This window comes from Centruroides sculpturatus, unplaced genomic scaffold, assembly GCF_000671375.1.
Source record: "Centruroides sculpturatus isolate CEXI.00-Female unplaced genomic scaffold, Cexi_2.0 scaffold482, whole genome shotgun sequence".
Taxonomy (NCBI): Eukaryota; Metazoa; Arthropoda; class Arachnida; order Scorpiones; family Buthidae; genus Centruroides; species Centruroides sculpturatus.
In genome coordinates, this window is record NW_019384808.1 from 244,033 (window position 1) to 356,736 (window position 112,704).

Below are 112,704 nucleotides of genomic sequence, written 5' to 3' on the forward strand. Positions count from 1 at the left end.
GTAACAAACTATCTCTGTTGTTATAAAAATATATATATATATATATATATTATAACATTACAAATTTGTTAAAGAACAAAATATATTAACAGGCATAACATTAACGACAAATTTATTATAATATCTCTGTCGTTTTACACATAAAATTCAGTTTAAATTGTAATATGTATTGTTTGCAAAGTGAACTTATTAATAAATAGTTATCTTTAGTCTATAAAATATAAAAGAATGAATAAAATATTATTAAATATATTTACTTACGTTGAATATTGAATAATGAATTCACATAAATTTCTTCGACTTTCTATCTGTTCAGCTTAAAGAAGGTTAATAGTTATACATTATACACATTCAAAGATAAAATTTAATCAAAACTTCAAAGTTTAAAGTTTAATCACTTGTTTATGTTAGTGTAAATTGTTATCGTATTCGAAAATCGTAATATTAAATCTACATAATGTAAACTGAAAACTCCAGATTTCTACTTAATAGAAACGTTTGGAATCGATTCAAATAAGCCCTGTTTAACCACGTTTATGTTTGAAACAGTTAACTAAGATTAATGTTAATGTGAATATCGATATTAGTCCATGTGTTGAAACGGCTGTCTCAAGTTCAGCGCATAAAACTTTAGCGATATAAATTTTGACCAAGAATGCAAATCGAAACATTTTAGTAAATTTGTAATATGTCTGTCAATATATTTGCTATACGTTTTTACTTGCAGCGTGATGGATTAGGATAGATTTTGTTTGTCAAATGTTACGTTAATAGCAGAATAATAAAACACTAGACGCAGTCACTCGATGAATATTGAAACGCTACAGAAACAGGTCAGATGTGACATAATAAACTTCATTTCTGATAGAGACAGCTTCGTGTTGCTTTGTAGTAGTTGCATCTTTTAACAGAATCGAGTAATAGAACTTTTACCTCACACTAATGTTAGAAGAGGAAAGCAGACGAAACTATTAAACAAATAAATTAAAAAACTTTATATATTAAGCTCTTATTATTAGTTGTTCGAGAGTAGTCTATTATAACACGTATACAAGTAGACTATCTGATTGATCTCAGTTATTAGTTTGCATCTTTTCCGTTTTATAGGGTTTAAAAAGATTTTTTTTTTTTTTGAATGATTATTGTGGATTCTGTAAAATCCCAAATACAGGTGACGGTATAATAAGGGAAGGCTCCTGTATAGACTGTCTATGACAAGTTTGTGATGTTTGGTTTTATTTGGTATGGTGGAATATTGCAAAAAGTGCATTCCATGAGGACTTTTCTGGCTAACTGGTTCTATTACGGTATTAGACACACAAGAAAACCTGAAAACTGCACGTAGTTAGCTTGTTGTTTAAAAGAAAATTTGCGATGAAATACCAGTAAAATTAGAGTAATGATAACTTTATCAAAGGAATTACGAAGATTTTTTAAATACAGTACAAAGTATAAAAATGTTTTTTTCTAAAGCTTACAATAAAATGTAATATATAAACTTTCATCCATAATTTGAGAAACTCCACATATAACAAACAGTATGAGTTCAACACGACGGTATTTGCTGTCAAATATTACAAACATCCCTTATGTAAATCAATGTTTGTAATATTGATTTCTAAAGAAACTCTTTTCTTTCTTTTGGAAAAATGACGCTCGTGAGTGTCATATTTATCAGTTCTTTTCAATCCATTGTCCAGCCACAAAAACCAGTTACAAAGAATGCATATTATGATTCCAGTTACTCTTCATTTGTAGGTACGTACTTATTGTACTTGATTGCAGAAATGAATACGTAATATATTTTATCCTTATCATAATAAATACAAATCGAAGTATAGGACTTTTACGACTTGTAACCCGGAGATCTCTTCTGAAACTGACACTTTTAAAAACAATGTAGTGTGGTAGATTAGGCACAGCGGCGATTACTATAAACGGAACATTTTTATGCTAAACAGCAAAAGCTCTATCTTGAACTTTAACTGCTGACAGTAATTTTAAAAAGAAAAAGCAAATAAACGTGTGTTCGTCATAAAATAAAAGCGTCTAAGTAGAAAGTGGCTGCTACTAGTAGGAAAGATAAATTATCCATCTAAACAGTTACTATTTCCTTAATCTTTATGTACAGTATATCGAAACAAAATTAAGCCAACTGCGACAGGTATGTACTATGACTATAATGTCATTGTTTCCGATCGAATAGAAAGCACCTTGTGTGCCTCATGATGGCCTCTAACATGAATCAAACACAACTCACTTTATAAGGAAATAAGTAGTTAATTTTCTCAAAGCATGCATTTCTCGTCTTTATGTTTTATTAAAGTTGTTGATGGTATAGATATAAATTTTAGCTGTGAGGTAACAATTTCTTATGGTAGTGAAGTTAGTCATTGCCAGTGTTATACGTAGTTATTCTAGTACGTGAGGGCACGTTTCTTATCACTCACCGATTTTTATTTTGGGCTTGGCAAAAATCGTAATGGTTTTCAAAAAAAAAAAAAAAAACATTTGCGTGTGCATTGATGAATTCTGGCCATTTTATGCTATCTGAAGTAAGGTTAAATGAGATAATAGCATTTAAAATTTAGATTAATTAGTTTTATACTAGATTTAACGTTATCGTAATATTCGCTATATTTATCTACACGAAATGCTAACAGAAAGAATTTTTCAGAATATGATTTATAAGTAACTTCCCTATTTTCGATGCTTTATTGCTAATAATCGCCTCCATAACAGTAATATGATTAATAATTAATCAATTCTCATGTTACTGTTTAGCTAAACTGTCTTTATGTTTGGGCCGATTATTTAATTTCGCGTAATAATACTACTGATGACTGATCTATATCAGTAAGCATCAGATTTTTTAAACTAAGATTAACCAATTCATTAATCTTCTTCCTTAAATATTTTAAATTGAACGGGCTTATGTCCTTAATTATCGAATATTGTTGCATAAGAAAGAAAAACGGATTATCACTGAATTGTTAAATCGCAATAAATATTGATAATTATAACTGCTATATAGTTATATAATTTACATAAAACGATTATACCATAAATTAAAATTTGGCAATAGAACTCAATCTTAATTTACGGTCGTATTAAACGAAAAATTGTACACAATTTTCTCATTTTGTGGATAAACATGAGATTAAAATGTACATTTTAAAGTTGTGATAATTATCTGGATTTCAATTAAACAATACAACATGATATAGTCTAAATGTGTTTACTATCTAAATCACTGCAATGTGATAACGTAAAAGATTTGATATAATTTACATAAGAAATTGAACACAAGTATGAATTAACGACAATAACGAACACAATTCGATGAATAGACAAATGAAAACAATACTTTATTAACTTTTACAGTTATTTTATTACAAGAAAGGCATATACATTTTTATGTTTAAAATTTATATACATAATAATTTCTACATAATACCTATAGCAAATAAATAGTGACACTTTTTTTTTGCATATTCTAATCGTAGTCAACGAGTACATAAGTATATCGATACTGGATAAGTTATATATAATATGAGAACTCCATCAGTATATATATTTTTATTTTATTTCATTACAGAACAAACTGACATTGATAAGTGAATCATACATCAGTTTAGTTTATTTTATGCTTACGAATGAATTCATGAATTAGTTTAACAACTGTTATACAAGTCCATTGTTTTAGATTATTGACATTTGTTTACAGGAGTTATAGACAGACAAAAAAATAAGACACGGATTTCTAAATTGTAAAACTAAAAACGTCAAATATCCGTTCGAAAAATATTTTTATCGTGTGTTAATTCATCAAGTTCCCTCAAGTTTCAGACATTATTTCTTGGGTATAATACAATATAATTTTTGAAAACATGATACTTGTATTTACGTTGTTATCTTATCGATAGACAGGAAAAAATATGTTATAATTAATAAAAATTGTTTACTATAAATAAAACAATACGATACTAAATTGATCAGAGCTGAACCTTTGAAAAATATAAAGAGACAATTCAATAACTTATTATGAAAATGTAAAACCTTAATCTGAAAGTGAAGTAAGAGAAGATACTAATAAAAACAATAAAGTATGTTTTTCCTGGCTGTTAACATAGCGACAAAAATGGTAACAGATAAAATTTTGAATTCGCAAATTGGTCATTTTTCCGAATTCAGTAATACGAAACCGCAAAGAAAAAGTTGTATGGCTTTCGACTTATGTTTTGCATCATAATTTAAAAATACAACTGTTTTCAAACTTCGCAGGATAATTTCTATATATACGGTGTACGAGATATTAAAATTTATAGGATTTTAATAATATTAAGGGAAAACTTATCTATCATGTAGTGTGAAACATTGACTCGCATTTGGAATTTACAGATTTTTTTTTTAAGAACTTACCTTTAAAAACACATAAGTGGAAAACATACTCACCGATTCTGTATATCAAATTTAATGAAAAATACGTACTCAGGCAACTGTCAGTGTCTTAAAATATGACGTAAATCATCACACATGACATGGGATTACGATATATCCTTAAAACTAATATTCGAGTTTTTGATGTTTTTTTAATCGAAAATTAAATTAATCAGCATTATTTAATGAATGAATTATTCTTATGATTTAAACCTTCCATTTCAATTAGCGCATTTCCTGTGTATTCAATCTTACGTGTAGAACTTTTTAAACAAGAAGGGATAAAATCCAAAAGACTCAGTATTACTGGCAATATAACAAGACTATGAAACGAAGCGAATATAACCATTAATGTAACAATTTTAAAAATAGCAACGAACGATTCTGATGGACCAAATGATAACACTGAAACACTTAACATTGTTGATATACATGCTTGTGTTACTGGATATCCAGCAACGTATAAACAACTCTTGATTTTCTCGTTCGGTGTTTTATTTCCGCAATTGATAAATGCGTAAGCCATATGAACTGTGTAATCTACACAAAACCCCGTGCTCATCACTAATATCATTAATGCAGTAGTATTGACAGTTACGTTCCATAATGACATGTATCCAATCAAGCCAACCTGAATAGACACAATAGTGATTGCAACAGATGTAAGAAACATTACGTTTGGAGTAAATAACAGAAACACTAAAATTACTATCGCTGCAGCACATGAAATATGTTTTTATACAGTTTGAAAGAATATTAATATATAGTTCATAATAGATAAATTTGAAATTGTATGCCATAATTGGAAATTTGCTTTTATCGGCAATTTTTCTTACATTTTCAAAGAAAAACTTTTCGTCAATTCGAGATTCTCCATCGAAACTGGACACGATGAATCTGGATGCAATAATTTTATCACCTTTTTTCATTAAAGATAACGTCGTTTCTTAACCTGTTCGCTACTTTTGCTTTCAAGAAAACGTCTTTAAATGCACTCAGAAAGTCTTCAGAATCACTCAGATTGTAACCAGAAAGCGAAAACTTCGCAACTGGAGATTTAGTAAATGCTAGAAATTCTCTCAGCCAACTTTCTGTGGTCGACGAATCGGATATAAATGGAGCAGACTCGTAACTTTGCAGAAGATCTTCTATGTCATTTTGTACGGTGAGATTTGAGTAGTCTAATTTCTGGTTAATGACTATTTGCACTTGATGACTATAATTAGAAAAATACTTGTTTTCAAAGCTTAAATATTCAGTTGCGTAAGAAGAGTAAGGAAACAATTTACTTATGTCTTTTTTTTCTTGAATAAATGTCATACAGTAAATTGCACCAGTTAAATAAATTATGAACATTAAAAGAACAGTAATTTTACTAATTGATTTTTCGAGTATTTTACCTAAACTGTTACTTATAAATGCCATGAAATTATTTTCTTTTTTATTTTGTTTAGAATTTGTTTTTATCCTGTTTTCACCTTTTAGATGAATGCTGTTAATTGGCCAGCAAACGAAAGAATGCAGCTTATTCTTCTCTCTATATCCGTCGAGCGCCATTAGTCCTCCAAAAAAATAATAACTGAAAAATATAGTCAAATACGATTGATAGAGATGCATACGCACTGAATATATGAATCATTTTGTATGGTGTTACAAATCCCATGCAAAAGGCAAAAAAATTCGTCAGAGACGTTATGGTGATGGACACTGCAGCTTCGGCATAAGAGTCTTTCATTCTGTCGGGTACGGAAGCGTTAACGTCAGTTCTTCTCCACGCAGCTATCAATATAAATGCATCGTCTACACCAATACCTGAAATATTCATAAAAATGTAATTACATTTTCGAATTTTTCACACAAAACCTTTCCAATCTTTCTGTTTATTTATATTATTTTTATTCCGGTCCAGGAACCACAAAACAGCCGGCGACACTAAGAACAAATCTTCTAAAAATAAAAGACAAATACAGGCATACCTCGACTTACGTCGTTTCGAGTTACGTCGTTCCCGATTATACGTCGTTTGTCAAAAAAGTATATGGAAAAATAAAAATCAAGTTTAAGTCATTTTATTCGACTTTACGTCCGTCCGCCACAAATATTGAAGTCGTAATATCACTAGAAAAGCGTTTAAAGCACATAAAATCATATTAAAATATATACATTTACAAGTATTTACTTCATTTACAGTACAGTACATGCATTCGTAAATTTAGATTACTTTTTTCTGTACTCTATTAAAAACTAAAATTTATTTGTTTGTAAGCTTAAAATAGATTCTTATTAGCCATATATTATTAAAAATGCATTAATAAATAAAATACAGAACTGGGAATAGTAATTTATGGTTTTTTCTAGTGACAAGTAGATTCGGAGACAAGTAAATTCGACTTACCGTCGTTTTTCGACTTAAGTCGTTTTCCTGGAACCAATTACCGACGTAAGGCGAGGTATACCTGTACAATCAAAAAACCTCACACACAATTAAAAATGATCTCGAAATGTACACAAAAGTGCCATTTTTAATTGTATTTGAGGTTTTTTTGATTGCATTTNCGTCGTTTTTCGACTTAAGTCGTTTTCCTGGAACCAATTACCGACGTAAGGCGAGGTATACCTGTACAATCAAAAAACCTCACACACAATTAAAAATGATCTCGAAATGTACACAAAAGTGCCATTTTTAATTGTATTTGAGGTTTTTTTGATTGCATTTGTCTTTTACTTTTAGAAGATTTGTTCTTCGTGTCGCCGGCTGTTTTCTGGTTCCTAGACTGGAATGACAATAATATAAATAGACAGAAAGACTGAAACATAGTTTGTATAGTCATGTATTTCAATTCAGATAATTATTGTCTATTGAAAGAAGAGAGAAGTGATTGTTAATGACTGAGCACTTTAACTTGCTACTTTACTGCACATAAGTAATGTAATATCACGGAAAAATTTAATTGTGTGTTTTTTTTCGAAAGGTTTTGTCAATAAATTTTTAACAGTGTTACATTCTTCAATTAGAGCAGATATTTGTTGAAAATGTAGTTTTCAAATGAACTTTTTCAATAAAAATAAAATTAAGCTTCGTATAGAAATTAATCGTTTGTTCTTTTGTCGCAATTAGTATATAATACGAAAATGTACTATCATCAATTTAAACTTACTTTTTTTGTTACTTTCCTGGCTGTTTTTACAAAACATTTCTTTCTGGCTGTTGTAATATAATAGTAATCGTGTTACATTTGACTTTCCGTGTTTTTCTAATGGTGACTTTATTACCTGTAAACACAATACACAAGTCGACCCTTGTATAACACTGTTGATTATTCCGTTTTATATGAATTCCATGTTGTACGAGTCATTTGGATTTTACAAATACGTGAGCCGTTCATAGCCCGGCACACGTATTTGTAAAATCTAAGTGACTCGTACAACATGAAATTCATATAAAATGGAATAATCAACAGTGTTATAGGGGGTCGACTTGTAGATTTACAAAATTGATGTCAGGAATGTATATATGTGTGTCAGTGTGTATTTCGTTTAATTAATATTTCCGGGTGGGTTAGAGGTTGAGAAACGAAATTTGGTATGATAACTTGCATATAAGTGGCGTTGATGCTATTAAATTTTGTTGGTTAAAGTTTTAGGGGTGTCTTGTATGATATCTCGAAAGAGGTCGATCTTGATGAAAATTTCATTTATTATTACCATTCACAAATTTTTTTATAAAACTTACTTTCAATATTAAACTTTTTGTTATTTTATAATAATCAGTAATAACATCTCGTAACAGATGGCGCTACACACGATTTTATTTATTATGATTAATATGATAAATTTTTATGTTTTTAGATAAATATCATAATAGACATAAAGTTAAGCAACTCGTTAATCTTTTTAAAACTGTGTAAACATAAGACGGATTTTAATCAATAAGTATTGGTAGGTAAGCGATAAAAGGCTAAATAAGGAATTTAAATGAATATAGTATCTATGAATATATCAATTTATATTGAATATGAAATGGATTTAAGTTTAAATAAATGAGATATAAGCCTACGATTTCAAATTCTGTAATTTAAATCACAATTCTATGTTAGAGATAGCAAATAATTTAGAATTTTCCTATGGCAGTACTGTTTTAATTGACTTGGTAGCTTCACGAACATGTAACAAAAAGTACTTGGTATAAGTACTGCTATTTTGTTTGGAAGTATCACGTGGAAAGTTTAAAAACGAAAAAATTGTTTTCAGTTTTTTTCACGGATATCGACAAAAGTATGTGCGAAGAGTTCTGTGAGTCATTTCCTTTGGAAAATTATACACAATCGATCGAGGACATATAACACTTTCTTCACGACAGAATAAATAAGTCAAAACCTAGATCACCAAAGATACAAGAATAAAAATAACTTTTCTGACGAAAAATTTTGCAAGTAGTACCGATAATCCGGTAGATATAGCTTTACAATCAGCAAAAGAGACGAAGGGTTTGATGACAACGATAATTCATCTGTAATGGACTTGGGAAGTTTTCCCAATAAACATTTCTATACCAACATTTAACCGACTAGACAAATTTTTATTGTCGATGTCGTATTTTCATGTTATAATAAGTATACTTATATTTTACAAAGAGTAATAATCATGTATACACTTAGTTTGAAAAGTATACAGAAAACTATGCATACAACTTATTTCGATATATTTAAGTGTAAATCATAGTAAAAGGTTATTTCTTACGCATTTTCGAATGAAGCAAAAGTGCCTACCAGTGAACAAGTAAACAAAACTATCGAACATTACGTTGGTCGTGCATTTCTTCTAAATATACAATATAATACAATTAATACAATAATAAAATGTACAATAGAAATTACAGTTTTTTCTCGGTTCAATTAAATTTGATAAAAGACAGTTTCATTATAATGAAAATGCATTTTGTGCTTTTTAAAATATTATTTGATCGATAGCATTGGGGTAGCTGGGGGAGATTTCCAGAGGTGTTGGAAGTAAAAAATAAATATTTATAAAAATAAAATTGTTACCAGTTGACTAAATCTTATCTAACAGAAAGAAAATTACTGTAATTTATCACCTCCGGTTAAAAAATTTTCTACATTCTTCGGCTAAAATAATAATATAATAGTTTTCCGCCATTTTGTAAATATCCTCATGTATATTCTTATAAAGAAACAATCTCTTATTAAAATGTATCAAACATAATTTTCATTCAATTTTCAAACGTAAAAACTCATAGAAAATAAACATTTTTAAATATTAAAAATTATAACGAGCAATTATTTATTGTGACATCGTCACAGTGCCAAGCTGCAATTTTTAATCATATTTTAAAATCGTTTAATTGAAAACGTATGCTCTGCACGTCAAATTAGTTGGGTAGTGTTTTGTCCCTGTACTGTACAGGTACAGTACATCATACTTCTCCTATAACAATATAGTCGTATCGATCTTCTATTAAACAACTGCTTTCAGGGTACAAATCTGAAAGGAAATAACGTGATTTCCGGTTTTTATATAAGAAGTCAGTACAGTATAGTTAATCGGGATCTAATTTTCCTATTACTTTGATGAAACAACGCTCTTGTTTTCCGAATATAAAGTGAATTCAGATAATTAGTTGTTATAGATTCTAAATACTATACATCATATAATTAGTTCAAGCTGCTTTAAGTTAAACATGAAAAAATTCATCACGTTCCGGATGAAAAGCTGTCTGTTTCCTCATATTATTTTCTATTCACTGACGAACCCGACTGTTTGCAACAATGTTTCAAACGTTGTTGCAAACAGTGTTTGACTGTGTGAAAGTGAATGAAATGTGTGAAAGTACTAGTGAATGAAAGTGAAAAGTACTAGCGAAATATGCCAGTACTAACAGTAAAAATTAAACTCGTATTCATATTGATTATCACACTCTTTCATGACAAGACTTTACTTGAATCATCTCAAGTTATGATTTTTCCATGAACATTTTCTCACCACTGATAGAGGGAATATAGCTACAGATTACTGGTATTTCATCGCAAATTTTCTTTTAAACAACAAGCTAACTACTTGCAGTTTTCAGGTTTTCTTCGTAAGTCTAATATCGTATTACAACCAGTTAGCCATAAAAGTCTTCACGGGATGCACTTTTTACTAAATCGCTGTTGAATGAGGTTGCAGTATTCCACCATACTAAATCAAACCAAACACCACAAACTTGTCATAGACAGTCTATCCAGGAGCCTTCCCTTATTATACCGTCGCTTGTATTTGGGATTTTACACAATCTACAATGATCATTCAAAGAAAATATTTTTAAAGTATACAAAACGGAAAAGATGCAAACTAATAGTCCCTATCAGAAGTTAAGTTTATTATGTCACATCTGACCTCTTTATGTAGCGTCTCAATATTCATCGAGTGACTGCGTCTAGTGTTTTTCTTCCTGCTATAACGTAACATTCGACAAAAAAGTAAAAATGTATAGCAAATATATTGACAGACGTATTACAAATTTACTAAGAAGTTTTGATTTGCATTCTTGGTCATAATTGATATCGCTAAATGTTTATGCGCTGAACTTGAGACAGTCGTTTGAACACTGGGACTAATATCGATATTCACATTAACATTAATTTTAGTTAACTGTTTCAAACATGAACGTGGTTAAACAGGGCTTATTTGAATCGATTCGAACCGTTTCTATTAAGTAGACATCTGGAATTTTCAGTTTACATTATGTAGATTTAATATTACGATTTTCGAATAAAGATTTACGATTTACGATAAAAAGGATTGGCTTTTAAAAGTTTATACACAATCATAAACAAGAGATTAAACTTTAGACGTTAAACTTTGATTAAATCTTATCTTTGGATGTGTATAATGAATAACTATTAATTTTCTTTAAGCTGTACAGACAGAAAGTCGAAGAAATGTATGTAAATTTATTATTCAATATTCAACGTAAGTAAATATATTTAATAATATTTTATTTATTCTTTTATATTTTATAGACTAAAACTAACTTTTTATTAATAAGTTCACTTTGCAATCAATAGATATTACAATTTAAACTAAATTTTATGTGTAAAAATACAGATTTCTTATAATAAATCTGTCGTTAACATTATGCCTCGTAATATATTTTCTTGTTTAAGAAATTTGTAATGTTATATATATATATATAATAACGATGACTATCTACTTAAAGACACAAAATCGCATTAGATAAAATTAATAATAATAATAATAACACTAATTAATATTTAACAAAACGTTTACAAAGGCGTATTGAATAAATGCATTTTCAAATTAATAGCATTTTTATTACGACATATTAATATTATCTTTATCGAGCATCGACGTTCTATAACCCTTGTACTAAACTTTCGTTACGTCACTATTTATTTTATTCTATTATTTAATTTAAAAAAAAACAATTTCTTTTTATAGAAATCTATTTCTTGAAGTTTTTCACTTATCTTACGATTTTAGAATGAAAATGGAGCATAGAAATATAAGAAGGATTGTTTCTACAACATTATCTCGTATTGGATTTCATGTCGGTTGTTATCCTCAAATATATGTTGCAGTTTCTTTTATAACGTCACTCGTTTTAGCAACCGGACTGTTAAATATTCCGCTACAGAAGGATGTAGAATATCTTTACATTCCATCCAATGCAAAAAGCATGATCGACAGAGCTGCTATTGAATCGATTTTTCCAACCAACATGTCACAGTGCGATTATAGAAGAACAACAAGGTTTGAAGCATTCGCAACAACACTAGTTACGCCTGGAAACGGAACTTCTGTATTGGAGGAATCAATAATCGAAGATGTCATCAAACTTGACGAAATTATTCAAAATGTCACCATACTTTGGAATAACACATTCATACGTTACTCAGATTTGTGTTGTAAGATGGACGGGAATATTTGCCATAAAAATTTTGCTTTGACTTTGAAAGGAAAAACAAATGATATCAAGAAAGCAAAATACGACATCAAGTAAGTTCTTATTTATCTTATGGAATTTTGCTATTTTAAACGGTCTAAAATAAACATTGTAGTCGTTGTAAATTGGGTTGATAATTCACGGTGTGTCTCCCGTATACATACATTTTTTTGTAAAAATTTCCTAATGTTACAAGCATTTTAATGAAGTAATCTGCAGAAATATTTTAGTCAATGGTCAGTACATTTATTATTGCATTAATATCAATGTATAAATATTAGATTTGTAAGTATAGTTAAGTCACTATGTTTCAGACATAATATCTTCTTGATTATACTCGAATCTATTAGCATCGCGAAAATTTGAATTTTGATTTATGGGTGAAAATCCCATGTGGCAGGCTTTTGGACTGGCATGAATGCATGTTTCTTTGTTTTACCAGAGTCGATATAAGTATTGCTGCTTGCACTATGCTGTTGAGTGCAGTTGTTGTTTCAGGTAGCCGATAGCTGGTGTTACAGTTCCTCTACGGCGAAAAATTGGTTTATCTATTTAATTCCAGGAAGTTTTTCTGGTTCTTTTTACTTCTTTCTGTTGTTCTGTAAAAAGAATTATTTGTAATTATATTTTGAAAGTTTATTTTATGTGTAAAAAAGGAAAAAGTGTATTTGCATTATAAAAATAATTTGATAATTTTAAATTACAGATGAAGATGTGGATAAATCAAAAATAATTTTATTTTCAATTTGGTTTATCCAAATTTTAAATAAAGATCTGTTTAGAACTGTTATATTGCTAAATATTGTAAATGAAAGTTTTGTACATAATGTTATGGTAAAATAAGTACATAAATTTTCATTTTACTGTTATATTTTATTACATATCTATGGCAATATAATTAGAAAAACTATAGCTCATACTCTGATACATTTAAATAACCATAGAAAGTTAATCCAGAGAAAGTTAATAAATTATTTAAAAAATAGTTCAACACTACATAAAATGTGCTATACAATTTTACTTGATTCACAATAGTACATAGTATTTCAATTCAAATAGTTTCGTATTTTACAGTCTAATAACTTTAAAGTATAAAATCGTGAAAGTGACAGTTTCATAATAGTATCATTCCATTTATGAACTCCCAACAATGTGAAAGGAGCAACTTTTGCTGTTATTACTTGGCTAAATAATTTTAATTTTTCTCTTGTTAGTTTTATTTAATCGATATTCAATAACGATTTGGAATGGCTATTGTAAATGATATTTAGTGTTTTATGCCAAATCGTGAAAGGTCACTTTTTGTTCTCCTCAAGAAAACAAAAATATCATCAAGTCAATTAGGATAAATTATCATCTTCGTAAAAAATTCATAATGCATCGATTCCAAGTGAGCGTAATCTATTTTCATAAATAATTACAGATGGAAGACTTAAAGCAAAACGGAGGCAAAACAAATCATCTCTTGAGAATCAGTTAAAATTATAAAATGTTACAAGTATTGTTGGTTTTTTCATTTTTTACTTTAATTTAATCACTTACCGAAAATAAATCAAGCAATCACAATCTGTCATTTCATTTAAATTCATACTTAGTTTTGTCACAGGTATAGCTTTAATTATATGATATAATAAAATGGCTTCTTCATCAGTAGATTACTAATAAAATTTTAATTAAGCGCTTACTTTGCGAAAACTACAGAAAAAAAAGTAAACATAGAGTTTCTATGGTCACTTCACATCACTTTAAAAAATATTCAATAATTAAATAATTTCTGAATTAAAATCATTTATTTTTAACAATATTATTCATAAATGTTTAAGTCAGTGGCGTAGCGTAGTGGGAGCTGTAGGGGCGGCCCGCTCCGGGCGGCACTTTTTAGGGAACTGAAAAATTTCACAATAAATAATAATAATATCTTGAAAAATTTCAACCATTTTATCCCATATTTTCGTCGCACCTACGATTCGGACCGACTGAAATGAGCACGGAATAGTCCGGGAATTGACTCATCGTCCGAGTGAACTATTAATTTCACTCTGGGATGTCCGGGTGAACTATTAATTTCACTCTGGGATGTCCGGGTGAACTATTAATTTCACTCGGCCTGTCGAATTTTTGTTTTGTTTATTCAATGAGGCTATTTTAAACAGGTGGCTACTCTGGTACACTGGCAAGGAAATTTTCATTACTTGTTCTGTTACGAAACTGAATTTTGGTCTTTTAAATTGAGATACCTAAATAACAAGACGACGAAATTTTCTTCCGCCCCGGGCAGCTGATACCCACGCTACTCTGCTAGTTTAAGTAATCATTATTTTATTAATAAAACGCGTCATAACTTTAACCCCAATCGCATAAAAATGACATAAAAATGAAGAAGTTTAAGCCGATCTTCTACTCATCAAGCTGGACGTACCAAATGCCATTGTCAACCTTTCACACTGGCAAGATGGCGGCGCTCGACAACCGACGTTCACGTCTTCGCGATGAAACCGTCGGCCGTAACCTCTCTACTAACTGTTTTCCAACTGTCTAAGTGTTAATTTTTATCTTAGTGATAAAAATTAATTAACACGTAAGTATGGCACAGTGAGTAAAATAATTTAAATATTAGAATAACATGTATACTTATAACTTTAAATTATAATTTCATTCAATTCCTATGTTATTAAAATGTATTTGTATGTGTTTGTAATTAAAATTTTTAAAATATTTTTACAAACTTATTACAGATATCCAGTTGACATCTTCCAGGACACATTAATAATGTCTGCTGTTGAATTCGGAGGAGTGACTTTAAATGAGAAAAACATGATTCGAGATTCTAAGGCAATTAGATTGGTTTATGCATTGGACCGCACCACTAAAGAGAAGACGCAAATGGCACTGAAATGGGAACAGACGTGTTTAGATGCATTATCAAACATTAAATTAAACAATATTAAAATATCTAAAATGTTCAGTCATTCTGTTAATAATGAAATTAACCGGATTGGTGAAAGTGGATTGCCTCTTATTTTGATTATTGCTCCAATTATGCTGGTATTTTCAGCAGTTTCTTGCATGTCAACTGATTCACTCAGTAGCAAACCGTGGTTGGGTATTGCTGGATGCGTATCACCATCCTTAGCAACAGTTGCAGCATTTGGTCTACTGTGTTACTGTAGAATAGATTACACATCAACTAATGTATTAATCTTATTTCTGATTTCAGGTATGTGTTAATAAATTTCTATCTAAAAAATGAACATCAGATACTGAAAAATAATTATTTTTATATTGCAAAGTTTTTTCTTGATAATTTTACATATTGAAATAATCTTATTTAAATTATTTCTATTCAACGCTATCTAAAGAAATATTCAGCTGCCCAAAGAACAAAACCCTGTACTGTAAGGTCTCGTTTTATGCGGTGGATACGTTCTATAGAAAAGCGCATATAAAAAATTCGCATAAAAAAAGACATTACTTGCCGTGAAAAAGTAGGGATACGTTCCGTAATTTTCTAAAATCGCATAAAACCAAAACAACGAGTTAAAATTAACTTAAAACCGCATAAAAAGTTTGCAGAAATTAAAAGAAATAGGCTGCTTAATAAATTACTTCGAATGTCTGAAAGAAATTCATATAAAAGCTTAAAATAAACTTGTATTCAAACTTAATTCAGTTTATTTTATTGGAAAGTAATACAAGGGGAATCCCTGAATTGCAAAAGCTCACTCTAAAAACAAATCACTGACATCTGGATGTGAAGAGTTCCTCGCCCGAGTTAACTCGGGCAGGTTACATAGCGTTACATAAAACACAACCCTTAAGGCCATTTTTGAAATTTTTTTTGAATTTTTGGAATGTTTTTTAAGTCTCCAAATTTTAAAAAATATTTAAAAATATACGGCCAGCTAGTGTTCACCCTACTTTAAACCCTTGTCCTCCCGCGACGTCTATGAGAATGCCCCGGGAAATCCAACTCCAGCTGTGTTCAAGGTCATCTAGATGTGTAAACAATGACTCAGTTAAATTTCACAAAAGGGAAATTTCACAAAGGAAGTTAAACTTTGAAGCTTTTTCTTCATAATTAACGCATTTCGTTTGTTTTTTTTTCAGTTTTAAGTATTTTTTATGTTTAATTACATTTATATCAAAAATTGCTAGGAACTAAAGCGATTAAGGTAGATCTAGCTGTCTTTTACATCCATAAACGTTATATGTCAGTGGAAAAAATGGAGTGAGCTTTGAGCGTTCAACGATTTTTGGAGACTGTCTATACGCGGGTTTCCTAAACAAGCCTATATGTATGTTTGTCCAAGAAATTTTTGGATGAAATACANGGCAAGGAAATTTTCATTACTTGTTCTGTTACGAAACTGAATTTTGGTCTTTTAAATTGAGATACCTAAATAACAAGACGACGAAATTTTCTTCCGCCCCGGGCAGCTGATACCCACGCTACTCTGCTAGTTTAAGTAATCATTATTTTATTAATAAAACGCGTCATAACTTTAACCCCAATCGCATAAAAATGACATAAAAATGAAGAAGTTTAAGCCGATCTTCTACTCATCAAGCTGGACGTACCAAATGCCATTGTCAACCTTTCACACTGGCAAGATGGCGGCGCTCGACAACCGACGTTCACGTCTTCGCGATGAAACCGTCGGCCGTAACCTCTCTACTAACTGTTTTCCAACTGTCTAAGTGTTAATTTTTATCTTAGTGATAAAAATTAATTAACACGTAAGTATGGCACAGTGAGTAAAATAATTTAAATATTAGAATAACATGTATACTTATAACTTTAAATTATAATTTCATTCAATTCCTATGTTATTAAAATGTATTTGTATGTGTTTGTAATTAAAATTTTTAAAATATTTTTACAAACTTATTACAGATATCCAGTTGACATCTTCCAGGACACATTAATAATGTCTGCTGTTGAATTCGGAGGAGTGACTTTAAATGAGAAAAACATGATTCGAGATTCTAAGGCAATTAGATTGATTTATGCATTGGACCGCACCACAAAAGAGAAGACGCAAATGGCACTGAAATGGGAACAGACGTGTTTAGATGCATTATCAAACATTAATTTGAACAATATTAAAATATCTAAAATGTTCAGTCATTCTGTTAATAATGAAATTAACCGGATTGGTGAAAGTGGATTGCCTCTTATTTTGATTATTGCTCCAATTATGCTGGTATTTTCAGCAGTCTCTTGCTTGTCAAAGGATTCACTCAGTAGCAAACCGTGGTTGGGTATTGCCGGTTGCGTATCGCCATTCTTAGCAACTGTCGCAGCATTTGGTCTACTGTGTTACTGCAGAATAGATTACGCATCAATTAATGTAATAATCTTCTTTCTGATTTCAGGCATGTGTTAATGAAATTCGATATAAATAATGAATATCAGATATTTAAAAAAATTATTCTTATATTGCAAAGTTTTTTTCCTGATAACTTTACATATTGAGATGATCGTATTTAAATTATTTCTATTCAACGCTACCTATAGAAATATTCAGCTGCCAAAAGAACAAAACCCTGTGTTGTGTGATGTTTTCAACATGCCGTAAACAATACGGTAATACGTTAGTATCAAAAATTCTCACTATAACGTTTTCGAGCAGCAAACAATTTAAATTTCTGCGATACATTCACACAGTACAGAAATCGTAGCCATGCTGGAGCAATTGCTCATTTTAATGATCAAAACCTCAATGCGATAAATAGTGTATTTAACCTGTCACTGTACTGCTTTGTAATGATTCTCTTACACAGCCTGTTAATAACTTTGCAAGCTACCAAGTTTACAACATACTTTTAAAAAACACACTTCATCAGTGTCTCGGACACGAAGAAATAAGATGTATTCAGATTGATAGAACTTGGTCGTCAAGCGATTGAAAAAGTATAGTAATTAATTTCTTACCAGTGAATATTTGCTATCCAAATTCTTGTATATACCATCCGATATGCAGGTACAGTACTTGCATGCCATATCTTTAAAAGTAACGGGAAAATCATATTGTCACTTTATGCATTTCATGAAGTAAGAATATGGTCGGTCTTAGAGCTATACAGATGTAACAGATGTAAACATTTGAAATGTCTTAGTAGTAACAACGGTTAAAAGTACTCAATAAATGCACAAATTGGTTCTACCATTGGTAATAAGTAATGAGATCTGGAACTGTCTAGTTTTTATAACGTATACATTTGTTTTATAAAAATTATATTCACTGAATAAAAGCCAAAAATTGAGAAGGTGACTATAAATACATATGAATTCTTTGAAATATATTTAAGAAAGGTTAATCTGAAAGCCTAGGAATTTAGAAAAACGAGTAATGTAGCAAAATTATTTGCCAAATTATGTTGATACAAATATTTTAATTAAATTTAGACGTAAAAATAGATACTTGGCGATTAAAAACACTCAATAGACACTCAGGAATAGCTATTTACTTTTAGAAAATATGAATTCATAACGTATACTTAATTTTTGATTTTATTGAAGTCCGTTTGCCTCGAAAAAGTAACAAAGTCCATTCTAGTCATAGTTAATTAAGCTATTCGTTTGCGATCGGGTAATAAAATTAAAATAATTTTATAACGGAAAACTTCCTAAATACGCAATGTCTACTTTCATGCTCCATAATACGAACAAAGAAAAAAGTACCATCAATTTAAGTATGTTCTAATATGTATTCATTTATGAATACATTAACGTAAAAACATGACTCGGAATAACTTGGAAATAAACTATAACTTCTAGAGATTGATTTTACTATTTAAAAATAGCTTTAGCTCGTACTTCACTACATCAAAAATTGTCGATCACTTTTGAACGTAAGGAAATATCTTGAAACTACATTTATGTAGTTTCAAGATAGGTATATTTTCTATATGTAGGTATATTTTCTATATTTGTTAAACACTAAATGTTTGTAAAAAGATCACAGTCACAAAATTACAAATTTCTTATAAGCAAAAAACAATTGCATGCCATGTAACGCAAGTGTCATAATAAGTGAGTTGATATAAACGAGAGAACGAGTCAGAATCTGTAAATAGTACTCCAGGAGTCGCTACTCGCGGTGTGCAAATATGTCCGCTACACTGTAAAATAAGCATATTGTGTATTTCTACATTTTGATATTTGCTCCACACGTATAACTTGTTTCATGGTTTAATATTAAATGTACAGTTGCAATATGATCATTATTTTTATAAAACAGCTTCAAAAGAAGTGAGCGTTTCACCAAAATTATCACATAACAAATAAAAAGAATATTTTATAATTCTGTCAACTTATATTCTCTAAACATAGCTTCAACACATGTCCTTATGCGAAATAAACTTTTCTTTCTTCTTAATGCCAAAACTCAATTGTACTGTATACTACACTCAATTACACATGAAACATAGCTTTAACACGAATTATCACATAAATTAAACGTTTTTCTTTGTTTTCAGTATTAACACTTTTATGATGAAAACGTGCATTGCCATTATATTGCTTTGTCTGAAAGTTCATTTAACATCTAAAGATTTTTCGCTAAAACTTTAAATAGTGATAAATTTAGCGTTTGAAACATTTAAAATAAACTTTATGTATAAATTTTTACAATTCTAATTCGATAATTTTGTGAATATTTCAGGTATTGGTGTGGACGATGCATTTATATTGATAGCAGCGTGGAGAAGAACTGACGTTAACGCTTCTGTACATGACAGAATGAAAAACGCTTATGCCGAAGCTGCAGTGTCCATCACGATTACATCTCTGACAAATTTTCTTGCATTCTGCGTTGGATTTGTAACACCATACAAATGTATCCAAATAATGTGTACATATTCAGTTCTAGCAATAGTCTTTGACTATATTTATCAGTTATTGTTTTTCGGAGGACTCATGGCTCTCGATGGATATAGAGAGAAGAATAAGCTGCATTCCGTTTTTTGCTGGCCGATCAATTGCGTTCATCTAAAACTTGAAGACCGACTACAAGTGATATCAAAACAGAATAACAAAGAAAATGTTTTCATGGTATTCTTCAGTAATGTTTTAGGCGAAATTCTTGGAAAATCAATTAGCAAACTTATTGTGATCATCTTGTTTATAATTTATGTAGGTGTTGCAGTATACTGTATGAAATTCATTCGAGAAGGAGATGATTTTAGTAAACTCTATCCTTACTCTTCTTACGCAACTGAATATCTAAGCCTAGAATATAAATATTTTTTTAATTATAGTCATCAAGTGCAAATAGTCATTAACCAGACATTAGACTATTCCAATGTCACTGTTCAAGATGGCATAGAAGATCTCCTGCAAAGTTTCGAGTCTGCTTCATTTATATCGGATTCGTCGACCACAGAAAGTTGGCTGAGAGAATTTCTGGCATTTACTAAATCTCCAGTCGCGAAGTTTTCGCTTTCTGGTTACAATCTGAGTGATTCCGAAGACTTTTTGAATGCATTTCAAGATATTTTCTTAAAAGTTAAAGTGGCAAATAGGTTTATAAATGATGTTGTCTTTAACGAAGAAGGTGATAAAATTATTGCATCCAGATTTCTCGTTTCGAGTTTTGATGAGGAATCTCGAATTGATGAAAAGTTTTTCTTTGAAAATGTAAGAAAAATTGCCTCCAACAGCAAATTTGAAATTATTGCATACAATTTTAGATTTATCTATTATGAATTGTATATTAATATTCTTTCAAACTGTATAAAAGCTGTCTGTTCTGCGGCCGCGGTAGTAATTGTAGTGTTTCTTTTATTCACTACGAACGTATTGTTTCTTTTGTCTGTTGCCATCACTATTGCGTCTGTTCAGATTGGATTGATTGGATACATATCTTTATGGAACGCAACTGTGAATACTACTACTTTATTAACGTTAGTGATGAGTACGGGATTTTGTGTAGATTATACAGTTCATATGGCTTTCGCATTTGTCAGTTGCGGAAAGAAAACACCGAACGAGAAAATCAAGAATTGTTTATATGCTGCTGGGTATCCAGTAACACAAGCTTGTATATCTACTTTATTGAGTGTTTCAGTGTTATCATTTGGTCCATCAGAATCGTTCGTTGTAGTTTTTAAAATTATAACATTAATGGTTATATTCGCTTCGTTTCATAGTCTTGTTATACTGCCAGTAATACTCAGTCTTTTGGATCTTATCCCTTCTTGTTTAAAAAATTTTACACAAAAGAGTGAATACACAGGAAATTAGCTAACTGAAATTGAAGGTTCAAATCATATGAATAGAAATACTTCATTTATTAAATAACGGTGATTACTTAAATTTGTGTAATTAATAACTTGAAAAATTTCAATATTAAATTTAAAAGACATTTCATGTTTTGATTTATTATGTCTATTGCATTGTATTGGGGTTCGGGGACCGTGATAAAATTATATTATACAAGTATAAGGTAGGGTCCTGCCACGTGGTTTTTTTATCGTACACACCTCCGGGTTAGACTAATAAAAAAAAAAAGACATTTAACGCTGGATGGTAAGCGCCACTCTGAACTCCAGGAATGAGCCTCTCAGGAAGGTAAATCAAAGATAAGTACTGTACAAATAAAAAAGTAAGTTTATCATAGTTAAACGAAACCTTAAAAAATCTGTTTTAGGAAGTTAGCCTACTTCTATCTATAAATGGTTTGGGGTGTCCTAGCAGGAGGCGTGTCCGAATTGAGCGAAAAAACGTACCAAAGAAAGCGTTGTTTTTTCTTTTTTCTTCGCTGTCTCTCTCTGTTCTCTTCACTTTTTCGTGTTCTTTTTTCTTTACTCGGCCCTTCACTCTGTTTTTCACTAGATCCGCCATACAATCACTTTCCCTGTCTCTCTCTGGATTGCTCCGTCCTCTAAGTCCAAATCTCTGTCCGTTGCTAAATTGTTAATTGGTCGACTCCTATCCGGATAGTCAGTTCAGTTCGTCAGTCAGTCCGTCAGTTTTTCGATTTAGTCATTTCTTTGGTTTATTCATCGTTTTTGACCAATGATGCTTTTATTCCGAAAGGAGTTGAAGTAATCTGTAAAAAGCGTGATTAGTAATTTAGCAGTCCTCCCTCTCTCTTCTCAAAGANTAAAAATAATCCGCATAAAAAGAGACCTTACAGTATTGTGTGATGTTTTGAACATGCCGTAAACATTACGGTAAAACGTTAGTATCAAAAATTCTTACTATAACCATTTCGAGCAGCAAACAATTTAATTTTCGGCGATACATTTATACAGTACAGGGATCGTAGCCATACCGGAGCAATTGCTCATTTTAATGATCAAAACCTCAATGCGATAAATTGTGTATTTAACCCGTCACTGTACGGCTTTGCGATGATTCTCTTACACAGCCTGTTAATAACTTTGCAAGCTACCAAGTTTACAACATACTTTCGAAAAACACACTTCGTCAGTGTCTCGGCCACAGAAGAAATAAGATGTATTCAGATTGATAGAACTTGGTCGTCAAGCGATTGAAAAAGTATAGTAATTAATTTCTTACCAGTGAATATTTGCTATCCAAATTCTTGTATATACCATCCGATATGCAGGTACAGTACTTGCATGCCATATTATTAAAAGTAACGCGAAAATCATATTGTCACTTTATGCATTTCATGAAGTAAGAATATGGTCGGTCTCAGAGCTATACAGATGTAATAGATGTAAGTATTTGAAATGTCTTAGTAGTAACAACTGTTAAAAGTACTCAATAAATGTACAAATTGGTTCGCCATTTGTAATAAGTAATGAGATCTGGAACTGTCTAGTTTTTATAACTTATACATTTGTTTTATAAAAATTATATTCACTGAAGAAAAGCCAAAAATTGAGAAGGTGACTCTAAATACATATGAATTCTTTGAAATATATGTAAGAAAGGTTAATTTCAAAGCCTAGGAATTTAGAAAAACGAGTAACGTAGCAAAATCATTTGCCAAATTATGTTGATACAAATATTTTAATTAAATTTAGACGTAAAAATAGATACTTGGCGATTAAAAACACTCAATAGACACTCAGGAATAGCTATTTACTTTTAGAAAATATGAATTCATAACGTATACTTAATTTTTGATTTTATTGAAGTCCGTTTGCCTCGAAAAAGTAACAAAGTCCATTCTAGTCATAGTTAATTAAGCTATTCGTTTGCGATCGAGTAATAAAATGTAAATAATATTGTTACGATAAACTTGCCAAATATGCCACGTCTACTTTCATGCTCCATAATACTAACAAAGGAAAAAGGTGCAATCAATTTAAGTATAATTGAACAGTCGACCCCCTATAAGACGGGTTCCTATAGTTTGGATTCCTATATCACGGCGAAAAAATTGCGACGGTATTCGTGAAAACATGCTAAAAAATACTCCTAAAATTCGGTAAAACGTCATCGCAGACTCGTGTCGCGACAGGATTACACGAACTGTTGAGTTTAAACAAGCAGCGGAGTTCATAAAAACGGGAACGTATCTACCGTGTTATAGGGGGGTCGACTGTATATTCATTTGAGAATAGATTGACGTAAAAAGATTAATGGGAATAACATGAAAATAAACTATGACTCCTAGAGATTGATTTTACTACTTAAAAATCGCTATTATTCACTACATCCAAAATTGTCGATCACTTTTAAATGTAAAGAGTGTATAAGACAAAAGGCATACAATATCATGAAACTTCATAGATGTAGGTATAATCTCCATATTTGTTAAACATTAAATGTTTGTAAAAAGATCACAGTCACAAAATTACAAATTTCTTATAAGCAAAAGATAATTGCACGCAGTATAACGCAAGTGTCATATTAAGCGAGCTAATGTAGACGAGGGAACAAGTCAGAATTTGTAAATAGTACACCAGAAGTCGCAACTCGTGGTGTACAAATATGTCAGCTCTATTGTAAAATAAGCATATTGTGTATTTCTATATTTTGATATTTGCTTCACATGTGTAATTGGTTACATTGTTTAATATTAAATGTACAGTTGCAATATGATCATTATTTTTATGAAACAGCTACAAAAAATGAGAGTTTCATCAAGACTATTAGGCCTATATAACAAATAAAAAAAATATTCAACAATTTTGACAACTTTTATACTCTGAACTTAGCTTGAACACGTGCTTATGCAAAGTAAACTATTATTTTCTTCTTAATGCAAAAACTCAATTGTACTGTACATCACACTCAACTATACATGGAACATAGCTTTAACACGAATTATCACATAAATTAAACGTTTTTCTTTGTTTTCAGTATTAACACTTTTATGATGAAAACGTGCATTGCCATTATATTGCTTTGTCTGAAAGTTCATTTAACATCTAAAGATTTTTCGCTAAAACTTTAAATAGTGATAAATTTATCGTTTGAAACTTATAAAATAGACTTTATGTATAAATTTTTACAATTCTAATTCGATAATTTTGTGAATATTTCAGGTATTGGTGTGGACGATGCATTTATATTGATAGCAGCGTGGAGAAGAACTGACGTTAACGCTTCTGTACATGACAGAATGAAAAACGCTTATGCCGAAGCTGCAGTGTCCATCACGATTACATCTCTGACAAATTTTCTTGCATTCTGCGTTGGATTTGTAACACCATACAAATGTATTCATATATTCAGCGCGTACGCCGCTTTAGCAATAGTCTTTGACTATATTTATCAGTTATTGTTTTTCGGAGGACTCATGGCTCTCGATGGATACAGAGAGAAGAATAAGCTGCATTCCGCTTTTTGCTGGCCGATCAATCGCACTCATCTAAAACTTGAAAAACCGACTACAAGTGATATCAAAACAGAATAACAAAGAAAATGTTTTCATGGTATTCTTTAGTAATGTTTTAGGCGAAATGCTCGGAAAATCAATTAGCAAACTTATTGTAATCATCTTGTTTATAATTTATGTAAGCTGTTGCAGTATACTGTATGAAATTCATTCGAGAAGGAGATGATTTTAGTAAACTCTATCCTTACTCTTCTTACGCAACTGAATATCTAAACCTAGAATACAAATATTTTTTTAATTATAGTCATCAAGTGCAAATAGTCATTAACCAGACATTAGACTATTCCAATGTCACTGTTCAAGATGGCATAGAAGATCTCCTGCAAAGTTTCGAGTCTGCTTCATTTATATCGGATTCGTCGACCACAGAAAGTTGGCTGAGAGAATTTCTGGCATTTACTAAATCTCCAGTCGCGAAGTTTTCGCTTTCTGGTTACAATCTGAATGATTCCGAAGACTTTCTGAAGGCATTTAAAAATATTTTCTTAAAAGTTAAAATGGCAAATAGGTTTATAAATGATGTTGTCTTTAACGAAGAAGGTGATAAAATCATTGCATCCAGATATCTCGTTTCGAGTTATGACGAAAAAACTCGAATCGATGAAAAGTTTTTCTTTGAAAATGTAAGAAAAATTGCCTCCAACAGCAAATTTGAAATTATTGCATACAATTTTAGATTTATCTATTATGAATTGTATATTAATATTCTTTCAAACTGTATAAAAGCTGTCTGTTCTGCGGCCGCGGTAGTAATTGTAGTGTTTCTTTTATTTACTCCGAACGTATTGTTTCTTTTGTCTGTTGCCGTCACTATTGCTTCTATTCAGATTGGATTGATTGGATACATATCTTTATGGAACTCAACTGTGAATACTACCACTTTATTAACGTTAGTGATGAGTACGGGATTTTGTGTAGATTATACGGTTCATATGGCTTTCGCATTTGTCAGTTGCAGAAAGAAAACCCCGAACGAGAAAATCAAGAATTGTTTATATGCTGCTGGGTATCCAGTAACACAAGCTTGTTTATCTACTTTATTGAGTGTTTCAGTGTTATCATTTGGTCCATCAGAATCGTTCGTTGTAGTTTTTAAAATTATAACATTAATGGTTATATTCGCTTCGTTTCATAGTCTTGTTATATTGCCAGTAATACTGAGTGTTTTGGATCTTATCCCTTCTTGTTTAAAAAGTTCTACACAAAAAATTGAATACACAGAAAATGAACAAAATAAAATTGAAGGTTTGAATCCTAACAATATTGAATAATGCTGATTATTTACATCTATGTTAAAAAAATATGAAAAATGTCAATTTCTAGTTTTAAGAATATTTGATACTTCTGTATGTCGTATGTACTGAATTGCGTCAGATTGAAAGACACCAGAGTACTGTTATTTGAGTACATATTTTTCATTGAATGTGAACAGAATAAATCAGAATATCTTTCACTTACGTGTGTAAACAAAATTTATGTTAAATTTGCCGACATTTTTAATTTGTATGTTGTGCAGTTTTACGTTTACGTTATTCTTAGATATAATTTTAGTTTTTTAAATTTCCTTAAGGTTTTTTAAATATTTCGTTAACGAGTTACGAATAATTATAGTGCTAAATTACAATTTTGCTCTATAGGCTATATAAATTCAATGATATATAATTCATAACATTTATTTCAGTTGTTAAAACAGCTTTAAATTTATGTGAAAACAAACATATGGTTAAGTTCGAAACATTTTTATTTTCTATCTACATATTTTTTGAAACTAATTAGTGAAAAGTTCAGGCCGAGACAACTCATAAAATACTTGCCGTATATTTCGAATGTTGTGTTTGCTTCCCCATTTTATCGCATTTTTTATACTATTATTTACTTTGATCCAAAACCATTTTCTTTCTCGTCTTGACATTAAAAAGTTTCTAATATTTAAATGAAGGAAAATACAATCTGATAGTGATAAATTTGAAAAACAAATTGGGGAATTTATAAGGTTAACATTTTTGATAATAAGCAATGTTAAGATTAGAAAACAATTCAAAAAAATTGTTTTCTAAACTAAATTTGTATAATAGTTGTTAATCTAATTCATGAATACATTCGTAAGCGTAAAATAAACGAAACTGATGTATAATTGACTTATCAATGTCAGTTTGTTCTGCAATGAAATAAAATAAAAATATATATACTGATGGAGCTCTAATATTATGTATTACTTATCCGGTATCGATAGAGTTATGTACTCGTTGACTACGATTAGAATATGCAAAAAAATTACATCATGTATTACTACATATTTGCTATAGGTATTATATACAACTTATTATGTATATAAATTTTAAACATAAAGAAGTATATGTATTTCTTGTAATAAAAAGACAGTAAAAGTTGGTAATGCATCGTTTTCATTTGTATCTTAATCGAATTGTGATCGCTCTTGTTAATTTTTAATTATTTTTACATTTCTTCACGTTGACATCGCCGTGATTTAGAATATAAACACATATCATATTGTCTTGTTTCTTTGAAATCAAAATAACAATAACAACTTTAAAACGTACGTTTTAATTTTATGTTTGTCCGCAGAATGAAAAATTGTGTACAATCTTTCGTTAATATCTATCTGAGCTGTTTTTTTCATATCATTTTCTATTCACTGACAAAGCACACAATTTGCAGCAATGTTTATCCGATTCACAATAAAAGTTGAAAGTACTTCAGAAATGTACCTATAGTAACGGTCAACAAGGTTTTACCTGAATCTAATTATACTAAGACTTTTCCCGAAATTTTTGCTCGCCACCGATCGACAGAATAAAACTACTGATTACTGGTATTTCAGCGCGAATTTTCTCCTGAACAACAAGCTAACTACGTGCAGTTTTCAGGTTTTCTTCGTATTTCCAATACCTGAATACAACCAGATGAACATAAGTTTTCGTGGGATGCACTCTGTAGTAAATCGCTCTCGTATGAAGTTGGTTTTCCACCATAAAAACCCAAACCAAATTTCGTGAATTTGTCATAAGCAGTGTATCCAAGAGTCTTCATTCATTATTATGTCGCCTGTATTTCAACTTTGACAGAATTAGTTGAAGAAAACTTATTACAATTGATGCCAGATGTCACTGTTACATTGACATCCAGTAGTTTTCATTTTTGATTATACAAATTTAATTTTACGATTTTCGAATACGGTGAAAACGATTGGCTTTTAAAAATTTATACACCAACATAAACAACATATTAAACTTTAAACCTTTAAACTTTTGATTACATCTTATCTGAAGACGTGTATGACGTTTAACTTAAGACGTTCAGTGAACTGAACAGATTGAAAGTAGAACAAATTTATCTGAATTTATGGTTTAATATTAAAACGAAAAACGTAAGTAAATATATTTAATTCAATTTTATTTATTTTATTACATTTCATTAACTAAAATCAATTTTTTTATTGATGCTTACTTTGTTAACAACAGAAATTACAATTTGATTTGAATTTCATTTATATGTGTATTATGTATATATATACATGAAATAACGATAATTTAGTTAGTATCATCTTTTTTGAAATCATAAATCACAATAATGCACTAGAGAATAATGCAGTCTACATTTGGTTATCTGATTATTAATATTTAACAAAATCTTTAAAAAAAGCTTCTTAAATACACATATTTTCAAACTAATAACGTGTTTTAATACAATATATTTATATCGTCTTTATCAAGCATCAACGTTTAATAACCATTGTAAGTCGTTACGTCACTATTTATTTTATAGTATTATTAATTTCAGGAAAGAATTTTTTTTTTATATAGAGATCGATTTCATGAAAAATTTTTATTACTTATTTTACGATTTTAGAATGAAAGTGGAGCATAAAAATATAAGAAGGATTGTCTCTATAGCATTATCTCGAATTGGATATCATATAGGATACTATCCTCAAATATACGTTGCAGCTTTCTTTATAATGTCACTCGTTTTAGGAACCGGACTGTTAAATATTCCACTACAGAAGGATGTAGAATATCTTTATATTCCATCCAATGCAAGAAGCAGGATTGACAGAGCAGCTATTGAATCGATTTTTCCAGTTAACATGTCACAATGTGATTACAGAAGAATATCAAGATTAGATGCAGCCGCAGTAGTAATTGTTACTCCTAAAAACGGAACATCTGTATTGAAGGAATCAATAATTGAAGAAGTCATAAAACTAGACGAAATTATAAGAAACGTCACTATCATTTGGAATAACACATTCCTACGTTACTCGGATTTGTGTTGTAAGACGGAGAGAAATAAATGCCATGAAAATTTTGCTTTGACTCTGCAAGGAAAAACAAATAATATCAAGAAAGCCATACATAACATCAAGTAAGTTTTTATATTTCTTATGGAATTTTGCAATTTTAAACTGTCTAAAATGAACACTGTATTCGTTCTAAAATACTAATAGCCCGGGATACTCCCTAAAGGGCGTTCTAGGCATTTCGTAACAGATGACACATATACAAACAGTGGGATCAATGACTTGTATATAGAATGGTTGATGATAATCGGTTTGTTTCCTGTATAAATAATTTGCTTTGTAGAAATTTCTTAATATTGCGTTCACGTAATTCAAGTGACCTACAGCAATTTTTACGTAATGGTGAATACAGTTATTAATGCACTAACGTCAAAGTATATATATTAGATTTGTATCTATAGTTGAGTTACTACGTTTAAGACTTAATATCTTCTTCATTATACTCGTATTTATTAGCATAGCGAAAATTTGTATGTTGATTTCTGGCTGTAAATTTCGAGTGACAAACTATTGGCCAGGGATGAATTCATGTTCATGGTTTTACCTCTATCACTCGTGGGTTCATATATCGTGGAGTGTGGAAAACTATATTAGAAAAACAGTATTCCGTATTAAAAAATACAAAAATCGTATAATAAACGTTATTAATATTGAAGTAAATACATATACTGTATACATTTTTTTATTTAATTTATTATTAAGATATAATTTTCTAACCAACGTTAAATTTCATTATTAATGCAAAGTTTCTTTTCTCGCCTTTTGATTTCTGTCGTTAACACGTGGTCCTTCCTTCTTCACTTTCTCGAAACTTCTGTTGCAGTGTTGCCAGATCTTGAAGCTTCTGTTCTGTTGTTGCCAGATGTTTTTTTATTTTATAATCCACACTTTCACATTAATATATTCTTGTTATATTACATATCGTCTGTACTAGATATTCCATTTATGCCCTCAGCTAATATTTACTCTATTTATATAACAATAAATAACTTTTTTTTACATTCAACCCTACAGTAGAACAAACACATACAAAAACATGAGTGTTTTAGTGTAATGAGAGTAACTCTAAAAATCATTGCATCGATAACATTGCATGTCTTACTTGAATGACTTACGTCTTGATTATATTTATCAAAGAATAATTTTTACAGTCAATTAACTTCAATATTTTATGATTTTGAATATAAGACAAGAATTCTCGTATTCAAAACTGGGCATTCGATCCTTAATTAATATCGTACAGAACTATATGCAACTATGTACTAATATCTACGTATTACGGTAAGTCTTATCAGTAAGAAAATAATCTAAATATCAAAGAACATGTATATTTATAACTTTAAATTATATTTTCATTGAACATCAGAGTTATTATACATTTTTCATTTAATATTTTAAAAACAATTTTACAAATTTATTACAGATATCCGGGTGACATCTCCCAGAACACATTAATATTGTCTGCTTTTGAATTCGGAGGAGTAACTTTAAATGAGAAAAACATGATTCGAGATTCTTTTGCAATTAGATTTGTTTATGGATTGGACCATACCACGGAAGAGAAAAAACAAATGGCACTGAAATGGGAACAGATGTGCTTACAAACATTATCAGATACTCATTTGAACAATATTAAAATATCTAAAATGTTCAGTCATTCTGTTAATAATGAAATTAACCGGATTGGTGAAAGTGGATTGCCTCTTATTTTGATTATTGCTCCAATTATGCTGGTATTTTCAGCAGTCTCTTGCTTGTCAAAGGATTCACTCAGTAGCAAACCGTGGTTGGGTATTGCCGGTTGCGTATCGCCATTCTTAGCAACTGTCGCAGCATTTGGTCTACTGTGTTACTGCAGAATAGATTACGCATCAATTAATGTAATAATCTTCTTTCTGATTTCAGGCATGTGTTAATGAAATTCGATATAAATAATGAATATCAGATATTTAAAAAAATTATTCTTATATTGCAAAGTTTTTTTCCTGATAACTTTACATATTGAGATGATCGTATTTAAATTATTTCTATTCAACGCTACCTATAGAAATATTCAGCTGCCAAAAGAACAAAACCCTGTGTTGTGTGATGTTTTCAACATGCCGTAAACAATACGGTAATACGTTAGTATCAAAAATTCTCACTATAACGTTTTCGAGCAGCAAACAATTTAAATTTCTGCGATACATTCACACAGTACAGAAATCGTAGCCATGCTGGAGCAATTGCTCATTTTAATGATCAAAACCTCAATGCGATAAATAGTGTATTTAACCTGTCACTGTACTGCTTTGTAATGATTCTCTTACACAGCCTGTTAATAACTTTGCAAGCTACCAAGTTTACAACATACTTTTAAAAAACACACTTCATCAGTGTCTCGGACACGAAGAAATAAGATGTATTCAGATTGATAGAACTTGGTCGTCAAGCGATTGAAAAAGTATAGTAATTAATTTCTTACCAGTGAATATTTGCTATCCAAATTCTTGTATATACCATCCGATATGCAGGTACAGTACTTGCATGCCATATCTTTAAAAGTAACGGGAAAATCATATTGTCACTTTATGCATTTCATGAAGTAAGAATATGGTCGGTCTTAGAGCTATACAGATGTAACAGATGTAAACATTTGAAATGTCTTAGTAGTAACAACGGTTAAAAGTACTCAATAAATGCACAAATTGGTTCTACCATTGGTAATAAGTAATGAGATCTGGAACTGTCTAGTTTTTATAACGTATACATTTGTTTTATAAAAATTATATTCACTGAATAAAAGCCAAAAATTGAGAAGGTGACTATAAATACATATGAATTCTTTGAAATATATTTAAGAAAGGTTAATCTGAAAGCCTAGGAATTTAGAAAAACGAGTAACGTAGCAAAATTATTTGCCAAATTATGTTGATACAAATATTTTAATTAAATTTAGACGTAAAAATAGATACTTGGCGATTAAAAACACTCAATAGACACTCAGGAATAGCTATTTACTTTTAGAAAATATGAATTCATAACGTATACTTAATTTTTGATTTTATTGAAGTCCGTTTGCCTCGAAAAAGTAACAAAGTCCATTCTAGTCATAGTTAATTAAGCTATTCGTTTGCGATCGGGTAATAAAATTAAAATAATTTTATAACGGAAAACTTCCTAAATACGCAATGTCTACTTTCATGCTCCATAATACGAACAAAGAAAAAAGTACCATCAATTTAAGTATGTTCTAATATGTATTCATTTATGAATACATTAACGTAAAAACATGACTCGGAATAACTTGGAAATAAACTATAACTTCTAGAGATTGATTTTACTATTTAAAAATAGCTTTAGCTCGTACTTCACTACATCAAAAATTGTCGATCACTTTTGAACGTAAGGAAATATCTTGAAACTACATTTATGTAGTTTCAAGATAGGTATATTTTCTATATGTAGGTATATTTTCTATATTTGTTAAACACTAAATGTTTGTAAAAAGATCACAGTCACAAAATTACAAATTTCTTATAAGCAAAAAACAATTGCATGCCATGTAACGCAAGTGTCATAATAAGTGAGTTGATATAAACGAGAGAACGAGTCAGAATCTGTAAATAGTACTCCAGGAGTCGCTACTCGCGGTGTGCAAATATGTCCGCTACACTGTAAAATAAGCATATTGTGTATTTCTACATTTTGATATTTGCTCCACACGTGTAACTTGTTTCATGGTTTAATATTAAATGTACAGTTGCAATATGATCATTATTTTTATAAAACAGCTTCAAAAGAAGTGAGCGTTTCACCAAAATTATCACATAACAAATAAAAAGAATATTTTATAATTCTGTCAACTTATATTCTCTAAACATAGCTTCAACACATGTCCTTATGCGAAATAAACTTTTCTTTCTTCTTAATGCCAAAACTCAATTGTACTGTATACTACACTCAATTACACATGAAACATAGCTTTAACACGAATTATCACATAAATTAAACGTTTTTCTTTGTTTTCAGTATTAACACTTTTATGATGAAAACGTGCATTGCCATTATATTGCTTTGTCTGAAAGTTCATTTAACATCTAAAGATTTTTCGCTAAAACTTTAAATAGTGATAAATTTATCGTTTGAAACTTATAAAATAGACTTTATGTAAAAATATTTAGAATTTTAATTTAATAATTTTGTGAATATTTCAGGTATTGGTGTGGACGATGCATTTATATTGATAGCAGCGTGGAGAAGAACTGACGTTAACGCTTCTGTACCCGACAGAATGAAAGACGCTTATGCCGAAGCTGCAGTGTCTATCACGATTACCTCTCTGACCAACTTTCTTGCATTCTGCGTTGGATTTGTAACACCATACAAATGTATCCAAATAATGTGTACATATTCAGTTCTAGCAATAGTCTTTGACTATATTTATCAGTTATTGTTTTTCGGAGGACTAATGGCTCTCGATGGATACAGAGAGAAGAATAAGCTGCATTCCGCTTTTTGCTGGCCGATCAATCGCACTCATCTAAAACTTAAAAACCGACTACAAGTGATATCAAAACAGAATAACAAAGAAAATGTTTTCATGGTATTCTTCAGTAATGTTTTAGGCGAAATTCTTGGAAAATCAATTAGCAAACTTATTGTAATCATCTTGTTTATAATTTATGTAGCTGTTGCAGTATACTGTATGAAATTCATTCGAGAAGGAGATGATTTTAGTAAACTCTATCCTTACTCTTCTTACGCAACTGAATATCTAAGCCTAGAATATAAATATTTTTTTAATTATAGTCATCAAGTGCAAATAGTCATTAACCAGACATTAGACTATTCCAATGTCACTGTTCAAGATGGCATAGAAGATCTCCTGCAAAGTTTCGAGTCTGCTTCATTTATATCGGATTCGTCGACCACAGAAAGTTGGCTGAGAGAATTTCTGGCATTTACTAAATCTCCAGTCGCGAAGTTTTCGCTTTCTGGTTACAATCTGAATGATTCCGAAGACTTTTTGAATGCATTTCAAGATATTTTCTTAAAAGTTAAAGTGGCAAACAGGTTTAAAAATGATGTTGTCTTCAACGAAGAAGGTGATAAAATTACTGCATCCAGATTTCTCGTTTCAAGTTTGGATGAGGAATCTCGAATTGACGAAAAATATTTCTTTGAAAATGTAAGAAAAATTGCCTCCAACAGCAAATTTGAAATTATTGCATACAATTTTAGATTTATCTATTATGAATTGTATATTAATATTCTTTCAAACTGTATAAAAGCTGTCTGTTCTGCGGCCGCGGTAGTAATTGTAGTGTTTCTTTTATTCACTACGAACGTATTGTTTCTTTTGTCTGTTGCCATCACTATTGCGTCTGTTCAGATTGGATTGATTGGATACATATCTTTATGGAACGCAACTGTGAATACTACTACTTTATTAACGTTAGTGATGAGTACGGGATTTTGTGTAGATTATACAGTTCATATGGCTTTCGCATTTGTCAGTTGCGGAAAGAAAACACCGAACGAGAAAATCAAGAATTGTTTATATGCTGCTGGGTATCCAGTAACACAAGCTTGTATATCTACTTTATTGAGTGTTTCAGTGTTATCATTTGGTCCATCAGAATCGTTCGTTGTAGTTTTTAAAATTATAACATTAATGGTTATATTCGCTTCGTTTCATAGTCTTGTTATACTGCCAGTAATACTCAGTCTTTTGGATCTTATCCCTTCTTGTTTAAAAAATTTTACACAAAAGAGTGAATACACAGGAAATTAGCTAACTGAAATTGAAGGTTCAAATCATATGAATAGAAATACTTCATTTATTAAATAACGGTGATTACTTAAATTCGTGTAATTAATAACTTGAAAAATTTCAATATTAAATTTAAAAGACATTTCATGTTTTGATTTATTATGTCTATTGCATTGTATTGGGGTTCGGGGACCGTGATAAAATTATATTATACAAGTATAAGGTAGGGTCCTGCCACGTGGTTTTTTTATCGTACACACCTCCGGGTTAGACTAATAAAAAAAAGACATTTAACGCTGGATGGTAAGCGCCACTCTGAACTCCAGGAATGAGCCTCTCAGGAAGGTAAATCAAAGATAAGTACTGTACAAATAAAAAAGTAAGTTTATCATAGTTAAACGAAACCTTAAAAAATCTGTTTTAGGAAGTTAGCCTACTTCTATCTATAAATGGTTTGGGGTGTCCTAGCAGGAGGCGTGTCCGAATTGAGCGAAAAAACGTACCAAAGAAAGCGTTGTTTTTTCTTTTTTCTTCGCTGTCTCTCTCTGTTCTCTTCACTTTTTCGTGTTCTTTTTTCTTTACTCGGCCCTTCACTCTGTTTTTCACTAGATCCGCCATACAATCACTTTCCCTGTCTCTCTCTGGATTGCTCCGTCCTCTAAGTCCAAATCTCTGTCCGTTGCTAAATTGTTAATTGGTCGACTCCTATCCGGATAGTCAGTTCAGTTCGTCAGTCAGTCCGTCAGTTTTTCGATTTAGTCATTTCTTTGGTTTATTCATCGTTTTTGACCAATGATGCTTTTATTCCGAAAGGAGTTGAAGTAATCTGTAAAAAGCGTGATTAGTAATTTAGCAGTCCTCCCTCTCTCTTCTCAAAGAAGAATGATGCGCATCCATGTCATTGGTCATCAAACACCATCGAAAAAGGGATAAACGACGGTCATAACCTTCGTCTTTTCCTTCGCATGTTGTGAGATTTGTAACAATTAATGGATAATTCTTATGTTCCAATTTGTTTTTCCAAATTATTTTAAATCGATATTATTAAAAATGAGGAAAAAATTCATTAAATCAGAAAAATAGGCAAAATGCCTTTACAACGTTGGTAGATATACAAACAATCTCGGTGTAGCATTTATATACAACACCGCGATGTGGGTGCAATGGGCGTCCTCTCTTGTAGTTAATAATTGCTTTCTACACAACCAGACTTCAACTGAATAATGAGAATGTATTATCAACTAAAAGATTAAAATAAAGTGATTAAAATTATAGAGATAACGTAAATAACAATTTACGAATATATATGAATTTTTATATATACAATAACAGCAAAATTTGAGGAGAAAAATGGTGAGCCTCACAAGCTTACGTACAAATCCGCATTATTCTACACTCGTGTATGTGGCCAACAATATTGCATTCGATCTTAAGTTGTAACGTTGTTTCGCTGGAAACATATATTAATATTAGTAATGTTTAACTTATAGGAATAAATATAAGGATTCGTTTGGAACATTCAGCTCTTTTGAATAATTCGGCTGCAATTTGAAAAAAATTATAGATGTACAAATTCCCATTGTCGTCCGTCTGCCACTCTTTCCTTAATATCGAGAACGGAGTGAGATAGATGAAAGACGAGACCAGATGTGGAAATATTAGAGGAAGATTGCCCCGATCAACTGTACAGAAATTTGTGGTCGTCGAAACCAGAAATCGTGTTATTTTAATTCAAAAATTTTCCCTGAAAGGCCGGTATCTGCTAAATGAAACATAACTGTTTTATTTAGCAGATTAAATTCTCAATTCAATAGAATAGAACAATTCAATAAAATATATGTAATATTTAATTGTTTATCGTAAATCATACACGTGTTCTGTCTTACAAAACAACAATTTTATAGAAAATTAAATAGCATTTTAGTTTCAAATTGTGTAAATTGATTTTTCATGACAAGTAAAAAAAAAGTAATAGTATCATGTATTGAAGTTAGAAACATTTTTTGACATTTTTTCATATTACTATTGTATAGATTGAACTTAATGTATCATAATATTTATATACTAAATGTATTTTTATAAATTGGAACTATTTTAAAATAGGAAAGAACTAACACAACAATTAAGTGATAGGTCAAATTCATTGCGCCTTACAAGAGAATGTTTTATGGAAATCAATACTCTATTTAATTAAGTATTAGACAGGTAAACAGACCCGAGAAACATTCACGAACGAAAATCTATTATTAAAGAGGAAGTACCAGTGTTTAAGTATGTTATCCATACAACTATATGCAATCTTTTACTTTAATTAACGAAATCATTTTAATGTTTATAAAGCAATGAACTTATTTCCTACTTTTATTGTTCAAATAATTTTATTTAGTTTACTAATTAACCTGCCAATTATTTGCTGACAAACTGCATTTTACATTTTATATAACAGTATAACGAATCAACTGTATTCGAACAGTACAGTCGATCCCCCTATAAGATATAGATACGTTCCATTCTTTAGGAATCCGATTTCTTACGAATCCTTACAATCACAACCCGACACGTGTCAAGTTTACGGACTACGGCTGTTTGAAAGATTTTCTTCCATAAAATTAATCGATTCTAGAGTAATCCGACTCAACATTTCCAAAATACGTATATTTTTTTTGGGAATAATCCGTATAAACTACGCTATAAACAAAAAATTGTAGGATTACTTACCGAGTGTCACCATTCGACATCGCCATTGCTCAACATTGTTTTCGTCGCGGAACAGCTCAGCAAAGAGCGGCCGATTTCTAACAACTTATTTTTCTGTGAAAACTTCGTAGAACTTCGGAGACATCATTAATATAAATAATTTTAATCGCCGTTGAATAAGAAATGTTTCTTTCACAAGAAATGTATAAAATTACAGTACTGTATTAGACTTACGGTACCTAATTTACATACTGACAGACGATAGTTAGCGTAAAAATCTCCGTAGCGTGGCGCCACGCTAGACGGCGGAAATTATATATTTAATTATAACAAAGTTACAATAAGTTAATATATAATTATATATACAGTACCTAATTTATATATAATTAATATATAATTATATGTACAGTACCTAATTTATATATACTTTATATAATACTGTCCAGACGATAGAAATCTTTCCGTAGTTGGCGCTACGGACGGCGGGAAAGTAGTTCGGCTGCCCGATGACGTTTGAGGTAATTATAGGGGGTTTTTTACTGTTTTTTACGGATACCGGTCACAATTTCTTCGTAGTTTTATAGGAATCGTAATTATAGGGACCGTAATTATAGGCGATCGACTGTACAACGAATTTAATCTAATTTAACCAATAGGCTGTCTTAGATTTTAATATACGGTAACGTAGGCGATCAAATAAATGCTGTGTAGTTTAATGTTCTGACTACTAGAAAAGAAAGACGTAAGATGAAATACAATAGATTTTTCACGACTCATTTGCAAAACAGTAAATGTAAAACGAATTTTAAATTTCTATAGTTTTTACATTTACTACAAGATCATATCATCACTTATTTGCATAAAAAGTATACGATAGCATTTTCATTCTGACTTATTTCTAAAATTGAAAAAATACACCTTTTTATACAAGATGAATACATATAAAAAAGACATCGGCCGTACGCAAGGTGTTTAGCCTCCAGAAAAGAGAGTAAGGGAAATTGAAGGGTAAGAAGGAGGGAGAGGAAATAGATATTAGAGAAAGATAAAATTCTTATGAACGGCATACATATGTACTATTTTACAGATAGACAGACAGAGCGAAAAACAAACGAACACAACGACAAACTAGACGAGACAAACGGATCCACAGACAGAAACGAGCAAGACTCCAAAATTCTTATCTTTATTTATTTATATATTTATTTTTAAACGTTAACTTATTCACCAGCTAAACTAACCTACCATAACCTTGGACAAACCTAACCAGAGCATCAAATCTAACAAACCCTTATCCAGTTTTACCTAACCTATCATAACCTAACCGAAATCCAAGCTGAGTCCCTAATATAACCTACAACTAGGACTAAACGAATTTAGACTAGAAAAGAGAGCAGAAAATAAGAATTAAAATACAAAGATGACAGGCAGCTATATACCGACAGTTGAAACAAAGCAAGGCAATGCTAATTGCCATCCGTTTCCCGGAGTGAGTGCTTTGAAGAGTCCCACTAAGGGATATGAATGCCAGTAGATGATGGAACATTGTACGCGTGTGAATGAGTTGGTGCGGGTTGCAAGGCAAAGCAAGGCTCTCATTAAACTATTCCTAATGTGATTGTACTATTGCAGTAAAAAAATATGTGAAGCGGTGTTTGGTTTTCCTGAATAAAACAATCGTATTGTGGATTGTCCCCAAGGTTAAATCTATGCAAATATTGGTTAAAGTTGCCGTGTCCTGTAAGTAGCTGAGTGAGGATGTAACTAGAATAAAAATGGCGAAGAATCGCAGTAGTCTCAACACCTTGGGAATAAAAGTGTAGGTGAGCCTACCAGTAGTGTCATGGTCCCAGCTGTCTTGCCAGAGAATGAAGATTTGCTCTTTGACATGGTTGGTACGAGACAGGAATGTAACTGAAAGTACTAGTGACTGAAGACTTTGCAGCTTGTTCGGCAAGATGGTCAGCGGTCTCGTTGCCGAGAACCCGCGCATGACCCGGGATCCATTTGAAATCTATTCTAATGTTGTTTTCTAAGAGTCTGAGAATGTGGTGTATGAGATGTACGAGTTTTAAGCGGCTATCAAACTTCGCAATCCTGTGTAAAGCTACTCTATTGTCAGAATAAATGCGATAGTGTAAGTAGTGTCTGTTGACCTTCCTACGCCTAATGTGAATTAAGCTGATATAAATAGCTAAAGTTTCCGCCTGTGAACAGTGTTTACTTAGACGGAAGCAAGCGTTGTGATGCTCGCGGCCTAAGTCGGAGTAAACTACAAAAGTGGCACCCACATCCTCACCCATCTTGGAACCGTCGGTGTAAATCCTAAACATGGAATGATCATCTGGTTCTTCGAAGTAAACCTCAGGGGCAAGCTGATGGGAGGGGTGGTAATCATAAGTCGAAAGGGTAATTTTGTCGATGCTGAATTTTTCCATATTATCGATCAAGGTCAAACTGCGGAGAATCTTACCTACTCTAATCATTTTGTCAACAATTTGTAATCTCGCCATGATAAGGTGACGAGATTTTCCTGACAAATAATGCGTTTTATTTCTAAGTCGATACAAGATGAATACAGTATATTCTTTTCAACGTTTAATAAACGTTTTATAAAGTTATCAAAACTTTACAATCACAAACAAAATGTTGTCTCAATATGGACACGGTGTGACCGCTGTGCTTCATATAATTTTTATCTAATTACTTGCGTCAGAAAACCATTTGGAATTGATTTTGTTCAAAATTGTGAGTGCGTAGTAATACTGAGAAATCAACAAAACATCAACTACATAGATTATATGATATAGATTATATTACACCTGCCATATAGATTTTAGATTAGAACTTTATGAAAGTCTAGTAGATGTAAATCTGTGATGTTCAGTATTTTATTTAATTTTACTCTTATTTTACGGAAACATCATATGCCAAAGAGGATTTAACATAGGAGAAGAATGTGCGACGCATTCAGCTTTGCTATTATTTATTAGAAATTTATACATAGCGTTTCAACATTCAATACTAAAAAGAAACCAGGTTAAAATACATCTTATGAAAAGCACATACAAAGAAGAATCGAAATTGGCTAAGAAAGTTGAATTGCCTTTGTTATGGTTCTTTGTTTTCAGATTCTTTGTCGTTCTGATAATCTTAAATGTGTCTTCAATGGTGATAAGACAAGTATCATCATACAATGAGCATAAGACAAGTGATTTAGAAGCGTGGTACTGTACTATGTGTTTTTCTGTAATTATCATTTATTTTGTTGGGTGTATCTTTTCAATGCTTCTAATTTTCATTCTTGCTTGTTTTATCTTAGTCAAAAGACTGTCCAGTTTAATGAAGGAATTAAATCAAATGCGACCGGATTCTAAGTATTTGACAAAATAATTACAGGATTTTTGTAAAAATCGTACCGAAATATGGAAGTTTTGTGAAATGATAATTGAAAAATAGAAAGTTTTAATCGCTTTGATTTACACTGATTTTCTTTATGAAACTTTTTTTTTTGTTTCATGGCTATATTGTATGATATAGAATTAAGTATTCGAGTGTTTATTACGTTTGTTGCCGTACTTTCTCTTACTACATTTTAAATTCTTGGGCATTGTCATTCTTCACGTCTTCAGTACATAATTAGTTTACATTAATAATATATTCTAATCTTTTCTGTTTATAAAATTACTGTTTATAATGATTTTCAACAATATTTATTTCCTTAATAATAAATACTTGAATTCAGTTTTTATATTTATTATCAAAATTAACTTAGATAATATTTATTGTTAGGTTAGTGTAATTTTAATAACTTTAAGATAACAATTATAGAAAAATCAGTGTAGACAATATTTTATCAGAATATTGATGTAAATTTTATTTTCTAGCTGTATAACAACTTTATTTCCATTCAAAGATTTTTTCCTCCAAATCTTTCAGTTGAATTTAAATTCAAGGTACATACCGTGGTTATATATTTCAATTTTTAAAGTATTTTTACATTAATTGTATAGAATAAATTATAAATTTAATGAAACTTATTGTATTTATTATGCTTACTAAATATTATTCTATTTATAATTTCATGCTAAATATTTTTTAGTTGTTATGTTTCATGAAGAGATTCAGAACATCCATGGGTGTATCTATGGCAGGATTTTTCTATATTAAAAAAGATTTTTTAATTTGGGTAATATTTATAATCTGATTCGTCTTTTTGATGTTTGTATATGAAAGAATTAATAACCATAGAAGCTATATTGAGTTCCTGGAGACGAGGTTATCTCTTTTTCGTATAATATGTATACATAACATATAAGGTAACGAGCACAATTGTTTCATAAAAATACATATATAATCGATAAATAATGATTATCTATTATATATCAAAATTATAAAGCGTGATTAAAAGATAAAACATTCAGAAGAGTTTTGTCAAAATGTCATTGTGTTTCTGCAAGTATTAAATTAGTTACAATAATGATGTAATTTTAAAATTACTAAGAAAGCATAGGCAGATTATTTATACTATAAAATTTATTGAGGCATCTATATAATAATATAAAAGACAATTTTCCACAATTTCTGTAAAATGCTTATATAATACAAATATTTTGATGAGATACATATAAAATAATACAAAGCTTTGTGTGTACGGTATGCGAATTACACAACAGTCCAGTAGAGACACGTCATTATACTATGTGCAGCGAAAGAGTAAAGGTGAATCAACTCCAACTTGGTCAACGTTACATGAAAGAGATGGAAAAACACACCGGCAAGCGTTGGAAGTTAAGACACGAATCTGATATCTTTCACTTATTTTGTATTTCACATTTTTAAATCAATATCATACCATCTTAATCATAAGTACAGTACTTTTAAGATTTTACAGTTTTTTTTAAATGTATTACCCGTCAATCACACCACTATTTATATCCATTTAATATGACGTAGACCCTTCCACTTCAGGCTGACACGTGTTTATTCATTCGCTGCGCAGACTATAGCTTGTTAACAATGAAAGTGAGAATTTTTACACTACATAACACTACAACGGATGTGTTTTTCAGCATCATTTTACTGATGTACGTATTCCATACCATAGCCTACAGCAGCGGTTCTCAACCTTTTTTGTTGATGTACCCTATTAGCCCATTTGTTGTTTCTCAAGCACCCCTTATATTTTTGTATGTAAATTTTATAATTACTGCATTAGCTGCATGCAGTCCTTATAACTGAGCGCCATAAAAAAAACTCTAACTATAACTAAAAGTGCGCGCATGTAGTGACACGCATTGCATGGTGTTGGTACGATCCAGGCCTTCTTATTCCTAATACCAGTAATCCAGTAAAAACACAAAAAGCCCCAATCTTATCAAGCAATAATGCTCGGTTAAACCGTAATTTTACTACACTACAGGTTCTCTCGGCACTAACGGCATAAATAGACAGGCAAATCAAGTGGATAAACACGTTGTTTAGACTGTTAACAGGAAAATCGGTGTTCACACTGGGATATTTTAAAGCAGGTTTTTGTCGTTTCTTGTTTCTTGTGTTAATAATTTAAACAGCAAATTGATTAACATATGTCATTTTATAATGAAAATTAGATGTGCCCCTTCGATTTATGCTCGTACTCCTGGGGGTACATGTACACCCAGTTGAGAACCATAGGCCTACAGTATAATATATGTTTTGATTATGTTTAGAAATGACAGACATAAATGATCTTTCTATCATAGAAAAATCGTAATCATAGATTAGCGAAAAAATAATATACAAAATATTTTCTAGTTTTAAAAATTATTTCTTTGTAGGAATATCAAAGGTAAGTCACTTATCGAGTAACTCCGAGTGTTTAAACTCGGGGTTCATCAATAGGTGACTTACCGTTAACATTTACATTTAAAACATCAAATTCGTACAAGCCATTTTCTTTGTGTTCAGTCTTATGTGATTTATCATTTCGTAAACAATACAAAACTGAATCTAACAGACTGAAAATTACAGGCAGTAGAAATAGACTGTGAAATGCTGCAAATATAACCATTAATGTCACAATTTTAAAAATAGACACATATGTTTCTAATGGGCCGAAATATAAAACCGAAACACCTAAAACAGTAGATATACAAGCCTGTATTACTGGATATCCAGCATGATACAAACAACTCTTGATTTTTTCGTTTGCTATTTTGTTTTTGCAATTGATATATGCATAAGATGTGTGAACAGTATAATCTACACAAAATCCCGTGCACACTACTAATATTACCAATGCGGGAGTATTGACAGTTACATTCCATAAAGACATATATCCAATCAAACCAATTTGAATAGACACAATAGTGATGGCAACAGATATAAGAAACAATACGTTTGGGGTAAATAAAAGAAACAATAAAATTACTATCGCTGCAGCACAAGAAATACTTTTTATGCAGTTTGAAAGAATATTTAAAGAAAGTTCATAAAACATAAATCTAAAATTGTAGGCGATAATTGGAAATTTGCTGTTATCGGCAATTTTTCTTACATTTTGAAAGAAATATTTTTCGTCAATTCGAGATTCCCCATCAAAACTTGAAACGAGAAATCTCGATGCAGTAATTTTATCACCTTTTTCATTAAAGATAACGTCGTTTCTTAACCTGTTCGCTACTTTTACTTTCAAGAAAACGTCTTTAAATGCACCCACAAAGTCTTCGGAATCACTCAGATTATAACCAGAAAGCGAAAACTTCGCAACTGGAGATTTAGTAAATGCCAGAAATTCTCTCAGCCAACTTTCTGTGGTGGACGAATCGGATATAAATGGAGCAGACTCGAAACTTTGCAGAAGATTTTCTATGTCATTTTGTACAGTGATATTTGAGTAGTCTAATGTCTGGTTAATGACTATTTGCACTTGATGACTATAATTCGAAAAATACTTATATTCAGCATTTAGATATTGACGAGCATATGAAGAATAAGGAAAAAGTTCAATTATATTCTCTCCTTCTTGAATATATCTTATATTGTATATTGCACCGGTTAGATAAGTCACAAATACAACGATCACTATAGCTTTACTAATTGATTTTCCAAGTATTTCACCTAAAACATTACTTAAGAATAGTACAAAAATATTTTCTTTGTTCTTCACTTGTAAATTTACTTCTTTTTGGTTATCTATTTTCGAAGGATTTTGCTCACTCGGCCAGCAAAAGATAGAATGCAGCTTATTTTTCTCTCTGTATCCATCAAGCGCCATGAGTCCACCGAAAAAGAATAACTGGAAAATATAGTCGAACAATATTGAAAGAGCAGCATGTGTACAGAATATACGAATACAATTATATGGTGTTAGAAATCCTACGCAAAATGCAAGAAAATTTGTCAGTGACGTAATCGTGATGGACACTGCAGCTTCAGCAAAAGAGTCTTTCATTCTATCTGGAACGGAATCGTCGACGTCGGTTCTTCTCCACGCGGCTATCAATATAAATGCGTCATCTATCCCTATACCTGTAATAGGAATACGAAATTTAATTATCTATTTAAATGATATAGAAATAGTGTTGAGTTTATGTGGATAAGTAATGTAAGTGTCTGTAGTGTAGACATTAAGAATGTTAATTAATTTATTGATGATTATATATAATGTAAAATTACTATAATATGAGTTACAAATGAAACTGTTGCATGTATTCTTGTAAGGTAAAAAATGCGTGGTTATTTAATTAGTCATTTAATTATTTTAAAAGCAAACTATTTTTTCAAGAATCAAAGTTTTTAATTAATAATCTTGAACAGTAATATTTAGTTGTTTAAATTACAAGATAATTATAATTAGCATTACATAATTATAAATTTTAATAGGTATAGCATATGCAAGATGATTATAATTAAAGTTGTTTTATTCAGAAGATTATGTCGTATCAACCATTAAATTGACACCAAAATTTGTGCACGATCTTCTGAAAAGATGCAGAAAACGATTTTGCAAAAACTACACTGCTGGCCATTAAAATTGCAACACCAAGAGGGAAAAGAAATTTTAAAAAAAAGATATTTATTGTACGTAAACAGTATGGCATAAAGACAAAATGATTAAATTTGCAAGCAGTTTAAAGTTTACGGGGGCGCGAAATTAGTAGACACAGTTGCCACCCCCAGCGGCTAAAACGGCCCTTATCCATTTAAGCATGGAGTCGAACTGGGCTTGAATGACAAAAACGGACAACTCATTCCATGCTGCTTCAAGTCTATGCCACGCTTCATCAACTGTATTAGCAGGAGATGGGTGGCGGGCCAGTCTCTCAGCAACCCATGACCAGATGTTTTCAATTAGTGAGAGATCTGGAGACCGTGCAGGCCAGGGCAACAATCGAATATCCTCTGTATCGAGGAAGGTCAGAACACGACGTGCAACATGAGGTCTTGCATTATCTTGTTGGAATATGGCATTTTGCAGGCCTCGAAGATAGGGCAAAACCACTGGACATAAGATGTCAGAAATGTATCGATCTGCATTCAAATTACCATCAATTCGAACTAGAGATGTGCGTGTCGTGTACCCAATGGTTGCCCATATGATCACACCAGGTGCATGGCCCCTAAGCATTCTAAAAGCTTCATCATCATTATTCACCATTATCATTTTACTGACAGGCTGTCAGTAAAATGATAATGGGATTTTAGACAACTGAGTCCTTTTCAACGTGACGAGGATCGAGATGGTTGTTTGCGTGTTCAGTAGTACTGTTTGCAGCTCTATTTTCCCTGCGAATTTGTTTTGCAGTGCGGTTTCCTTTGTTGCGGAAAATATTAGAATAAAAATTTTTCTTTGCAAAATGAAGCCAGACCTAACTGTGAGTAGGATAATGGAAAATGTCTGAATGTAATTTTTTCACGAGCTGCAAAGTGAAAAATGACTTATTGATTCTAGTGTTAAAATTTTTACACTAATTCAGCAAATCCTGCAAATCGTGGAAAAATATTTTTGTTGAGTGTGAACAGGTCGATCTGACAGCGCAATGCATAGATCGATGTGAATGTAACAAGAAATCAATAAACAAGCCCACCGTTAAGGGCCCAGAAGATGGTAACCATCATTTAATCCTCACTCGATGCCATCTTAAATTTATTTCTGAGATGGAATCATGAATGATTCCAGATCATGGATTCTGTGTTTGTCTCTGTAGTGTAATAATATATCTGTCTAATTTCCTATCTCAACTTATCGTAAGAAACCTCCTTCATGAGCGCAACGCTGAAGCATTGTTAAAAAATATCTCACGCAAGAAGCTAAAACGTCTGTAGTCAGTTATTTGGAAATTAACTTGTTGAGTATTTTCTGCTAAGCAAGTCGATTATTTTGTCATTCGCTAATGGTGACATACCAAACGACGTTAATATGTGTTTATATGAACTTTTCTTACATTGAGACTGATTTGTTCTTCACGTGAATCTCAATGAGAGTCATAATGGATAAAAATATTAATTGATCGTACTTCTTTTCTCGTCCATTCTGTTAACAAGGAAATCGTGTTGCAAGCTGCAAACACAAATTAGTTGCCTGACTACCCAGCTTCATCTGACGGTTGCATTAAGTCATACCTGATATTAGCAGCAGAACAGGATGCAAAAACTGGAAAACTTATTTTGCGACTTTTCCTCGAGATAACCGTGTTTTTTTCAAAAAATATTGTTTTATTATATAAATGATCGTACCTAAAATTAAATATAAATTCATATGTAAACGTTAAGAAAAAAAAAGATGAACACATACCTAACGTTAAGAATAAGATCGTCATGTTTAATGAAATATAACTTATTTTGCAGTAACACAGTAGACCAAATGCAGCAACAGTTGCTAAAAATGGTGATACGCAACCAGCAATACCTAGCCATGATTTGCTACTGAGATTGTCAGTGGAGAAGGATGAAACTGCTGAAAATATCATCACAATTGGAGCAACAATGAACACAAGAGGCAAAGCTTCTGCTCCAATTCGGTTAATTTCGTCATTAATAGAGTGACTTAATATTTTAGAAATTTTTGTATTGTTCAAGTTAATGCTCGATAATATTTCTAAACACGTTTGCTCCCATTTTAGTGCCATTTGTTTCTTCTCTTTCGTGGTGCGATCCATTACATAAACCAATCTAATTGCATTCGAATCTCGAATCATACTTTCTTCATTTACTTTCACTTCTCCAAATTCAAAAGCAGATAGTATTATTCGACCTCGAGTTACATCAGCTGGATATCTGTAGAAAAATTTATAGTATTACAAGATAAATATAAATTGCAAATATTTTCGTTATATAAATTGTTCGATGCTTTCTATAATCTAATAGAAAAATGTACTGTACAGTACATTTAATATAAGCATTAAAATTAAATTTATATTTTACTAGTAGATGAGCCCGGCATTGTTCAGCTAAAAATAACAACAGCAAAGATTAATATTATTACATTATTTTGTACAGTAGACCCCCTATAACGTGGGTTCCTATAACGGAAATTCCTATAACATAGCGAAAAAATTGCGGCAGTATTCGTATAAAGGGACTCCTAAAACGTCGTCGCCGACTCGTGTCGCGACAAGATTGGTCAAATCTGGACGAATAGTAGATGAGCAGCAGAACTACTTTCCGCCGTCCAGCGCTACGCTACGGAGAGTTTAGGCGGGTAAATTGAGTTTGCTATCGTCTGTACAGTATGTAAATTAGGTACCGTATGTCTAATACAGCACTAATTTTATACATTTCTTGCGAAAAAAACATTTCTTATTCAACAGCCATAAAAATTATTTATATTAATGATGTGTCCAAAGGTCAAGTTATTTTTCTGCGAAAAATTCGTTATCAGTAATCGCGGCCACCGTTTCGTGCGCTGTTCTGCGACGAAAACAAGCTTAAGCAATGGCTACGTCGAACGGTGCACACTCGGTAAGTAATCCTACAATTTTTTGTTTATAGCATAGTTTATACGGATTATTCCCAAAAAATTATACATGTTTTAGAAATGTTGAGTCGAATTAGTCTAGAATTGATTAATTTTATGGAAGAAAACCTTTCAAACAGCCGTAGTCCGTAAACTTCACACGTGTCGGGCTGTGATTGGCTCATGTATTTAAGGATTCCTACAACGTAAAATTCTTATAAAGTGGAACGTATCTAAGCGTTATAGGGGGTCTACTGTANTTTACTCTTCTGAGACTAATTAGAAAGTTTTCTGATGGGTAAAAATATGTTCGATTTTTCGCAAAAACACATAAAACCTGATTTAAAATAGTACAGTAAAAGCCGAGTACTTCAGTGTAATCCTTAACCTTCCCCCTCTTCCGCGGGGGCGAGAATTTCGAGAAATCCCTCGCGCGAGGAATTTTTAAAAATTCAATCTTAATGTACACAGTGCGCCAAATAAGTAATGAGACTGATTTTTTTTCCATGAACACTTTCGTGGTAACCAAATGTGGTTACCCTTTCACTGGCTAGATTGTGCTGAACACGCAGACACTTTGATCGTGTCGATGACTCAGCCAGTGCATGCACAGCAGCCGTGAAAGTAACGTTGTGCAAGTAGTGGCGGTCAAACGTAGCATTAGGGGTCAAAGAGCTGTGATAAAATTGTACTGTATATTAGCAAAAACAGCAGCAGAAGTTTACAAAGACATGCTACTTGTTTATGAGGATGATTGTCTTAGCCGTGCCCAAGTGTTCCGCTGGTTTTCAGCATTTAAGAATGGAAGAGAATCCTTAGAAGATGAACAACGTGTCGGACGTCCTGTGTCTACTCAGGCGGATGAAAATGTGGAAAAAGCCAAGGAAATTCTTGCCAGTGATAGACGAATTACCATCAGAATGCTCTCAGTAAACTCAGTAAGGAAACGGCCAGATCTATTTTATTGAAAAATTTGTTCTAGGTTTGTGCCACATTCATTGACAGAAGAGAAGAGAGGACGCCGAGCTGCGTGTTGCGCCAGTTTCATTCCGCAGTTGATGAGGATCCTAATCTATTGAAACGAATTGTAACTGGAGATGAAAGATAGTGTTTTCAGTTCGACCTGGAGACAAAACGTCAGAGTATGGAATAGCATGGAACATCGTCACTGAGGCAGAAGAAACTCAGGTTGCAGAAATCACACATCAAAACAATGGTGATTGGTTTTTTCGATGCTTCTGGAGTGATCAATCGTGAATTTCTCCCTGAGGGCACAACAGTGACTGGACAGTACTACTTAGGATTCATACGACGTCTCTTTGCTCGCATGCGTCGTGTCAGGATGCATTTGTTCCAAAGCAACAGTTGGGTTTTTCTGCATTACAATACACCGGCTCTCTGCTCAGCACCCGTGAACACAGTTTTTAGCATCAAAACAGATCTGTGTGCTGGAACATTCACCCTATTTGCCTGATTTGGCACCTGCAGACTTTTTTCTATTTCCGAAAATTAAATGTGCTTTAAAAGGGGAACGTTTTAGTGACATTGAGGATATCAAAAATACTGTGACCGACAGACTGAAGGAGGTTGTGTGGAGGTGCAAGGGGATTATTTTGAATCCACGTAACTGCGAAATTGAAATAAACTTCTTATTTCAATGTAATGCTAGTTGTCTCATTACTTATTTGGCGCACTGTGTATGTACCCTAACTGTGTACCAAATTTCAACTTTCAACTTCTAACCGTTTGGGCTCTGCGCGTATTATTATTATGTTGGGTTTTGTTATGGTTGTTATGTTGGGATTTGTTCGCTTATTATGTTGTTTCGGTTGATACCATGGCTGCGTACTATGCCTTATCAAAGTTAAGGCATAGTAACCAAAACAAAACAGCAATAAAAAAGTGTGTCAACGTGTGTGTCTGTATTCAGGAATTTCCTAAAATTATGACATGTATTTAATATAGTGACCTTCTGTAGTATAGTTTATGTGTTTCTATTCAATTGTAATGTGCCAACGCTTTTGTGTTGTATAGAGACGAGAGAACGACAGGTACAATAAGCACTCTTTCCACAGATACTTTACTTCCTGATCGAAATATGTATACATGTTGATTTTTCTGTGCATGTGTTTTGTATATTGTGAGTGTTTGGAACAGATATGTCTATAATGTATGTGATTTTATTATGTTTGTCAATAAGTGTGATGTTTGATTTTTTGTGGTAAATTGATTCATCTGTGATTAGGGAGGGCTCTGTCATAATACATTTTGTGTGTAGAACAGTTTCTTGTGAGGAACATTTTGTTTTCCAATACTGTCTGTGCAATGTATTTGTAGTATGGTTCGTGGATGTCTGATAATTTGTGCTTTTTCTCCAAGCTTTATTGCTCTATGGATCAGTAAAATTACCTGACTCTCCCACCACGACCAGGTGGTGAGTTATTATTATTATTTTTTACCACGGGACCACGGAAGTTGTTATTATTATTAATATTTGTATTATTATCATCAACCCATCTCGATTATATTATAAGATAACGATTAACAATAGAGTCGTGCCAGTCATCTATCTAATCTATCTATTTAACCTTTCAAAGAAAAATGTTCAAATCCAGATAACGTGACTTCCCATTTTTATTAAGAGATATTATATAGTTAATCTAAGCCTTCTACTTTGGATGGTTCGAAGTCATAAACAGGCAGACGGACGGACAGCATTGGAAATTTATAGGTCTACAATTTTTTTTTCAAATTGTGGACCAAAAGAATTAAAATGCATTCTTTGCAATGCGAATAGTTATCATGAGATAATTATGTATGAAACTAAGAGTAATCAGTCAAGTTGACACTAATGATTTACAGCTATATTATTACAATAATAAATATAATAGTCATTATATAACATAGTAATTATAACTTCTATCGAATAATACAACTATTTAATTTTATTTTTATTCATTTAAACTATGGCCATTAGTAACTAGCAGTAATTTTGCGATGCAAATTATTTACACCCGGACGAACTAGACCTTGATTAACTCTATCTTATCATAATATAAATATTCATTTAAAACGCTACAGGACGCTCAAATTCTAAATAAAAAATAGCACTTACTTGATTTTGTATTTTCCTTTTTTAATGTTATTTGTTTTTCCTTTCAAAGTTAAAGCAAAATTTTCATTACAAATATTCCTTTCTGTCCTACAACACAAATCTTCGTAACGTCGGAATGAATTGTTCCAAAGGATAGCGACATTTCGTACAATTTCGTCAAGTTTGATGATATCTTCGATTATTGATTCCTCCAATACAGATCTCCCGTTTTTAGGAGTAACAATTACTATTGCGGCTGCATCGAATCTTGATATTCTTCTGTGATCACATTGCGACATGTTGGCTGGAAAAATCGATTCAATAGCTGCTCTGTCAATCCAGCTTCTTGCATTGGATGGAACATAAAGATATTCTGCATCCTTTTGTAGTGGAATATTCAATAATCCGGATGCTAAAACGAGTGATAATATTAAAGTAACCGCAACGTATAGTTGGGGATAGCGACCAATATGATACCCAACACCAGATAATGTTGTAGAGATAATTCTCTTTATATACTCATGCTTCATTTCTATTAAAAAGCATTATTTGGGAAATATCAGAAAGGTAACTGAATTAAATATATATGTACAATTAAATATAAAAATGTAAAACAAAGTAATTTATTAATAAAGCTGTATTTTCATTTTAATGCGATGTTAATCGTGTGCAAATTACAGGAGCGATGTTAGAAAATATATGCCATAAAACAGTATATGCGTACTTACCTCGGTCTGTTTAGTATTTAATAATGAAGCCAAACGATGTACTTTGTTTGATTTTATCAATTCATAGTGAACGAAACATTACTTGTATAAACTTTATCAGATAAAACTTTATCCAAAGTTCAAGGTATAAATTATAAAATACAGTGGCATGCCGTCATTGCAAGCGGTGGAAGGGCCGCTTTCCTTGTACTATCGAAAAAATAAATACATATTGCGTGTTTATTTTCATATTTTAAAGTACTGTATTTTGGATTAATTAAAATTAGTATTTTATTATAACCACATTGTTTATCTTATTACAAATTTATATACTACATGTGAAAAAAACGATAAGTTTGCTATTGTATATTCGAAAATCAGTGGCAGAATAGAAGCGCTGTATTGTCGAATACGGGACGGCATCCAAGCAGCCAGATTATGCGCATTCGCGCATGCGCTTTACAGAGCACCAACCTCACGCGGTTTAGCTGATAGAAGTTACACATTTACCTATAACGCTTCCAATGATTCTATCCCGGACCGGTTCTGGACTGTTAACCGCCTGCTAGATATTTGTCCGCCCTCGCCTTATTATGTGAGTTGCGAGTATCACTTAACGCTCGTATATCCGGCCGTCGCGTCTTTATCCTTATTCGAAACAATCAAATCTTTTACAGCCAATACGGAATATCCCGTACCCGCGTTTGCGCGATCCTTTTGTAACGAACCGCTTACGTACGTTATAGAAAAGAAAATAGGAAAGCCACAATTTAAAATAATATATATTGGCGAAATCCCGTACGAATTATAAAATGGTTTTAATTCACCTGATTTTTTTAAAAGCCGAAATTACTTTTAATTTCAGTTAATATACTTGAATTTTTTTTGTGTATATTTAGAAAATTAAAAAAACATTTTCTGAAATTATTTTTATTTCTCTTATTTTCCGAAATAAAAGAAAGCGGAATCGACATTTCGTGTTATTTTTGGAAATTACGAGATTTTTGGCTATTTTTCGGTACGGATTGCGACGTGACCGGGGAATAATCCGGCAGGTCGTTTTTTTTTTCGCCGTTGGGAGGCGCGTTCCGTTTGAATCGTCGACATGTGTCGGTGTGGAGATTTGCTTGAAGAGTCGAGACGGAGAGTTAAATTCCGCGTAAATAGTGAAAAATAGTCAGATTCTACTGTTATTTCTCGCGAAGAAGCGTAAGAGTGGCGTAAATGCGTAATTCGGAGTCGACTTCGTAGCTGCGAGAACTTCGGACGAGACTTCTACTTTCGGTAAGTCAAGTTCTATTCGTATTAATTCGTATACGTTATTCGCGAAAATAGCGAAAATTCGGCACTCTTTTATCCCCCTCACGGTTTTCACCCTTTTCCAGTCTTCGGACGTCTGACAAAACTCGACCCTCCTTAGAACCCTTACGACTTTACGAATGATAAATACCGTAAAGAGAAACTAAACTGAGAAGAAATGCAAATACATGAGATAAAATGGACGTCCACGTAAGCTCGACCCCCCTCCCTTGTCCAACTTGTCGTAATTCCTATACCCTTCGTGTGTTATGGATGGCCCCTTACTTGCTTTTATTAATATTTAACCACGCATATAATGTATATCGAGACGAGTGGTTCCCAAAGTAGGCGCTACCGTCCTCTAGTCCCTTCCTTGCTGTAGTTGGGGTTTTGACTGCCACGATTCTTTCATCTGTTAAAACAAAAAGTAATGTTGCATTTAATGGTTTCCGGATGAGGAGATGGACGAACCATAAGGACGCGAAATGTGAGGTTTGTAGGAAAGTTTTTCCGAGAATACTTCGAAGTTTTTCTCGTGCCGGGAAAAACGGGTCGAGGGGCGTGGGGTGAAACTTCATGGAACCAAGGAGATGTGGCTTGTAAAAGTCTAGGAATTGCTGATTGTTAAAAATGGTGTAATTAGATTTTTCAAAAAAACACATACCCAAAGTTGGTGTATGGCTTATAAACCATTACCAAACAGATGTATACTGTAGGGTTAACTTTTTATTAATAAATACTTTGCAGTTTATATTCTAAAATTATATAAAAATCAATATATATAATAAAGGTAAGTGTGCAATGTGCGTGCCGCTAAAACTCAAAAACAAGTCCCGGTATGATCAAGAGAGTTATATGGTGTGGTAGCCCTTTATCCCCATCCGTGAAGAAGGTTCCCATTTTTGCCTGAAGAGTTGAAGATATAAGGGCTGGAAGTTTCACCCTCTAGAAATTTCTAGAACAGTCCAGAACATTCCAGAATGTTCGGGAACATACTGGAACATCCCAGATCATTGTGGAACATTCCAGAACATCATTGACCATTCGAAGCCTTTTTTGTATGGGTAGGACTACCCATTGGTGGGGGTATATAAAGCAAGATCCATCGTGGGCTTGAATGTCAGTTTCTTATCAGTGACAAAGGGAAGAACCAAAAAGGGAGTGAAAATTCCAAAGTAGTGCAGTGATTGAATAAAATCAAAGAGTGAAGTGTGAGTAGTCAAATTGATACAGTGACTGAACATAAAGTGTGAAAGCTGTGTAAAGTGTCCTTAGTGTATTTGTTAATAAAAAGTTGATTTGATTTATATTTTATACAATGCCCAAACTTCAAAGAGGAGGAGCTCTTGCCAGTTCTGAATTTTCTTTTGAATATTACCAGAAATTTTCTTTTCAATATTAAAGTTGACAATATATCGTCGACAATATTATTTTTAGTTGCCAAAATTGCCCTTTGAAATAGCCACTCCTAATAATAATAAGTGCAGAGCCCAAACAGTTAGGAGCTGAAGGTTCAAATTTGATGAACAGTTGGGTGCGTCGTGAGAACGTACCCTAAGAAGGAGTTTTTCGAAATTCCTCCCACTGGCGAGAGAGGATTGAGGCTTTCCATGAAGAACTCTGCTTGTATTACACTATTTTAGATGCAGTCTTTTGTGTTTTTGATTATGTTTTTATAGGATACGTCACGAGAATGTACACTAAGCAGGGATTTTTCGAAATTCCCATCGCAGGGCGAGGTTGTTAAGAATGAAAGTGTTAACAATGGAAGTGGTGAAGTAACAATTGAAGTGTTAAGAGAAAGCGAAGTGCAAGATTTACAGGCACAGATGCGGTTTTTTGCATTTTTGCGGGAAATTGAACATATTTTTAGTCCTATGTAAAAATTCTCTAATTAGTCTGGATTAATTCTTGCATTTTGTGAAAAAGGGTAAGATTGGCTATAATGTAATTTTAATCTTAATCTTAAATGTTTTCGAAAAGTTGAAATTGTTTTGGAATAGTCGAGGACTGTTGTGTGAGTAGTAGAAATGGCTTTTGGAGACATGTGATGCACATGCTTCAGATAATTTTTTATAAGTAAAAATGTATGTATAAAAGTGAAAATAAAAAACAATGTCAAAGCGTAAATTTTTGTGGTCTCAAATCATATCTCAAAGGTAAAAGATGGCGTGGAGAAATGAAACCACGGAAGAAAGAGAAGTACATCTAACATTGCTATGAGAAAATTATCAACGAAACAGAAATAATCAGACAGAAGAGCAACTTGAAAATTATAGGGAAACACATCAAATCAGAGAAAGATTACATTAAGGAAGAGAAACAGTCTTTTAAATATAAAAAAAACTATATTACATATAAATGTACGAACAAATAAAAACCCAGCGAAGTGGGTACTTTCAGCTAGTTTTATTCTAAAAATTGCAGTCATTTTTGTGGAATATTTTGCCATGCCTCAATGAGAGCAGCCTTTAGTTCAATAAGTATTGTATTGCTTTCCATTGCTATACATTTGGAAAACCAAGTCATCCCAAAGATTTTCAATTGGGTTTAAATCTTCACTGAGGGGTAGCCAGTCTAAAAGTCGGATGTTCTTTCTCTGAAAAAAGGATAATATTGATTTTGATACATGAAAGTTTTCATTATCCTGCATAAATTCAAAGTCCTGTCCAGCAATTTTCTGTCCATAAGTTTGGAGCTGCCTCCAGACAAGTTCCTAATAATATATTTGTCAACATTGACATTAATCATTAACAGGACTATTATACTGATGTTAAGCATTTACACAAGAATGAGGAAATGTTTTAAGAGAAAAGAGACTTCTTTATTAAGTTACCTGTACACATACAAAGATTATCATCTGTGTTTTAGGCCATCGTGCCCTTCATCAGCAGGATTACAATATTTGACTATAAAATAATAAATAGATAATTAAGAAAATAAAAATAATTTATTGACAATATATTTATAAATTTAAGATATACAGGCATCCAATTACCAACAATAATTGGTTTTTATATTAAATTTTACTTCGCTTCATATTCCTATTTAAAATTAGAAATGTTTCATTAGAACTAAAAAAAAACATGTTAAAACTACCAATTCTGTTAAAAAAGCTTTACCTTTACAATGTTTGTTCTATCAAGTCACAATACTGGTGCATGTTGAACTTAACCAAGATATTAATACTCATTTGTTATCTAAAATGGCTGCCCATGATTGGTGGATTGTTCTGAAGTTATTATTTATTCTATTTTTTTGTTTTTAATATTTGTGTTTATATAACTGCCTTTTATAATTATTTGTTCTTTCTCTTTATTTTTATTGTATCTATTTTTATTTGACAACCATAATTGCAGTGTTCTGCCACTGCAGAATTTGCATAATTACCTCTGATTACTCTTTTATTCTAATTCCTAATTTTCCTTTTGTTTCCCCTATATAAGTTTTAGTAGGATCACAACTGCAATTAAATGAATAAACAACTTCTTTTTCATCTATTAATTCAAATTCCTTATCTGACCTATAATATAAATATCTCTTAAATTTTAGAAGAAGTTAATAATAATGTAGTTGTAGAGATCCCCAAGTCTATTAACCTCAACCTGATTTAGATGCCATTCTAAAACCATTGTTCTGACATTCGTCCACTTCTTCAAAAGATCTTTAATAGAAGATATTGGCATTAATCCTATTTTACAGAAGAAAACACATCTCACCGAGTTTCTTGGTGTTTTTTCATTCAAGAGTTATTGGTGTTCTTTTGTCATCAGATCCGTTTCAGGTTTTATTATGATCTCTTCAATGTTCTTTATTTCTCAGATGTGATTTTTGTTACTCCTTTAGCTGCTTGAGTCTTCTTGATAATGCAGTATCTATCTTAGATAAGATTGAACTGCTGCCTACTATAGACTTGTTCAAGCAATACTGTTCAGCAACATCAGACATTTTCCTTTCACTCTCTACTTTTGCTATTATACTTTCACCTTTTGAAAATAAAAACAGACACAAAACTTAACTCGTGCCTTGCCTGACAATCTCGCAAATACTATAAAAGAATTGTTTCTGTCAGAAAAATAAAAGGCTGGAATTACAAGGGAGAGTTTCAAAGTTTAGAGGAATACTGTTCTATCAGTATATAGTGGATTGCGCGCAGTGATGACATTTGAAATATTTAACAAAGGGTTTGCTAACAGAAAATTTTTCCTTAACAATTTTTTTTTCCGCTCAAATAGTGCATCAGAAGGCTCTAGTTTAGTAGTGTTACAGAGTATAATACGTATATTTTAATATTTTTAAAAGAATCAAACCATTGAGAAATGTTACATATGTTTAACAAGGTTTGGAAAACTTTGAAAATGTTAACAANCGCTCAAATAGTGCATCGGAAGGCTCTAGTTTAGTAGTGTTACAGAGTATAATACGTATATTTTAATATTTTTAAAAGAATCAAACCATTGAGAAATGTTACATATGTTTAACAAGGTTTGGAAAACTTTGAAAATGTTAACAACGGGTTCGGCCGAACCTGTGTGAACCCGCTGAATATCACCACTGATTGTGCGTCAATGTCAACGTCTCCCGTGCTCCAAAAAGATTCAGATTGTTGTCTTAAGACAAGGGAAGACCAGTTATTTTACGTCACTTCTTCTTGTGTTTGTTCTGTGAGGTGTTCATTGTCTGAACATAAAAATTTTTCGCGAAAGTGTTTGTTATCCAATTTGTTTGTTAACTGATCACCCACTGCATTTTAGATTAAGAGAGAGCTTTGCTTTAATTTAAGCTTGTTTTCATCATTATAGGATAACATAGAATACACAATTATAAACTTGATGCAACAATATGTTGATTAATAGAAATAAAATTGAATCCAATGTCATATATGATTATTTTTATTTATTGCACAGACAGTAATTAAAGGACTTTTTGACATTCAAAAATATAAAATTTATTTATGATGATGAGTTTGGATTGAATTTTTATCAGGCTCAAAAATTTCATTTAAGGATGAACTTCAAGTAATGAACATCAATAACTATTGTGAAAAGGAAAATTTTCATATTGAAATTATTTTCCCATTGTGGCCATTTTTTTCTAACTTCTAAAAACATACCTTTTCATTATTTAAGTCATTTTAACCAAAGTTAATAAGAAAAATTACATAAAAATTGCATGCATAAAATGGAACTATAATTCAATTGAATAACACCTAAACAGAAATTTCCAGCAAACAAATACAATGGGTGATCGGTTAACAAACATAATCCGTTCCAAGACTTTGTTCGCTATCCGAATTGTTCGTTAACCGATTATCGATTTACCATAGGTTTCTATGGGAATTTGATTAATTGGTTCTGGAGACCCCCCCAAAATAAAAAATATATACTTTCTTACTACCTTTATTTATATGTTTTGATGATAATAAAAATACATACATACACAGTCTTGTGTTTTTATTAGTCGTGTTTTTTTTCTGTTTGAAAGGGTTAAAGAATCTGTTCTAATGTCGATTGCTTTTCTCTCTTCTTCAGGATTTTTTGTAAGTAATTAATAGCATTGCAATTGCAGAAATCCCCAAGCCTTAACCTGGTTTGGATGCTATTCTAAGACCGTTGTTCTGACATCCTCCTACTTCAAAGGATCTTTAATAACAGATATCGGCATTAATCCTCTTTTTCAGAAGAAAACATATCTCGCCGAGTTTCTTGGTGTTCTTCATTCAAGAGTTCTTGGCGTTCTTCTGTCGTCAGATCCATTTCGTGTTCCATTATGAACTGTTCGATATTCTTTATTTCTCAGATGTGATTTTTGTTACTCCTTTAGCTGCTTGAGTCTTCTTGATTATACAGTGTTTTTTAAATAAGATTGAACTTGAGCCTACTGTAGACCTGTTTACGCCATACTGCCCAGCAACATTAGGCATCTTATGCCCACTCTCTATCTTTGCTATTATACTCTCACCTTTCGAAAAGAAAAACCGACGCAAAACTTAACGAGTGCCTACCCGACAGTCTCACGAATACATAAAATAATTGTTTTGTCAGAAAAATAAAAGGCTGAAATTACAAGGAAGAGTTTCAAAGTTCGGAGGAATAATATCCGATCGGTATATATCGGCTTGAGCGTCGATGTCGACGTCTCCCACACTCCGAAAAGTTTCGAATTGTTGCCCGAAGACAAGGGAAGACCAATCGGTATTCATTAATTTACGTCACTTCTTCTTGTGTTTGTTCTGTGGGGTGTTCGTTATCCGATCATGTGTTCGTTGTCCAAACATAAAAATCTTTCGCGAAAGTGTTCGTTATCCGATTTGTTCGTTATGCGATCTGTTCGTTAACTGATCACCCACTGTAATTTTATCTGCTCAAACATTTTTTACCATAGTTTATCAAACAACTACAGATTAACAATAGAATTACATCAAGAAGGCTACACAGAAGTTAATTACTTAGACATCAAGATTCACGTTGCATATAATAAGATAAACATCAAAATTTATTGCAAATTTACATATGATCCAGCCTATACCAGCTTACTCAGATGACTCATGGTTTTATAAGGTAGCCACTTTCCGCATTCTAGTCACAAGAGCGTACTCACATTGTACTGAGTTGTCTGGTAATGTTCTGAACTGTGAGGGATGTGAGGGTCAGGAAATCTGTATAAAGTTCACCAGGGAAAGTTGGAGTTGTGGAATTTAAAACAAAAATTTGAGTAGGGCTTTGTAGGGTTAGTAATATAGTTTTAATATCAAGTTCACATATGTTATTTTCAAATAACTATTTTTTATCTTGCAGGTTTTAGCTATACTACAAATTATTGATGTAATGTCTGTGGACCCCTAGATGTGGTTTCCTGTCCGTGGTGAGGGACCTCCCAGAGATAGTTTAGTAATTCTTCTTTACCATCCCTGGGATCTGAACGCCCACCCACGTGTTCGCCGTGCGTGGTGTCCCGTATGCCGGAAAGGGGGATCCTGGTAGTTGAGGGGCAACATAACGTCCCCAACACACTGCTTTGGCCCGTGCTTCGGATAAACGGGAGGCTCAAATCAGGCTCCGTTTGAGTCAATTGGCTGGTCATTGAGTCATTCTTGACCTCGGCCTGGAGTCAACCGATCGATGCAGACACAGACAAGATGTGCTCTTTTTGACTGCATTGTGAGGGAATAGCTCCTGGGAAACCCTGGTGTGACGGTCTATGGAAGTACTCCATGTGATGGCATCCCCTTGTTGGGCCCTGTGATGGGTGGGGTCACTAGTAGCTGAATATTTTTTTTTATAAATATGGATTCTCTAAAATCTAAAACATCAAATATACCACCAAGAGTTGTCAGCTTCCCCAATCAACAAGCCTACCTTATTGTTCATGCTATGGGAGAAACACCTTTGTCTAAATGTTCTTATTTTTTAATTCAGAAACTTTTTGAATCAACTATTGGGCACCTTAAAAAAATCCAAAAATTGAGGTCAGGAGATCTCGTAGAAACAGCCTCCTCTCAACAGTCAGAAAAACTTTTGAAAATGAAGTCTCTAGGAGATATACAAGTCACTATCACACCACACACAAGTTTGAACTTATCGTGTGGTGTGATATCTGAAATTGATCTGATGTCTGAGGAAGAATCAGGTGTTCAGATCAGCCTTTCAAATCAAGGAGTTACTGCTGTACGATGCATCTCCATTCATTGAGATGGCAAGAATTATTGCATTTTTTTCACAAAACCTTGAACATTTCTGGTATTTAGATAGTTGTACAGGCACATCTGAAGTTAAAAAAATGAGCATTATCATCATCATGAAATAATGCTATACTTTCATCTTGTAATGCAATATTATGAAGAACTATAATATGCACTGCATTCTTCAAATTATAGTGTAGTCCAATAGAAAGGCTAAGGAAATGTCTGTCATAAACCATATTACCTTTCAACAGGATTCCTGTCTACTTTTCATTTGTTTGGTGAAATAAAACTGCCAAATTTTTTACTTATATTGATTTAGTTAACTCTTAAGCAAAATTTATGGCCCTGAAAAGGGCCTTTTAATTTAATAATAATGTCTGAAATATGTTTGCATAACCTTAAAAGATTATGCAAACATTTCAAAAGTTAAATTCTAAAGAAATCTGCTATTAATGCATTTTTCTTTTCAAATCCAGCTCTGCATTCTGACTTCTGACAACAGGCACCGGAACATCATCATTCATGGAAATATCAAATTTTGTTGGAACTGTCATATTTCCATGTGAAATTGCAATGTTATGAAGCACTGCAGTGGCAACTATGACAGCCATAGCATTTTGTAGGTTGCAACGTAAACCTACTGACAAACAGGGAAAACGTCGTTTCCACAAACCATATTGCCGTTCCACTGTGTTCCGTGCTTTTATGTGGCATCTGTTATATCTTTCAAAGAAAAAATAATTTATATTAATTTTGAAATATACATGATCATTTAAAACTATATTATGCATTAAATATATTTTAATAATATATATTATATAAAAGTAATAATTACCTTTTTTCTTGATTACTTTCTGGATTTTATATTGGTGTTAATAGATATGTCTTGCATCCATATCCACTGTCACCAAGATGGTGATATTTCGATGGAATGTCTCCTACTTAAAACATAGCACACAGATGACTATCGGCAAGTATAGTGCTATCATGAGAACTACCTGGCAATCTAGGTACTATATTTCTGATTTTAAGTTGGCTATCTGAAACTGTCTGAACATTAATAGGAAAATATCCTTTTCTATTTCAAAATTATTCAGCACTTTCTCCTTTTGGTGACTGAATTGGAATGTGGGTGCAGTCAATGGCTCCATACACACATGGAAAACCACTCAAATGAAAAAAGTCTTGACTTATCTGAAAATATAAATATATACTTGATCTATTATTTTTATATTTTATTACAGTTCATACTTTGAAAAGTAATGTATTAATTAAATGAATAAAAACTATACTGTATATAATTTAAATTAATGATTCTAATATAGAAACTTGTAAAAAAAAACAAGATAAAATTATTTTATTACTATAGTAGTGAAAGATAAAGGGATGTTATGCCTACTTACTTGCTTCCTTTCAGATTCTGTTTTAGGCAACTGGATATAATCTGCTGAGATTTGAACAATTAAGAAACTGACTCTATTAATCGCTCTACAAACAGATGATTGACTTAAATCATTTAAATTGCCTATGACCAACTGAAATGTTCCTGTGGCACAAAATCGTAGAGCCAACAACGGTTGTTCCATCGGCGACATTTCATAATTTTTCGATGATGTTGAAACTAAATTGTGACCAATTCGTTCTAGTAGATTTCTTACGCTCTCTTTTGGCAAACGATATCGACATAGAAAGTGGTAATCGTCCAATTGTTCAAGGTCATTTCTTCTTGGAGAAATAATCCTCCAACTTCTTTGTTCCATACAATCTATATAATCTAGATATTTCAGATTTTCTAACATTTTGGCTTTGTCCTCATTGAATGTTGCCATTTTTCCCTGAAATAGATCGCTTTGTGCAGGTGTCAAACCTAGAGTTATCGTCTACTTGCCGATTTGCTAGAGTTAGGGTTATTGTGTTTGACTCGAGATTTGGAGTTGATAAATACCAATTTACCAATAACTCGAGAGTTAACCCTAACTTTAACTCGTGTTGGTGAATATGGGGGTTACATATTTTTTTTCCAAACCCAATTGTTCATTTCTATATGGGATTCTGTATGACTTCAGCCTGCCTTTTTTTCCCTCTCTTTTTAACCTTAAGAATTTAGTCTTTTAAGGGAATGATACAGATATTTCAATTTTACTGTGAACATTAACATGTAAGTGTGATTTTTATACTTTAATATTTAATGTTGTTGTAGATTTTAAAATGTTTAAATTTGACCTTTTATCATTCTAACTCTATTGAACATTTTTAAACCTGCAGCAGATCCTAATAGGATTGAAAATATTTTTTATAGCATATTTATATTAAATTATATTTGCTGGTATATTTAGAATGTTTCGTTGGTGTTGTTTACAAATGTATAACCGGCTTTGGGAAAATTTTACAGATTGCTAACAGCTATCATTACCAATATCTCTCACAAATTTTTCCAAACACTCAATTTAATTTTGTATCTTTAATGTTGGCACCATAAAAATTACTACTGGTGGTAGCCATTTTGTTAGTTGTTAACATTATTTAAATGCAAGAAGCAAGTCAATTGCAAAGGAACTCGGAAGTTAAGTTATTGCCTAGTGCTGCAATCTCGTTAGAAACTGCGTAACTTTTCAGCAGTCTAAATATTACAGGTTTCTTGCTATTACTTAAATGCAGTAACTTATCTTCTCACAGCTGGTTATATAGTAAATAACACCAAGAAACCTTCATAATTAAATTAGCAAATAAATTTTTAATATACTTTGACAAGCACTTTCAACTCTAATTGTGATCTGCTCAGGTCAAAATATTCTATACAAAAATTTGGAATGCTTAAAAAGCAAAAGCAAGTTTAGCTGGAACATTTCAACCTGAAGCAGATCCCAATTAGGATCAAAAGCTCTTGTCAAAATATATTAAAAATCTATTTGCTGGTTTAATTAGAAAGGTTTGTTGGTGTTATTTGCAGTAACTTAATTTTTGTGGGACTGTCCCTATCATTTACTTTCAAACCCTTTAACTAACAGTGAAGTGATTTTATGTGATGCACTCACNCAAGCACTTTCAACTCTAATTGTGATCTGCTCAGGTCAAAATATTCTATACAAAAATTTGGAATGCTTAAAAAGCAAAAGCAAGTTTAAGTTTTAAAATAGCTGGAACATTTAAGCATTCCAAATGTTTGCATAGAACATTTCAACCTGAAGCAGATCCCAATTAGGATCAAAAGCTCTTGTCAAAATATATTAAAAATCTATTTGCTGCTTTAATTAGAAAGGTTTGTTGGTGTTATTTGCAGTAACTTAATTTTTGTGGGACTGCCCCTATCGTTTACTTTCAAACCCTTTAACTAACAGTGAAATGATTTTATGTGATGCACTAACTGTTGAAACTTTATTTTAAATCTTGTCTGCCTGTGAAGAAGNCCCTATCGTTTACTTTCAAACCCTTTAACTAACAGTGAAGTGATTTTATGTGATGCACTCACTAACTGTTGAAACTTTATTTTAAATGTTGTCTGCCTGTGAAGAAGAAACCTAGAAAACATTCATGAATTCCAGCAAAACAATTATAAAATGTTTTTGGCCTTTAATAGGCCAGCTTGAAGTCATACCATGTAATAAACCAAAATAATGAAATGTTTTACTAGTATTTGACTACTATAATGTTTTTGATCACTTTTGTTTAGTTATATTTTACATTGGGTATTTAATTTAGGGTGACTACTCCACACTACTGATTGGTAAAATAAAATTTGACAAGTCCTTTACTTTTAAGTGTGTATTATTGAAGAATGCAATTAACCACATGGTAATAGGACTGCTGAAAATATCAGTTTCAAAATGTCAAAATTTCTATGATCATAATTTATTTAGCAGCAAATATGCTTCTTGTAATGTTATGTCAGGATTACTATTATTGCAAATAGGGATCATGCAAAGTATATGTCCACGACTCTGCAGATGAGATAGATGGCATGTAGGCAGACCTTCAGACATCACTGGCACATGTCATATGCCAAGTGGGTTTTCTTTTTACAGTGAGGTCATAGGCCAGATCTACCTGCTATTGATCTCAATATTTCTGACTTATTAAATACTAATTTTATTATTTCGAAGACACATGGCTAGTTTTCCTTCAGTTATCATTATTTAGTTGATACGGTACATCTTTTCTGTACGCGTTTCGGGTTGTGCCCCTCCTCAGTCAACTATAATATAATGCATATTGTTTATTTATTACAGTAGGGAGAATGTACATAAGAATTAATGAGTACATAAATTATATATAAACATATCTTTAGGTTACATATTGTATAAATTAATTAAGAATCAAATTTTACAAGATTTTAACTATTTTAAATCCTTTTGTGGATAGACTATTATACATTACAATTTTAAAAAGTTTTAGTAAATAAAGATAACTGATGAAAAACTTTCCACGTGTCTTTGAAATACACTATAAAATTAGTGTTTAATAAGTCAAAAATACGGAAATACATAAAATAAAACCCAATATTTCAGCCAAGAAATTTGCCATTGATCTCACAAGTAACAAGTAAACATTACACAGATATATAATAGCAGTGTTCATCACAACATTACAGATATTTCTTAGTCTCACATTGAAACAAAAAAAAACTTCAGTTTCACAAGAAAACTTTCACACAGTTTCTGATTGAGAATTACAGTGAGTGACATATAAAAATGCAGATGTTAATTCTTCTTCTTCCTAGATATTTGCAAATAGTGTGCTAAATTTATAATATCAGATAGAGTACTTTTGCTACTTGACTAACATTATGTTTTTAATTATAGATTTTCTCTAACCATGGAAAGAAAGCAGAAAAAAAATTGCCATTGAGTTTTTGAGCAAACAATGTAATGCTTGCCGATGCTTACAAAAGGCACAGAAATTTTGGTGAGTGATGATTGATGTGAATAATGTTAGCTAGGAAAAAGTTTACAAGAAGGAAAAAGCAGTGTTAAAAGCCAATCAACAACAGTAACTTAGCTGTGGTCAGTGCTGTACAACAAATAATCCACAAGAAATACTACAGTCAAATAAGTTTCTCATCAATTATCAGCTTACTTAGAAAAACGGAACCTGTTGCAGCATTTGAAGCCTACAACAATAATTATGAGAATTTCTACTAGTAATGAGACATGATCATACTTCTGCAACATGGACACCAAGAATCAGGTAACACATTGGGCAATCTATTATTTTAGGCCAAAAATCTTCTATTTTTGAATAATGTTCTGATATTTTTCATTTGTAATTTTGGATTAAATCGGAACTTTGGTCTGTTATAAGACATTGCTGTTTTATGTTCTTTATTCGATTTTTTGCTTTTTGTTGTTTAACAGCAGAAAAGTGTTATTTTATTGGTACTGTTAATATTTTTATGGTTTCAAAGTATATGGACAATTTGATGGGAAAGCAAATAAGACACAAAAACAGCACATTTGATTTGAGGGCCCTTGTTTTTGATAATTTTTCTGACTTAACCTATTCGATATTGAAATTTTTATTTGTTGCCTGTGACACCATGTTGAATTTTTGTTGATGTTAAGCCTAAAAAATGTTTTTTTTTAATAATAGTGTTTACTGTATCGTAAAAAATTATTTTATTATGTTTCACAAACAAAATAAATATATTGAATAATATAGAAACAAAGAAAATGATATTTGAAAAGTTTGTTTTAATATAAAAATTGTGATGCATAGCGACATCTATATCAAAAACGTTCCGATGTAAATACGAAAATATTCGGGATCGCCCACACAGGTCAGTGAGGTCAACACGAATATTTTCGGGAACAATGTAGGACATGTTAAGCCTGGATTACACATTACTGGAATCTGCAACATAAACGTAAAACTGAAAGCTAAACTGACGAAACTTTCAGTTTTGGAATGTTCAGTTGGACAGAAACAAGACTGAAAACAGACTTAAATATTATTTAATTTTTCAGTTTTTGTTTCACTTTTCTGTCGTACTGCAATCAATAAAAACTCAAGGATTTGTGACACTTAGTCACATGTAGTTTGATTGTCGTAATGGCAGAAAGTGTAGCAAAAAGGAAGAAGAAACAAACAAATTTGGAATTATTTATTAAAGAAGTTAGAAAATACAAACGTCTATATGACAAAAAATGTAAAAAATTCAAAAATACATCAGTGAAACACAATATGGATGGTGATTGGCGCATTTCCGCATAACATTCATTTTGATGCCAGTGGAGTCAAGCTAAAACAAAAACATAACTGAAACAAAAACTCTGTTTCAGTTCTGTTTGAGTTTCTGTTTTCAGGTAATTTGGAGTCCAGGCTTTACTGTTTAAATGCTTTGATATTTTTTTATAATTTGGAGAGTATTATGGCTTTTTTTGTGTTTGGCATTGGTTTTTTAGATGAATTGTTTGTTGTTTTTAATTAGATTTTAAGTATTATTTGGATGAACAAGTTCCTTCTGTTTTTTTGAAGTTATATATTGTTCATCCTCTTAAATGGTAGCATATATCCATATATTTTGAACTAACAGGAGAGACAGATGGCAAAAAATCATACCTTTAAAACCCAGCAATGAATTTAACAAAATAAGAATGTTTTCGACCAGTTTCACTGACCCTTCAGTTAGAATACAACAGAAAAATAGAAGATGAACACAAAAATTTTAAAACAAGAACAAGAATTCAAAGAAATAAATAAAGAAATAACAAGTAAAAATAAACAAATAAATATCATTATCATCATTTAACCAGTTGTTTTTGGGGTACTACTATTGTTTTAAGGCTGGTATACACGGTAAGGAAATCCTCAAAGGATGTGCTTAACAGATGAAAAAAACTCGGATATAACTGGCTGGATCGAACATAGTAATTTACAAAACTTATTAAAATATCTCCCAACATATAAAGATTTATTTATATTTAAAAATGGATANACAAAATTTTAAAACAAGAACAAGAATTCAAAGAAATAAATAAAGAAATAACAAGTAAAAATAAACAAATAAGTATCATTATCCTCATTTAACCAGTTGTTTTTGGGGTACTACTATTGTTTTATAAACTGGTTTTAGTTAAACTGGTTTCTAAAACAATTTAGGAGAAACCAGTTTTAGTTAAACTGGTGCACAGTACTCCAGTTGGAGTAAGTGTCAATTTTTTTTTTGTAATTAACTAGTTGGTGGCAATTTAAGCACTGATAGGCTTTTATCTACATAGACTAAGTCTGTTTCAACAAATACGATATTTGTTACCATCCCATATTTTTAAAATTACCCACAAAACTCCTCCTTTTCATGTTAAGTCTATGGGAGACCCTTCTTTTGTTCATCGGGCAATAAAAGCCTTGTTCGTATGCCTGTTGAGCTCTAATTGGTATATTATAATAATGAAATTGAAGATAGTCTGCCCAATAAAGGACCACCATTTATTATTTCCGTGTTCCAGACAATACACATTCTTGGCAACAGACCTTTCCTTTTAGGCTACTTGTTGCCAGAAGTTTAAAAAGTCCTTTTAAAAAACACAAAATATATATCCAATTAAAATTACAAATAATTTCTAAAAAGGAACTGGTGACATTCAGACGTCTTTCTTGCATCCATCATACCTTCGTTTGGGGTGATATTGCTTTTATCTACTAAAAAGAAGCACTGGAATATGTAGATTTAAAGAAAGCTGCCCCGTGGTGACAATACCTGTAGATTTTCATCTGTAAATTTTTTCGTCCGATGGAGATTATTTTTTAATAAAATTGAAGACAGTCTGCCCAATAAAGGACCACCATTTATTATTTCCGTGTTCCAGACAATACACATTCTTGGCAACAGACCTTTCCTTTTAGGCTACTTGTTGCCAGAAGTTTAAAAAGTTGTTTTAAAAAACACAAAAATATATCCAATTAAAATTACAAAAAATTTCTAAAAAAGGAACTGGTGACATTCAGACGTCTTTCTTGCATCCATCATACCTTCGTTTGGGGTGATATTGCTTTTATCTACTAAAAAGAAGCACTGGAATATGTAGATTTAATGAAAGCTGCCCCCTGGTGACGATACCTGTAGATTTTCATCTGTAAATTTTTTCGTCTGATGGAGATTATTTTTTAATAACAAAATTGACGACCGTCTGCTCAATAAAGGACCACTATTTATTATTTCCGTGTTCCAGACAATACACATTCTTGGCAACAGACCTTTCCTTTTAGGCTACTTGTTGCCAGAAGTTTAAAAAGTCCTTTTAAAAAACACAATATTATAGCTAAATGACTATCCTTTAACGAATAAGCATCGACTTGGTTAGTGGTTTGGGAACTTTCTTGGAAAAAGTTATATTTCTCTGGAGCTACATTGTCAACTATAAATGTAAACAATCATAAATAATTACTGTCATTTAATTTTTAGCTTGAATTTAATAAAATCATATGTATATTTATCCTATTTAACGAATAATAGTGTATTTAGGACCATTCAGTTGTAAATCTGTCTAAAAACAAAGTACTTTTGGTTAGGAACTACTCACATCCTCACAGTGATCTCTATTAAGTCCTCTAGCAGAATGGTACTTGACCTAGATTTTGAAGCAACCANATAAGTTTCTAAATAATACATTATAAAATAAATGAAGATTTATACTATAATTTTCTATAAATTTATTTTATAAAATGGTGTATTATAAATTATTTTGATTTTTTGTGGGAGCTTATTGTAAAGCTTTTTATGTCAAATAATGTCTCAACAAATACAGAAATAAACCAATTACAGTTCTAAAAAGATTACTATTGATTTTATCAGCCAATAATCTTTCTTCTTACTGCTAATTACTTTACAATGGTAAGGGACTGACTTTTCCGAAATATTTATGACCTGGAATGGTGAGAAAACATTTATTGGTTCAAACAAATACAAGAAAGCAAATCAAAGCTTAGATAGCTACGAACTTCATTTCATTTTTTACATTACCTTCATTATATATTTTGTGGTTAACTTTTTTAATTATTTTATCGCTAACCGACGAATGGCAGCTTCTCGGCAAAACTAATAATAGTACAAAGAAGCCGAATCGCAGGGGCCCCTGTAAAGTTGGCTATCCAAAGGAAAAGATGCCATTTAGGAACCAATTTTAACAAATTGAAAAAATTCGAATGAAGCTTTTTTCCAGATAAAATAGATGTTTCCTTTTAAATAATAATAAACAATTTTTTCATTTGAAGCCATTCTTTTTAATGACTTGTACGTTGAGGGGTTAACGCCAATATCAATTTCTTTCCACCTAGATATATTCCATGTTGCTTCATCTCCTGTAACAGAATCAACATATAAACCTGCTTTTTCTATTTGAATAATAGCTTCTATTAAAAGTTTTGCTAATATATTTCCTTTAACATTTTTACGTGTTCCAAATACTCCTACAATTTGAACCCGATCTCCTACAAAAGGCTGAAATAATAGTACNATTTATTATTTCCGTGTTCCAGACAATACACATTCTTGGCAACAGACCTTTCCTTTTAGGCTACTTGTTGCCAGAAGTTTAAAAAGTCCTTTTAAAAAACACTATATTATAGCTAAATGACTATCCTTTAACGAATAAGCATCGACTTGGGTTAGTGGTTTGGGAACTTTCTTGGAAAAAGTTATATTTCTCTGGAGCTACATTGTCAGCTATAAATGTAAACAATCATAAATCATTACTGTCATTTAATTTTTAGCTTGAATTTAATAAAATCATATGTATATATATCCTATTTAACGAATAATAGTGTATTTAGGATCATTCAGTTGTAAATCTGTCTAAAAACAAAGTACTTTTGGTTAGGAACTACTCACGTCCTCACAGTGATCTCTATCAAGTCCTCTAGCAGAATGGTACTTGACCTAGATTTTGAAGCAACCAACCCCCGCAAGACAATCTTTGTTATATAGAGGAGAAGAGGGAGATACCATTTACATTTCTAAAAATAACTTTACTGATTTTTGAATAAAAATCCCAAAATCATCATGAGTACATACTATAACTAATTGTAATGAACTGTCACTTGTAAAAAAATACTGTTTATTTTGTTGTTATAAAACAAAATTATTTAAAGTCACAAATGAAGGGTAATATGGACTTGGTGGTTTAAACCATTGAAAAACTAATTAGACTTCATAAAACATAGTTATTTTTAACTATAAAAACTAAATTTTTTAGATTGTGTGTGTGTCATTCCTGCTTTGAGTCTATTTACAAAAGTCACAGATATAATTTTTTTTTTCTGTGCTCCGGTACAATCAAGGTAAGCCCAGAGAACAGCTGAAGCATTGAATCCAAATTTTCCCTTGTTCATCTTTGGAGAATTTTCTGTTATAGAAGATACATTCAGCATTTAATTATTATGCCTTTTTGTCCTTTTTTAACACTATTTATAATTTATTTTGTATACTAGTACATTCTATATATTAACAGGACTTATTATACTGGAATTATGGATGCAGATATTTAGTCTTACAGTTTAAAAATAATGTTCTTTATTAAGTTCTCCTGTGAACTTAATAAAGAACATTACAGGTGAACTTAATAAAGAACATTATTTTTAAACTGTAAGACTAAATATCTGCATCCATAATTCCAGTATAATAAGTCCTGTTAATATATAGAATGTACTAGTATACAAAATAAATTATAAATACATTCAGCATCTTCATTTTCTGGTTCTTTAGTTGATGGCATGAAGTCCATTACAGATGATACATCAGAATGGAACGATTCATTGCTGCTAACACTGTAGTCATCTCTAGTAGGTTTAGGTATAGAAGGTCGGTCTAAGTTTAATTTCTTAACAGGTGGTCTTTGAATGTTCGGTTTTTTTGTTTGAAGCTTTTGTACCTTCATTTTGTCCTTTACTTTCAGTTTATCCATTTACCCTAGTATTCCATAATACCCAACATGCCATCTTGGAAAATGAACCTTTAAACTGATGGACAAAACATTGTCAGCTAAAAAACGACTACAGAACAACAAACTACAATTCTTTTAGTGTACATTATGCTTAACATCATTGTTCAAGTCACATGTGTATTAGTAGGTTAAAATGTTTGAAAACGTGCATGCAAAAACTCTTAAAAATCATAAAACACACTTTGTTCTGTAGTGAGTGGTACGACAACAACAAGCGGTCAAATCTCACTGCACTGCATTGTGGGAATCTTTCTTGAGTAGTTCATGGTATTCCCACATAATAGTGGCAGCAACAAACAGAGCCGAAACCTTGTTACTCCATATTTCCTGACTATTCCATAATGCCCTCCTCTCTTCTACTATAAGTCGTATTATTGCTTTACATCAATTTAGAGTGATGCAGTTTTTTTTATTTGAACGAATATAGACATATCTAAGTAGCATAATCAGATGCTTATAAAAAAAGTTATTTTTGCTTTTTTTTTTTTTTTTTTTTTNCCTTTAAACTGATGGACAAAACATTGTCAGCTAAAAAACGACTACAGTACAACAAACTACAATTCTTTTAGTGTACATTATGCTTAACATCATTGTTCAAGTGACATGTGTATTAGTAGGTTAAAATGTTTGAAAACGTGCATGCAAAAACTCTTGAAAATCATAAAACTCACTTTGTTATGTAGTGAGTGGTACGACGACAACAAGCGGTCAATTCTCACTGCACTGCATCATGGGAGTCTTTCTTGAGTACTTCATGGTATTCCCACAGAATAGTGGCATCAACAAACAGAGCCGAAACCTTGTTATTCCATATTTCCTGACTATTCCATAATGCCCTCCTCTCTTCTACTATAAGTCGTATTATTGCTTTACATCAATTTAGAATGATGCAGTTTTTTTTATTTGAACGAATATAGACATATCTAAGTAGCATATATAACCATAATCAGATGCTTATAAAAAAGTTATTTTTGCTTTTTTTTTTTTAATTTGAAATATATATAAGTAGCTATACTTTGTTTCTACATCATCTCTTATAAAGTAAAAACAATCATTTATGAAATTGACATATNGAGGCTTTGAATTTATTTTCTGTTGATTTAACTGATTTGATTTTTTTCTTCTTGGTTTTTGATATTTTATCCAGTAGAGTTTTTCTTACATATTTACATGATAAACACTTTTTTAAGGATTGATTTGCAACATCTGAACATTTTTTACTCCTAAAAATTTTACAATAAATGAAAGAATTTTTAGTCAAAATGTTTTTTGGGACCATATCTACCAGTCCATTAAATTCAGTTATTTGGCCTATTCCCTGACATTCATACATTTTATCTGTTTCCTGTAATATGTTCTCTAAAGTAGTAATTGATTCTAAAACATTATAATGTTTTAAAATAGTGCTTCCAACAATTACAATACAAGAAATTNCGTTGATTGTAAGAAAATATAAAAAAATAAGTCAAAGTAAAAATACTGTATTTTCATGTTTTTACTTGAAGTTATTTTATAGTTTGTTACAGAAATATTATGTACAGGTAACAATGGAAATTGTTGATAAAAATATAAACAATGGGATCGGTACGATTTCTAAAAATATAATTTCTGAAATTAAAAATTATTCTCAGACAAAATAGACGAGTAAATTAAAACACTCTTTTCTAGACCGACTTCGCGTGATTTATATTAGCGGACAAATAGTAATCAACAAAGATACTTTACTTTAATCAGGGTTAATTCTTTTATTTTCATAATTTTCAAATCACTTTCCAAATGCATTTTGCCGTTACAGCCTCTTCAGTGGATTATCCAACAACTAGACACTTGTTACCTTTTATACAAATACATTTTTCCCAGCATGCATCAACGTTTAGGCCGACATTTTGATTCAACAAATTTGCATGTTCTATTATACAAAGGTGTTCTACCACGTGTCTTTTAAACAAATTTTCTATTTTATTACAATATTTTTACAGAACTTCTATTAATTTTACAATTATAATTAACACAATGTTGATACCATGGTGACTCTTGTCTTTTTAGACGACCCCTCGATGTGGGTTCCTGTCCGTGGTGAGGGGACCTCCCAGAGATGGTTTAGAAACTCCTCTTTACCATCCCTGGGATCTGAACGCCCACCCACGTGTTTGCCGTGCGTGGTGTCCCGTATGCCGGAAAGGGGGATCCTGGTAGTTGAGGGGCAACANCTTTGTATGATAGATTTTGAAATAATTTGCAGGGCACAAAAAAAATTGCATTGCTTACAGAAGTATTTTATTTGCATCCTTTTTTTTTGCAGAACACACAACACAATTGTTTCTTTTATTTCTGTTTCCTATAAGTTTGGTTTTTCCTATGAAGTGGTATCCAGTCAGTTAGCTAGAAGACAGGCTGCACCTCCTGATGCTGTTGAAAGTGACTATGTTTTCACATATTTTGAGAAAATGTTATCTATTAATGTTAATTTGAAATGATTTGGGCTATGCTAGACCAAGGTCTATCAAGCTAACACAAACAAATAGTCGGCTTACAAAATACCTCTTTATTTAATACGGGTTTCATGTTCAGCAACTGAGGGCTTATATGAACTCTAAACAAAAACTCGTTTAAACAATCATGTGCCCCGAATACAATATTTTTAGTCCCTTCACTCTCCTCCCTCTTTCGCGTTGCATAACAAAGTTCGTACTTGTTTACAATAACACGTGAAGAATTTTCAGAACAGTCTACTCACTACAAATCCGGCACTTAAGCGATCGGGCATCAGACCAACGTCTATTACTAGTGGGGAAATCTTTGCTTCCGTCGATACCTCGGGTACTCTAGCTTCCTTAATTGTACTGTCCACACGATTCCTTCCATGTATACCACGGATGATTTTGGATTCTATCTCCTTCCCTCGATGTTCAAAACGAATCTCCCTTCTCACTCCGGTAGGTTTCGGCCTTTCTCGATGGTGCTGATCTGAACCTTTCACGAACGGACTCCTCCAAGGAAGAAGGAAAAAAAAGGTGCTCTCTCACACGTGGACCTGCTATTTGTACCCTTGGTTTGCTGATCTCCCCTGACTTCTTCGGTAGCCAATCAAAATGTCTGGTTTCACACAAAGGAGGGAGGTAGAGAGTAAGAAGGACACGTGTCTGAACAGACGACAAACACACAGAAAACCCGATACAATGTGACAAAATAAAACTTACGCTAAGTACAAAGGACATTAATTAATTAACTATACAAATAATATTCACATACATTACTAACAACAACCAATAAGTGGCAGAGCACTACAGAAATTTTTTAAAGTTAAATTTCCACCTGATTTTTTATGGATAATGTGTGCATTGAGTACACACAAATTCAAAGATCTCAAATATATTTTTTTATAGTACTTTCTAAGACGAGTACATGTACTGGGGGTAGTTGACGTAATTTGATCCATCAGATCTACGCCTCCTATATGATATTTGTACTCAATGCACACACTTGGTTTTTGTTTATTAGTCNGGAGAATTTTGAAACAATACTTTAGACCAATACATAGATGGTAAATTCACTTCATGAAAGTGTTCAAAGAATGGCTTTTCTACTATGTGAGACTCAACATCATCTACTGATCTGATAGACTCTTCATGACTTACTTTACGTTTTTTTGTTGGTTTAATATTACGTTCTTTTGGAGGTGGTCGTTGTTTTGGTACGTAGGATAAATATTTTGGCAAATTTGGAAAGATAGTTGGAATAGCATCTGACACAAGTTTAGGACGATCTCTAGGAATTGTAACTTCTTTGCCATTAATTATATGTTTAAACTTCCGTTCAATAAACTGCTCATCAAACTGAAGCTCACAAACACAACAATATTCATAAAAAATTTTGTCACCGTGAGGAATTAACTTACTCCATTTTTTTCGAAGCTCTTCGTCTTTTGGAGCCGAAAATAATGTACGTTTCTCCTTTACATTATTTCCAGTTTTGCAACCAGGTACAAAACAATGCCTTTGTAAGTTCTTCTTATTTTTATAAACTTCAGACATTTTTTTTTTCAAAAATGGGACGAAAATCGTTCTACACAAAGTCAAAAACAAATGAAAAACCACTGAAAATGCTTTATTTAAACTGATCTAAGTAACATCACAACCGATGCGAGCGCCCTCTGGTGAGGCGTAAAAACGAGAACCTAATGTATTATAGGGATAAAATAGCGAACGACACTATATATTTTAGCCACTGTAGATAAACCAACTTTATGCTGTTTAATAATGGATGAAATGGTTATTAGATAGCATGAATATTTTGATGATCATTTGATCTGTATGTTTGTTATTTTTTCCAGTTAACATCTTACATACAAGTTGTGACAAGATCATATTGAATTGTTTTTTGGTATGATAAGGACAAAAGGTGGATGGAACAACAATTTCACAACAGTCCAGTTCACTGCAGCTTACAAGTGTTTGCTTACCCAAATGCAATTTAAAACAAGTGAAAAGACAAATGCAATTCCTCAGGATATAACAACAATTTTCAGTGTGGCATCAACAAGTTCTGGATCACACAAACATTTTCACACCAACAAGATAGTTCTTGGACATGATTTCAAAACATGAGAAATGGAAAAGCCTCTTGAAGATACCATAGCAGTGGATGCAGCACTTCAAGATCATAGATACCATCTAAGTTCAGCAGGAGTGCATTTAACAGAATTCTCAATGAATGCTGTTGAATATATGGCTGGATTTGTGGTCAAGAGTCTTAAAGGTTATTTCTTGTATTAACTGCAAAAATGCCTTGTTTAGTCCTGCAAATACTGCATTAAGGCCTTTAATGCAACTAAAAGATAATGGAGCTTTAACTCCCTTGGTACCCACCAATTTTTAATGTTAATGTAATTAAACATAAACATACTTAAAACTTAAAAAAAACGAAAGAAATGCATTAATTTTGAAGAAAAAGCTTTAAGCTTTATTTCCCATTGTCTCGCCTTTCTGCGAAATTTGACACCGACGTGTCGTGTTTACAGCTGGATGACCTTGAGAACAGTTGGTGTTGGATTTCCCGGGACATTCTCAGAAGTCTCAGGAGGAGAAGGGTTTAAAGTAGGGTGAATACTAGCTGGCCATATATTTTTAAATATTTCTAAAAAATTACGTTTTTTATTGTGATTTCTGACGCCCCGACTTTAATTAATATATTTTATTATATATACATTTAATTAAAAAAATTAAAAAAAAACTATTGGAGGTTGTTTTTGATATCAGAAAGTAGCTTTAAATAACTTTACCGAAGTAAAATCCGTGCACTAGAACTTTNCCAATAAGTGGCAGAGCACTACAGAAATTTTTTAAAGTTAAATTTCCACCTGATTTTTTATGGATAATGTGTGCATTGAGTACACACAAATTCAAAGATCTCAAATATATATTTTTATAATATTTTCTAAGACGAGTATGTGTACTGGAGATAGTTGACATAACTTGATCCATTAGATCTACACTGCCCATATGATATTTGTTCTAAATGCACACAGTCTGTTTTTGTTTTTATGGTTCTCATAGTATTATCATTTGTTGAACTCATTACTAAGACATTTTTGGTGTCTTTCCACTTCAACAGCATTAGTTTATCCTTGTACAGTACCTGACTGATGTGTGTCCTTTTTTTAATTTACTCAGTATAACATCATTTGGCAACTCTTTCTTTGTTTTTTTACAGTACCAGTAACATCAGTTGAATGACACATCAAATACTTGAATAAGTATACACTACTATAATAATTGTCCATTCCCAAATGATAACCTTTATCTAATAAGTCTTCCATAAGGGAGAGGACAATATTTGTTGAGTGACATTTTTTTGATGGATTGACATCAATCAGGGTTATGGGAAATTGTATTCCTTTCCCTGTGTACATTGTGAAATTAGAAATGTATTCCATTTTAGTTTCACAAAGAAAGAAACACACTATTTTAAATCTAGCTCTCTTGAGTGGAACATACATTTTCCATCCTAGCCAACCCTTCCACAAAAGAAGACTTTTGTCTATAGATATTCTTTTAGACGGTACATATGCGCTCTTAAAACTATTTCTATATAAATCTAATAAGTCTCTAATTTTATACAATTTATTTGTTTTATCAGTACTGCTTGAGAAATGTAGAAATTTAAATAACAAGATAAACCTGTCTTTTGTCATTGGTAAAATATTGGAGTATTTAAAAGCGGCTTTCTAGAAAAGTATGATTGTAAATCAGGTTTTTTTTTACTATACTCATCAAGAGAAAAATACGTTGAAGCTGGATTTCGTTACCAGTTGTAATTTGCCAGTCATTCAATCTGCTTCATCTTTTTATTCCTTTTTTTGTTGCCTGCAATATTACTTCTTATGCATGTTTGTTAATCTCTGCAGTAATGTGATTGATTATATCTTCATTTGCGATACACTCAAAGATTTCTAAAATTTTTTCTGGATTGTTCGCTGGAATTTTAACGCCTTCATCTCCAGTGAAATCAAATTTTTACTAATAAACTAATTCAACCTCTTGAAGTGGGGTCTTGTCCATGGGGAGGGACCTCCCAGGGATGGTTTAGCAACTGTTCTTTACCATCTCTGCGATCTGAATACCCACCAAAGTGTTTGCCGTGCATGGTTGCCTGTATGCTGGAAAGGTAGATTCTGGTAGTTGAGGGGCAACATAACGTCGTCAACACACTACTTTGGCCCCTGTTTCAGATAAATGGAAGGCTCAAATCAGGTTCCGTTTGAGTGAATCAGCTGGATGTTGGGTCATTTTTCATCTCAGCCTAGTCAACTGATGGATGCACCCAAGTTGACACACCACTGCTTGACAGTTTTGTCACGTTAGACAAGATGTGCTCTTTTTGACTGCATTGTGAGTAGGGTTTCTCATTTCCCGGTCTTTTGCTTGTCCCGGGATTCCGGGATAAAAGTGAACTGTTTCCCGGAATCCCGGGATAGAATCAATTATTTTTAAGGTATACAAAATATCTTGAAATTAAATTATATAATTATTTTTCATTTTTTAAAGTAATTTTAAAGTTCTGTATCATNAAAAATTAAAAAAAAACTATTGGAGGTTGTTTTTGATATCAGAAAGTAGCTTTAAATAACTTTACCGAAGTAAAATCCGTGCACTAGAAGTTTAAAATGATGATTAAAATTTGATTTTAAAAAATCCCATAAAAAAACAATTAAGTGTTAATCATGCGTCATTAAAGGTAGATTAAAATCGTGATTTTTGAAAAAATTTGGAGACTTAAAAAACATACAAAAAAAACTTATTTCGGGGGACCAAAAAACCGTTTGTTTTGTAACGCTATGTAACTTGCCCCAGTTATCTCGGGATAAGGGCTTAACGGGTTATTAATACATGCTAACAGTGATGTTATTGATGTTTGTAAACAAACACAACAATTAACACCTAAATGCTAATTTCAGCACTGAATGAACAAAATTTTACTGCTCAAACGTTTTCGGCCATTTTTTAGAGGCCCTCCTCAGGATGAAACACACAAAAAACAGTTCTATTATTTAAAAACTTCTGTTGAATACAGCCGTGTTCCAAATTTTTAAATATTTAAACGATGTACAATACAATATAGAAATCGTTACGTTTACAACATAAAAATAATTATTTTAAAATGAAGCTATACATAAATTATTATTGTAGCGTTGTAAAAATTAGCACGATGTAAACGATGTGGAAATTGTTTTCTTTTACAAAGCAGAAAGATGAAAAATAATTACACATACAATTATTGTTGTGTTTTGTGGCAATGTAAATAATACTTCCAGGATTGTGGAATTGGAATATACTTGGAGTTAATACAGTTTTCCTTCATGATTTCTATATAAACCTCAATAGCCTCCAACAAGCGTAAGTTGTGTTGGTCGAAGGCCCTATGCAAACGAATCTCCTTTTCTGTTTGTTTACAAACAGAAAAGGAGATTCGTTATTTATTGCTAAGTAATGAAAACTGGAAACTTCAAAAAAATGTTTTAGCAAGTATTATTCAATTTGTGATTATGCACTATACGTATGTAAATATATTTGAAAGTGTAACAGATCATGCTACTAACAATCATCTATACAAACTCATTGCAGCTGTGGCTAAAACATATGCTAAAATCAAATTGCATCACAAAAATAAGAAGTTCATCATGGAGAGGAGAAGTAAAAGTAATTGCAAAACTTTGTCAAAGTTAATATTGTTTAAGAATCAATAAAAAACTTTGATTCGTGAACAACAATACTAATTTTGACAGTAATGTCAGAAAAATGGATCAACAAGTTCTATCTGAATGGCTTAATGTTTTTTATGTTGTATTTAGCCTGTACATTAATTAATTACTAGATTTGAGATTCATTTATGTTCTTTTGTGCTAGCATTTTGTGTTTTAAATGCTTTTTGCTGCATAGATCTATAAATAAAAATATATTAAATTCACAATATTAACTGTTTTAAAACTTTTTTATTTAAAATTTTAAAATGTATTAAAAATTTTTAAAAAAGAATAATTGCTTTTAAGTAATTCGCCTAATAAAATATTAAAAATGTTTCGTTGACTGCTGACTACCAAATACTGACTCCTCCTTTCTGACCTAAACATGGCCAAATGCAATTCCATCTGGTGGACATACACCCTGTAATGGAAGGTAGATTACCGCTGCTGCTCTATGGCAGGGACATATTCAGTTCTTTTAGTTTCTCGAATATGTCTGACAAATAACACAATATGCAATCCCAAGTTTCATTGTGGAAGAGATTAGAAAAAGTCTGACTTTGTTTCTGATAAAAATATCATTTCATTTTTGAATCCCATTATTCGTTTTAAGGCTTGTCCCTTTGATAACCACCTTACTTCTGTATGTAGTGAAAGTTGTTCTTAATCAGCTCCCATATCTTTACATAAATTTGCAAACAAACAACTATTAAGTACATCACATTTTATGAAATTTATATGTATGGCATCATTTAAGATCTGGTGATATTTTTTTAGCTACTAATGCTTCTCGATGAATGATAGAATGGGTAAAAATGATATGTTCATTTCTAATAGATTTAACTTTTTCTAGAAATCTGACGTGCTGTCCCTTAAATGTCAGAACATACACCAATACAGTTATTCCAGTCTAATCTTTTTTGAAAGAATCATTAACTTGTAAAAAAATATCTTTGTATGATTGTTCATTGGTTGACAAAACAGTAAATCTTCATGTATATTAAAGGCATAGCTATATTGAAGATAGACCAAGAGTTGAGCTAAATTTGTAATATCTGTCGATTCATTCAGTTAAATTGCAAATTTCGGACTTTCTTCAATTCTCTGTGTAAGTTACTGAAACTGATCATAGCTAATTTCAGAAATCCTTCTAGTAACTGTATCGTTGGAGAGGAATTTTCCACAATTCTTCTGCATACTTTTTTCCATGAATGGTTCTGTAATTTCCACCACAGTGGATAAAACAAGTTCTTCTCTTATTGTATATGGATTTTTTGCATTTGCTATTAAATATGATGCTTAATAAGATGCTAAAAGATACTATTAGCAATAAAATACTATGGAAATGTTTAGTTAGTGAGCACTTTTTGTTTGGAATGTAAATATTTCTAATTCGATGTGCGTTTAGATGCAGCGCTGCTAGCAAACATCGTTAGAAATGACAACTTTGTTCAATCATAGTTCAGGCAGAGAGTGGAAGCTCGTCTTTCCCATAGCGCATAAATTTTTGAATGTTATATTCAGGCTCGTATTAAAATATTTATATTGTTTTTATTATTTATATGTGCAATTTATTTAAGTAAAAATTATTTTATTTATTTTTTNACGAGAAAAAATAAAAAAAAACTAATAGGTAGGTTTAAAATTAATAAATACAGATGTATTCTGACAGTGAATGAGATAATTATGCTTTTATATTTGCAAAATTTCTTAACCTTAACACAAAATAAGAAAAAAAGTGAATTTTTAAGAAATTTGCGGGATTTCCCGGGATAAGAAAAATTTCCCGGATTAAAAAAACAACCGGGATCCCGCAATTCCGGTTGAGAAACACTAATTGTGAGGTTATAGCTCCTGGGAAAACTTGGTGTGACAGTTTATGGGTATCTTCCATGTGATGGCATCCCCTCATTGGGCTTCATGGTGAGTGGGATAACTAGGTACTGAAAAATTATTTCCCAATATGGATTCAATAAAACCTAAACAACCAAGAACAGATGTATCACCAGCAAAGGATGCAAGTTTTCCCAGTCATCTAACCCAGTGTTTCTCAAACGTTTTAGTCTGCGACCCCCCCTTTTGCACTTAAAAATTTCAAAGGATTCTCCTCGAAGAATGGGTGTGTGTGTAGAAAAACATTCCAGAGGGGGGTTAATTTAAATTCAGAAGGAGTTAATTTGTTTTGTTTAATTGCATTGAAACACACACAATTTTAATAGCAGATTTACTTTTAGTATCAATAAAAATTAATAACTTTGGTACATCTTTGAACAGAATATTCTATATATATGTTTCGACATTAACGTAACTAATTGAGTTTACTAAACATATTTTATATTAAATTTAATGTAATGGGTGAGCCTGCTTATTTTGGCACAATAATTTAAATCTGGGTTTAATATAGGTTAGTGCATGTCTCATAGCAATTTCTATGTTGCTAAAAGTAGAGCACTGCTTTGTTTTGATGTTGGTCATTACTGAAAATGCCATTTCGCATAAATAAGTGGTTGCAAATGGTAAGAGAACTGCCATTGCTAATTCAGCGAGTAGTGGCTACTCTGTTTTTACACTAAGCCAAAAAAAATTCAATGTTTGCTTATTAAACTCTGTTTTAAGTTTTGTATTAAAGCTAAATTTGGCAAATTCTTCTTGGGCACTTAATGGAAGATGTTTCACTTGTTCCATTTCTACAAGGAATGGTTTTTGCATCTAGATAAACTGTTCAGTAAAATATCTGTTATGGTAGCTGTTTTATTTGTTCTGTAAATACTTGTCTCTTTAATCCAAAAAAATTACTTCGGTAGACTATCCCACAGCTATTTAGGTTACAATATCTCTGCCTTTGTGCATTGTGAAAAGTGTTTTCTACTCTTTTCCAAGTAAGTTTATAAGCATATTTTATCTGGATAATATTCTCGCACATAATATAGAAAAGAATGATTTTAGATACAATCTTTTATTGACAGAATGTCTAGTTCTGAATACGAAGATGATAGTTTTTCCGAAAGTGGATCGGAATATAATTTGAGCGACGTCAGCGACTCGGAATCGATCTCAGATTTGGACCAAAGCATCGCTACTGCCAGAAATTGGGTCGAAGTGGATATAGACAATCCTCCTCCGCCTCCTCCACTATTTCCTTTCACAGGAAATCCGGGTTGTCACTTCTCTGTCAATAATGTCGATCCACTCGCTTTTTTCAAATTATTTTTTGATTTAAATTTGATGAATGTAATTGTTAGCGAGACGAATCGTTATGCACTGCAACAGCTGCAATCATCCAGGCATCAGTGGGAGCCTGTTACAGTGGCTGACATATATACGTTTCTGGCTATCTGTATCTTGCAGGGAATTGTAAAAAAACCGAATGAGAGGATGTATTGGTCCACCAAAGATTTATTTAACACACCAATTTTATGTAAACTTATGCCTAAAAATAGATTTGAAGAGAGAAAGCAAAATTTGCACTTCGCGGATAATGCATTATTTGATCCGTCCACCCATCCATCTCCTAAATTGAACAAAATTTTGGCCATAGTAAATGATCTAAATTCTAAATTTTCGCGTTTATTCGAACCAGAGAGAGACATAACGGTGGACGAGTCTCTCTTACTATTCAAAGGTCGTATCTCCTGGAGACAATACATACCCCTCAAACGGTCACGCTACGGTGTGAAATTTTTTATGTTGTGTGAATCTTCATCAGGCTATTTACACAAATTTATAGTTGACACTGGAAAAGATACTCTACTAGATCCTAAATACAATCAAATGCAAATAACTTCCCAAATAGTATTATTGTTAGTGGACCCATTGTTGAACAAGGGCCACTGCCTCACAACTGATAATTACTATACCTCTCCTCAGTTAGCCGATTATTTGATATCCCATCAAACAGATATATATGGAACACTCCGTCNTTCTAAACATGAATCCATAGTAAATTTATAAAATATTTGAAAAAATCAATCTGTTATTAATTTTTCTGCAACCCCAAATATTTTTTGCAACTCCCACTTTGAGAATCACTGATCTAACCTACTTGCAGTGCAATCTTCTGGAGGAAAAACCACTGTGCAAATGCTTCCCTTTTCTAATTCAGAAACTATTCAAATTGAGCATTGGGTATCTGAAGAAAATACAGCAATTGATGTCAGGATCTGCTTATAGAAACAGCTTCACCTGAACAATCAGCAAAGCTTTCAGCAGTAAAGACTGGGAGATATGGGAGTTAGTCACACCACATGCAAGTTTTAAACTCATCATGTGGTGTGATATCAAATCGATCTGATGTCTGAAGACAAATCAGATATTCAGATCAGCCTTTCAGATCAAAGTGTCACTGCTGTTTGATGCAAACCTCATAAACAAACTCTACCCTGCCCTGCCAAATGGCATCACAAGGTTCAAGAGACTATGCCTTAATCATAGGTTTTGGTCTGGTTTGCCTTTGGTTGTCCTGGACTCTTTTAAGTTAGACTTTAAGAGTAACAACATGCAGGCCCCTTCTGCTCTCTCAAATCTGTCCCTCTTACTTCGCATATGTTTTATGGCACAGCCTGTTCTTCACATAGAATAATTTAGCTCATCATTTTAATGGGTAGCAAGGTCCCCTTTCCCTACAAGTAGAGGGACTCTTCAGTGTGTCCATTGTACCTATAGATCTAAGAGATCTATCACTATTTTCATCAATTCCTTTAGTTTCTTTACTAGCTGCTAGCATTCTAAGTACTTGTTTGGGGCTCTTACCAGTCGACTTGGCAGGCCTCTTGACAGAAATCCTCAGTAACAGGACAGTCAAGTACATAGTGCCTCACGTTGTCGCGAGGGCACCAATAGGGGCAGCTACCATCTCCTTGTCCAAATTTGGACTTGAAACTGGGGAACATCCTGTGACTGGTAAGTATCTATGTTGTCAACCAATTACAACACACTGGAGTACGACCTATTTCAGGCACAAAGGCATAGGTTGGTCTACCTACTGTACTTAGAGTCCAGCACTCTTGCCAATTTGTCATTAATTGTTGCAGTAGAGTACCTTTAATGTATGTAGTTAAGGGTTTCACCATCCTCGTTACAAACACAACACTGGCTTCCGCCTTTGGCAGTTGATTGGCATGCTTGTTACCTGGGATCCCAATGTGGCTGCAGATCTCCTGTACCAGCACATTGCGATGGTACCCATTGCTCAAGGCCTGAAGTGATGACTGGCTATCTGAGTAAACCGTGATCAGCTCTCGTCCCGATTGTTGTAGATCCACTGGGATGCCTTCGCCAGTGCCACCAGTTCTCCTGGAACATGGATGCCTTTTTGTTCAGTCTGTCTGACTGCCAGTACACCAGTACTTTGTCAGAAAAGATGCAGTATGTAGCGCGTATGGAGCTACCATCTTTTGAGCCATCAGTGTATATTTCAACACTGCTGCCTGTTGGTTCACTGACCTCCCAGTCTCATCAAATCCTATAGGAAAGATGGATTCTCAGCACATCTGTCTGATGTCTGTCTAACGGGGTACATCTGATTGCAACGCTTAGCCTCTCTACCTTCCCACCAATATACTCAAGAGAAGAAGGTCAGTTCCTATATCCCTTCGATGAAGGAAAGAAGAAGTTGAGATGATAAAAATTGAGCTTGGAAGTTATGCTTTTGCTGCTCAATATCAACAAAATCCTTTGCCACTTTCAAGTGGTATAATGAAACAAGAGTGGCTGAAGTGCTATAAAAATTTTCTTGATAATCTCTCATATATAACTCAAAGCTGGGACTTCTGTTCTGTAGAAGGCTGCCTTTTGGCTACTACTGGAGGCAATGGGAGCAGCCCAGTCAAGACCAGGGCCACCTTCGTAGACACAGTTCTGTATGCTTTCATGATCCGCAGGGCAGTGGGTCTCTGTATAGTTAGCAGTGTCGTGCTCTGTTTGACATTGGCAGATATCCTTCTACCATACACCATATGCATAGCAGATAACGCATTTTATGCTCATCTTGTAGATGGCTCGAATTGCTTCTCCGCTAAGAGCGTAGTCCTGTCTAGCTAATCTAGGTAGTGCCGCTGTTGTGAGGTTTGTCCTTTCTTGAACAATCCTCAATGGGGTGTCCAGCATAGCGTTTGGTCGATGATGACACCGAAGTACTTTAACTCATTCACCCTTTTGTGGGGTTGCCTTGGATCTGGTAAATTGGTCAGTGAGCCAACACTCCAGTCCAGGCCACTGTCAGGGCCTCTGAATTCTCAGGGCTGAAGGACAGCTTTTGCAGCTGTTCCCAATGAACGAGCTGTTCTATTGCTTCATTGCTGCGACTCTCCATGTTGTGTCTGCTATAGCCTGCAAGTACTAGCAGCAGATCATCTGCATAAACCTGCAGCTGGACATCGTCTGGGAGGATGAATTTCTGTGCTGTGTTCGCAAGAATGTTCCAAAGTAGAGGCCCAATGCAGGACTCCTGGGGCAACCCCACTCCAGTACTCTTTTGAACCTGGCACTTAGTGTTTTGTAGACCACCGTGTGATCACTCAGGAAGCTCCTGGTAAGTGATACGAGAGTGGTCGGCAGGTTTGCCTTCTGCAATTCATCCACTATGGATGGCCATAAGATTTTGCTGAAAGCTACCGTGATGTCCATCGAAATGAGCAACGTGTGGAGGCCATGCTGGCAGTTCTGGTAAACCAGGTTTACCACACTATGTAATGCTCTGCAGGTTGATGTGTCTGGCAGGAACCAATATTGATGTAGGTGTAAGAGCCCCCTCTGCTTTAAATGGTAGTATACTCTGTCACTAAGGATTCTATTCAGAACCTTCCCTAGGACTGGCAACAGGCTGATTGATCTGTATGACTTTGTTTCATTTTTTGGGCACCAGCTCTTATGAATAAACACAAGTCGTGCTTGCTTTCACTGCACTGGGGAATGTCCCAGAAGTGTCTACTTCTGGGAAATGTGCCAGGAGTAGACAGGAATGGAGCAGTTTTGCACATATCTGCTGCAGAACTTGTACCATTTCGGCTGTGATCCCATCATTGCCAGGTGCTTTCCTTAGGTTGTTGATGGTGTGGGTTACCTCAGAGCCCCTCGATGTGGGTTCCTGTCCATGGTGAGGGGACCTTCCAGAGATGGTTTAGTAAATTTTCTTCACCATCCCTGGGATCTGAACGCCCACCCATGTGTTTGCCGTGCGTGGTGTACTGTATGCTGGAAAGGGGGATCCTGGTAGTTGAGGGGCAACATAACGTCTCCAACAAACTGCTTTGGCCCCTGTTTCAGATAAACGGGAGGCTGAAATCAGGCTCCGTTTGAGTCAATCGGCTGGTTGTTGAGCCATTCTTGTCCTTGGCCTGGAGTCAACTGATCGATGCAGACACGTCCCTGCTTCACAGTTTTGTCTTGTCAGTCCAGATGTGCTCTTCTTGACTGCATTGTGAGGGTATAGCTTTTGCAAAAACTCTGATGTGACAGTCTATGGGAGCCTCCCATGTGACGGCATCCCCTTGTTGGGCCCCATGGTGGGTGGGGGTCACTAGGAGCTGAATATTTATTTTTCAATATGGACCCAAAAACCAGATCAAGTACTAAGAAACAAAGAAAACAATTCCAGTCAACCTGCTTATTTGATAATACATGCTACTGGAGAAAAACCTTTATCGAAATGCTCTCCTTTCTTAATACAAAAACTGTTTGAATAGACTATTGGACATTTGAAAAAAATACAAAAATTGAGATCAGTCAATCTACTCATAGAAACAGCCTCACCTCAACAGTCGGCAAAACTATTAACAACAAAGACACTAGGAGACATGGAAGTGACTGTCACACCACACGGAAGTTTAAACACATCTCGAGGTGTGATATCTGAGGTTGATCTGATGTCTGAAGAAGAGTCAGATATTCAGATTGGCCTTTTAGACCAAGGTGTCACTGCTGTTCGACATATCTCCATTCGTCGAGATGGCAAGTTGATACCAACCAAACATCTTCTCCTCACATTTAACAAGCCGGCATTACCATCTTTCATTACTGCAGGATATCTGCACTATCCAGTTCGTCCATACATTCCAAACCCACTACGTTGTTTCAAATGCCAGCGGTTTGGACATTCCCAAACATCTTGTCGAGGCAAAAGTTTATGTTCACAGTGTGGAGTTGAAGGCCACCAGAGTGCTGAGTGTACAACCACTCCATGCTGCGTCAACTGCAAAGATGCCCATCCTGCCTACTCCAGACAATGTCCCATGTCGCAAAGAGAGAAAGAGATTCAGCAGGTAAAGATGGTTAATAATATACCTTACCCAGAGGCACGATGCATGGTTACTTTAAATGCACCAGTGAAAACAGTAGACATTTGCTGCTGTTCTGAAATCCACAAAGACATGTGGAGTTCAGACAGACATTTCTGTTTCACCAAATGAATCTCTAACTTGCCATGAAAAATGTTTGCTTATACCATCTACCCAAACAGCAGAAAAGAAGAGCAAGAAGACCAAAACATCCCTGCCTAAAACAGCGGTAATAACTAGAAATGTGGGTTCTAAGAAGGCTGCTAAGAACCCGCTCAACAAACAAAAATTAAAAGAAGCCATCTCCAAATCTAAGAGATCAGAGGCTCAGTCTATGAGTGAGTTATCTGACTTTTCTAACGAAGAGACTAAGAAGGAGGTGACACCACCAACTTCACCTTCAAAAGGCAAATCAGCCGTAAAACTAAAGAGGGATACCTTCACAAAGAATGCTGCCTCAAACACATAATGGATTATAAAATAATCCAATGGAACTGTTGTGGTTTCCGCAACAACTTCTCTGACATTAAACACTTGACATCATCTACTTCATGTCTCTGCATGGCACTCCAGGAAACCCATCTGAAACCTGGAGAAAGAATTACTTCAAAAGGATTCAATATCTACCGCAAGGATGATGATAGCCAGAACCATGCCTGTGGCGGTCTGGCTATTTTGGTTTTAAATTGCATTCCATCCTTACCGGTACAAATAACAACAGAGCTGCAAGCTGTGGCAGTCAAAATTTCAATTGGCGTAACTGTCACAATTTGTTCTACATAGTTGCCACCAGATGACAGAGTCAATGAGAATGAACTGGATGCCTTGGTTGAACAGCTGCCAACACCATTCCTTTTACTTGGTGATTTTAATGGCCACAATCCTATGTGGGGCAGAGCCATGGAGAGATTTATATGTAACCATCAACTGTATCTATTTAATACTGGAGAAGTGACATACTTCAATGCCCCATCAAGAACGTTCACTGCCATTGATCTATCACTAGCAACTTTAAATCTGTTTTCAGCATTTACATGGGAGGTTGGATCTAATCCACTCTCTAGCGACCACTTCCCAATATTTCTAAAATACCGAGGCAGAGAAAGCTGTGAAACAGACCATCCACCATGCTGGAAACTGGAAACTCACTAGCTCAAAAGTAGCCTCGGATAAAATCCATAAAATCAATGAGAAATATGCTTCTCACTCTGTCCATGCTGGAAAATAATGGCACAATAATCAGCAATATACAGGGTATTGCTGATACGTTGGGTGAAACATTTTCTACTTCATCCAGCAATATTATGTATTCAAGAAATTTTCAGGCTTATGAAGCCCAAAGTGAAAAACAATATTTAAACTTTCAGTCCTCGTATAATGAGTAATATAATGTGCCATTCACCAGCATAGAACTATATACAGCGATCTCTCCCTCGGGGAATAGTGCTGTAGGCGCGGATAAAATCCAGTACAGCATGATAAAAAATATGTCAAAGAATTCCCTTTCTAATCTCCTGTGTCTGTTTAACAGAATATGGACAGAACATACTTTTCCTGACTCTTGGAGGCTATCTATCATCATTCCCATTCTCAAGCTTGGTAAAGACCACAAGAATCCCTCTAATTACAGACCAATCTCTCTGACCAGTTGTCTGTGTAAACTTTTTGAGAGGATGGTAAACAGACGTCTGATGTATCTCTTAGAGAAAAATGAATACTTTTCACCACATCAGAGTAGTTTTCGTAGGAAGAGAAGTACCACTGATATCTTAGTAAACCTTGAAACATCTATACGCGAAGCGTTTGTTAGAAGACAGCACTTAGCGTCTGTGTTTTTTGGCATAGAGAAGGCCTATGATCGCTGTTGGCGATATGGGATACTCTGTGATCTGTAAGAATATGGGTTGCGGGGTAATTTGCCAGTTTTTATAAAAAACTTCATACAGAATCGAAGATTTCATGTCAGGAGGGGCAACACCTTATCTAGGCTTTTCACCCAAGAAGAAGGTGTCCCTCAAGGCTCTGTTTTGAGTTCCCCTCGATGTGGGTTCCTGTTAGTGGTGAGGGGACCTCCCAGAGATGGTTTAGTAACTTATCTTTACTATCCCTGGGATCTGAATGCCCACCCACGTGTTTGCCGTGCGTGGTGTCCCGTATGCCGGAAAGGGGGATCCTGGTAGTGTAGGGGCAACATAATGTCCCCAACACACTGCTTTGGCCCCTACTTCGGATAAACGGGCAGGCTCAAATCAGGCTCTGTTTGAGTCAATTGGCTGGTCGTTGAGTCATTCTTGACCTCGGCTTGGAGTCAACTGATCGATGCAGACCGGGCGGACATGTCAGACAAGATGTGCTCTTCTTGACTGCATTGTGAGGGTATAGCTCCTGGGAAACCCTGGTGTGACGGTCTATGGGAGGCTCCCATGTGACAGCATCCCTTTGTTGGGCCCCATGGTGGGTGGGGTCACTGGGAGCTGAGTATTTATTTTTAAATATGGATTTTCAAAATACAAAAATTCCAAACAAGCTAACAATGACAAATGAAAAGACCTCCAATCAGCCAGTGTACTTAGTAGTCCATGCAACTGGAGAAAAACCGTTATCTAAGTGTTCCCCATTTTTGATCCAAAAATTGTTTGAATCAACAATTGGGCACTTAAAGAAAATACAGAAATTGAGGTCAGGTGACCTCCTGGTGGAAACAGCCTCTCCTCAACAAACAACAAAGCTTTTGTCAATGAAAACACTTGGAGATATGGGAGTCTCAATCACATCACACAAAAGTCTAAACTCATCACGTGGTGTGATATCTGAGATCGACCTAATGTCTGAAGATGAATCAGATATTCAGATCGGTCTTTCAGATCAAGGTGTCACTGCTGTCCGACGCATCTCCATTCCTCGAGACGGCAAGTTAATACCAACAAAGCATTCAATTGTCACATTTGACAAGCCAACATTGCCATCCTTCATTACTGCAGGATATCTGCGCTGCCCCGTTCGTCCTTACATTCCAAATGAGCTGCTTTGCTTCAAATGCCAGCGATTTGGACACTCACAAACATCCTGCCGAGGCAAAAGCGTATGTGCACAGTGTGGGACCGAAGACAATGTCAGTACTGAATGTAAAAGTATCCCGTGCTGTGTGAACTGTAAAGATGCCCATCCTTCCTACTCCCGGAAATGCCCTGCGTGGCAGAGAGAAAAAGAGGTGCAACGGATAAAAACCGTAAACAACGTATCATACACAGAGGCCCGTCGCATGGCCACCCCAAGTGCAACAACGAAACAAAAGACCTTTGCTGCTGCGTTGAAGTCTACTGAGACATGTGGGGTTCAAACATATATTTCTGTCTCCCCAAAAGAATCTCTCACTCGACACACAAAATGTTTGCTGACCCAATCAAAACAAACTGAAGAAAAGGAGAGTATCAAGACAAAGACACCCCTACCTAAAACAGGGGTAGTAACCAGAAATGTGGATTCTAAGAAAGCAAATAAGAACCCACTTAACAAACAAAAATTAAAAGCAGCCCTTTGTAAAGCTAAAAGATCAGAGACTCAGTCCATGAGTGAGTTCTCTGATATCTCTGATGAAGAGCCTAACTTGGAGGTGAAAAAACCAATGTCACCCCAAAAGATAAACCCCCTGTGAAATTGAAGAGGGATACCCTTGCAAAAAATGCTGCCTCAAACACATAATGGATTACAAAATAATCCAATGGAACTGTCGTGGTTTCCGCAACAACCTCTCTGACATTAAACACTTGACATCATCTACTTCATCTCTCTGTGTGGCACTCCAGGAAACACATCTAAAACCTGGAGAAAATATTTCTTTTAAAGGATTCGATCTCTACCGCAAGGATGATGATAGCCAGAACCGTGCCAGTGGCGGTGTGGCTATTCTGGTTTCAAATCGCATACCATCCTTACCGGTACAAATAATCACTGATTTGCAAGCTGTGGCAGTCAGAATTTCTATTGGAGTAACTGTCACAGTTTGTTCTATATACTTGCCACCAGATGTCAGAGTCAATGAGAATGAATTGGATGCCTTGGTTGAACAGCTGCCAACATCATTCCTTTTACTTGGAGATTTTAATGGCCACAATCCGATGTGGGGCAGTCCCGACATCAATCGTCGAGGCAGAGCCATTGAGAGATTTATTGGCAATCAGCAAATGTATTTATTTAATACTGGAGAAGTGACATACTACNGGGGAGCAGACAAAGTTTCTATGCTCAGGATTTATAGGGACCTTGTCCGCGCTAAGCTGGACTATGGTTGCATTGTTTATGGCTCTGCGCGAGAATCTACTCTTCAGATGCTGGATTCAATCTACCATCAAGCATTACATTTGTGCACTGGTGCTTTTCGGACTTCCCCTGTACAAAGTTTGTATCTGGATGCTTATGAATTTCCACTATCTCTCAGGAGAGAACAGTTGTCTCTATTTTACTATATAAAACAGAAATCTTACTCTAAACCTTTAGTTGATTGTACTGTATTAGATACTCAGCTGAAAAGATTATTTGAAGCTCGCCCAAGCAGTGTCCCTTCATTCGCCATAAGAATGGAGAATGTGAGCAGCACAATTGACCTGAACACAGGCAACATTTCACAGCTAGAGGTGTGTAGTATATCTCCTTGGTCAACTCCTGTGATAAATGTTGACCTTAGCTTAAAGCAATTTCCAAAGGAATCCACCCCAGATTATGTCTACAGGCAGCACTTTGCAGAAATTCAGCACTGTGACAGGAATTTATTTCCTATTTATACAGATGGATCTAAATCTGATGATTACGTTGGCTCAGCCTTTGTCTGCCAGGATGAAATCGTGGCAGAACAAATTGCATTGAATTCTTCCATCTTTTCTGCAGAGTTGCATGCTATTTATCTAGCTTTAAAGTATATAAATAGGAAAGGTCATAGTTGCTGTGTTATTTACACTGACTCAGTTAGTGCACTTCAGGCTTTGATTTCATGTGAACCCAGTTCTCACTCTATAGTGATTAAAATTCGTAAGCTCTTTTGCCATCTTACTGCAAGTAATTTCTTTGTAAAATTTTCTTGGGTCCCAGGCCATGTAGGTATAAAAGGGAATGAAGAAGCTGACGCAGCTGCAAAGTCAGCTACTCATTTACAGCATATAATGCGTATTGAAGGAGTCGATTTGAAGCTAGTAGTTAAAAAACGACTAGCAGAGAGATGGCAAAACGTGTGGAATGCACAAGTCCACAATAAACTACATGAGATCAAGCCAAATATAGAAAATTGGACACACAATAAACAGTATGACAGGAGATCTGAAGTAATTCTTAGTCGTCTGAGAATTGGTCATACTTGGTTGACTCATCAATACCTTTTGAAGGGTGAAGACCAGCCAGTATGCGAGTATTGCAACTACTATTTAAGTGTAAAACACATACTTTGCAACTGCACAGCTTTTGATCAAAGTCATAGACAGCATTTTGGAAATGCAAGTTTGAGAGAGATTTTGGGCCAGAGGCCAAATCTTGACAAATTATTGAACTTTTTGAAAGTGAATAATATTTATAGACATATTTAATTATTTATCTAGGTTATGTTTATATATACCTTGTTGATTATTTATTTATTTATTTATTTATTCATTTATGTATATATCTTGTTATTATTTATATGTATATTGTTATATATTGTTTTGTTATTGATTTTGTTATTTATTAGTTTATTTATTTATTTATATTAAACATTTTACATTATATATATTTATTTATCTATATATACTATTTGCCATGGCGCAGCTTGGCCTGTATGGCCCTTGCGCCAATAAACTCTAACGAACCAACCAACCAACCGCTGCTGGCGTTATGGCATACTCTGTGATCTGTACCAATTCGGATTGCGGGGTAATTTGCCAATTTTTATAAAAAACTTCCTACTGAATCGAAGATTCCAAGTCAGGATGGGCAACACACTATCTAGGCTCTTCACACAAGAAGAAGGTGTTCCTCAATGTTGTATTTTGAGTGTGACTCTGTTCCTAATTAAAATTAACAGCATAGCTAACTGCCTCCCACCTAGTGTAAAACACTCTGTACGTGGATGACTTTCAGATCTCCTGCCAGTCTAGTAACATGAGTTTTGATTGAGAGACAACTGCAAACTTCTCTAAATCACATAGACAATTAGTCCAAGACCAATGGTTTTATATTTAACACAGAGAAGACCTCTTGCATCAACTTCTGCCGAAGGCGTGGTTTGCACCTTGATCCAGAAATTTACCTAAATGGGGATAAAATTCCAATTGTCAAAAAAGCTAAGTTTTTAGGTCTCATATTTGACCAAAAACTGACTTTCTTACAACATTTGCACAACTTGAAAAGTAGATATTTAAAATCTTTGAACTGTTTAAAGGTACTGTGCTGCTCATCCTGGGGAGCAGACAAATGTTCTATGCTCAGGATTTATAGGGTTCTTGTGTGCTCTAAGCTGGATTATGGATGCGCTCTGCGCGAGAATCTACTCTTCAGATGCTGGATCCTATCCATCATCAAGCTTTGCGTCTGTGCACTGATGCATTTCGAAGTTTTCCTGTTCAAACTTGTACCTGGATGCTTATGAGCCTCGACCATCCCTGAGGAGAGAACAGTTGTCTTTTTTTTACTACATCAAACAGAAATCTCAGAATAGACATTCAGTTAATAGTTCAGATACTCAGCTGAAAAAATTATTTGCAGCTCGGATGAGTTGTGTCCCTACATTAGATAGAATGCAGAATGTAAGCAGCACAATTGACCTGGATGCAAGCACCATCTCACATGTTGAGGTTAATAGTATTTCACCTTGGTCAATTCCAGCGATAGATGTTGATTTAAGCTTAAAGCAGTTCCCCAAAGAAACCACACTAGACTACATCTATATCCAGCACTTTGCAGAAATTCAACATCGTGACAGGAATTTAATTACTATATACACCAATGGATCTAAATCGGATAACTATGTTGGCTTAGCCTTTGTTTGCCAAAATGAAATTGTGGCAGAACAAATAGCACTGAATTCTTTCATTTTTTTCAGCAGAGTTGCAGGCTATTGATTTAGCTCTAAAATATATTATATAAATAGGAAAGGTCATCGTTGCTGCATGATTTACACCAACTCAGTTAGTGCACTTCAGGCTTTGTTCTTGGGTGAACTTAGTTTTCACTCTGTAGTGGTTAAAATTCAAAATTTGATTACCCATATTCTTACAAGGTCTATATAAAATTTTGTTGGGTCCCAGGCCACGTGGATGTTAGAGGGAATGAAGAAGCTGATGCAGCTGCAAAGACAGCAGTCCTTTCTTGCATGCAATGCCTATTGAAGGAAGTGATTTGAAGCTAGTAGTTAAAAAACGACTAGCAGAGAGATGGCAAAACATGTGGAATGCACAAATTCACAATAAACTACACAAGATCAATCCAATGATAGAAAATTGGACATGTAATAAATGGTATGACAGGAGATTTGAAGTTATTCTTACTCGCTTGAGAATTAGGCATACTCGGTTAACTCGTCAATAGCTTTTGAAGGGTAAAGACGAGCCGTTATGCCAACATTGTAACTGTACTGTAAGTGTTAAACACATACTTTACAACTGCATTGCTTCTGAGAGGATACTTAGACAGCATTTTGGAAAGGCAAGGTTTAAAGAGATTCTGGGCCAGAGGCCAAATCTTGATAAATTATTTAACTTTCTGAAAGTTACTAATAATTATAAACAAATCTGATTATTTATTTATTTATTTATATTTTGTTATTATATAGATGTGTATACAGTAGAACCTCGATTATCCGGACTAATTGGGGATGAAGGTAGTCCGGATAAGGAAAAATCCGGATAATCGAAACAAATACTTTAATTCGTCTTTTGATGATAATACAACACGTTTTCTTTTGGATGACATATCGGCAATATTAAAAGTAAATACTGTATTTAAATGGTGATCAAACTTTCAAGAAACAAACGTTCATATTGAATTTGGACTACTACCGACCAACGCTAACAGACTACTTATTGTTTAAAAGGCCCTCTGGTGGCGCAAGAAGACGGATTTTATAAAATAAAAAGCAGTTGAAACTGCATTTTTATGAATAAAAATTTGACAAACTATTTATCGTTTTATGACGAGTAAAATTTTTTCGTCGCGTTCGCGGCTTTTAAGTAATGCATAGACCTTCGAGGCGCGAGGCCCTTCAGACCGCGAGGCATAGGCTGTGGCCCACGTCGTTCATGCCTTACGCCGCCCTTGGTCATAGAAATGATGTAATTTGAATATATAATATATATAAATACGTATGTCAAGTTATATCTTTATTACTACGTAAAATATATTTAAGAGTTTACGACCACTGTGCTGGGTGATACGTTGTTGAAACAAAAAAAGTTATGCATTCCATCACGTACATAAACAGTGTCGTAATTCACCAAGTGCAAATCAGCAAATTCGTAAAATTTTTGTTTATTTTGAACAATCCGGATAATCGAAAATCCGGATAATGGAGGTCCGGATAATGGAGGTTCTACTGTAGTTATATATGTTTGTTATTGGTTTTTGTTATTTATTATTCTATTTATTTATATTTAATATTTTACATTACGTATTTATTCATTTATTAGATTATATAATTTTATCATCTGACATGGCGCAGCTTGGCCTATATGGCCCTTGCGCCAATAAACCCTAACTAACTGTCTTTCTGCACCACAGTCACACTGTGTGGATGCAACTTTTCCCTACCTAAAAAGACTGTCTCTGAATAACCCATGTTTGGTCCGAATTGTATTTAACATACTCCAAAGATTTCTGGATAATTCAAATCTAGGTGGTCGCTTTATAAGGAATAGGATATAAGGAATATGTTGATATAAGGAAGTTGTTGACTGTCCACCAGAGAGACAAGAGCCCAAAGCCTTTTTCAAGATTCAGTAAGGTTGAAATTATTGGAATGTAGGGATTTAGCTCTTAAGAGAGGGGTCTTGATTTAAGTCGATTTATGCTGAGGTCATCAATATTTCGATGAATCAGAATTTGTAATATTTTCCCATAGATAATATTTTCCCATATTCCCTGAGCAGAGCGCTATCTCTTCGGAGTGAAGACAGTGGGATATGGCTCAAAATAGGTAACCAATGAATAGGAGTAGATTTAAGAATGCCTGTTATGATACCTAGTGTATTATTTAGTTGGGCATACAGTTTTTTAATGTGAGTACTGTTCATTCATACCGGTGCACAGTATTCTGCTGCAGAGAAAATCAAGCCAAGAGCAGAGATCTATAAGGTGGACGGCAAAGAGCCCAATGTGGTTCCACGTAATTTTTGGAGAATGTTATTTCTGGTATTAACCTTGACAGCAAGATTCATCACTTGTGTAATGTTACCTTTTGTTATGGTGCAGCATAGCCTTTATGGCTCTTGTGCCAAAACACTTGAACTAACCTAACCTAATTTAACCTCATCACGTGTTTTAAATGATAAAGTTCTATTCAAAGTGATACCAACATATTTCGGGTTCTTATTATATTTCAGTAAATTATTGTCAAAATGAACCTTTAATTCTTCATTTGCCAGTTTCATATTAAGGTGAAAGCATATAGCTTCAGTTTTTGTCTTACTCAGTTGAAGTCTCCACTGGCAAAAATATTGTCCTATAGTAGATAAATCCTCTGTCAGGATCATCTCAATAATTGCAAAGTCTTTGTCTTGTGTCAATCACCCAATTGTCTGCATACCCAAATTTTCTTCTTTTTGTTTGAGGCAAGTCAGCTATGTACAGACTAAAAAGCAGTTGTGCCAGGACAGAACCCTGAGGTAGGCCATCATTTAGTTTTCTTATCCTACTTCTTGAATTTACCATGACAACTTGAAAGGGTCAGTTATTAACATCTCATCAACTATTTTTAAGCAGGGTATCACTCAGAGCAACTTATAGATTAGGCCATACTGCCAGACAGTATCATATGCTGCAGTAAGATCGATGTATACCACTGATGTTTTTAATTGCCTTTGATATCCAGCCTCTACATAAGTAGGAAAGGCTAGTACCTGGTCTGTACAACTCCTATTCGTTCGAAAACCAGCCTGCTCTACTGGAATGTTCTCAAAAATTGTATTGCTTAATCTGTTGTAAAGAAGGTCTTTAAACGCTTATACATCACACTCAATAGTGAGATAGGTTGATAGCTCTCTGGTCTATCATTAGGTTTTTCAGGTTTTAAGATAGCTATAATTTTAGCTTGTTTCATAGCAAAAGGAATATTACCTTTCTGTAGGATGTCAGTAAAGAAGTGAGCCAACCATTGCTTAGTGTACTTGCCGCTGTGTAACAGGAATTCAGGATGGACACCATCATTTCCAGCTTTACCAGCTTTTATTTCTTTAAGAGCAGCTGAGATTTTTTCAGTAACAAAGTAGTGAATATGCTGTATCATTTATACATTTAGCTTTGATGAATATAAGCTCTGTTTTAATCTTAATTGTGAATTCACGATCTCTAGGAGCTGTAGATATTTTTAGTATGAGTTCTGCGATACTACGAGGGTAGACTGAAAAGTAATGCACACATGCTTGTAGAGTGCGAATGAAATGATTTTCAGAAGCGCGCCAGGTGGCATATGGAAGTGACATTCCCCTCTACGCATATGTGCAGTTTGATGATGATGCATTCATTCAGTATATTTTGAGAAGCAGAAATATTGAGATGTGTTCTAGTGCTATGTTAATACAAGTTAAACAGCATGCTGTTATCAAATTTTTAACTGCTGAAAAAGTGACTCCTACTGAGATTCATTGTTGTTTAAAGGCTGTTTATGGTGACAATACTGTTGATAGGTCCACTGTAAAATCGATGGATAATAAAATTTTGTGGTTGTGAGCCTGGAAAAGCCATAATTGTTGATAAAACACGCAGTGGACGTCAGAGCACTGCCACAGACGATTACCGTTGCCCCTTGTTGCAATGTTTAATTCTTCTCAGTACATACATTTTAGCGTAAAGGTGATGAAGACCCAGGACTACCCGTAGGTATTGCCTGGGTGTGAAAGGAAGAAGGAGAAAGGATTATAGGGAAGTGGTGAAGGTGAAGTAATAAAGTGAGATAGGAAAGGGGATGAAAGGGAAGTATCATGAGTGCCCTGTTTCTTTTATTGAAACATAAATCAAAACATACAAAACGGTGCCTGGCTGATAAAAATACAAAATTTTAATTATTTACAATTATTTACATTGTAGATGTTTACACTGCCAACAGTTTGTTACCCAAAACATGGCCAATACTTTTGACTCTTGAAACTATGTACAATTTAATGTAAGAGATGCCCGGTAACCAATACAACTAGAAGTAATGAAATTACAATTCTATTGATGTTTAAGGAAATTATTAAACGTAATTAACAAAATCACAGTATTTAAATACAATATATCTATTCCGAGTGTACATTATATTAAAAGATAATACATAATGTCCATAAGTTAGTATGTTTTGTTACTTTAACAATGACAATATAAAAACTCATTCTCTGGTCAATGACTTTTGACCTGAAATACATAACAATTAATAGTGTATTTGTTGCTTTACTTATAAACACTATAAACATAGAAGAAACTGCCGATATCACTTGAATAGTTCTGCAGTAGTTGACTAAATCGCCAAGTGAAGAACACATCGTTTCTGCATGTCATCACTACTTGAATTGTCAATGATGATAACCTGGAGCAAAGTCCGAGACCTTTTCTTATGATCTTCTTCTGTCGATGCAAGTTATCTCTATTGAATTCTGCTGTTCTTCTCTACAATGTTGAGGATGCTGTTCCTTTGAAACTGATGCAGAATTAATGTACTAAATTTTTGTAATCCATACACTATCACAATGTTTCACAAATGTTATTGTTCAAAACACTTTTTCTAAAGTTTACTTAATGGATAACCATACATTCTTTTGGCGATGATGCTAATGCACAATTATGTTCTTCTGAAGTTAGTCTCAAGTGCTTTGGTTCTGGTGATATGTTTGTAGTTCATGATAGAGATCACTATTGTTCACAAAATGATGTGGCTGACATGGCCAATTAAGGCCATATTGAATAGTATTTTGAATGAGAGAGCTACGCTCCCTGTCAAAAAGGTTGCAGCTGAATATGAGATGATTGATGTCTTGAGATGTACCATCACAATCACAAAGTTTGTTGTCTCTTAATCCAAATCTATGCAGGTACTGTCTGAGATTTCCATGACCTGTTAAAGTCTGTGACATTATGTTGTTAATATTCAGATGCTTCATTTTGAGACGATGTTGAATGTTCGGTATGAAACCATATGTTACTCTCCCTGTGTCTTCTTTCTCCCATTCCATTTGCCATAATTGGATGACGGTTTCTTGAAGCAAGTTTTTTATATTCTTTTCCGTGAGTTCAGTATATATGATGTTATGTTCACTATTGGCAAATTGCTTCGCCAGTCTATCAGCTGCCTCATTTCCTTGAATTCCACAATGTTCTTTCACCCAGGCGAAACTCACTTTAAAGCTGTGCAAATTAGTCAATTTGTCCCGAATAAGATTTGTCGTGTAGCATTTTGAATTTTCACTATTTATCCTGCGTAATGCCGTTTGGCTATTGGTGCATATTCTCAAATGTCCTCTGTAATTTTTAAGAGTGTAGATATAGGAGATGGCTTGATAGATGGCATATATTTCAGCTTCTGGCACTGTGGTGTAGCTAACCAGTTTAAAACCAGCTTCATGTCTGTACTGTGAGTTGCCGTGTATAAAATGGATGAATGCTGCTCCTACGTTATTAATGTTTTTAGAGCCATCTGTAAATATGAGATGTTTAGGAATCAGCTCCGCATTAACCTCTGTTATCTCCACTTTGTTATTACTTGCTGGATGAGTATAGGTATTAGTCTTCTTTATTATGCCTTCCTGCACAAAGTTTTTGAGAAAAGTGTAGTCTAGGTTAGGGAGAATTCCTATCTCTACATACTTCTTTAGGTTAGTGTTGCCGTTGTCAGTAATGAGTATATTTTTAAGTGTCCATGTCCATGTTAATTTCTTGGCTTTCAAGTGTAGTGGAGCACACCCTGCAAGTACCTGAAGTGCGGCGTTTGACGTCGTCTGGTATGCTCTACATAGTCTAATAAGCAAAGTTCTTTGTATTCAGTTTAATTTGTGTTTGATGTTGATCTTATCAATTTTCTCACCCCAGAAAGGTGCACCGTACAGGATAGCCGGTTCTATGCAGGCTTTGTTTAGCGTTACAATAGACTTTTGATTTAGGTCCCATTCTTTATGGGCAATGCTGAGCATGGTATTCATTATTTTGCGAACTTTTCGTGCCATATACTCTATGTGTTTAGTCCAATTGAGACTTCTATCAATTATTAATCCCAAATATTTAATTTCATTGACATTTTTTTTTTCCATTTATGGGTATTTTAAAAGCTTTTTGCAGTTGTTTTCCCTTTGTAAGTACCATACTTTTGCATTTGTCGTAATTTATTTCAAGTTTATTCAGTGTTCCCCATTCATATATTTTACTAAGTATCCCATTGTCCTTCTCCTTTCATCGTTTTTATGTGACATCATTAGGACTGTATCATTGGCGTAGCTTTGTATTAGCCAGTTTTCTTCATTGTTGTTCATTTTGAGCAGATCATTACATACAATACAATATCCTGGGCCTGATCTCAACCCTTGTGAGCATCCTCTATTTATGGGGCAAATGATGTTGCCTCTATGGTGGTAGACCCCAGCAGTTCTTTCTGATAGGTAGTTATTAAGGATTGCAAAAAGATTTTTAGGGCATCTGGCCTGTTTTAGTTGACAAAAGAGTGCTGGCCACCAAAGCATATTAAATGCATTCTTATAGTCAATGGCCACAATTAGGGCATGTTCTTGTCAATTCCAAGCATTTTTGACAAAGTTAATGAGCTTATATATCACATGATAAGTTGAACGTCCTTTAGTAAATCCATATTGATTTTCACTCATCCAGTTGTTATTACATAGATGGAAATTTACTCTGTCTATTATCAAAGATTATAGACCAATAAGTCTATTGTCGGTACCTTACCTGGTACCGACAATAGACTTATTGGTCTATAATCTTTAGTTTTAAAGTCTCCATTCAAACCCGGCTTTGGGATAAATTTAATTTCTGCCTGTTTCCATATTCTTGGAAAAATCCCCGTTTCAAGACATTTGTTATATGTGTATGAGAATGCCATTGGAACCGCACTAAATGCTTTATCATTTCCAGTGTAATTCCATCCAGTCCAGGTGCTTTTTTATTCTTAATCGAAGTTATGGCTCTTTTAATTTCCACAAATGTAAACGGTCTGTCATTTTCCGTTTCCGGAAGACTGTAGGTATTCAATTTAATCCTTTCTTGTGTGGTGTTATCTTCTTCCTCTCTGTCGCTGAGAAAGTGTGTGTCCATTAAGTAGTTGACAGTTTCTGCATACCCATTTGTGTATGTTCCGTCAGTTTTCAAAATGTTTGCTGGGATTTCACTTCTTGTCTTTTTCCTACATACCACGTAGTATGGCTCACTCCATACATTTTGCTTACTTCTTTGAGTGCAAAATTGTTGCCATGCCTGACTTTGAGCTCTATTTATTTTTGTTTTGTAGTCATTAAAACATCTAAGATATTCATTTCTTCTTTCATTCTTTCTCTCCGGATCTGTTTCTGAACGATATCTTTTTTGTAATTTACGTGTTTTCTGTCTTAAAATGAAGAGCTCATTGTTCCACCAGTGTGCGTTTTTAGTTTTAACTTGCGTATAAGTCGTAGAGTGATTATAAGCTTGTATGATACAACTGTTGAGATGTTCAGCTAAGATGTCAATATCTGTTATGTTATATATTTGCTGTGTGGCCCATAGGTTGCTGAAGTAGTTTTTAAAAGTATTCCATTCTGTATGTTTCTTGATGTTGTTATCAGTATGTTGCGCAGGAGTATTTGTAAGGTTCCATATGATGTATCTATGGTCACTTATGGTGATGTCATCCACAGTCTCACATTTATCCATGTGTTTGATCGCATTTTGAATGGCTACACATACATCCACCCAACTTTCTCCCCTATTGGAGAAAAAAGTTGGTAAGTTACTAGTGTTACAAGAGACCATATTATTGCTTGCCGTAAAGTCTATTAGATTTCTGCCCCACTGGGCTGAACCATGTCGGAGACTTAGCATTATAATCTCCTGCTAAGATCCATGGTGAGTTGTTTATTTGCTTGTTAATGATGTCCAGGTTTGTAAGAAGTTCTAGAACGTCATCATCTGGCGAACAATATATAGAAGTAATGTATAAAGAAGTATTATTGGTGGAAATCTGTACTGTAGTTATATTCTCTTTGCTTAGAACTGGGCAAAAATTCATGTTTAGATCTCTGTGAGGGGAGAGGATCCCTGTTTTAGGTTTATTGTATAGTCCTTTAGGAAGGAAAACCTTCCAATTGCCGAAACGGACGATTCCTTCATTCAATGCATATGGCTCTTGAAGAACCACAATGTCTATTTTCTTTTCAGTCACTGTATTTATTAGAAGAGATGAAGCTGCTTTGCATTTTGCTGTGTTGATTTGCAGCACCTTAATGTTTGTTCCTTGAAATAGTGTTCCAGAACTACTGTTTTGTAAAGATGTACTTGTTTGTTTGCAGAATTCCTTAGATGCCATAATCTGTCTGTTTTATTCTCTGTGCTCTCAGTTTTTGTAGTATTGGGCATGTTTTGTCATATGCGTTGCGATTAGTTGGAACTTTTTTTGTCGCTGGCTGGTCTCTATTATGTTTTATGCAATTTATGCAGCAGGGTGTATTCTGTTTATCATTACATTCGTTATATCTATGATTTTTAGTGCAGTGACTGCAATATGTCTTTTCTCTACAATCTTTTGCCATATGATTGAAGCCTGCACACTGGAAACATCTGGTTACAAGTACATAATCATCTAGTTTGACGTTCGCCAATGAAAGTGATATATATCTTTGTTGAATTAGTATATTTCTTATGTTTGATGTGACAGAAAGCACGACATGTCTGCAATACTCTTTTATATTTCCTTTGAAAATGGTTGTACTAATCCTACATTTCTCTATAAATTCATCTTTGTTGATTTGTTCCAGAATATCATTTTGATTATACATTGTCTCAAGTAAGTTTTTATTATCAACAGAGTTAGGGACATTGAGGAGAATTAACCTTGGTTTCCTACCCTCTGTGACATGACATTTTATCTTTTCTTTGGTTGATGGAATAGTTTCTATTGCTTTTAATAACTTTTCTTTATCTTTACTGTTTCCCACTGTAAAGCAGGCACCTTCGTTTCTAATTTTCCTTACTCCTTTCATTTTGACCCCAATATCTGCTGGGTTGACTTCTGTCATAATTGCAGAAACCACATCCTCTATATCTATGTGTGTTCCATTTTTTCCTTTCTTAGGATATATCAAAAATCTTCTACTCTGAATACCGGTATTCTAATAAAATCGCACTTACTAAAAATTTATTATCCGGTACTTGTAAACTATTCGTAAAATAAAAACAAATTTTAACCTGAAGCAGATCTCGACTGAGGCTGAAAATGTTTGTTTTTACGAATAGTTTACAATGTTAGATTTACTGCTATACCTGAGTATAAAGTGTACAGTTGAGGGTAATAGGCAATGAACACAAACCAAATTAAGGACTTTACACTTATTAATTTGCAGGTGAAAAAATATGATTTAATTTTTTTTTCAGGAGTCTTACAGGCATATCGATACACCGACAATTTATATTTAGTACTGTTAACACGTATCTATATCTATTCCCTATTCTACTACCTAAATTTAGTGATTGTACAAAAAAAAAACGAAGAAATTTTTTTACATGTGTCCTTCTTTCAATTTGAAGGAATGTATATGCAATTCACTTCAAAGTCTTTCTCCTATATCTGGATGGAATTGGATTACAGTCGACCCCCCTATAAGATAGAGATACGTTCCATTCTTTAGGAATCCGATTTCTTACGAATCCTTCCAATCACAACTCGACACGTATCAGGTTTACGGACTACGGCTGTTTGAAAGATTTTCTTCCATAAAATTAATCGATTCTAGACTNATTATATAATTTTATCATCTGACATGGCGCAGCTTGGCCTATATGGCCCTTGCGCCAATAAACCCTAACTAACTGTCTTTCTGCACCACAGTCACACTGTGTGGATGCAACTTTTCCCTACCTAAAAAGACTGTCTCTGAATAACCCATGTTTGGTCCGAATTGTATTTAACATACTCCAAAGATTTCTGGATAATTCAAATCTAGGTGGTCGCTTTATAAGGAATAGGATATAAGGAATATGTTGATATAAGGAAGTTGTTGACTGTCCACCAGAGAGACAAGAGCCCAAAGCCTTTTTCAAGATTCAGTAAGGTTGAAATTATTGGAATGTAGGGATTTAGCTCTTAAGAGAGGGGTCTTGATTTAAGTCGATTTATGCTGAGGTCATCAATATTTCGATGAATCAGAATTTGTAATATTTTCCCATAGATAATATTTTCCCATATTCCCTGAGCAGAGCGCTATCTCTTCGGAGTGAAGACAGTGGGATATGGCTCAAAATAGGTAACCAATGAATAGGAGTAGATTTAAGAATGCCTGTTATGATACCTAGTGTATTATTTAGTTGGGCATACAGTTTTTTAATGTGAGTACTGTTCATTCATACCGGTGCACAGTATTCTGCTGCAGAGAAAATCAAGCCAAGAGCAGAGATCTATAAGGTGGACGGCAAAGAGCCCAATGTGGTTCCACGTAATTTTTGGAGAATGTTATTTCTGGTATTAACCTTGACAGCAAGATTCATCACTTGTGTAATGTTACCTTTTGTTATGGTGCAGCATAGCCTTTATGGCTCTTGTGCCAAAACACTTGAACTAACCTAACCTAATTTAACCTCATCACGTGTTTTAAATGATAAAGTTCTATTCAAAGTGATACCAACATATTTCGGGTTCTTATTATATTTCAGTAAATTATTGTCAAAATGAACCTTTAATTCTTCATTTGCCAGTTTCATATTAAGGTGAAAGCATATAGCTTCAGTTTTTGTCTTACTCAGTTGAAGTCTCCACTGGCAAAAATATTGTCCTATAGTAGATAAATCCTCTGTCAGGATCATCTCAATAATTGCAAAGTCTTTGTCTTGTGTCAATCACCCAATTGTCTGCATACCCAAATTTTCTTCTTTTTGTTTGAGGCAAGTCAGCTATGTACAGACTAAAAAGCAGTTGTGCCAGGACAGAACCCTGAGGTAGGCCATCATTTAGTTTTCTTATCCTACTTCTTGAATTTACCATGACAACTTGAAAGGGTCAGTTATTAACATCTCATCAACTATTTTTAAGCAGGGTATCACTCAGAGCAACTTATAGATTAGGCCATACTGCCAGACAGTATCATATGCTGCAGTAAGATCGATGTATACCACTGATGTTTTTAATTGCCTTTGATATCCAGCCTCTACATAAGTAGGAAAGGCTAGTACCTGGTCTGTACAACTCCTATTCGTTCGAAAACCAGCCTGCTCTACTGGAATGTTCTCAAAAATTGTATTGCTTAATCTGTTGTAAAGAAGGTCTTTAAACGCTTATACATCACACTCAATAGTGAGATAGGTTGATAGCTCTCTGGTCTATCATTAGGTTTTTCAGGTTTTAAGATAGCTATAATTTTAGCTTGTTTCATAGCAAAAGGAATATTACCTTTCTGTAGGATGTCAGTAAAGAAGTGAGCCAACCATTGCTTAGTGTACTTGCCGCTGTGTAACAGGAATTCAGGATGGACACCATCATTTCCAGCTTTACCAGCTTTTATTTCTTTAAGAGCAGCTGAGATTTTTTCAGTAACAAAGTAGTGAATATGCTGTATCATTTATACATTTAGCTTTGATGAATATAAGCTCTGTTTTAATCTTAATTGTGAATTCACGATCTCTAGGAGCTGTAGATATTTTTAGTATGAGTTCTGCGATACTACGAGGGTAGACTGAAAAGTAATGCACACATGCTTGTAGAGTGCGAATGAAATGATTTTCAGAAGCGCGCCAGGTGGCATATGGAAGTGACATTCCCCTCTACGCATATGTGCAGTTTGATGATGATGCATTCATTCAGTATATTTTGAGAAGCAGAAATATTGAGATGTGTTCTAGTGCTATGTTAATACAAGTTAAACAGCATGCTGTTATCAAATTTTTAACTGCTGAAAAAGTGACTCCTACTGAGATTCATTGTTGTTTAAAGGCTGTTTATGGTGACAATACTGTTGATAGGTCCACTGTAAAATCGATGGATAATAAAATTTTGTGGTTGTGAGCCTGGAAAAGCCATAATTGTTGATAAAACACGCAGTGGACGTCAGAGCACTGCCACAGACGATTACCGTTGCCCCTTGTTGCAATGTTTAATTCTTCTCAGTACATACATTTTAGCGTAAAGGTGATGAAGACCCAGGACTACCCGTAGGTATTGCCTGGGTGTGAAAGGAAGAAGGAGAAAGGATTATAGGGAAGTGGTGAAGGTGAAGTAATAAAGTGAGATAGGAAAGGGGATGAAAGGGAAGTATCATGAGTGCCCTGTTTCTTTTATTGAAACATAAATCAAAACATACAAAACGGTGCCTGGCTGATAAAAATACAAAATTTTAATTATTTACAATTATTTACATTGTAGATGTTTACACTGCCAACAGTTTGTTACCCAAAACATGGCCAATACTTTTGACTCTTGAAACTATGTACAATTTAATGTAAGAGATGCCCGGTAACCAATACAACTAGAAGTAATGAAGTTACAATTCTATTGATGTTTAAGGAAATTATTAAACGTAATTAACAAAATCACAGTATTTAAATACAATATATCTATTCCGAGTGTACATTATATTAAAAGATAATACATAATGTCCATAAGTTAGTATGTTTTGTTACTTTAACAATGACAATATAAAAACTCATTCTCTGGTCAATGACTTTTGATCTGAAATACATAACAATTAATAGTGTATTTGTTGCTTTACTTATAAACACTATAAACATAGAAGAAACTGCCGATATCACTTGAATAGTTCTGCAGTAGTTGACTAAATCGCCAAGTGAAGAACACATCGTTTCTGCATGTCATCACTACTTGAATTGTCAATGATGATAACCTGGAGCAAAGTCCGAGACCTTTTCTTATGATCTTCTTCTGTCGATGCAAGTTATCTCTATTGAATTCTGCTGTTCTTCTCTACAATGTTGAGGATGCTGTTCCTTTGAAACTGATGCAGAATTAATGTACTAAATTTTTGTAATCCATACACTATCACAATGTTTCACAAATGTTATTGTTCAAAACACCTTTTCTAAAGTTTACCTCATAGATAAACACATGTAATTTTCAAACACACATTTTTTTGGCGATGATGCTAATGCACAATTATGTTCTTCTGAAGTTAGTCTCTAGTGCTTTGGTTCTGGTGATATGTTTGTAGTTCATGATAGAGATCACTATTGTTCACAAAATGATGTGGCTGACATGGCCAATTAAGGCCATATTGAATAGTATTTTGAATGAGAGAGCTACGCTCCCTGTCAAAAAGGTTGCAGCTGAATATGAGATGATTGATGTCTTGAGGGGAGGTACCATCACAATCACAAAGTTCGTTGTCTCTTAATCCAAATCTATGCAGGTACTGTCTGAGATTTCCATGACCTGTTAACATCTGTTACATTATGTTGTTAATGTTCAGATGCTTCATTTTGAGATGATGCTGAATGTTTAGTATGAAACCATATGTTACTCTCCTCATGTCTCTTTTCTCCCATTCCATTTGCCATAATTGGATGACGGTTTCTTGAAGCAAGTTTTTTATATTCTTTTCCGTGAGTTCAGTATATATGATGTTATGTTCACTATTGGCAAATTGCTTTGCCAGTCTATCAGCTGCCTCATTTCCTTGGATTCCACAATGTCCTTTCACCCAAGCGAAACTTGCCTTAAAGCTGTGCAAATTAGTCAATTTGTCCCGAATAAGATTTGTCGTGTAGCATTTTGAATTTTCACTATTTATCCTGCGTAATGCCGTTTGGCTATTGGTGCATATTCTCAAATGTCCTCTGTAATTTTTAAGAGTGTAGATATAGGAGATGGCTTGATAGATGGCATATATTTCAGCTTCTGGCACTGTGGTGTAGCTAACCAGTTTAAAACCAGCTTCATGTCTGTACTGTGAGTTGCCGTGTATAAAATGGATGAATGCTGCTCCTACGTTATTAATGTTTTTAGAGCCATCTGTAAATATGAGATGTTTAGGAATCAGCTCCGCATTAACCTCTGTTATCTCCACTTTGTTATTACTTGCTGGATGAGTATAGGTATTAGTCTTCTTTATTATGCCTTCCTGCACAAAGTTTTTGAGAAAAGTGTAGTCTAGGTTAGGGAGAATTCCTATCTCTACATACTTCTTTAGGTTAGTGTTGCCGTTGTCAGTAATGAGTATATTTTTAAGTGTCCATGTCCATGTTAATTTCTTGGCTTTCAAGTGTAGTGGAGCACACCCTGCAAGTACCTGAAGTGCGGCGTTTGACGTCGTCTGGTATGCTCTACATAGTCTAATAAGCAAAGTTCTTTGTATTCAGTTTAATTTGTGTTTGATGTTGATCTTATCAATTTTCTCACCCCAGAAAGGTGCACCGTACAGGATAGCCGGTTCTATGCAGGCTTTGTTTAGCGTTACAATAGACTTTTGATTTAGGTCCCATTCTTTATGGGCAATGCTGAGCATGGTATTCATTATTTTGCGAACTTTTCGTGCCATATACTCTATGTGTTTAGTCCAATTGAGACTTCTATCAATTATTAATCCCAAATATTTAATTTCATTGACATTTTTTTTTTCCATTTATGGGTATTTTAAAAGCTTTTTGCAGTTGTTTTCCCTTTGTAAGTACCATACTTTTGCATTTGTCGTAATTTATTTCAAGTTTATTCAGTGTTCCCCATTCATATATTTTACTAAGTATCCCATTGTCCTTCTCCTTTCATCGTTTTTATGTGACATCATTAGGACTGTATCATTGGCGTAGCTTTGTATTAGCCAGTTTTCTTCATTGTTGTTCATTTTGAGCAGATCATTACATACAATACAATATCCTGGGCCTGATCTCAACCCTTGTGAGCATCCTCTATTTATGGGGCAAATGATGTTGCCTCTATGGTGGTAGACCCCAGCAGTTCTTTCTGATAGGTAGTTATTAAGGATTGCAAAAAGATTTTTAGGGCATCTGGCCTGTTTTAGTTGACAAAAGAGTGCTGGCCACCAAAGCATATTAAATGCATTCTTATAGTCAATGGCCACAATTAGGGCATGTTCTTGTCAATTCCAAGCATTTTTGACAAAGTTAATGAGCTTATATATCACATGATAAGTTGAACGTCCTTTAGTAAATCCATATTGATTTTCACTCATCCAGTTGTTATTACATAGATGGAAATTTACTCTGTCTATTATCAAAGATTATAGACCAATAAGTCTATTGTCGGTACCTTACCTGGTACCGACAATAGACTTATTGGTCTATAATCTTTAGTTTTAAAGTCTCCATTCAAACCCGGCTTTGGGATAAATTTAATTTCTGCCTGTTTCCATATTCTTGGAAAAATCCCCGTTTCAAGACATTTGTTATATGTGTATGAGAATGCCATTGGAACCGCACTAAATGCTTTATCATTTCCAGTGTAATTCCATCCAGTCCAGGTGCTTTTTTATTCTTAATCGAAGTTATGGCTCTTTTAATTTCCACAAATGTAAACGGTCTGTCATTTTCCGTTTCCGGAAGACTGTAGGTATTCAATTTAATCCTTTCTTGTGTGGTGTTATCTTCTTCCTCTCTGTCGCTGAGAAAGTGTGTGTCCATTAAGTAGTTGACAGTTTCTGCATACCCATTTGTGTATGTTCCGTCAGTTTTCAAAATGTTTGCTGGGATTTCACTTCTTGTCTTTTTCCTACATACCACGTAGTATGGCTCACTCCATACATTTTGCTTACTTCTTTGAGTGCAAAATTGTTGCCATGCCTGACTTTGAGCTCTATTTATTTTTGTTTTGTAGTCATTAAAACATCTAAGATATTCATTTCTTCTTTCATTCTTTCTCTCTGGATCTGTTTCTGAACGATATCTTTTTTGTAATTTACGTGTTTTCTGTCTTAAAATGAAGAGCTCATTGTTCCACCAGTGTGTGTTTTTAGTTTTAACTTGCGTATAAGTCGTAGAGTGATTATAAGCTTGTATGATACAACTGTTGAGATGTTCAGCTAAGATGTCAATATCTGTTATGTTATATATTTGCTGTGTGGCCCATAGGTTGCTGAAGTAGTTTTTAAAAGTATTCCATTCTGTATGTTTCTTGATGTTGTTATCAGTATGTTGCGCAGGAGTATTTGTAAGGTTCCATATGATGTATCT

General features: G+C 33.4%; 14 protein-coding genes across 16 annotated transcripts in view; 9 read left to right on the forward strand and 5 right to left on the reverse strand.

Annotated features, from left to right (window-relative positions):
- Nucleotides 1–334, reverse strand: part of LOC111629727 (patched domain-containing protein 3-like) — an 11,437-nt gene extending 11,103 nt beyond the window's left edge. The window contains exon 1 of the mRNA XM_023373624.1: nucleotides 262–334. The gene's annotated coding sequence lies outside the window, so the exon portion shown is untranslated. The remainder of the gene's footprint in view (nucleotides 1–261) is intronic.
- Nucleotides 335–4,618: 4,284 nt separating this feature from the next.
- Nucleotides 4,619–10,637, reverse strand: LOC111629744 (patched domain-containing protein 3-like). Its single transcript, XM_023373650.1, has 5 exons — nucleotides 10,601–10,637; nucleotides 6,060–6,252; nucleotides 5,393–5,656; nucleotides 5,277–5,337; nucleotides 4,619–5,071 (listed from the first exon to the last, which is right to left on the reverse strand). Exons 1-5 carry the CDS (start codon nucleotides 10,635–10,637, stop codon nucleotides 4,619–4,621), a joined length of 1,008 nt encoding a protein of 335 aa, XP_023229418.1.
- Nucleotides 10,638–11,373: 736 nt separating this feature from the next.
- Nucleotides 11,374–25,248, forward strand: LOC111629745 (patched domain-containing protein 1-like). The gene is made up of 5 exons (XM_023373651.1): nucleotides 11,374–11,412; nucleotides 11,944–12,459; nucleotides 15,142–15,623; nucleotides 20,074–20,964; nucleotides 24,878–25,248. The coding sequence occupies exons 2-5, from the start codon at nucleotides 11,945–11,947 to the stop codon at nucleotides 25,246–25,248; spliced, it is 2,259 nt and encodes a 752-aa protein (XP_023229419.1). The 5' UTR covers nucleotides 11,374–11,412; nucleotide 11,944.
- Nucleotides 25,249–25,370: 122 nt separating this feature from the next.
- LOC111629746 (patched domain-containing protein 3-like) lies at nucleotides 25,371–27,602 on the forward strand. Its single transcript, XM_023373652.1, has one exon. It carries the CDS (start codon nucleotides 25,371–25,373, stop codon nucleotides 26,499–26,501), a length of 1,131 nt encoding a protein of 376 aa, XP_023229420.1. The 3' UTR covers nucleotides 26,502–27,602.
- Nucleotides 27,603–29,101: 1,499 nt separating this feature from the next.
- LOC111629748 lies at nucleotides 29,102–29,620 on the forward strand. The gene has a single exon (XM_023373653.1). It carries the CDS (start codon nucleotides 29,102–29,104, stop codon nucleotides 29,618–29,620), a length of 519 nt encoding a protein of 172 aa, XP_023229421.1.
- Nucleotides 29,621–31,037: 1,417 nt separating this feature from the next.
- LOC111629739 (patched domain-containing protein 3-like) lies at nucleotides 31,038–35,351 on the forward strand. The gene is made up of 2 exons (XM_023373642.1): nucleotides 31,038–31,456; nucleotides 33,748–35,351. The coding sequence occupies exons 1-2, from the start codon at nucleotides 31,054–31,056 to the stop codon at nucleotides 35,325–35,327; spliced, it is 1,983 nt and encodes a 660-aa protein (XP_023229410.1). The 5' UTR covers nucleotides 31,038–31,053; the 3' UTR covers nucleotides 35,328–35,351.
- A 4,493-nt stretch (nucleotides 35,352–39,844) lies between these two features.
- On the reverse strand, nucleotides 39,845–40,516 carry LOC111629749. The gene has a single exon (XM_023373654.1). It carries the CDS (start codon nucleotides 40,514–40,516, stop codon nucleotides 39,845–39,847), a length of 672 nt encoding a protein of 223 aa, XP_023229422.1.
- A 2,017-nt stretch (nucleotides 40,517–42,533) lies between these two features.
- On the reverse strand, nucleotides 42,534–52,901 carry LOC111629741 (patched domain-containing protein 3-like). Of its 3 annotated transcripts, none has more exons than XM_023373647.1 (4): nucleotides 52,765–52,901; nucleotides 52,058–52,448; nucleotides 47,782–48,263; nucleotides 42,534–45,515 (listed from the first exon to the last, which is right to left on the reverse strand). In XM_023373647.1, exons 2-4 carry the CDS (start codon nucleotides 52,333–52,335, stop codon nucleotides 43,864–43,866), a joined length of 2,412 nt encoding a protein of 803 aa, XP_023229415.1. In that variant the 5' UTR covers nucleotides 52,336–52,448; nucleotides 52,765–52,901; the 3' UTR covers nucleotides 42,534–43,863. The 3 variants fall into 3 exon arrangements, with proteins under 3 accessions (XP_023229415.1, XP_023229414.1, XP_023229412.1); XM_023373646.1 differs by having other exon boundaries at nucleotides 52,058–52,568; nucleotides 52,765–52,809; XM_023373644.1 differs by lacking the exon at nucleotides 52,765–52,901 and having other exon boundaries at nucleotides 52,058–52,583.
- An 859-nt stretch (nucleotides 52,902–53,760) lies between these two features.
- On the forward strand, nucleotides 53,761–84,853 carry LOC111629752 (piggyBac transposable element-derived protein 4-like). Its single transcript, XM_023373658.1, has 3 exons — nucleotides 53,761–54,027; nucleotides 66,526–66,910; nucleotides 83,869–84,853. Exons 2-3 carry the CDS (start codon nucleotides 66,867–66,869, stop codon nucleotides 84,851–84,853), a joined length of 1,029 nt encoding a protein of 342 aa, XP_023229426.1. The 5' UTR covers nucleotides 53,761–54,027; nucleotides 66,526–66,866.
- On the forward strand, nucleotides 61,329–61,733 carry LOC111629750. The gene has a single exon (XM_023373655.1). The coding sequence runs from the start codon at nucleotides 61,329–61,331 to the stop codon at nucleotides 61,731–61,733; it is 405 nt and encodes a 134-aa protein (XP_023229423.1).
- LOC111629751 (putative nuclease HARBI1) lies at nucleotides 62,018–63,555 on the reverse strand. The gene is given in 3 exon segments (XM_023373657.1): nucleotides 62,018–62,508; nucleotides 62,681–62,920; nucleotides 63,130–63,555. Coding segments are annotated over 3 exon segments (999 nt in total). The 3' UTR covers nucleotides 62,018–62,175.
- Nucleotides 84,854–88,101: 3,248 nt separating the features above from the next.
- On the forward strand, nucleotides 88,102–89,797 carry LOC111629720. Its single transcript, XM_023373617.1, has one exon. It carries the CDS (start codon nucleotides 88,696–88,698, stop codon nucleotides 89,305–89,307), a length of 612 nt encoding a protein of 203 aa, XP_023229385.1. The 5' UTR covers nucleotides 88,102–88,695; the 3' UTR covers nucleotides 89,308–89,797.
- A 1,680-nt stretch (nucleotides 89,798–91,477) lies between these two features.
- On the forward strand, nucleotides 91,478–93,374 carry LOC111629742. The gene has a single exon (XM_023373648.1). The coding sequence runs from the start codon at nucleotides 91,586–91,588 to the stop codon at nucleotides 92,828–92,830; it is 1,245 nt and encodes a 414-aa protein (XP_023229416.1). The 5' UTR covers nucleotides 91,478–91,585; the 3' UTR covers nucleotides 92,831–93,374.
- A 47-nt stretch (nucleotides 93,375–93,421) lies between these two features.
- LOC111629734 lies at nucleotides 93,422–94,758 on the forward strand. Its single transcript, XM_023373640.1, has one exon. It carries the CDS (start codon nucleotides 93,504–93,506, stop codon nucleotides 94,746–94,748), a length of 1,245 nt encoding a protein of 414 aa, XP_023229408.1. The 5' UTR covers nucleotides 93,422–93,503; the 3' UTR covers nucleotides 94,749–94,758.
- Nucleotides 94,759–112,704: the final 17,946 nt, after the last annotated feature.

Coding starts and splice junctions, on each gene's coding strand:
- LOC111629745 (XM_023373651.1), top strand. CDS start 11,945: ATGAAAATGGAGCATAGAAATATAAGAAGGATTGTTTCTACAACATTA. Junction 12,460..15,141: donor AAAGCAAAATACGACATCAA/GTAAGTTCTTAT, acceptor AACTTATTACAG/ATATCCAGTTGACATCTTCC. Junction 20,965..24,877: donor TGTTGTCTTTAACGAAGAAG/GTGATAAAATTA, acceptor TGAATATTTCAG/GTATTGGTGTGGACGATGCA.
- LOC111629741 (XM_023373646.1), bottom strand. CDS start 52,566: ATGAAGCATGAGTATATAAAGAGAATTATCTCTACAACATTATCTGGT. Junction 48,264..52,057: donor AAAGGAAAATACAAAATCAA/GTAAGTGCTATT, acceptor ATTTTTCTACAG/ATATCCAGCTGATGTAACTC. Junction 45,516..47,781: donor GATCTTATTCTTAACGTTAG/GTATGTGTTCAT, acceptor TTCCTATTACAG/GTATAGGGATAGATGACGCA.
- LOC111629739 (XM_023373642.1), top strand. CDS start 31,054: ATGATTCGAGATTCTTTTGCAATTAGATTTGTTTATGGATTGGACCAT. Junction 31,457..33,747: donor AATCTTCTTTCTGATTTCAG/GCATGTGTTAAT, acceptor TGAATATTTCAG/GTATTGGTGTGGACGATGCA.
- LOC111629748 (XM_023373653.1), top strand. CDS start 29,102: ATGAAAGTGGAGCATAAAAATATAAGAAGGATTGTCTCTATAGCATTA.
- LOC111629746 (XM_023373652.1), top strand. CDS start 25,371: ATGAAATTCATTCGAGAAGGAGATGATTTTAGTAAACTCTATCCTTAC.
- LOC111629749 (XM_023373654.1), bottom strand. CDS start 40,516: ATGGCGAGATTACAAATTGTTGACAAAATGATTAGAGTAGGTAAGATT.
- LOC111629742 (XM_023373648.1), top strand. CDS start 91,586: ATGGGAGGCTCCCATGTGACAGCATCCCTTTGTTGGGCCCCATGGTGG.
- LOC111629720 (XM_023373617.1), top strand. CDS start 88,696: ATGGAAGTGACTGTCACACCACACGGAAGTTTAAACACATCTCGAGGT.
- LOC111629744 (XM_023373650.1), bottom strand. CDS start 10,637: ATGGTGGAATACTGCAACCTCATTCAACAGCGATTTA. Junction 6,253..10,600: donor CCTCATTCAACAGCGATTTA/GTAAAAAGTGCA, acceptor TGAATATTTCAG/GTATTGGTGTAGACGATGCA. Junction 5,072..5,276: donor AAAAGTTTTTCTTTGAAAAT/GTAAGAAAAATT, acceptor GTGTCTATTCAG/GTTGGCTTGATTGGATACAT.
- LOC111629750 (XM_023373655.1), top strand. CDS start 61,329: ATGGATTCTCTAAAATCTAAAACATCAAATATACCACCAAGAGTTGTC.
- LOC111629734 (XM_023373640.1), top strand. CDS start 93,504: ATGCTGGATTCAATCTACCATCAAGCATTACATTTGTGCACTGGTGCT.